At 42.3% G+C, this 144,179-nt stretch overlaps 3 protein-coding genes across 9 annotated transcripts; all 3 read right to left on the bottom strand.

Annotated features, from left to right (window-relative positions):
* Positions 1-10,554: 10,554 nt before the first annotated feature.
* On the bottom strand, positions 10,555-50,307 carry DSC3 (desmocollin 3). 2 transcript variants are annotated; one of them, XM_070421239.1, is made up of 17 exons: positions 50,096-50,307; positions 43,201-43,285; positions 40,837-41,036; positions 38,926-39,045; positions 36,882-37,037; positions 35,536-35,680; positions 34,233-34,399; positions 31,005-31,139; positions 30,435-30,620; positions 26,867-27,123; positions 26,617-26,759; positions 24,630-24,854; positions 21,897-22,121; positions 19,127-19,248; positions 15,891-16,139; positions 13,397-13,439; positions 13,232-13,318 (listed from the first exon to the last, which is right to left on the bottom strand). In XM_070421239.1, the coding sequence occupies exons 1-16, from the start codon at positions 50,159-50,161 to the stop codon at positions 13,413-13,415; spliced, it is 2,508 nt and encodes an 835-aa protein (XP_070277340.1). In that variant the 5' UTR covers positions 50,162-50,307; the 3' UTR covers positions 13,232-13,318; positions 13,397-13,412. The 2 variants fall into 2 exon arrangements, with proteins under 2 accessions (XP_070277339.1, XP_070277340.1); XM_070421238.1 differs by lacking the exon at positions 13,397-13,439 and having other exon boundaries at positions 10,555-13,318; positions 50,096-50,306.
* An 18,250-nt stretch (positions 50,308-68,557) lies between these two features.
* DSC2 (desmocollin 2) lies at positions 68,558-98,486 on the bottom strand. Of its 5 annotated transcripts, none has more exons than XM_070421234.1 (17): positions 98,105-98,484; positions 89,327-89,411; positions 88,244-88,443; positions 87,219-87,338; positions 84,343-84,498; positions 82,936-83,080; positions 81,545-81,711; positions 77,541-77,675; positions 77,119-77,304; positions 74,663-74,919; positions 74,399-74,541; positions 73,568-73,795; positions 71,867-72,103; positions 71,388-71,512; positions 69,500-69,748; positions 68,927-68,972; positions 68,753-68,842 (listed from the first exon to the last, which is right to left on the bottom strand). In XM_070421234.1, exons 1-16 carry the CDS (start codon positions 98,174-98,176, stop codon positions 68,937-68,939), a joined length of 2,541 nt encoding a protein of 846 aa, XP_070277335.1. In that variant the 5' UTR covers positions 98,177-98,484; the 3' UTR covers positions 68,753-68,842; positions 68,927-68,936. The 5 variants fall into 5 exon arrangements, with proteins under 5 accessions (XP_070277334.1, XP_070277333.1, XP_070277335.1 ...); XM_070421235.1 differs by having other exon boundaries at positions 87,219-87,329; XM_070421233.1 differs by lacking the exon at positions 68,927-68,972 and having other exon boundaries at positions 68,558-68,842; positions 87,219-87,329; positions 98,105-98,482.
* Positions 98,487-112,817: 14,331 nt separating this feature from the next.
* DSC1 (desmocollin 1) lies at positions 112,818-133,626 on the bottom strand. 2 transcript variants are annotated; one of them, XM_070421636.1, is made up of 17 exons: positions 133,564-133,626; positions 130,940-131,024; positions 129,463-129,665; positions 127,805-127,924; positions 126,827-126,982; positions 125,236-125,380; positions 123,948-124,114; positions 123,448-123,582; positions 121,857-122,042; positions 120,155-120,414; positions 119,862-120,004; positions 117,058-117,270; positions 116,360-116,605; positions 115,387-115,508; positions 114,234-114,464; positions 113,442-113,487; positions 113,280-113,362 (listed from the first exon to the last, which is right to left on the bottom strand). In XM_070421636.1, the coding sequence occupies exons 1-16, from the start codon at positions 133,624-133,626 to the stop codon at positions 113,452-113,454; spliced, it is 2,511 nt and encodes an 836-aa protein (XP_070277737.1). In that variant the 3' UTR covers positions 113,280-113,362; positions 113,442-113,451. The 2 variants fall into 2 exon arrangements, with proteins under 2 accessions (XP_070277736.1, XP_070277737.1); XM_070421635.1 differs by lacking the exon at positions 113,442-113,487 and having other exon boundaries at positions 112,818-113,362.
* Positions 133,627-144,179: the final 10,553 nt, after the last annotated feature.

Here is a 144,179-nt window from a genome sequence, read left to right as displayed (position 1 = left end):
GCAATAGCCCAAACCCGTTCTGCCTGGGAAGACTGTCTGCCAGTGAGACACTGAATGATACTTCATTCTTCCAGTTGTCCATCTAGCTGGTGGCTATGGAACACACTCATTCTCAGGGACAGTACAGCCTACATTCACCATAAGCAGAAAACAAACTTTCCTCAAACAACCCCTCCCGTGGTTCACAGTAGAGGCAATGCTTATGCATACCAAAGAAGAGGGATGGTTCCATTTTAGCTTTTCTTTTCTTTTTTAAAACCATAAACATAGTAAAGTATAATGGAATATTTATAGATATTCACAAAATATATGCCAAGAAAGTTTACCATGACACTGAGCACCCGCCGACTTGTGTGAGCATTGTCCTTTTGGCATGTCAAAAACCGTACAGGAGCTCATCTCTCGCTAATATCTACCCTTCTTTCATTCTTAAAATAATCCTTTAAAGGTGCTTGTTGGTTATTCTCTCAAAATGACCCCATTATTCTCAAAGGTCTTATTTGGACAGATTTTTACCATGAAGCACTTGTTAGTTAATTGAAAAGGTAATTGAAAGTCAAACCCAAATTTAAAGCGTCCTTATGAGGATATCTCATAATTACAACATTAATTGGGTTGATTAAATCCACACAACTTTGAAAATTACCTTCACAAAGACAATTCCTATGTACACATAGTATAGTTTCTAAAAATAAAAATAAAATATATTAGAAATCTCCAAAAACAGGGAAAAAAGGATTAGAAACATCAAGGTAATGTCACTAGATGTTTTAAATTGTATTTTGAAAACGAAACCAGTATTTCTTTAAAAAAACATATTGCCAAGTCCCATCAAAATAAAATAAAATGAAACTATAATGTCTTAAGTATTCTAAGCATTTCTAGTGTGTCCAAGGGGAGAACAGAGAGAAAGTATAAGATGGCTGAAAGAAATAATATCCCTCAATAAATCAATAAAATTTCTATCAACGGACATAGTATAAACATAAAGGACTAAGGCCGTGGTTTTCAACCTTTCTTCCTGAAATTAATAAGAGAGCAATAAAAAAAATAGACATGAACCCCGAGGCTCCATTTTCAGTGAAATCGGGAGACAGACCAAAGGTGACCTCGTGACTTGCTGTGTCCATGCCTTTGTGTCATCCCTCCCCTCCCTCTGAGGGCAGGTCGGGCCTGTCACTTGCTTCTAGACAACGGAACATGGCAAAGGGGAGAGGACTCATGCCCATGATCAGGCTACATTGTCTTAGACTCCAGCTTAGCAGGTGGGAGAGAGAGGGAAGTTGCCACCCTGAAGAAGCCCTCCTGGCAGAGACCTGGCGTGGCCTCTGGGAACGTGTTTGGCCTGTAGGACCTGAGGGCCACCTATCATGACAATCGTCATCAAGGATCAGGCCCCCAGTTCTACAGTTGCAAGGAAATGAATTTCCCAACAACCTGAAAGGCCTTGAAAGTGACTCCTCCCTCTCAAGTCTCCAGCTGACAGCCTGGTGAGGCCCTGAGCAGACAACCTAGCTAACCTGTGCTCACACTCCTGCCCCGTGGAATGGAGAGAACAGATCCGGGCCATTCTGAGCGCTAAGTTTGTGGTCATTTGTCACACAGCAATAGACAATGAATACACACATGCAACCCTCAGTCAACAAAATATACACAAGGGCCACTAAGAGTAGCTGAAATTGAGCAGAAAACGTCTAAGGAAGAAAGGAGCAGTTAGTTGAAATGGCCATTGAAAGGAAGCCCAGAAAGTGCCAATCAAAACACCATCCATGAGCCCAGCCAGAGTGGCTCAGTGGTTGAGCATCAACCTATGAACCAGGAGGTCACGGTTTGATTTCCGGTCAGGGCACATGCTTGGGTTGTGGGCTCGGTCCCCAGTGTGGGGCATGCAGGAGGCAGCCAATCGATTCTCTCTCATCATTGATGTTTCTGTCTTTCTCTCCCTCTCCCTTCCTCTCTGAAATCAAAGCAAAGCCCTAACAGGTTTGGCTTAGTGGATAGAGCGTCGGCCTGCAGACTGAAGGGTCCCAGGTTCAATTCCTGTCAAGGGCATGTACCTTGATTGCGGGCACATCCCCAGTAGGGGGTGTGCAGGAGGCAGCTGATCGATGTTTCTCATTCATCAATGTTCCTAACTCTCTATTCCTCTCACTTCCCCTCTGTAAAAATCAATAAAATATATATTAAAACAAAATACAAACAAAAAACCTTGTCCTTGAGTGTGAGAGCTCATTCTAACACACCAGAGCTTGAGATCCCGTTTTCAAAACCGATATGGGATCTGGGGCTAGCAGTACCATCGAGGGCCCAGGTTAGTTCATCCATGCAAGGAACGCAGGGTTATGGAAGCACAGCATGGATGCACCATCAGGACAAAAGGCGGGAGAGAAGAAGAGGGTCTTCAGCGGGGAAGGTAGCTCAGCCGCCTCTGCGTCCCCAGGAAGCTCCTCAGCAAGCGTTTCATCCATTTCATGCCAACGGGACCCCCTTCCCGCAGAGGAAAAGCTCCTGAGTTGCGTTCACGTAGACGCTCCTGTACAACTCCATCCCCAAAGCAGAGCGTCTCAGCCCGGTGCCAGCCCCTCAGGGCATGAATCATCCAATCAGCTTTTTGGTTTGTTGTGGTCCTTGGACCACGTGGGACAAGATGCTAAATAGTGATAAAGGTTAGGATTCTACATGCCGCTGGTTTAGGCCCCTCGAGGTACGTTTCCATAGGTATTAGCAGCAGCAGCAGGAAGAAAGCACTTATAAATAGCTATTCAGGCCACATGAATGCACTGAGCTTTCACAGTGTCGAAATAAAGGATTTGATTTAAACAGAGAAGGGAGGAGATACAGTAAGGGGATGTTAACTCTGAGTTCAGGTATAGCTGACATCAGAATAGATAAGATTTTAAGAATAAATGAAATGAATTAATTATCAATGTACATACCCTAGTCATGGTTAATGCCTTCCTGCAAAGATCTAAATAAACACATTATTTGAACACATAAATAAACTCAAAAGTAAAGTTAGCTCTGGAGTAAAACAATCTGACGTGTCCTCCGCTCTTTTTTCTTTAAATTGTATTTTTTAATTACAACGTACATTCAATATTACTTTGAATTAGTTTCCGGCGTACAGCATAGTGGCTAGATAATCAGATACTTTACAAAGTGTTCCCATCAATATTTTCAATATCCACCTGGCACCGTACATAGTTTTGCAATATCATTGACTATATTCCTATGCTGTATTTTATATCCCTGTGACTATTTTGTAACTACCAATTTGTACTTTTTAATCCTTCTCTCTTTTTCACCCATCCTTCCAACCCTCTTCCTTATGGCAACCATCAGTCCATTCTCTGTTTCTATAAATCTGTTTCTATTTTGTTTGTTCATTTATTTTGTTCTTTAGATTCCACATATCAGTGAAATCATATGGTATTTTTCTCTCTCTGACTAACTTATTCCACTTAGCACAATACCCTCTAAGTCCATCCAAAGTGAATATCAGCAAACGTGTTCGAGATGATTTTTATCTATAATAATAAGAGTGTAATATGCTAATTAGACCAGACGTCCTTCCGGGGGCTGAGGCAGAGGCAGCCACCATGGCAGCGGGAAGGGGTGGGGGGAGCCCCTTGCATGAATTTTGTGCATTGGGCCTCTAGTTTTATAATAGAAGTTAAATAAATTACCAAATTTAATCATGAAAAAGATGATTCTATATATTTATCTCATAGACCCTGGGGAGTAAGTATTTATGCCTTTCACCTTTCTTATCAGTGTGTAAAAGGATAGGGCTGTTGGTGCAGAGATGAATAGAAACCCTAGACTGTGGAATATAGAGGGCCCAAGTCAAGAGATAAAATTGCTAGGATATGCAGGCTCTGTTTTTCAATAGATTGATTCAGGGTGGAGACCAAGCATTCAGAGGCAGTGGTGCTGGCTGGAGGGCAAGCACAGATCTGAACCCTGCTCAGGCTCACAGCTGTGAAGACTTGTTAGCACACACGTGAGATTCCCATTGTTGGAAGAGGAACTAGATGCTGAGCACGGATATTGGCAGCTGGAAACACGTGCTGATTCATGCCTTTTATTGTATCTTTGTGATATTCCAAGATCCCTCACGTGGGGCTTCTGTGCTGACATGCAAAGGAGGGCCTCTACCAGTGGCAAAGCTGAGAGGCAAACTCAGCTCCAAATCAGGAATCCACTAAAATAAGACAAAAAGGAAGATGGAGGAGAGATGAGGAAAAGGAAGAAACTGAGGAGGAGAAGAACATTTAAAAAGAGAAAAAGTTGAAGAAAGAAGAGGGAAAAGAACTGAAAAAGAGAAGGAGGAGGAAGAAACTCCATATGCAATGACTCATTTCACCTGTGATATAGGTGCCGTTTTAACTCATGTCTCTCAGCTACTCAAAACCCTCCGCAGTAAGATCCTAACCATTCTGAGAGCCACAGAAACCGACTTGGTCTGGTTTCCCACTGTGACCCCTCCTCTCCCCTCCTCCCACCCACTCTCTTCCACTCAAGGTCAGCTGTTCCGGCTTTAGGGAACACACCAAGCAAAGTCTTAGCTCAGAGCATTTGTGCTACAGGTTTCTTTATCCTCTCCCCTCTCTTGCCCCCATGTCCACAGACTTGCTCACTTACTCCCATAGTTTCTATGCCCCCTTTCTGCTTTATTTCTGTTAGGTCCTATCAAATAATTGAATCGATACCCCTCCCCTGGGAACTGACCGTAGACCACTTCACAACGGACATTCCCTTTCACTGAGACCACATTCCACTTACTAAGACCATTCTCTTTCCCCTCCCGACTTTCCCAGGATCCCGACCTGCCCAGGGAGGTTCTCACCAGAAAGCCCACCTAGAGTCCTTTCAAACCTTGACTCCCTGTCCATGGCTGCTGGCGCCATTTGGGGACTCAGCCCATCTAGTATCCAGATGACCTAATAAATTTATAATCCTTCACCACACTGGCCTCGTACATTCCTCTTTCAGTGACCCTAACCTTTGGTGCCAAAACCCAGGAGGGTTACACGGGGAAGAGGAGCCACTGCCCTGGCTTCAGTCGCCCGAGTTTGCTGGTCTGAGAGCAGGAGGCAGCAGCAGTTCATCCTGAGCTTACCTCCAAATCGTACTCAGGTGCCTGGATTGCCGGCCTCGATTAGGCCTCCCTCCTTTATGGACCTCCCCAGCCAGCCAAGGAGGACGCCGGATCAGGAACATGTCCTCCTCCATTGCTGACCCTCCATCCCACACCGGCCAATCTTCTCCAGGTGAATTAAATGTCCCTCGTCTCGAGTCTTCTGCCCACTCTCACTCACTTCTCCAAAGTGCTCGTTTCTCCTGGTGATTTGTTTAGCGGTGGGAGGCCTGCCCTAAACAGTCACCTTTGGGTTTGTGGTCTGTCACTCACCCTTCCTCTCATGGGTCATGCTACACGCCCTCTGCACACTCATGGAGGGGATCAGGCCCAAGCACCTCCACAATATAAACTAGGAAAGTCTCAATGGCCTGAAAACGGCACATTCAATTATAACACGTTGCACGGTAACTGCCGTCACCGCAATGGAAAATGGTCAGAGATTCCCTATGTCCAGGCCTTTTCACCCTCTGGTTCGGACCCTCTCTCTGTCAGTCCTGCTCTACCCATCAGATCCTTCTCCTTCACACAAAACATCATCCCCTAACACTTCTGATTCTGAATCGACTTTTGATCCAGCAGACCACCAACTTCCGCCCCCTTACACGTCCCCTCCCGCACCTGCAGTAGATTCCCCAAACCCAGACCCTCCTAACCAGCAACCACCTTCTCCCCTGGCCCCTGAGAGCCAACATCTGAGAACAAGAGCTTCAATATAGACCTTCCCACCTAACACACGCTCTCGGGCCACCCAAAGACGGCCTTCCCCAACAGCCGCTCCTACGCCTGCACCCATTCTACCCCTGAGGGAGGGAGCAGGAGCCGAGGGTATTGTCCAGGTTCACCTCCCATTTTCCGTGTCCAGCCTCGCACAGATTGAGAGGCATCTTCGTTCTTTTCCCTCCGACCTGACCACCTTTACCAAGGAATTTGAGTACCTGACCCATACACTCTTTGACAGTTGGACACAATTCATGTATAGAAGAATAAGAAAAAAACCTAATTTTAATCTAACTAATAAAATTTACATTTTATTTCATTTTTGTGACCCAACTAAGTAAGGGGGGGAAGGGAGTAGCAAGAAAAAAACAAATTAAGTTATGAAAGCATGTTGACATACTTTCTATATTTGAACTTGTGATCATGGATATTATTTGTGTCCTAGATTAATACATATATTACAAAGAAATTCTTTTAAATGACATACAGGGTTGGCAAAAGCAGGTTTATAGTTGTGGGTACACGAAACACAGAGTTTAATCTTGTATTATTTATTAACTAGAGGCCCTAGTTAGGCCCTAGTAGGATCCCTAGCAGCTGCTGGCTGCCAGCCGGGTACTCCCTTCCTTCCCCTGCTGGCCCCGCCCCCTGCTTGAACTCCCAGACAACTCCCGGTTGAGGGGACAATTTGCATACTACACTTTTATCTTATAGGATTATTGTATTATTTATTGGTATTACAACTGTGAACTCCCTTTGCCCACCCCTGTATAGTCTTTCTGAATCAGAAAGGTGAGGTGAGTGAGGCTTCCTTTTGAAGAATCCAGTGAACTGAAAACTAAACTGATGGAGGTATTCATATTGAATTCTGAGACGCCATTCTCATTGTGGATCAGATATACCAGCTTTCTCAAGTTAGAATCACGGAATGAAAATGTGACTAAGCCAATTGGATTCTAATAAAATTATCATCACCTTTTTTTCTACTTTGTTTTCTCTCCTTCTAGGGCAAATATTCTAAAGCTATTTTCTTGTATTCCCCCAAATAACCTTATTATCATTATACCAGATCTGCTTTACTTTGTCTACGATGATTCACATTAAGAATAAAAATCCAGCCCTAGCCGGTTTGGTTCAGTGGATAGAGCGTTGGCTTGTGGACTGAAGGGTCCCAGGTTCGATTCTGGTCAAGGGCACGTACCTGGGTTATGGGCTCAATCCCTAGTAAGGGGGAGGGGGTGCAGGAGGCAGCCAATCAATGATTATCTCATCATTGATGTTTCTCTCTCTCTCTCCCTTTCCCTCCCTCTCTGAAATCAATAAAAATATATTTTTTAAAAAAAAGAATAAAACCCATACATGTCAATGTCTTAGGAATCTGTGAAATGGCGCGTCACCTGGGGACCTGTCACATCATGTCGTAGACACTCGCATTGTCCGTGAGCCAGCACATCGATGTCTCAGCCTGAGACTGTAGCCAGTGACGCAGTGTAACCCCACAAGCTGACTCGCTTCTAGGCAGGCAGTGAAACAGGAAGGAAAAACGAAATCTATCTTTCAACCGACAAATGCATGCACACTGATATCACACAGCCTGTGTTTACTACAATCTGAAAAGGAAACGATAAAATCAATAAAAAAAAATAAGTGGGAATTGAGTAACAAATACCCAGAAAAGCCCTGTTAATCTCTGAGTTTCCCCTGGTGTAAGTTGATCTCGCTGGCTGTGAAGACCCAAAGGGCATCTGTTCCTCCCACGGTGGCCGCGGTGTGCCCAGGAGACAAAGACCAGCTGGAGAGGGGAGGTTGCAGCCTCTTCGCCAGCGTTTATTTAGCGATTTCCAACGTGGCTTCAGAAGTTCCTCTGCCTTTGGAGTCAGGTAATAACAACATGCTCCCGGGGCTGCCCGCATGTCTGTGCAGGCCCGGGTTGCACTGCCAGCACAGGGAGGGGTGAGGGCCTGCGGGGTGTGTCCCCCACGCTCCTGAGAGGCCTGACCAGCAGCCAGGGACGCGGGGAGCCCGAGGCACAGGCAGAGCCCCAGCCTCGCCCACCTGGGAACGCCTGCAGCCTCCCTCCCCAAGACACCGGCAACCAGTTTGTCCTGGACGGAGGCGCGTTTCATTTTTCCCCGCACGGTGAGCACGCATCACAGGAGATCTCCCCCGACGACCGTGTGCATGGGCAGTGGTGCTGCCTTAGCACCGTGCGGTCCCGCAGATCTCTGGAATCTCTCATCTTGCGTGACTGAAACTCCCCATTTCTCCTCCCCCAGCCCCGACAACCCCATTCTACTTTCTGTTTCTACGTTTCAACTTCTTTTGAGTCCTCCTCTGAGTGTTTGTCCTTCGGTGGCTGGCTTGTTGCACTTAGCATACTATCCTCCAGGTTCACCCCTGCTGTGGCATGTGACATGGTCTCCTTCTTTTTCTGTGTGTGGCTGAATGGTGCAACCACTTCGAAAAATAGCATGGCGATTCCTCAGAAAGTTAGAAAGGGAACCGCTGTGTGATCCAGCAACCTCGCTCCTGAGTGTGTATCGTAAAGAGCTGAAACTGGGATCGTGGAGAGATGTCTGTGCTCCCGAATTAACTGCAGCGCTAGGCACTAAAGCCAGGAGGTGGACACACCTACATGCCCGCCGAGGGATGAGGGCAGGATCGGTGTGGTGTTTCTATGCAAGGGAAGCCGTTTCTCACCTGCCGATCAGTAACTCCAGCTCCTTGTCTGCATAGCAGCTAGGAATCCCAGTTTACCCCGTATGTTCCAGAAGCATAGCTCCTTGTACTTCTCTTTTACACAGTTTCTAGTTCAAGTCCGAATTGAGCTGAGGCGGCAGGAAATCAACCTGTTACTTGGGATTTGATCTTCACTTCCATGTTCTGGGTGGAGGGTAAGGCTCACTTCCTCCCACAGAGAGCCCGGGGCACGGGGCAGGGAGCATGTGATGCCAGTCACCGACTCACGCAGGTGGGCCCTGGGCAGCTGCTCATCTCACCAGCCACCTGGGTGTGAGGCTGGCGCCCTAGGTGTTCATTCTGTGGCGCTTACAGAGCGTCCGGGACACAGGGCTCGGGTGCTTACATGGGAGGGGGTTTCAGAGTAAGTCTAAACTGTCAGAAAGAGCAACATGTTACGGAATTTCTTATGTGTTAAGCACGTATTTGGATCATGTGGCTTTCCTTCTTCCCACAGTGAGCAGTCAGGGGCCCAGGGGTCTCGTAAAACTCATTAAGGCACAGATGGGGGGAAGTGCGCATTATACACGGACATGTATCATAGCTTCTCAGTGGATACGATGCTACCATTTTTGGTTCATTTGTTTTCCCGCAGCGGGTAGTGTTTTAGCACAGGCCCCTGTCAGCCGTGAATGTAGAGTCTAGACGGACATCTGGAGATGTTGGGGGTGTCACCAGGAAGTGCCCAGCACTGACGGACATGTGATGAGTGTTTTCAGCAGCGACTGCTCTGGGATGGCCCTGTAGTCAGCAGGCTGGCTGCTGGGCAGGGCAGACAGACGCAAAGATCGTCCGAAAGAGAGATGTGTTGGGTCGTTCAGAACTGAACAGAGCAGACAGAGCAAGTTTTCAACGTAAATTTCAACTCTTTAGGACATTTTCTGTATTTGTGAGCATAGATATTAGAATTATGCCCAGATGGGTACATTTCTGTCCTGAAAATGTTTTCCGGTTCATATACAAATTAAGCCATTTTGACTTTCCGAATTCTTGTACAGCAAAGTTAAATTCTTTCCAATTTTCTACTTTATTCGTTATTTTAATAGACTATTTTTTATTTATATTTTGTAATACAAAATTGTCATTTGATCAATTGGCTATTTATATGAAATTTTACCAATTATAGCATCAGATTGCCAGTGTTCTTTGAGACCATTTAAACTGGCCAATTTTTAGAGCTCCAAGTTTTGACAAAAAGATCTGATGCTTTTATGGCTAATGTATATTAGTACATTTGATTGTATTTATCATCTGTGGAGAGCAGCTATAGTTCAAGCCTCAGACTAATGAGAGGGCACGGTCCTCTCATGGCAAAGCCACGTGCAAGTCCCACGTGCAAAGCCCTCCCAGCACAATTATAGCCAAAGACTATGGTTGTGAGCTTGACCTCCTGGTCCGAACCTGTGGTCCCAGGTGGCTGAGTGATGTGGGCTGCGGGAGGTGCAGCAGGTAAACAAAGCTTCATCAGGTGCATGTAATTGAGTAGATTCTAAACTCATGAGAATGTTGTAACCATGCCCTTACTTTGCCTCGTGGAATCTGCTGTAAAATAAAGACTGGTTGTTGTTATTGTTTTAACTCCTAGTGTTTCCCCTGGACTACACGGCTCCTCCAAGTAAGAATCCTGTGTCAGCGTTTTATTTCTGGTGCACTCTGACCTTCTTCACTCAAACAAAATCAAGTGATAAATGGACAGATATATAGATGATGATAGAAATAGATTAGATAGGTAGACAGATAGATGATAATCATTTGCCCCAAAGAGTAATCTCACCCCAACAGTATACTATATATTAATAGCATTGACAATTTGATAATTCCCCATACTCTAAAATATTCTCCAGTAATACAATACAGGCATTACTGAGAATTTCTCTTTCCATGCCAGTCTTAAGCATAATTTTGTAGCATATTTACCATGAATAACTTAATCTCTGAAAACAGCAGACAAGAAATTAAATTAGTATTGCTTTATTACATCCTATATTTGTAAATATTACATCACACATCCAATTTTTGCTATTTTAACCTGCCAAATTTCTTTAAAAGTAAAATAACTATTTTAATAGCAAACATCACTGCATTTTATACAGTCAGTTAACTGCTTCTTTGTAAAAATAAGAAAAAACAATCTGTACATTTACATTAAAAATTTAAGAGCTGGAAAAATGAAAGCTTTAAAAAGATATTTTCTTTCATACTAAAACATCATAATTCCCACCTTACACATATAAGGAAAGACTACCACATGTAAATGATGCTGACATTAAAAATAAGCAAACTTTAAAAGGAAAATTACCCTTTCAGCAGTCTAAGTCTAAAAAAGAAAATCTAGATTTCAGGAGCAAATAAGACAACAAAAAATGTAGCATCAGATAAACAATTTCAGCCCGCATTTAACTGAAGACCTTCTAGCTTAGGGCTGAGGGCCAGTAGGAATAGAGCACTTCCCATGATGCCGTGTGTCCTGCACAGCCAGCTCAGGCCCACCCTGCGACTGCCTCAGGCTCACCGTGCCGCCAGCTCTCCTCCCCTGGACTCCACTCCAAGCCAGGGGAGGCAGACAAGGGGAGGTGACACTTCACCAGAAGCAAATGGCAGCTGCCACTGGGCTGAGAAAAGAAGGAAAAGGCAGGGCCTGGCCTTGGAAGACGACGAAGCACACAATGTTGCTTTTACTCCCGCTCACGTCCCTTTGTTGGCCTCTGTCCTTGCCCTGGAAGGCCTGGGTTTTCATGATGCTCTTTGTCCAAATACCCCCGTGGGCTTGTCCTCTCCCAAAGTCCCCATACACACACACACATACATGTACAGTTAGTTCAAACGACATTCCTATAGCACACTGCCACTCCGTGGGCTCGCTCGGCAAATCCTGCCCCCACGGTCAGATGAAGAATGTTGGGGGGATGGGAGGAAATTGGTCCCAATTCATAGCTGCAAAATTTTAAAATTAAGTTTAATTATTTCCTTCCAAAATTTCCTTCTGCTGGTGATAGTAATAAAAGGGTGGGCAAATAAAGGTTTATAGTTGTATGGGAAATGCACAGTTTATTCTTGTATTTATTACTATTTATTAATTATTGTGGTATTTATTTGCATTACAACTATAAACCTACTTTTGCCCCATATTTCTAGTTCAGTTTTTAAACTGTCATTTGAAATAAATATACATCAATGTGATTAGATTTAGCATGAATTATGTATTCACTATTTGAAGTTTGGAATGTCATTGCCTTGAAGTATGACATAAACAAAGCTTCCCATAAACAAAGCTGAAAAGCCTTACACTTAAGCAACATCTTAAAGGATATTAAACTGCACCAAGGGGTTAGGTTTCCCTATATTCTTTTGATTCTTGACAACATTTTGTAATATCTACCTGTCATAAAATGGAGTAATATGCTTTATTTGAAAATGGCAGTGAATGAAGGTGCATGTTTAGCTCTCATTGCTACTTCTAACTATGATAGGAGTCTTTTTTTTTTTTCAGATTACAAGGCATATCCACAATCCATGGAAGCATAACATGTTCTAATTTCAAATGACTACCATTGAGAGGATATAGGAGCCATATGTGCTAAAATTGCACATGAAAACATAAAAGTACAATACTCAAGAGAAGAAAAGCAATATTTTCTCAGTATAATTTTCATTACTGGCAAGTTTTCAATAGTAGTCCTGAATCTCAGAAAAAAAAAGTTAAGATTTGGAATTATGATCTCAATGAAAGATTTTTAGTATTTTAAATTCATTACAATACTGGCAATGGTGAATATAGTTTTGTTTCTGGAGGATGAGGAAACTTATTCCTCAGAATAATCCTTTATAAGCCATAAAGCACACTCCCAAAAGCATAAAATAACAAGTTTTTGGTTCACACTTTTCTAGGGTAGTTGAGAGTTATGGCTATGTATTTTTGAGACCTTTATTAGGGCAATCGAATAGATAAGACTGCTCTTCATTATCCTGTTGCTAACCAGAAGGAAACAGAATTCTAGAAATCGTAGGGGCTACTGACTAGGTACTACGGCCTTTTTAGAACTAAAAAAAAAAATCCAACAAAATTTGCCACAGTGTTTGAAATAATCCTATTCCACTTAAATCTAATTTGGAACAAGAACAGAATTTCAGCCCAGATAGCCGTTCTGTCATATTCAACCAAATACAACGTAGCTACTGTCGGACTAATATTTACCCAACATAGTTATTGGGATAACATCTGTTAAAAGAGCAGATCCTTTATAGACTCCGATTCCAATGCTACAGCATAAGATCTGCTAATTGTCTACTTGCTCAGCTCTAAAGAAAGTGAAAATCCTTTTTAACATGCACACTTGAGAGAAAGGATATGCAATAAATTGCTTGAAAAATACAAATTGGCAGTTAGCATAATTCAAATTTTAGAAAAATTCATATATATTCATATGTGACTATTTAGACGCTGAAATGGAATTTTACAGTACTCCTTTTGGAAACCTCCAGAATGTCTGGCAAAACCATGTAACGGTCACACTGACACCTTTATCTCTTTGTGCACGTTTCTGCCAATGCGGTAAATTTAGCTCCCAAATGATTTAAAAAGTCCAGGCCCTCGTCCTCCTGCTTCTCGCTGCAGCAGCCCACGGAACCCCCCGGGGAGCCCCTCCCTTCGTAGTGATAGGAGAGGACGTAATCTTGCGATGAGAGGTGGTCTTCGTTCTGATTGTACAGGTGCAGTTTCTGCGAAGCAAAAAGAAGCGATTGCATTATTGCTTTAAACACACGAACATATAAACATAAAATATATTTTTTATTTACCTTTTATGTTTAATTTTTAACCAGTGTGTCCTCTAATGGAGTCCTACATACAAAAAATGCACATGATTGGTCTATGTCACAGCCACACCATAAAGTCAGTATATTTCACATTTCTAATAACCCATATGCATAAAAAAAAACTGTATATAAATGTTATATTTAAGTACATTTAAATTACCATGAAATGTTCATCCCTACATTTCATATGTAGAGGCCGGGCTAGTCCACAGAGTGGTGACCATACACAGGTGGTTAGGAATTGGAGCTTGAATGTCTGAATTATTCAGTCCTGATTGGAGTCATGCCTTTGGCTTTACCAACGAGCGATGGGACTGTGAGCCAGGGACTAAATATTTTTGTCTCCCTCTTCTCAAGTCTAAAATAGACAGCGACTATCTCACGGGGTCAATTTTAAATGCTGAAGGAGGAGTGCATGAAAACAGATAGAGAGAGTGGGTAGACAGTGCTGGTGGGAGTGTTAGGCAGGGAAAGGATTGAGGGGAAAAAATAAAGAGAGAAAGAATGAGGGACACAGACAACAGTGTGGTGATTGCTGGGGGGAAGGGAGGTGTTGGAGGTGGGAGAGGGTATAGGAGAGATAAATGGTGATTTTTTAAAAAAAGCAAAAATATAAAAAATATTCTTATTCTGCTCAGCACATAGTATATAGACAATAGCTGTTAATTAAAATCGCTATGTATTATGTGCAGTTAGAAAGTAGGGTTAGAAGAGGTGAATGGGGGGAGGGGGCATATGTAATACTTTCAACATTAAAAGAAAAAAGAAAGTAGGTAAGAATTACCTCATTGGCTTCAGAATCAAGTTTACAAGATAGTCCAAACATGACAAAATAGAAATGCACAAAAAATGTCAATAAAATTTAAAATAGCGTAACTCACATTGCAAAAACCTGGCCTTTGGGATGGAGGGGCCAAGCTTTCAGCCACAACTACCCTCCCCGGCTGCCTCTGGCCTGTCTGCTGGCCTGTCACACTCCTGTGCCTGCTCCCTCCTTGCATGTGTGCATCCCTCTTGAACCCCAGCTCATTGTCTTGTCTTATGTGATCAAGCGTCTTCCTTCATGACCCAGTAGCCTCACATCCATGACCTGAGGTCACACTATGAATGCTTCTTAAGCTTTGCCTCTCCCCACCCTGATATCACATGAAACTGACCATCTATAAACAGGAATAGGATTAACGCTTGAATTTCATGAAAAACAACGTGCTACGGACATATGATAAGCTACAGCTGCATCACAGAATGTTGTCCATGTGCAGTCCGTCAAAGGATGAAGGGCTTCCAGCCCAGTGTTGATGTTTCAAGGGCACTGGTACTCTCTCATCAAAGATGTGAAAACTTAGTACCAGAAAGCAATTCAACCCAGTGGTTCTCTCCCTGGGCTGCACCTGTGAGTCACCTGAGGAGCTTTGCTGGGCTGGGACGGGGGGCGGGGGGAGCAAAAAAGCCAAACCAACTAAATCAGAATCTTTCAAGGACAAGTGTTTTTTAAAAGCTCCCCAGGAATTTGGAGGTGCCACCAGGATTGAAAATCCCTTACATAATCTCTCCTTTCTTTCTCACCCTTACTTTCCTTTAAATGAAACACGTTACACCTGCATGGTGCTTTGTACATTAAAAATCATTCAGACAGATCATATTATCCCACATTGATCCTAGAATTGTGTACAGATGCTTGGTTTCCACAGAGAAATGAAGCTTTGATTTGGGGAGTTTTGTGATTGTGAGAAATGAGATTTTTTTTCATATTCTTTCATATTAAAAGAGCTCATGAGGTAAGCACTCACCTAAAACTAAATTAAAACTTAAGGGAGGGATATTAAAAACCTGCAGTGTTCATGAGATTTTAAAATTAAGAGAATATGAGAGACGAAATAAAATCCCTTTTATATTAAACTAGTGGCCCGGTGCACAAAATTCGTGCAAGGGGGGCGGGGGAACCCTTCAGCCCAGCCTGCACCCTCTCCAATCTGGGACTCCTTGGGGGATGTCCAACTGCCAGTTTAGGCCTGAACCAGCAGTCGGACATCCCTCTCGCAATCTGGGACCGCTGGCTCCTAACCGCTCACCTGCCTGCCTGCCTGATCGCCTCTAACCACTCTGCCTGCCGGCCTACTCACCCCCAACTGCCCCCGCTCCCCACTGGCCTGCTCACCTGCAACTGCCCTCCCATCCTGGCCTGATTGCCCCTAACCGCCTCTGCCTCGGCCCCACCACCATGGCTTTGTCTGGAAGGACGTCCGGAAAGTCTCCCGGAAGGTCTCCCAGTCTAATTAGCAGATTACCCTTTTATTAGTATAGATAATGTAACATAATTGAAGAGCAGGGGAACATAACCAGAGAGTGAGAAGGAAAGAGGAAACCATGAAGAATATGGAAAAGCAGTTTCTTAAAAAATATATGTCAATTTCAATTTCCTATTGTTCTCCACATGGACATTTAATTGTAGCGTGAATCACTGAGGGAAACTCACTTCTCGCAGGCGGGGCTGAGTGAAACTGTGCCACTCCGAGTACGTGTATCTGGAGTTGTCCACGTCCGCGTGTCCTCCCCTGGAGTCCAGGGTGTGGTGATGGCCGCGGCAGGAGTCCAGGGTATGGTGTCCGCCTTTCACCATCTCAATGGTTTCCAGCCCCCCATTTTTCATTCCTGGTCCCATCGTGCCACAGAAGCCTTGGCTAGAGTTGTTGACTGTCTGGGTCATAAACCCATTGCCAGAACACTGGAATAAAATAAAATAAGATAAAATAAAATAAAATAAAATAAAACCATTCATCTCAGGAGAAAATGGGTTCCAAGGCAAGTCACAAGAAGGCGAGGGAGAAAGAACATTTAATCAACCTTTTATTCATTCATTCCTTCATTTACTCATTCACTCAACAGACATCAATGACTTTCCAATGATTTGTTCAGTCTAGAGATGCAAAGATAAACATGGTGTTCAGTGGCTCCGAGAAGTTCTTATTCCAGTAAGACAGAAGATAGATAATGACTTTAAGAATGATTATTCTGATAGATAGGTGAACACAGAATGCTACAGGAGCACAGAGAAAGAACATCAAAATGCAAACCCAGAGAGGTTCACTGGAGCAGACCTGGAAAACTGAGCTGGAGGACTCCCACTGGGAATGGGGAGCAAGAATGCCCCACCTGCAGGAGGGGCCGGGCCCCAGACTCCAGGACAAAGGATGTTTGGGAGTTCTCACCTTCAGCCTGCTGAGAATGTCTACCACAAAGAGTTCAGACAGAGAGAGGAAGCTGGAGGCTATGAAAGGCCAGAGGTGGAAACCTGCATGCTAGGCTGAAACATGTAGACCAGCGGTTCTCAACCTGTGGGTCGCGACCCCTTTGGGGGTTGAATGACCCTTTCACAGGGGTCACCTAAGACCATCAGAAAACACATATATAATTACATATTGTTTTTGTGATTAATCACTATGCTTTAATTATGTTCAATTTGTAACAATGAAATTGGGGATCACCACAACATGAGAAACTGTATTAAAGGGTCGTGGCATTAGGAAGGTTGAGAACCACTGATGTAGACTATCCCGAGAGTACAAGGACTCAAAGAAGGGCTTTCCTAACTGGGGAAAAACATATTGTTTTAATCATTCTAGGCAATAATGTGAAAGACAAAAAAGAAAGACGAGTTTAGTGTCATGGAGATCAGGGAGGCTAGCGAATTATTCTAGGTGGGAAATGATAAGGACCTAAGCCAGAGTAGAAGCAGTAGTGATGAAAAGAAGTTGATGAAAGAGGGTAGTGAAGGCCTTGGTGTGTCTGTGTAGGGGTTGGGAGGAAGGGAGTGAGGAGGGGGGATGGGAGATATCTGTAATACTATCAACAGTGAAAAATATATTTAAAATAAAAGATAAAAGAAGTTGAGAACGCCATGGAGAGCTTACTGGTGGTTAGATGGAGGAGGCGGCCAAGGGTCAGGAATAAGTCCTAAGTGCTCTGCGGTGCAACTAGATTGATGGTACAATTCACATGGAAATAGGGAAGATGGAAGTGCTTGTGAGTGAGATGGGTGTAAGCCATTCCATTTTGGACATGGTAAACTTGTGGGACGTCCAAGATGCGTACATGAATATGGGGATCTGGAGCTCAGGTGTGAAATCTGAACTGGAGATAGAATTTGGGGAGTCCCTACCCCATACAGGTGGTAGTTGAAGCCTGGGAATAAATGCCTTCACCCAGAGAAGACTGTAGACTAAAAGACAAGAGGGCTGAGAATAAAACCACAAGCAAAGCCCATTCCAAGGGGTGAATAAAGGCATTAGAGCTGTGACAATTGATCCGGAATAGCCAATAGAGGGACCCAAAGAGGCATGACTCAAGCCATGCAAAGGAGTATGGTAAGGAGGCCATTGATCAAAGTAGAAAAAAACAAAGTAGGATAAGAACTCGCTCAAATAAAGTTAGCACCATTGAATTCGAGTAAAAATGTGATCATTGGCGATCTTTACCAAAAGAACTTCCAAGAAGAGCTGAGGGAACAGGAAGTAATATCATAGGGAAATTGAGTATAAATCCTTCTTTCCAAAAGTTCAGTTTCACAAAAAAAAAAAAAAAAAAAAAAAAAAAATGAGAGGTGGAGGGGAACGAGAGAAGTTCAACACAGGTGAGAAGCTCAGTTACAGCGGTCACCTCAGTGGGTCAGTTCTAATCATAAACCAATATGGTCATGACAAGATCTCCAATAACGATCAGGCTGTTGTGTGCCATCTTCCTAGCCATTTAACTTTTTAAATGTAATATGCAGAGTCTCTGACTAAAATGGAAGCTTTTCAAGTTCAGATGACTTACTGAACCTGAACTCTACCTATAAAGTCATACATACTATCTCACTGCCTTAGGAAAAAGATGGAAAAAGAGAACTGAAAAGTAGCCATTTGGTGGCACTGCTAGTCTATGTTTTTTACTTAGGTTGCTGCTACAGTATGTTTCTATTACAAAAAAAAAAAAAATCCTGATTTTCAAATCTTGGTAGTATAATTTTGTCATTACAAATACATGCTCATCGACCATATCTCTAAGCTAATGAGAGGAGAATTGAAAATAAACTATCATGGAAGCTGAGCCCACAGTGCTGTTCTACATTCTCTCTGCTCTCTGTTCCTTTCACCGACCTCCAGGTGATTCCCCAGAGTTTACTCTCCCAGGGAATCACACTTCCTTCAATATGCCAGGGACTTCCAGATTTACTCCCCAGTCCCGATTTCTCACCCAACTCCCAACCCCATCTTCCAACACACACACACACACACACACACACACACACACACACACTGATATTTTCTTCATTTATCTTCAGAGTTTTTAGCAAGTGATTTTTCCTATTATAAATAGTCAAAGAAAAAAATAATCTCTGGAAATATACATTGCAGAGAGCAGTCAAATAGATTGTTATTATAATAAATGTACAACTTCAAAGAACAAGTTTTAAATGACAACACTAGAGAGTGGAAGAAAGATAACCAAAACAGTGCATCTGGTCTAAACAGTGAAGTGAATACCGCTGCATGAATATTCGAATACTGACATAATATACTTACGATGCAAAATCTTATGCCTGCAAAATCTTACCCAATTAGAAATATAACTAAACTTCTTGATGTCAAAATAACTTCAACTTCACGAGGACAAGTGAAGAAATGATGGGAGATGCTCAGAGATAAATATTCATTTAAGAAAATTACTTACCACCTTATCATCTCCAGGAGCCTCTGTGTTTGATATAATTAAATTTTGCTGCGCCAAATCTTCAGGAAACCCTTTCTTCTTTCTGGCACCAGCGACCCCACAGACTAAAGTCAGCAATACAGCTGAGTGTGGAAACAGAAGTGAATATGTAACATTTAACGTACATAGAATAAAATACCCATCTTTTGTTTATCTTCTCACCTAAGGTGCACAGGAGACAAATACAGCCACTAAATATGGTGTCCCCTGAATCACCTTGACCTTCTAAATCAACATACCATGACTTAGCTTAGGTTTTAAAATTTGGCATGATTGTATGTATATTTTGATGACAGTCCTCTTTAAGAGTCTGAATTCTACCCATCATATTAAAGTGTTTGGGATCATGAGTTAAATAGCACATTTTTAAAAAGCTCACTGATGTTCATTTGAGACAAAGACTCTAAAGAGATTTACTGATTCCCAAAAGGATGGTTGGCCTACAGGAAAGCAGGACAAAACATTTTACCCAGAATAGACTTATCTCCAAGTATCTGAACTAAACCAATGTATATTTTCCTATTCAGAATTTTCATTCTACATAATAAATGTGGGAGGTTGAAACGTGGGATAAAAAAACGAAAAATAATAACAATAATTCTTTACGATGTTGTACACACTGCTGTACCACAAACTGCCAAACCACAGCTCCAGTCCAGCCCACCACATGTTTCTGAATGGCCCATGAATACGGGTTGGAAAAAATCAAATAGTTTATTAGGTATAAAGATTATATAAAATTCAAATTTAGTTTCACAAATAAAGAACACAGCATGCTCATCATTTAAATATTTTCTATGGCTATTTTCTTATACAGATTTGATTGGTTATGACTGAAATCACATGGCCTGCAAAGTTTAAAATATACACTATCCAGCCCTAGAAAAAGTGTGCCAACCCCTGCCTACTCTCTGGCCTTTGTGACGGTTCTGCTTCCATTTCTTCCCCTCGTCCCCTCTCCCACTACTCTCTAGCCACGCTGGTCTCCCTGCCACCCCTGGACTTCCCCAGACATATTCTCACCTTAGCGCCTTGGAACTGACGCTCCCCTCCGGCTGAAAGCTCTTTCCCCAGCTTTTCCAAAAACCATCAACAAGAACCTGCAGCTAGGCCTGGCCTAACCAATTACTGAAATTGCAGTCACTACCCCCAATCTCTCACACCCCACACATTGTACAGCACTGTAGGGCCTCATTATTTTGCTCTTTTTCCCTCCATAGCATTTAATTTATGTATTAGTTTCTGTCTCAAGACAGACTATTTTTTTAATTGATTTCAGAGAGGAAGGGTGAAGGAGAAAGAAACATTAATAATGGAGAGAACCACAACCCGGGGAATGTGCCCTGACCAGGAATCAAACTATGACCTTCTGGTTCACAGTTCTACGCTCAACCACTGAGCCATACTGGCTGGGCAAGACAGGCTATTTTTGTTTGTTTTTCCTGTTTTGTTCTTGATGAATCCCATGTATGCAGACACAGTTTTTGGCATATCACTGGTGTTCAATACACATTTATCTTGTTGAGTTGGTGAGAAAATAATGAACACTTATTAGAAGTATACTGTGCACTGTTGTAGGCTCTTCACACACATTAATTAATCCTCAGTGCTACCCTATAAAGTAGGCTACTATAATTATCTCCTTTTACAGGCGAGGAACCTGAAGCGCAGTTAAGTAACCTGCCCCAGGTGACATGGCTGGCAAATGATAGAGCTGGGGTAGAAACCCAGACAGTCCGATTCCAGAGTCTTGCTCGTAATCACTGCCCCTCTCACAGAACAAAGGATCAGCTCATCTAAACTGCAGGACTGGGTGGAAATAAAACAAGAGGAAGAGATATGGTGTCATAGGGAACTAAATTGGCAAGATAATGTCAACGAAGAGATATTGCTGACATCTCCCCTAAATCTGTGGCTCAATGGTGAGAGGACATGAAATGAAAGTGGCTTTTAGTGAACTTTCACATAGCAGAAGATTTAGATTGCTTTATACTCCTGAAAGGCGCAGTACCAGGACCAAGAAATAAAATACATTGACAGACTGAGCACAATCTGAGGCATTTTCAGGAGTTCTTCCAAGCCCTGGCTGGTGTGGATCAGTGGGTAGAGCGTCAGCCACACACCAAGAAGTCTTGAGTTTGATTCCCGGTCAAGGGCAGGTACCTGAGTTGCAGGTTCGATCCCTGGCCCAGTGGGGCCTCATGCAGGAGGCAATAAATCGATGTGTCTCTCTCCCATTTGTTTTTCTGCTCCCTCCCTCCCTTTTACTCTCTCTAAAAATATGTGAAAAAAATCCTTAGGCAAAAATTAACATTAAAAAAAAAAGAAGTTCTGTCAGGCCAGTGTGGCTCAGTGTTTGAGCATCGACCTATGAATCAGGAGGTCACAGTTCAATTCCCGATCAGGGCACGTGCCTGAGTTGCGGGCTTGATCCCCAGTATAGGGCGTGCAGGAGGCAGCCAATCACTGATTCTCTCTCATCATTGATGTTTCTATCTCTCTCCCCCTCTCCCTTCCTCCCTGAAATCAATAAAAAAAAATATATTTTTTTTAAAAAAGAGTTCTATCCAAAATTGAAATCTTTCATCTCAAAAAGGACCCTAACATGAAAGGAATTTGACAAGGGGACTCACACCTGATGGATAGTTGGACACGATCACTTTTTAAGGACCTTCTCCTACACTCGGATTTTTACTATATATTTAAGTTTTAAGTAAATAAAAGGACTTACAAGACAGTAACGCTATACCCAGCAGGATCGCCAGGATCGCCCACTTGCCGAGTGACACCCCCACACTCCTTGCAGCGGCCAGGCACTGGCTCGGGTGAGTGCAATCGCACAGGTTCACCCGCAGGGTTTTCGTGGCCGACTGCCCTGCTCTGTCTTTCACAGTCACGGGAATATAGTATTCCTTAACCTCCGCATTCTTCCGATAGGAAAGACGGGCAGCTGTATCTGCAATAGAAGAATTAGAATTTCACGAACATGGCCTCCTCCCTTGGCATTTGTTTCACCGCACTTGTTTGTACGTACCTATCTGCCACTTAAATACAAATAAAGACGGATGCCTATCTCCAACTTTGCCAGGCACTAACCTTACCGCGGATGTGTTGCTCATTGTAACTTTTTAGAGAGAAGTTTAAGGAAAGAATTTGGCATCGGAGTGACCCAGTAGCATTTCAACAATATTTAATAGTTCCTTACTTATTCTCTTTTTTACAAACTAATAATGCTACATTGGCTTTTTAAAAATTATCTTTGCTGTTGAAAGTATTACAGTGGTCCCCTCTCTCCCCCATTGAGTCCCTCACCTTGTACCAGACCACCCCCCGCCGCCCAGCTTTCACCTCACTATTGTCAGTGTCCATGGGTTATGCATATGCATACAAGTTATTTGGTTAATCTCTTCCCACTCCCCCTCATCCACCCTTCCCTCTTGACTTTTAACATACACTTCAAGCGTTTTTCTGTAGTAGCAGTTCATGACACTCATAAAGAATTAACACATACAGTCACAAACAAGGGATGTTTTAACTTCACATCCTCTTATCCATGTACCTTCTCGTACCTACCTGTCCATTATAAGGAATTTTTCAAAACACAGTGGACCCTTTGTGGTTAATGCCTCGCCTCTGGAAATAATCTCAATACCAGAAACTAATCAATATCAGAAAAACAGCTCTCTCTATATCACAACAGTACATGTGTATCAACTGTGATATTACCCCCAACAGTCTCCATACCTTATTCTGATGACCTGATCACCACCTGACCAAAAGCTCTACACATTTCCAACTGCAATTACAACCTTCTGGAGCTTTTGCAATGCACTAAATGGACTGACAGAGCATAATACACACCTGGGAGTCGCCCGTGATTTCTGAGCTGTGCTTAAAGGCGCTGGTATAACTGGGAGGACAGCACCATGTTTGGCTGCACCTCATAACCAGCTTCCGGAGGAAGATGAGGCACCGCTCGGGTTCCTTCTGCCCTTCCGAAGCATCCTGTGCCGGAGGTAAGACCCCTCAACCCTCTGCCCCTCAAGGCCGCAACTGAGCCGTCGTCCTGTTCCCTCACCCACCAGTGCATCAGCCTCTGACTCTCCTTGCCACTCACTCTGCGCTCTTCAAATTGCCTCCTAAGTGTCACCAAGTCACCTTTTTACGACATAAATCTGGACACAGTGTTGCCTTTATACAACCCCAATGCATACGTGTCGTCACCTACTATATGAAGGCCATTCTCCTTGGCCTGGTCCAGGAGGCTCCTCACTTCCAGATTCCATCCTTCCTCCCGCCCATTCTCACAGCATTCCAACTAAAACTTTCTAAATGCCAACAACACTGATTTCCTTACTACCCCAGTACTTTCCTTCTCTCACGCATATATGTTAATGAATTAGTGGTCCAAGAAACATTTATTAAGCGGTTAGTGCAAGGGTGGGCAAACTTTTTGACTCAAGGGCCACAATGGGTTCTTAAACTGGACCGGAGGGCTGGAACAAAAGCATGGATGGAGTGTTTGTGTGAACTAATATAAATTCAAAGTAAACATCATTACATAAAACGGTACGGTCTTTTTTTTTTTTTTTTAGTTTTATTCATTTCAAACGGGCCGAATCGGGCCCGCGGGCTGTAGTTTGCCCACGGCTGGGTTAGTGTCTACTAAGCACTGGGCCAGGTACTGGAATTACAAAAATAGATTTTAATGCCTTGAGAAACTCGTGTATACATTGGAGGAGAAATGTAAACGATGACAGTACCACATGAAAAGCACTGTAACAAAGGTAGCGAAAGGCCACAGTGTCCCTGCTTCTACTCCCAGAAAGACTTCTTAGACGTGCGGAATCATGTCTTCCTTGCTAATCTCTATACACACCCCAGGGTCAGCAATAGTGTCTGGGCGATAGTAGGTGCTCTATGAAGGAACAGCATACAGAAAAGTCCAATTACACGAGAGAACATGACATAGCAACAAAGAGGCAGTGAGTCATGGCTGAAATACAGGCCACGCTCCTCAGAAACCAGTCACAGACCCTGTCCGAGGCTCCAGCACCAGACCTCTGTCCATATCCCACCCGTTCCCTTCCAAACTACCGCCGAGTGCATGGCCCTGACCCCAGACTCCTCACTTCCAGAGCTGGCTTCCAACCACATTCGTCCATCCCTCTTCCCCTCCCTGGAGTTGCTTAAAAACAGCAACAACACTTGCGTGATAAGCTGCCCGATATTTTAACACAGCATTTTTGTCTTCATTGTCAAAGTAAATTTTGCCACCTTGAAAATTACTATTTCTTTCATTTTGTGTGCAATATATAACATAGGCCCCCTACAATATTTGTACAAGGTTGTTGGGCTTTTAAAATCTGTTAATAAGAATCAATGGTACATGTTTCCTGTGAGTAACCAAGTACACCCATCCTCAGTTGTTTCAGGGCAGATAAGTGAGTTTTTGAGTGAGTACCATTAACTTTGGAGAGGGTCCATATTTTGTTGACTTCTGGAGACGGGTTTGCCAGGCTGAAGTAAAACGGAGCGCCGTGGATAGGCTCGTCGGCGTCAAAAGCTGAAATGTCAGCGTATCCCATCTTCGGTTTGCAAATTGTCACATAGTCTTGACGTATTTCTGGCGCATTATCATTCACATCTTCGATGCTCACGGCAAGTGTTCCAGTGCACGATTTGCCGTCTAGGAAGAAGGGCAAAAGGTTTAGTGTAATTTGTCAAGTCTTTTATAGTTTCTTAAGAATAGAATCAAATAGAATCTAAATAGGATATATGGTTTTTAAATCAACTCCTGGTTATTAAAATAAATGATAAATAAGAAATCTTAGCCCTGGCTGGCTTGGCTCAGTGGATAGAGCTTCGGCCTGCGGACTGAAGGTACCTGGGTTCAATTCCAGTCAAGGGCACATGCCTGGGTTGCGGGCTTGATCCCCAGTAGGGGGCATGCAGGAGGCAGCCGATCAATGATTCTCTCTCATCATTGATATTTTCATCTCTCTCTCCCTCTCCCTTCCTCTCTGAAGTCAATAAAAATATATATTTTAAAAAAAAGAAATCCTATATAATAAAAGGGTAATATGCTAAGTAGATAGGAGGTCCTTCCGGACAAAGCTGGGGCCAGAGGGAAGCCCGGGTCCCAGCTGTCCGCGGGTGGCTGGAGAGAAGCCAGCCCAGGTCCCGGGTGCCAGAGGGAGGCCAGTGCCAGCAGCCGGGGGAAGGAAGGCCCACTCTTGCATGAATTTCGTGCATCCGGTCTCTGGTATATGGATAAATGAAACCTGCGAATCATGAGCACTACTGTTGATAATATCAGATACAACTGCCAGTAAACTTTTACCAAAGTTATTACCAAACAATAAAAATAAATGTCTGAACTTCAACTCCATTTCCTTGGTTCCCTTCTGGTACAGGTGTAACTGAGTAGTGACATAACTACAGAAAAGTATTCCAATCCCAGAACACATTAAAACCACTGAGGCAGCATTGTTTAAATAGATGATGTCCAGGATCCCCAAACCAGGGACTGTGGTTCAGTTGGTCTGAGGTGGTGTCTATACCTTGATATTTTTTTTAAGTGTCACAAATTATTTGAAGATAAAACCAGGGCTGAGAAGTTCTGGGTTACTTTAAGAAACAGAATTCAAAGAAAGAATCATTTTGACCTAAAAGTCAGCTGAGCTATTGAACGTCTCAATTTAAAGTTACATATATACCATGGAATCCCTTGCAGCTGTTAAAAAAAAAAAAAAAAAAAAAGAAGGATCTCTTACCCTTTGAGACAGCATGGAGGGACCTGGAGAGTAGCATGCTAACTGAAATAGCCAGTCAGAGAAAGACAAGCATCACATGACCTCATGCATATGTGGAATCTAATGAACAAGGTAAACTGAGGAACAAGATAGATCCAGAGACAGGGAAGCTTGCCACAGACTGAGGATTCTCAGAGGGAAGGGGGTTGGGGAAGAGATTAGCCGAAGAGCTTATATGCACATATGCATAGTTCATGGACACAGACGATAGTGGGGGAGGCCTGGGGAAGGGATGGAAGTAGGGAGAAAGGGGTCAATGGGGAAAACAGCGGGACATCTGTAATACTTCCAACAATTAAGATAAATTTAAAAAACGCACAGTTAAAGTAACGTGAAGAGTTCTAGGAGAGCCCGGGGAGACCCCTTCATCAGCCCTAGACCTCAGTCGCACCTTTGTCCCCTAACATGGTCTTGTCAGCCTTTAAGGCCCGCCATGCGGGAGGCAGGATGGTACAAGACACGGCTCCTGTTCCAAGTGCCTTCACCTTGTTACGTGGCTAAGAGAAACAGGAACAGAGTCTTTAAAGGCATTTCCAAGAATTCAGCCTACTTATCACAGGAATAATTCTGCACGAGAAAAGTCGCATTATCCTCCAGTTCTTTCAGTAAATACCAGATGAAGGCGTTTTTGTCTACCTTGGTCTATTGCCAGGACTGTGACGTTGTAAAAGTCGTTCCTGGGGGTGGCGGCCTCCCTGTCCAGAATTTTGGAAGTTTGGATCGACCCCGAAATTTCATCAATGGCGATCCACCCGTTAGGATCGTGCAACTTTTTGTACCTGTTAATAAAAAACGTATTAAAATAGCAGTCTAAATGTATTAAAGTAAGTGACTGTCTCAATGGCTTCAACTGCATGTCAGTACGTGGGTATAGATGTCCTTGTACCTTATCCCGCTGCTACTCTTGGTTTCAGGGTCATAGGCCTTGTAGCCATTCATCCTGGACCCCACGGCTGAGTTCTCTTTAATCCGCACATACTGGGTGGCAGGCTTGCATTCGGGCCCTTCGTCCTGGTTCCTCACGTGGACCGTGACCACAGCTCTGTTGGCGGGTGTCCTGAGCGCCAGCTCTCTAGTAAAAGGGGCTTCGTTGCTCACCCCAATTTCCAGGACCACTTTCTGGTTTTCTTCATAATCCAGTGGCTTTAAAAAGAAACGCATGTACTCAGGCTGAGTGGACAACATACCTGGTATTTCAAGCAGCACGGGAACTTGTGTCAACACAAACAGTGCCGCACGTTCTCCAGGGTCCAGGTTAGTCAATATTGACTTTTACCCTTTGCTAAAGAGGGAGGAATTATTCACTAGGCCTTTAGCCAGAGGGGTCCCAAAGTTCCTGCAGGTGCTTACAGAGTTATGAGAAAGCAATTCTTTAAATACTTACATGCTTCATTCTCACTAAAAATATTATTCTGAACCTGGAGATAATGCAAAAAAAAAAAAAAATGGCAGTGTTGTATGGCCCTGCGTTAGTGCACTAACAGCCCAGCGTGCTGGCCATCTGACTCTAAAGCAGGGGTCCTCAAACTACGGCCCGCGGGCCACATGCAAATACAAATATTGTATTTGTTCCCATTTTGTTTTTTTACTTCAAAATAAGATATGTGCAGTGTGCATAGGAATTTTTTCATAGTTTTTTTTTTTAAACTATAGTCCGGCCCTCCAACGGTCTGAGGGACAGTGAACTGGCCCCCTGTTTAACAAGTTTGAGGACCCCTGCTCTAAAGAATAGAACCTTGTTTGACTTACTATTTACTATTGATTAGGGCCCATATACTTTACAGTTCTTATAAATTAGATGTCAACTTAAACAAAATTGAAAAGGTTCAATACTCGTATTTTCTTTCTGATAGCAAAGATATTCCCAATACATATTTTAAGACATGAATATCATTTCTATCAGGCATATAACTGAGCAATCCTCTTTCAGCTTTTCCTTTTCTCAAAACCCATCCTGGGTCTCCCTTCTTCTTAGGCATCTGCTGTCTTTTTGCTGGTTCCTTCATTAAAAGCTAAGTAGAACTTTTACCCACGCTCACTGTTTTTATGAAAATTATGTTTTGACCATTTGAGAATTAATTGTACTTTGGCATTGTCTGTAGTTTATACCAAGAAACTCTCACTGTGAGAACGAAGTTGAGTAAGAGAAACAAGACATGCTTAATGGTGCTATTATTATAATCATCTGGTTTTTCAGAGCAAGAAAGTTGAACTGATTTTCCCACGGCTCAGAGATTCTCGGCTGAGCGGGAGTGTGAAGCCAGGCGGTCTGGCTTGGGTTCATTTCCTTAATCGCCACACTATACTTGCTCGGCTACTCTATGCTGCTTAACTGGTTCGCTAGCCTCTCAAATTTTTTAAATCAATCCTCTGACTAGAATTGATTTTCAGATAACAAATCAAACAAAACCCATAACACACTATTCTACACAAAAAGTTGAAACAGTTTCTCTTTGATTCTCTTCAATTTATCAAAATAATCCTGGCTGACAGAGAGATACAAGAACCATATGATTTCACTCATATGTGGAAACTAATGAACAAAATAAACTAACAAAATAGAAACAGACTCATAGGTACGGAGAACAGACTGACAGCTGTCAGAGGGATGGGGGTTGCAGGGCTGGGTGAAGAGATTAAGAAAAAAACAAACCCATAGACATGGCCCACAGCATAGTGATCGCCAGAAGGGAAGGGAGGTGGAGGGATGTAGCTGAGAAAAGGGGGATGGAAGGAGACTCATACAATACAATATGTAGCTGATGTATCATAGAATTGTACCCATGAAACCTATATAATTTTATTAACCAATTAGAGGCCCGGTGCACGAATTTGTGCACGGGTGGGGTCCAGCCAGCCCGCCCAGATCAGGGCCGATTGGGCCAGACTGGCTGGGGGGAGGGCACGCAGGAGGTTGGCCAGCCGACCCTGCCCCCTGGTCAAACTCCCAGTTGATCGAACTCCCGCCCGAGGGGACAATTTGCCTACTAGCCTTTTATTATACAGGATGTCACCCTAATAAATTCAGTAAAAAAAAAAAAATCCTGGCTGACCATGGAGCAAAGTCAAAACTCATGAATAACATCTTTGTTTCAAACCTTTCCCCACCCCTAGGTATTAGACTGTGAAACTAACATCATGAGTCCATTAAGAAGTCAAGAAAATTTTGGAATCTTAAAATCCACGAAGTGCAGGTGAAGTGCTTTTGATTTTTATGTCTAGCCCAGAAACTGGAGAGTCAAGAGGGACCCTGAGCTACTATCTGTTGATTTGTTGCTAATGAACGCCATCTCACAAATTACATGTGTTGGGATGAGCGTGCAGACAGGCGAAGCACCTGCTGACAACGAGAAGGCGATGGAAATTGAGGCGACAGCTGCTGCCCGGGAGGAGGCGCAGTTGTTCCAGCCAGAGCCACCTGCTACCTAAAGCCAAAGCCTCCCCAACTTCTATGTCATTTTCCAAGGCTTCAGCCGGCTATTATCCTAGTGGCTTAAAACTCTGCGAGATCAGAAATCTGCTGGGATGAAATCAATGATTAATGAAAAAAAGCATGAGTTCTCTTCCACCATGTGGTGTCTTTTTGTTTCATCAATTGAAATCAATTGTTAAAAAAATAGCTTCATTCTGCATTGAGATACTAACAATGCCCTAGAAAGCAAGTGTTGTACTGAAGTGAGATGTCCTCTGCGTTGAGAGGGACACAGAACAATAGTTTCCTCACTCAACCCCACGCGCTGCTGCTGCTGCTGCTGCTGCCACAGAAGCAAACAAGCAAACACACACTGAGATGGGAAGCTCCCCAGGACTCAGCTAAATCATGCTCGACGGTTCCAGAAAAGTTATCTTTTCTTTAAAGACGAAAGTCACCTTTTTAGGAAAAATTATAGATAGATCGTGTTAATATTTGTAAATGTATTAATAATAGCCTATAGTTTATCAAATGCTTTCATTTTCATTATTATATTGAATAGCTAGTAAGGAGGGGGAGATCATGATTATTCACTTTTTACTGATAATGTTTCATGGGATGAATAGTTAAGGGGCATTGGGGATGTTTATCTTAGAGAAGGTAAGTCTCAAGTGGACATAATGACTTTTTCAATAGAATGGTGCCTGTTCTGTGTAGGGTTAGCAACAAAACGCAGGTCACAGACGTGGGATATAAGGAGAGTAACGTAGGCACAGCACAGTAAAGACTTCTGGGAATCAGAGCTCTCTACATATGGAATAAGCTGCCCATCGAGGTATGGAGATCCTTATACTTGAGCATGTTCAAGCATAAGTTAGGTGACTAATAACAGGCAAATAAATTATAGAAGAAAGGCGGGCATTCGATGGGAACAGTAGGACTAAAGGGACTACGTTCCCTCAACTGAAACTATTTAGTTGATTAAACCATTAATTTATAAAATTTAACTTGCCAAGTTGTCCATTATCTGTTATGACTGTACCTTTACAACACACAGAACGCCTTCGTTAGTTTCTTTGTCTGTGGTGATTTTGAAATGCCCGTTTTCATTGCCCTTCAAAATAGTAAAATTGGCTCTCCAATTGGCACTGTTCACTAAGTCCTTATCTTCTACAGGCAGTCGTAAGATTTCCACGTTGTATGTATTTTCCTCTACTGATGCTTCATACTGAAATGGAAAGGACTCATTAAAAATATTATATAAAGAAAACGTTTACAAAAAAAGTAAAATATATCTTCTACCCCAAAAGTATTTGTTCTTATAATTTTTCCCTAGATTATTTTAAAACTATGAATCTCAAATAGTATTGTTTCATGAAGACATCTTTTGAATGAAAAGAATTTCATCACAAATGAAGACTAATGTTACAGATCTTTAACAAGAGGTCAGTAATATAAATAATACTATGAACAAATAAGATAGATTTATGTATCTACTATTTAATTTTATTAAAAAATAAGCATATATATTTCAAGGCATGATAAATATTTATTAATTCAGATCAAATAACAAATGCCAACAGACAGGGATAGATTTTGGAAATACACTTACAGTACTTTGTTTGAAAACAGGTGAATTGTCATTCGAATCTGCTACTGTTATCAGACAGGTTGATGTGCCCACCAACCCAAAAAACTGGCCGTCCATATCTTGTACTTTCATTATCAATTTGTACTTGTCTACAACCTTAAAACAAAGCAAATATTTAATTAGTTTTTTACAACTTTATTTAGATTTATAAATTAAATTTTAATTGTATACTCTTCTGTTTGTGTGTATTCATGCTTTTATTTCCACATTTGCATGTACTCTAAGAACTTGGTAGACAGGGATAAAGCTGAAAGAGTAAGCAGAGGTTAAATTATAAAGAGTTATACTAAGAATTTAGACGTATGTTTTAAAATATATTGTGATTGATTTCAGAGAGGGAGAGGGAGAGATGAAACATCAATGATGAGAGAGAATCATTGACTGGCTGCCTCCTGCATGCCCCCTACTGGGGATAGATCCAGCAATCCAGGCATGTGTCCTGACTGGGAATCGAACCATGACCTCCTGGTTCATAGGTCAACACTCAACCACTGAGCCACACCAGCCAGGCTGGACTTATGCTTCATTTTATTTTTTCGAAACCCTCCTAACAGCGGTTCTCAACCTGTGGGTCGCGAACAATAAAAATACATCCTGCATATCAGATATTTACATTATGATTCATAACAGTAGCAAAATTACAGTTATAAAGTAGCAATGAAAATAATTTTATGGTTGGGGGTCACCACAACATGAGGAACTGTATTAAAGGGTCGCAGCATTAGGAAGGTTGAGAACCACTGCTCTAGTAGCTTCCCATCTTCCTCAAAGTAAAAAGCCCAGTGCCCTATAGACCCTCTAGGAGCCGACCGCAACCGTAGATGTATGCTTTACATGGCAGGTGGTAGAGAAAGGTTTTCTTGAAGTCACAGAGGTAGCACAATTTAAAAGCATTTTGAGTTTTTTGAAAGAATATTATTGAAGGAAGTTGAGCAAAGTTTCAAGTAAGCTGATCTGGAAGCCAAAGAAACCAGTTAAAGAACTCCTAAACTAGTCTAACACGAGTGGTCCTAATCTGAGGCAGTAGCAGTGAGGACAGAGGATAAAGGTGATAGGGAAGTTAGGTGGGAGTCAGAATTAGAGCAGATTCTGGATACAAGTGCAGAGGGAAAGAAGGATTGACAATGATGCACAGGTGTCCTACTTGGATAGATAGGCAGACATGGGTATCACCAACCCATACAGAAAATTCAGAAGAAGAGGCATTCTCTGAGGAAGTGAATACTAGCAAGTTCGCAAGGAGGGACAAAAACAATGAGTTTTCTTTGGCATATCCTGAATTTTACATGCCTCTGGGAGATCGAAGGAGAGAGGTCCAGAAGCCACTTTGGTATGGGGCCCATACTTAAGGGAGAGATCATAGCCAGAAGGTACCAATCTGGGAAGCACCAGTGTGTAGACGGTGGTTGAAATTATGGCAGGAATCGGATATCTAGAAGAGGTTGAATATGAGAAGATTTGAGGATATAAGGAGCAATAGCATTTCAACAGCTGAGGATATAAAGGAGAAAGAAGACTACGCAAAGGATACCAAACACAAAAGACCAAAGAAGCAGGAGAAAAACAAGAAATCGAAGGAATGAGCGTTTCAGTAATTGGCAACAGACAGAGACTTAAGGTAAGTTGGCCTTGGCAATTAGGACATCACGGTGACTTCCGGGAATGGAGTTTCACAGACGGTGTGTTGAAGATGAAATGGAGTCGTTAGTTTGTGACACAGCCGTCTCTGCTGCCTTTCTCTCCTCTCTAACTATTCTTCAGCCACTGATTATGTTAAGTTTTCTTCTTTTTCTATTTCCCTCTGTCTCATCTCCCTCCACGCTAATCAACATTCCCACCCAAATGCTCCACCCAGAGGCTCCGGGATTCCGCAGCCTGTTTCTCCTTCCTCTAAATGCACCCTGTCTTTACCTCTCTTGTTCATTTCTTTATTTCCCGTGTTATTCCCCACACAATCCTGTTAGATTATTCTTTTGATCAGGCAAGCAGACCTGGGTTTGACCCCCTCCTCCCACCCCCAAAGCTATATCTTATAAGCTTTGTATCCTTAAATTATCTTTTCTGAGTCTCATTTTTCAATCTGAAACATGAGGAAAAATCCTTGTTTTCACTTAATTACCACATCATCTCTACATATTACACAGACACAAAAATATGTTCATATTGTTCCCTTCAAACTTTCCCATTTATTATTACCATTATGTGCTTTATCACATAAAATCTCTAGCCCCACAAATGCATTAAAAAAAATTAATGAAACCTCTGTTCTACTTTTGATTCCTTTTTAAAAGTTCTCACTATCCCTCCCTTTTTCTTTAGCATCATATCACATCGATGTCTTCTTTCTAATATCTCTCCCAGTCATATCGATCCTTATATTTATGTTATTCTAGTTGCAGTAGGAAGCATGTAAGTGTTCCAATAAAGCTATTTTTACATACAAAATTGATTAATCAGCTCAGTCAATAATGATTTTGTTGGCCTAGTTAGATATAGGCTAACAAAATCAAGTCAATCAATCTTTCCAACTGTCACATTTCTCCTTACAGGTTGAATGTAACACCTGTCTAATCAAACAGGAAATTATAAAAATCAAATAAAATTATGCATAAAGAATTTGAATATAAAGTAATATATATATATATATATATATATATATATATATATCTCACAATATGCTATTACTGTTATCCAAATAGTGTTGCATATTTTTAATAAACCTTACCTCAACTAATCCTCTCTAGATAAAAAGCACATAACATTTTCAACAATCAAATTTAAAAAAGAAAAAAACATATCTATAACTGGATAGGGATCAGGGTATGGGCTATCCTCATGAGTTAAACAAAACAAATTGTCCTTTCCAAGAATTGAATCCGTTACTGAGCTAAAACCCACTAGACACACACAATTAAAAAAATACTGATAATAATAACTTTCATAAGAAATAGATTTTGTTCCCACACCTTCTAAATACCAGTTGACCTGTATTTCTATTCCTTATGGCTTCTCTTACTTCAAGAAATAGAAGTCATATATAACACAGGTAACACGGCCAGGAATTCTTACTATCTTATTCCGAAATAAAATAAAATTAGAACTCAATCCAAGGAAGAGCCAAGTACAGTGATGGGGAAGAAGAGGGGCCTCGCCCCTGGTAGAAAGGCATCCCGCAGAGTGAGGGGCTACCTCTCTGTCCAGATACTGCGCCACCATGGTGATGGCGCCCGTGGTGGGGTGCACAGCGAAGAGCCCGGGCGACCTGGGCGTCTGCTCCAAAATGCTGTACTTCAGGCGCGTGTGCATCGTGTCGGGCTCATCTCTGTCTGTGGCACAGACCACCCCCACGGTGGTACCTGATGTAAAAAAAAAAGAGTGTTTAGTTTCCAGCATTGTTAAGTATGTTTAGGGGTATCTGCACTTTTCGAGTTTTAACAATGATGGTGGAAATAATAAGGTCGTTGTTTTAAGAGAAGAAACAATAAAAATAAGAGCTTTAAAAAACTGTATCACCAGTGGCTATCATTCAACACCTCCCTAAATAAAACCTAATAACAATATCTCTATTGATTTTAGTTTTATTGTACATTCTGTCCTGCATGTCCTCGGCTTGGAGGTGAGAATATTGATAAACCCACATAATGATAAGATGAAATAAAGTATATAAACCAAGTACGGTACATAGCTTGAATAACTTGTCATCTGCCTTTAGAAGTAATTGGTATCATATTGTTAACACAAAAAACTCCTATAATATCCTCTAAGATACTCATTGTTTGTGTTTGATGGGATTAAATATATTCTGTGAATAGATACTGGTTCAATATCATCTTGGGATGATTGGCCTTAAATATAAAAAACTCAGCCGAAACTGGTTTGGCTCAGTGGATAGAGCGTCGGCCTGCGGACTGAAAGGTGCCAGGTTCGATTCCGGTCAAGGGCATGTACCTGGGTTGCGGACACATCCCCAGTGGGAGATGTGCAGGAGGCAGCTGATCGATGTTTCTCTCTCATCGATGTTTCTAACTCTCTATCCCTCTCCCTTCCTCTCTGTAAGAAATCAATAAAATATATTTTAAAAAAATATATATATATATAAAAAAAACTCGATATCTCAAAAAATGTACACAAACATATTTAACAAAATATATTTTACTCTTAAATGTACCTTAAAGTCTGAAGGGAAAAGACTATTCTAGGCCTAATATGGATAGATTTAACTAAATGAAAGACCTGAACTATTCTACAGCATAAAGGAGCTTTAATAAAATTGAAAAGAAACAATTGACTGAGAAAATATTTGCAAAGTGACAAGTTAATATCCTTAATATGGAAAGAACACTTTTAAGTAGATTAATAAATAATTAGGTAACATACAAACACCAGAGGAAAGAAAAGAACAAAGGAAACGAACATACATTTCACAAAAGAATAATACAAATGGCCAACGAAAACACTCACAAAAAAGTTCCCCCCAAAAATATCGCCTCACCGAGTCTACTACTTTCTGGAACTTCAAACTTATAAACTTGCTCCGTGAAAACGGGGTGGTTGTCATTCTCGTCCTCCACTCGGATGGGCAGCGGGAGAGGTAAGTCGACCGAGTACCCGTCTGCAGTTGTTGCATAGGCAATGAGCTGGGAAACAGGAGAAGCGAGGTCAGTGCCTGTTGATAGAAGATTCTAGCATTCTAGTGAGAGAGAACACTACACTCTGTCCACTGCCTACCTTACAAATATTCTCAAGAATAAACCACTTAATTTCTATTCGGTGCTTTTTTAATCATCGAAGTATCAATTGGAGAAACGCTTTAAATAAAGACCACCCAGCATTTGGTAGCAATGTCTACACTTCAAATAAAGTTTCAGAGTACAGTGAAGTCATGTAGATTAGACTGAGAAGTTAAAGGTGAATAAGAGGCTTGGGTTATAGTCTGTATTCACTCCATAATCAGAAAGCTGTGCTGGAGAAGACAAACTCAGGGGAATGGGGAAAATCCCTACTTCACCCACATAAAGCAGTGGTTTCCAGTCTTGACACTACCACGCCCTTGTACTGTTTTACCTCAGAGATCACATACTTTAAGAGTTTTTCTAACAAAATCCATTGACCAGTTTCTGTGTTGCTATGTAATTAAAGGCATTATAATGCCAAATAGAATGTATTTCGATTAGGATGTGATTACAACACTGAGTTGATCATTTCTTAACCAAAAACTAAGAAATGTCATGTGGTGGACATCAGTCACATTTGTTCACCCAGATCTCTTCCTTCTTCTAGGAAGAATATCACTTTATTTTATGGGGAATCATAGCCCCTGTACCGCATGGATGACCACAGCACTTACCCCACTGAAAACTGTCTGAGTTATTCCCCAGGGACTGTAAGCTCATCCATATCAGAATGCTGGCTTATTAACCTTGTTTGGGTTTAGTCTCTGACTTTTGCTTTCGTAGCTAGTACTCAGACATGATCAGCGAGCATACAAGTGGAAGGAAGACAAGAGAAGTGGTTAGAGCAGAAGAGGAAAGACCATGGCCATGCCCCGGAGAGAGGAAGCCGTACCCTGACCAGAGAGAGGGCTGTATCTCCTGAGCAAAATCAACTCCTGGGAACTTACTGGAATTTACATTCAAATACAATTAAAGCTGTTTGCTTCATTTTTGATCAACAACAGAAGTTGACATAAAAAGTAGAAAGTATTCCAAAATATTGCATAATCTATCTCTTTACTTTCATGCCCTCTAAGAAGAGAATGCAAGAAGACAGGAAAGAGTAGAGTATCAGAAGAAACATAGTTTAACCATTTAAAGTCACGTATATCAATAAAACTCCTACATCAAAAACATCATATTCTTCACGATCCACTGGCCGAGTACAATACAGATTTCCAGTCTCTTTTTCTACGAAAAACAAATTTAAAGGTTCTTGGTCAGCTCCACGTCCACTTATTGAATAGAAAACGGTATAGTTCTGCGCTGCATCCGACTGAACCTAAAAAGAAAAAGATAGATGTGAAAAGTTAAATTCTGTTAAAATGCTAAATGCAGCTTATGTATTTATATTGTTATTTTAAAGAGATGACTTTACTAAAACAATCACTTGTCACTTCACCAACACACAAAGCAGTAAAAGCATTTGGCAAAAGATTTTTTTTAAAATATATTTTATTGAATTTTACAGAGAGAAAGGGAGAAAGATAGAGAGCCAGAAACATCGATGAGAGAAACATCGATCAGCTGCCTCCTGCACATCTCCTACTGGGGATGTGCCCGCAACCAAGGTACATGCCCTTGACCGGAATCAAACCTGGGACCTTTCAGTCTGCAGGCCGACGCTCTATCCACTGAGCCAAACCGGTTTCGGCAAAGATTTTTTTTTTTAACTGCTCAAATTTAATGAAAACAATGTTCAACACAACATTGGATGCAGAGAACAGACTGACAGCTAAAAAGGTGTTTGGGGGGCTTGGTGAAAAGATGAAGGGATTAAGTAAGTAAATAAATAAATAAGTAAATAAATACCTCATAGACACAGACAACGGTATAGTGGATTACCAGAGAAAAAGGGGATGGGGAGAGGAGGGTAAAGAGGGGATAAATGGTAACAGAAGAAGACTTGACTTTGGGTAGTGAACACACAATACAATATGCAGATGATGCATTATATAACTGTACATTTGAAACCTATTTAATTTTATTAACCAACTAAAGGCCCGGTGCACGAAATTCATGCACGGGGGATGGTGTGGGGGGGTGCGGTTTCCCTCAGCCCAGCCTGCACCCTCTCCAATCTGGGACTGCTGGCTCCTAATTGCTCACCTGCCTGCCTGCCTGATCACCCCAACCACTCTGTCTGCCTGCCTGATTGCCCCTAACTGCCTCTGCTTGCTGGCCTCATGCCCCTAACTGCTCCCCCACTGACCTGATCGCCCCTAACTGCTCCCCTGCTGGCCTGATCACCCCTAACTGCCTCTGCCTGCCTGCCTGATCGCACCCCTAACTGCTCCCCTGCTGGCCTGATCACCCCTAACTGCCTCTGCCTGCCTGCCTGATCACGCCCCTAACTGCTTGCTCCCCTGCCGGCCTGCTCGCCCCTAACCGCCTCTGCCTTGGCCCCCGCCATCGTGGCTTTGTCCAGGAGGACTTCAGACGTCTGGAAGACATCCGGTTGATCCAGTCTAATTAGCATATTACCCTTTTATTAGTATAGATGTCACCCATTAAATTCAATAATTTTTTTAAAAAGAAAATAATCAAAAAATAATGGAACACAATGAAATATGCCAATGATGTATCATAGAATTGTATATTTGAAACCTATATAATTTTATTAAACAATGCTACTCCAATAAGTTTAGTTAAAAAAATAATATTCCCCCCCCCCCAAAATCTTTGTAAAACTGTATTAGAAGTGATGGCCAAAAACAAAGCTGCCCTAAAGAAAGACATTTCTCTGTCTCCCTTGCTTTTAAGCATGGCCACGTGAAAAGATCGCCTCTAACTGTTCGCCTGCCTGCCTGCCTAATCACCCCTAACCACTCTTCCTGCCTGCCTGGTTGCCCCTAACTGCTCGCCTGCCTGCTTGATCACCCCTAACTGCCTCTGCCTCGGCCTCCTCCACAGCAGCTTCATCTGGAAGAACGTCCGGAATGACGTCCGGAAGGTCGTTCGGCTGTCCAGTCTAATTAGCATATTATGCTTTTATTATTATAGGTCTTATTGATTTTTTCTCACTTTACTCACTTTTATTACACTTCATGGCTTTATTAATATCTTCAATCAAACCTGGTTTTTTTTAAAACATTTAAGAGTTATTAAATTTGAATAAAACAGGCTTTTGGAATTAAAACATGCCCAGTCAGAAGGAATGCAAAACCGACCTGTTGAAGAAACAGAGGGAAGGGGCCCAAGGAATTCTCTTGCATGGAGCAGGGGATGGGCGCCCACCGCCTCTTGGCTCGCCGGAGCACCGTTTCCTTAGCGTGTCTTTTCCTCAGGACCTGCATTTAGAGAAAGAAAATTAATAAACAAAAGCATCACAACCCACTTTGTGGTAAGATAACAAACAGCCCATACACCTGACACCTCCCTGGAGGGTCAATCTCAAGAATTTCCACACAGAAGCTAAAGGCCAGAGAAGAAGTTCTTTTCCTTAGGAGGGTCAGAGAGAGTGTATGCAGATGGTAAAGGTTTCATACACAAGAGAATCTCCTGGTGCAGACCTTCCTAACACTGACCACCGCTCCGGTTAGCAGACGCATCACTGTCTCCCTAGTTCTTTTTAAATATATTTTTATTGATTTTAGAGAGGAAGAGAGAGGGATAGAGAGATAGAAACATCAATGATGAGAGAGAATCATTGATCAGCTGCCTCCTGCACGCCCCACACTGGGGATCGAGCCCACAGCCCAGGTCTGTGCCCTTGGCCGGAATCAAACCTGGAACCCTTCAGTCCGCAGGCTGACACTCTATCCACTGAGCCAAACCGGCTAAGCCTCCCTTAGTTCCTGTGCAGCTCTTACTTGTTCTTTCTGCTAAAACCTCATACTCTCGGGCAAACCAGAGCAAAAGAAAAAGAATATACCTCATTGGCTGACCACGCCATCTGCCCTGCTGCAGCCTTATGTGACTATTTAAGTGTAAATTAGTTAGAAGTAAGTAGAATATAAAAGTCCATCCTTCGGTTACACGCCACATGCCCGCTGCTCGGCAGCCATTAGTGTTGGGCTGCCATGCAGAGGGTCCCATGGGATTTCCATCACTGCAAAGAGTTCCATGGGATGTTACAGTGACTTCCATCTCATTTCGTGTACAGCAAAGAGGACCTTTTATTTCCTGAGACTTAACTAATTAATTTTATTAAACACTTATTAAAGTGCAAAGCCGATACTTAAATTAACTTTATCACTAACACACTTCACATGGATGAGTCGTAATCCAGTCTAAACCTTTCATCCTTTCTGTGACCACTCCATTCCTCAGGCTGTGCCCTAGAACGGCAGTGAGGGATCGCCTGGGCGGGGGCCAATGCCAGGCCATGCATACTCTTCTCCTACTTCTCATGCTCCAGGCTTCCATCCCATCTAACGTCAGAACCACCGTGGGTGCTGGACGCCAGCCTCATAGTCACTGAGAACCACAGCGTTTAGCATTAATGTCACATACACTACTGGCTACGGATGGGTCAGGTACTACCAACACTATCAGCAAAAAGGGGGTCAATTCATGCCCTCAAACAGCCGCAGGTAAATTGTTTGCACTAATAAAAAACTGAATGTTGCCTGGCCGGCATTGCTCAGTGGTTGAGCATCAACCTAGGAACCAGGAGGTCACGGTTCAATTCTCAGTCAGGGCACATGCCCGGGTTGTGGGCTCGATCCCCAATTCGGGTATGCAGGAGGCAGTTGTTCAATGATTCTCTCTCATCACTGATGTTTCTATCTCTCTCTCCCTCTGCCTTCCTCTCTGAAATTAATAAAAATATTTTTAATAACTCAAAATGTTGCAATAGAGGGTAAGCCAAATTCCCACCGGCTCACAAAAGCAATTACTTGAGCTTTAGCAGTGGAAGAAGTCTTCACAGAGGAGGTGTCATTTAGATTCCACAAAGCAAAATCCCGGTTTCAGCAGTGCTAAGAAAGGGCAGAGGGGAAGGGAAAGCACACACGAGGTAAGGAAAAAGGAGAGGGAAAAAATCCTATGTATTCTTTGGTCCTCTTTGCGATTTAAAAACTACGTATATTTAAATGTAAAGAAAGACGTGCCTGAAAATATCAATGCACTTTCCATACCTTTTTCTGAGGCTCCAGGAGCACATTAATCTCCTTTTGTGTCTGTTTCTTCGTGTCGGAAAGCCAAATGGTGAATGACCTCCTCTCATCAGATAACACAACAGCACTGGCCGTGTAGACGGACCCGTCACGGAGAACTCTGAAGTCAGGGTCGCTGAACTGGATGAGGTCCGCAGACCTGAGGCACTCGCCCAAATTCACTGCGAGTAAAAATGTCCATGTTGTAAAGGAGAAATGCATGCAAACAGAAAAAAAGTGTGGCAAAATGACTTCTACAGTCATCTTCAAAACCAGGAGGCAGAAACAGACCAATCACCGTGCATGTAACAAATATCTTAAGCAGTCTCTTTACATGTGTATTTTTGAAAGGATAATTTTCTTTCAGCTAAAAAAAACAGTCCTGATTGGATATTTGTATGAAGGAGGGGGCTTTAAGACTTCCTGTGCTTCTCAAAGGCTAGGAAAGGGATCTTCCTACGAAAGAGGTGTGTGTACTGCAGGCATGACAAAGCTGAGCTACACGCCCCCACACACCTGAATCAATAAGCAGACGCTCACTTGACTATGAGTCTTTTACGACTGTCTTCAGCCTACACAGCCAGCCAGGCAGTGTATGAGTTAGGAAAACAGTCAAGTAAGGAAAACAGTCAACTTTACCTTCGAATTCTTCCCACGGGCACCTCTCTGTGACACTCCCCTCAGCCCCCCTCCATCACCCTCCCCCACCCCCAGAGCTCACAGTCCTCTCTGTGTTCATAGTTTTGCAAAACTCCCCACCAAAAGGCCACCCGGGGTCTTCCTTCTCTGGGAATGTTGCCCTCTAATAAAGAGTAAGCAAATATAAGTATCACTTTAAGTGTTTTGATACTTATATCAACATAGCAAATCCACTCCATTCTTCAACTGGCTGCCTTCACAGAACCACGCTGGTAAACGAGTGCTCACTGAAGTGGGAACCTCGCAGAGAATCCACGCTGCCCATGCATCCTGTTCTCTCTCATCCCAGTCAGGGGGGAGCGTTCAGTCAGAAAGAAGTGCCCATCTTCAGGAGCAATGACCTCTTTCTCTCTTCTTTGCATTTTTAGCACAGCGATAAGCTCCGGTCTCTTTCTGAAGAGGAACACCCCTGGCCACTCTCTACAGTAGCTCCTTTCTTTATCTCCATAGGAATAACAGTGACATCCTATATAATAAAAGCCTAATATGCTAAGTGTCTGGTCATCCATTCAACCAATTAAAGCATAATATGCTAACGATATGCTAAGGCCGCTCAACCGCTCGCTATGATGTGCACTTACCACCAGAGGGCAGACGCTCCGACCAGTAGGTTAGTTTGCTGCTGGGGTCCAGTCCATCAGGACTGAGTGAGATGGGCCAGACATGCCCTGAGGCCCTCCCACGGCCCCTCCCCAGCTGGCCAAACTCCTGCATTTGACCCTAAGGGGATGTCAGAGAGCTGGTTTTGGCTCAATCCCGGAGGCCAGGCCAAGGGACCCCACTGGTGCATGAATTCATGCACCGGGCCTCTAGTTTGTTTAATAAAAGTAAATGAGGCACTATAGCCAGAAACGGTGCACTTTGTTGAAAAACTATTTGGTATCTCTGGGAAGAGCTATATCTTTTTTTAAGACATCATGACATGCCTGACTGGCATGCCTCAGTGGTTGAGCATCGACCTATGAACCAGAAGGTCACAGTTTGATTCCTGGTCAGGGCACATGCCTGGGTTGCAGGCTCGATCCCCAGTATGGGCTGTGCAGGAGGCAGCTGATCAATGCTTCTCTCATCATTGATGTTTCTATCTCTCTCTCCCTCTCCTTTCCTTTCTGAAATCAATAAAATATATTTTTTAAAAAATCTATCATAACACTTTCCTCCAATATTCCCTGTACCATGGAGAAAGTCGGCCTGGGCCGAGCTTCCCTGATGCTGGGAACGTCTGAGGCTCCCTAACTCCTCAGGATGCAAAGGGCTAAGTTCTGTGTTGAATGGAGTGGCTCCCCTTGCCATGCTCCTGGAGGCAGCCCCAGCATTGATAACCCTGCCCTGATCGCTCAGCGCCTTACCTGTCCTTCTCCAGGGCTGCAGTCCTACAGCGATGCAGGGCTTTCTACATGTAAGTCTTCATGTAATTGTTAGACCCTCAAAGCCTGAATGACCACAGAAACAGGGCTTGGAACCTTAGCACTCACCTCAAATTCAGTGCAGGTATAAAGAGCAGAAACATATATTTAAATTATCTTGACTTGTCTCTAATTACAAATATGCAGGCTAATTCCACAATGCACAGATTGAGCAAGCTGCTCTTTCCAGGATAGGTAAAACTTGTTTCTGTTCTAAAAACACCATTTTGAAATTGCTCACCTCTGCCCAGCATTTTGTTTGCCTCTAGTGTAGAAGGTGTCTGAAATATCACCTTTTTGCAGGCTTCACAAGCAAAACTGAAGACCTAGAATTAAAAAAAAAAAAAAAAAAAAAAAAGATTGCATGAATAAGATACAGAATAAAGAACAAGGTTTTAGTTACGCAACGTAAATAAGTTCTAGAGATGTGTCTAGCACAGTGCTTATAGTTAACAATGCTGTACTGTACACTTAATGTTAAAATAATAATAATGAGGGTGGGAGGAAACTTGTGAGTGTAATGGATATGTTTATGGCACAGACGGTGGCGATGATGTCACAGATTTATACTTATCTAGCTCACCAGGTTGTACCATTAAACACGTCCAGCTTTGTGTATGTAAATCTTACCTCAATAAAGTATTTTTTTTAAAAACAATAAAACTACATGATCATCTCAACAGATGTAAAACAAGCACTTGACAAAATTCGACACCCATTTATAATGAACAAACTGGGAATAAAAGGGACCATGCTCAACAGGAGCGAGGGCATCTACGGAAGACCTACAGCTACCATCACACTCCATGGAGGGCTGCTTCCCTCTGCCCTGAGGGCAATCTGACGCCTGCTCTCCCCCCTCCATTCAGCACCGCCTGGAGCTCTGCCAGCCAGGGAATCACAGAAAAAAACAAACTAAAGGCATCCAGATTGGAAAAGAAGTAAACTCATCTCTATCTGCAGATGATATGACCTTGTACATAGGAAATCCTAAGAAGTCCACCCAAAAATAATATTAATAATAAATGAGTTGAGCAAGTTTGCAGAACATAGACCAAAATACACGAGTCAATGGCATTCCTGTACGCTAGCCATAAAAAATATCTGAAACCACAAGCAAGCAATGCCCTTCAAAACAGATATGTCATCTTCATACATCAGAAGACATAGTCCCAAATTACATCTATAGATGCAATACAATCTCCATCAAAATCCCAAATAGCTTTATTTTATTAATTAATTAATTTATTTATTGGAACAACTCAACATTAATTCTTGAGGAAATGCAAGGGACCCAAAGACCAAAATAAACATGGTATTAGTTATGGTGACCTCAATCCCTGTCATCTGGTTAGTTTTATTCAGCTTTCTACTCTTCCACAATTTTTTCATGATCAGCTGATCAAAATCCTTTTAGATTTTTTATCCAGAAAACTTGCTTACTTTTATTAGCTCTAGTAGTTTGTCAAGATAGTGTTGGATCTCCCATGAAGCTAATCCTACTGCAGGTAAAATAGCAATTAGATTTTTAACTTAATGTGTGCTTGTGAGTACTTTCAGTAGATTGCTGAATAAAGACAGTTATAGTGACCAACATGGGTTTGTTTCTAACTTTAAAGAGAATGTTTTTAGCATTTCACCATTAATTTTGAGTATTTCTTTTTTCCTTTCATTCACACATTCATTCATTTTAAGTAGGCTTCATTATATTAAGAAGGGTTATTCCCTTATATCCCTAGCTTGCTCAGAATTAGCTATCCACTTATTTTGAAATGAACATATGTTCTTCTCTCTCTGGATATATTACTATGTTAAAATCCAATAATAGATTTTCTAATGTGAAATCATCTTTGCACTCCTGTGATAAACCTTATAGGACATGATAATCTTTAAGACATTATTAGTTCCATTTCCTGATATTTATTTTAGTATTTTAAGTATATGTCCATAAATAAGATCAAGCTACTACTTTTCAACATCATACAATCCTCATAAAGTGAGGTAACTTTTTTCTGTTCTCCGAAATAACTTATATAAGGTACAAATTACCTGTTCCATGTAACTATGGAAGAATTCACCTATCACAGGTCTGGGCCTGATGGATGTGAATGAAGGCATGTGTTTGGCTCCTAATCCAATTCCTTTAATGGTTCTAAGTCTATTTAGATTTTGTATACCCCCCTGAGTCAATGTTGGCAATTGGAATTTTGTAAGAAATTGCCCAACTCTGTTTTCAAATTAATAGAATAATCTATTAATATTAGTATCTATTTTTTTAAACATTTCTCCTCTTGATAAGTATGCTTCCTTTTTATTCTTAATACTGTTGGATTTGTGCCTCCCTATATTTTATTTGCTCAATCATAGCAAGGTTTATATTTTCAAAGAACCTGTGGCTTTGTTCATTCTCTCTATTGCATGTTTATTTTTTAATGTTCTTTCTAAAACATAAATACAGAAGACTACATATAGCATAAATAGGTTTTTTTTTTAAATAATAAAATGAAAACTAGAATATCCACCTTCATTGTTATGAAATAACACATTACTGTTATCATCAAGGCCTCTTTCCAATTGCATTTCCTTTCCTCCCCAAGAAGATACAGGTGTATTTTGCCAATTTTGGGCTTTTAAATATATGCAGCCACATGCTTGTTGTGGACACTGGATTTCTTTGCTCAAACTATGTTTGTGAAATTTATGCATGCTGAGTATACAGCAGTAGTTCATTTTCATCGTTGTATAGTACCTCATTAGAAAGAATATGCAATTAATTCATTAATATCATTTTTAGAGGGGTGAAATTCATATATAGACTTCAGTTATTTCTTGCTTCTTGAAAGTAAAAGTGATTTGATACTATATGTGTGGGGACTGGATATGTTGTTGAAAATAAAGTAAAAAAATGTTAAGACATAATCAGATTAGCAATGGTGAAGTACTGACCTTTAAAGATATTTTTAAAATAACTTTTATATAAAAGAGTGCCCAATAAAAACTGCAACGTTCAAAAAGACTTTTTTAACAAACTGGTCAATTATGGGTTGGCTATTGGAGTTACAAAATCTCTCTTTTCATGAGAACCCTTCAGGACAACTTTAAATATCTGATTTATATAACCTAGAGTTGCAAAAAACTTTAAATCAAAATATAACAATTTAAATTTTTAAAAATTATAATATAAAGTATTATCTACTGTAGTCTGGGAAAATAAATTGCCTTGGTTCATATTACAGTACTGCCCAATTTTATTAATCGTATGATACAAAGCTTATCATACAAATCATTAAATACTGATAGAAAAACCTAATGCCAAAAGCAGAGTGAAGACTAAAGATGCTACTTGAGATCGCTTCACTTTTGCATGCTGTTCAGTTTTACAGTGAATGCACAAGGTGGGCTTCTAAAAGAACACCCTTTTTCATGAAGGAAAAAGAAGCTTAAGGAACTGAAATGTATGGGATGTCTTAAAAATAAAGACATTGTCTTGACTGAGCATAATAGTTAGGAATTTTAAATTCGTAATTTTTTCTGTGTACCCCACCTTCTGCAAAGTGGAAATATCGTCTTTCAAATTCTTAACATCTCAAAGGTAACCTGTAAGATTTACCTGAGTATCCTCAGGGCTGAGATGATTCCACTAAATTTCCTTCTAACAAACTCTGGGTAAGATGGGATTCCAGTTACATGAAAAGGATGATTAACCACAAGTCAGGTGCCATATATGGAATACCCAGTGCCAAGGGAATTACAACAGAGCCCAAAAATGCGCATGGGCTTAGAGGCATGAGTGATTCAGAAGGTGATTCAGGATCGGGCTGTAGCTCAGTGTGAACAGCAACAATCTCCTTTTGAAAAGGTAGCGGATAATGCGCCGATAGCGGATAATGCGCCGATAGCGGATAATGCGCCGATAGCGGATAATGCGCCGATCTAAATACATCGATCTAAATATATACTAAAACTTTGACTTCCTTATGATCGTGGCTTTAACATAAACTAGTTCTCATTTACTTCCTTTATTTGCCTTAAGCTTTTTTCACCAAGGCAAAAAATAACAGGAAGTATTATACCCATTTTTATTTTAAAAAAGATGACTATGTTCATTGTTATCAAGAACAACAAAAAAAGTCTTTCTGCTAAAGGAGCCACATTACACATTCTCTTTAATTAATGCTATAAAATCTGAAAAGGTAGAATGCCAATTTGTCAACATAGGTTTCGGGCAGAATTCATATAGTCCCAGGGGAAAGCATGGTATGCTATAAATTACAGGGGTCCTCAAACTTTGTAAACAGGGGGCCAGTTCACTGTCCCTCAGACCGTTGGAGGGCCGGACTATAGTTCTTAATAAAAACTATGAACAAATTCCTATGCACACTGCACATATCTTATTTTGAAGTAAAAAAACAAAACGGGAACAAATACAATATTTGTATTTGCATGTGGCCCGCGGGCCCTAATTTGAGGACCCCTGCTATAAAACAACAACACTTTTAATTCCTTTTGAATTAGAGCCATTTTAGCAAAAAGGTAGGTTAACTGCGTCCAATTACATACTATTTCTAATCTATAATAGATAGCAATGCAATTCCCAAGGCAGGTTTTGTATGGTGGACAATACTGGGCACATATTTAAAAGAATCTTAGTATTTGTAACGGGGTAGAGACATCTCAGCAACTGAGCTGGTGCGAATCAGTTTTCACCACCCCTAACAATTTCTGTTCCGCTAGGAATCTCCCCTGTCCTTTTTTCTTCTTTTCTTTGTGTGTGGAGGACAAGGGGGTCATGGGGAACCGTCGCAGGTTACGGAGGTGAAAGGGCGCAGACACGGGAGACAAGTGCACGTGGAAAGACTCCTCCACCCGGGACACCGCTGGTGGGAGGCTGAGATGGAGTCTCAGGGCTGTGCTGGGGATTCGCTTTGAAGAGCTACTTCAAACACCGGACTGTTTTGTGAGCTCCATTAAGGTCTCTGTAAAATGAAAACTGTGCTTCCCAAGGGTGATGCCAACATATCAGGCTGAAAAGTTGGTGGCGGGATGAGTCAAAGGGAAACAGAGACATGGTGTGGTCAGAGGGGGTCTTAATCTACCCATCTGGACAGAGATTGGAGGTGTTTCTAAACAGGGTTTCACACGAGAGTGTTCCGTATGCGCTCCACGGTTACCATTGCAAAATCTCCAGCGATCCCGTTCAATCTCACCTTTAGGAAATTATTCCCAAAGCCACCCTAACTGAGTGTTCTATCCGGGAGCTGATGCTATCTCTGGGTTTGCAGGCATCTTCTTGCCTGGCCGCACCCCGCTACCCCCCCACCCTGCACGGGGCAGCGCCCTGCACCGCGCCCTGCCCTCCAGCCTCCAGCGAGGAGCAGGGATCTTGGGAACAGAAACCTCCTGCGCTGCTTCGCCCCATTCTCCAGCCCCTGTCTCGGAGCAAACACAACACCCCGCATTCCTGCTCTGACACATAAAAGCTGGAAACGCCATCAAGTCTATCCCAAAGGAACGAACGCTGAGAGCCAGGGACCTCCCAGACTGTGTGATGGGACAGGGCGCAGGGCGAAGCGCTCCTCTGCATGATTCTTTGCCCACAAATGCACCTTCAGTGGTTCTCAACCTCCTGGCCCTTTAAATACAGTTCCTCATGTTGTGACCCAACCATAAAATTATTTTCGTTGCTACTTCATAACTGTAATGTTCTACTGTTAGGAATCGTCATGTAAATATCTGATCTGCAGGATGGTCTTAGGCGACCCCTGTGAAAGGGTCGTTCGACCGCCAAAGGGGTCGCGACCCACAGGTTGAGAACCGCTGCTATGGCATAGCTACTGACCCCAGATTCATAGCTCGGTCCTTCCGGGCGCGGGCAGAGCTGGGACCTTTTTCCCTGCTGGGAGGCAACAGGCCCTGCAGCCGAAGTCAAGCTGCTCCAGAGCCGGGCGGGCGCCCGCTGCGGGGCCCCATCCCACCCTCGGGGCCTGGGGCCTGGAAGCCTTCCCAGCAGGTCCTCCGTGCACCCCGGTCTCCCCCGGAGCTCCCCATGTTTGGCTAGATGTCTCCCCAATCCTCCCACTGTCCCACCTTCCTCTCCAGGCGGACCTCGTCCTGGGTGGCAGGGTTCCCGGGCCCAGGACACAGGAGGCCCCAGGCTGGGCGTGGGCAGTCCTCGCAGGGGCCAACGTGACACCCAGCCTCCCCCAGTCCCACCACCACCACCCAGACCCTCTCCCCTGGGCGCCATCCCAACTCCTCCGCCCACCACCGACCCGACCCCCCGCCTCGCGCCCGGCACCCTCCGCCCGCACCCCCCTGGGTGGCTCTCGAGGGGCAGGGGGCAGTCTGAGTGAATAACTTTGGGGAGACGAATCCTGCCCGCGGTTTAGCAGAGGAAACTCCACGCCCGGACCAAGAAGCGTCGCTCCAGCGCCCCGCACTAACGCCCACTCCGGGTGGCCCTGGGGTAGGGGCAGCCCTGGACCCGACCCATCTCAGCTCTGAAACACCTGATCAAATTCTCCCCACTCCCTCCACCCAGATGCCCCCCCAACCTCCTGGCCGGCCAGCCCCGGGCCCAGGGAGGAGTGCGAACCTCAGCCCCCGCCCAGCTGCAGGGCGTGCGCCGGGGCTCAGGGCACTCATCCATCCATCCACCCACCCACCCATCCATCCATCCCACCCATCCACCCATCCACCCATCCACCCATCCACCCATCCATCCATCCATCCATCCACCCACCCATCCATCCACCCACCCATCCATCCACCCATCCATCCATCCATCCATCCACCCACCCATCCATCCACCCATCCATCCACCCATCCACCCATCCATCCATCCCACCCATCCACCCACCCATCCATCCACCCATCCATCCATCCATCCATCCATCCATCTATCGGGTCCCAAACAAAAAGTTCAGTCCGTGTCCTCCTTCCAGAGCTGCATTTCTATCCTCCGCCTCCGGGCCCAGGTCTGGGCTCGCCCTCCCCGCCAAGGACGGAGCTAAACAGCGCCCAGCAGCTCACCATCCTTCGGGTGCTGCGCCCCCTACCCTCCTCGGCAGACACCGGCGCGGACCCACCCCCTTCCCCTCGGGGCTCCCTCGCCGCCCGCCCGGGCCCCCACTCACCGCGAGGGCCAGCAGCAGCCTGCAGGGCGCCCCGCGCAGGGAGCTCGGGGGGCCGGCGGCTGCCATCGGGCGGGCGGGAGGGCGCGGAGCGGGAGCGCGGGGTGCGGCGGCGGCGGGTGTGCGGTCGGCCGGCCTCTCGGCGGGTCTGCCTGGGAGCGAGTGCGCCGCGGAGACGGGACTGAGACGGAGACGCCGCGCCGCCCCGCTCGTTATTTCTCAAGTTTGATCCCCGCCGGGAGGTGCCCGAGCCTGCCCTGCCCTGCGCTTCCCGGCGGCCGCGCCAAGCTGGCTCCCCGGAAAGCGGTCCCACGAGCGGGTCCCGGCCCGCGCGCCCACGCCCTCCTGCCCCGCGGCGCCGCCGGCGCCCCGCCTCCCCTGCGCGGGCGGGTCCTCCCTGCCGACGCCGCACTCGTTCCCACTGCGGAGCCCAACCCGGCGGGTCCCTCCCCCCCGCCCCCCGCAGGGCGCTCCCGGGCGCGGGGAACGCGGCCCTCCCCGGACTCCTGGGGAAGTGCTGGGCTCGCCTGCCGGTTGGCACGGGACACACGCTGTTCTTCCCCAGTCGGACGCCCTGGTAGCGGGAGGAGCATGATCCCACGCGGCAGGAAGAAGCTGGCGTTTGCTATGCCGGGAATTAATCCCAAGTGATGGAAATTCTGCCCTCTGACCATTTCCAAGCACCCAGCACATGCGTGATTACATCCGGAGCTTCGTGCACGGCCCAGTCTGTGGCCCTAGGAACCTTCTAAGAAAGACGTGTTTTCCTCATACGTATGTGAATGAGTGATTTAGTAATTACACGGGGATTGTGCTAAGAAGCAATTTTTCAGTTTATGGTGAAAGGAAACTACCACATAAAACCCTTCACTCTAAAGGAGACGTATATATTTAATATCATTCGTCAACAAACAAAAAATGTGTTAAAACATAAAAAGCATTTCTTTGCATGAAAGTATTGCAACCTGAGAGAAGCCGATTAAGGTAACACCTCAAACCGTGCTCTGGAAAGAACAGGGGAAGGCGGGGTTTATAGGGCAGAAACCACAAAATGTAATTCTTTCATGCAAATGGCCGATGGCCGGCTTGGGTAGCAGGGGTTGGTTAGTTTCAGTGTGCAGAACCAGGGGAGTGAAAACTACAAGCAGGTCAGGTCCATGTGTGTTCCAGGGTTTTATGGCTCAGCCCTGAGCCAAGGTTAGCAACAGGTTTAGCAACTTAATTGAGAACTGAGGCACAGGATGTGCAGAGGCCCTGTTTTGTTAAGAGCCTCCGGACTCTCTTATTCCATTTTCCCCCACTATCGCATCCAACAAATGTGCCAGGGCCCCAAATCAAACAGGCGTAAGGGGCTGGTGGAAAGGAAATGTGCAAAACCCACTTCCTGCCCCCCACGGCTCCAAGTCTGAGAGGGAACCAAGACCGCCATCATGGACCCGTCGGGTAAACTTTTCAGTGGCGAGGTGACTCCCATCCCTAGTCCTTTATGTCTCCCTCGGTTGAATTTCGTGTCCCCGCAGCCCCCACCTGCAAGATTCAGAAGGAACTCCTCCTAGGATGTGTTGCTGCCCCTCAAAGTCCAAGTGCAAGTTCCGAGGTCAGAAACCTCGGGTGGTCCAGATTAACCCGGGCAGGTGCTACGCCTTCGCTCAGCCCAGCCTCGTCACCTCAGTAGGCTCATTGCTAAAGTGTTGGAATTCCCTGAAGCTCACAGGCCTCAGCTCTCAGGACTCAGACATGGTCAGCCTTTCCAGCCCATCTCTCAAATGCTCAAGGCCTCCATCAAGAGATTCCGTCTCCCCTCTGGAGGCATCTGCATAGAAGAACCCTTCCATTCTCATGAAAAGCCTTTAGAATTTCTCTCCGTGCCCACCATTGCACCTCCCATCCTCCAAACCCTCACCCAGAACCTCAGGGAATGCCTCTCAAAGTTTCCTCTGGCCCAGCCAGCCTTTAGGAGCACAAGTGGATTGTGGCTTCCCTCGAACATAGGTGATAGTTTCCAGGAACTAAATTGTGCCTCCTTAAATTCATATGTGGAAGCCCTAACCCCCAATATAACTGTATTTGGAGATAGGGCCTATAATGCAGTAATTAAGTTTAAGAAAGATCATAATGGTGGGGCCATGATCTGATGGGATTAGTGTCCTTATGAGATGAAACACCAGAGAACAGAAAGCCAACCTCCTCTTTCTCTTTCTTTATCTCCCTCTCTCTATCCCCCATCTCTCCTTCCTACCTTCCCACCCTCCCTCTCAGGTGTGGACACAAAGAGAAGGCAGAGAGGTCTCATCGAAAATCAAATCAGTCTGCACCTAGACTTTGGACCTTCAGCCTTCTGAACTCTGAGAAATAATGCTCAGGTAAGAACCAGCAGAGGAAAAGGGCAGGTAGGAGGGTGTTCCAGGCAAAGGCAACAGCAACAGCAAAGCTGTGGAGAGTCTGGTGAGGACTTTCCATGCCCTGGAAACAGGAGAGTGTCTTCAGAACCAGCTCCGGTGGCTAGGAATTAGGTTAGAAAGAAGCCGGAGACAAACCAGGCTGAGGAGTGAAATTTCATCCTGGAAGAGATGAGGAATCATCCACTCGAGCTATAAAAAGGGTTCTAACGGGAACCTGCCCTAAGGACCCTCAGGTTCTTTTGCCTGCCACCACCACGCAGTCAAACACAGGACACAGGTGCTGATAGAAGGAAAGTGATTTATTCAGGTGCCGACTGCCTGAGAAGATGACAGGCTCATGGCTTAACAACCATCTTAATATCTCAGGGTAGGCAAAGGGCTTTTTATAGGGGGATCATGGAAAGAGGAGAACTAAGGAATTCTGAGGACGGGATGTGCAATTTCATAGTCTAGCTCTCAGTGGTTTCAGTGCTCTTTTTCACGTGTGTCAGCATCTGGCATTTGTGTGTTTTTTTTCTCTCTCAGTGGGTTTTATTTCTGGGGACACGTTGCAGGCCTAGCCAGCCATTAGCACCTGCTACACTTCTGTGGTCGAGGCCAGTGAGAAGGGAAACTGGTACTGCTGCTGCCTGTAACATGCTCATTTATGAAACTATTAATATTTTAGACTAAAAGTTGTGTTAGTTTATTCTTATTTTTAATTCTTGGTTAGCTAATTAAATGTGAGGGTTTTTTATACCCTATACATTCCTACATACCTGTTACATAACTACAGTTAGAGAGTGATCACTTTGGGCGAGGTAATGAACGCAGTTTCATTAATGATCGTGTTTATGTGTGTTTATGCATTGACACTGCTTTTTTATTGAAGGAATAAAATACTTCGAAATGTTTCTCTTCATTCTAAGTAGTCCTCATTTTCAGTAATTTTAATGTTATCTTCCAGAGTGAGCCTGACCTGATTATTTTTGTCCTGCCAGTGACTAAAACTCTAAGATAGCTATCAGCTGCTCGTTTCATCTGTGCTGTGTAATTAAGATTGTTAAGCCCATTAACTCCATGTTAAACCTATTGACTATACCCTAAGCTTTCATTTTTTGCTGCTACAAAATAAAAGTTATCAAAATATACTTCAGAAATAATGTAATAAATAACATTTGGAATACTTTTATTTGTATTGCAAAATTCTAGTTGCAGTATAAATAATAACTGGATATAGTATTAGTAATTATCTTAAAGTTGCCTGTGTTATAGCATGTATTTGCCCATCATGAGAATATTAGTCTAAGTCCTAATAAAAAGCAAGGCATTTTTATAATCTAGAGAAGAATTTTTACAGGCAGTTAAGTTTCTCCTTCCTCCTTCTCTGGCTGGTTCCCCAGTTCTCACCTGGGGTTAATTGATGTTTCTAATATGACTTGCAGATAAATTTAAATTGCTTTTCTTTTTTTCATGTAAATTTTAAATGAGTGTTTGTAAATGTATTTAAAACATGAGCTTCAACCCGGCTGGTGGGCCGGTATGGCATGGCTCAGTGGTTGAGCATCGACCTATAAACCAGGAGGTCACAGTTCGATTCCTGGTCAGGGCACATGCCCAGGTTGTGGGCTCAATCCCTGGTGTGGGGCGTGCAGGAGGCAGCCGATCCATGATTCTCTCTCATTATTGATGTTTCTAGTCTCTTTCCCTCTCCTTTCCTCTCTGAAATCATTTAAAAAGTATTAAAAAACAAACAAACATGAGCTTCAATTTGAATATAATCAAAACTGGAATTAATTTTAAGTCATTATGAGCCATCATACAGCATAAAAGTTATTCTGAAATGCCTTTATTTTAATACCCTAACCCCCAAATGCAGTCATTTGAAATCACTACTAAAAAGATAGAAGAAAAACTTATTTTCCCTGTTATTTTCTTAGTTTGAGGCAAAAGAGCAGCAATAATAAAGGATTAAAAATGGGAACTGATTTTATGCGAAAGTACAAAACTTCAGGAATGCAGGTGAGTTGTACAGTTTTCAGCAGAAAGCAAACAGGATCCGTAAGAAGAGTTCTCCGTGCCTGGGAGGACGCTGGGCCAAGGGCCTCAGGAGGCGGGCTGACCCCTGGCCCACTGAGCCCAGCTGCCTGGCCCCCGGGGTGCACCAGGTGCCGGGCTCCCCACTCGCCCACTCCCCGCAGCGCTGACCTGCGCAGCAGTGTGGCCAGTGAGTCTCCTCAAACTCACCTAGAAATACAACCGGAGTCACCACATGATGTTTGCAGCGAAGGTGCTAGGAGTGAAAATGGAACTTTATGAAAAGACGCTTACAACCAAGTAAAAGATTGGTTTGAACAGTCCTTCTTGTTTCACAAAATGAGCTCTGCCAGGAGAAGGCAACTCAGAATCACGTTTGGAATATTATTTAGGACACAGAGGGCAATAAATAATAACTGAACTAATCACTTGGAACAACAGTAGGGGGCGCTGCACCAATGTGAGCCCGGATGCCAGGAGCCCTGGCAGGTTCTAGACGCCAGGTGCCTGGCAATCCACATGCTCTCTTAGGGAGGCCCTTCCCTTCTGCGTGGCGGCCGGATTCGCTCCCCCATCGCTGTCCCCTCCTTTGGGGGCCTCTGCTGCTGCTGCCGCCGCCGCTCTGGCCTCCTGTCCCAGGAGGGGCTGCTCTTCCTGTCCGCCTGTCCCAGGTGTGACGGGAGGCCCTCCGCCACCTTCCTGGAGCACCCCTGAGAGTAGCCATGACGTTTTGGCCATTTGAAAACTCTGCTGGAAACTTGGGGGTAACAGAAAGTGGAAGTCAAGAGTAACCTATACGAGTGCATTGCTGCCCAGAACACAGCCATCCCAGAATCCCTGCCCTTCTCCTCTCCTGTCTCCCCAGTGCAAGCCCCCCCCCCCCCCCCCCCCCCCACCGGCTACTTCCACCCACAGGGAAATGGCCCAGACCAGGAAGGGAACTTCAAGTCCAGCCCCAAATGATCCCTGGCCTCTCAGGCAAGAGAAGTTTCTCCTTCCTCCTTCTCTGGCTGGTTCCCCAGTTCTCTCACCTGGGATTAGTTTCTGCCCAGCGTGATTGACAGTGGGACCGTCCATCCCTTCAGGAAAAAACTCACTCCCATCCACAGAGGCGTGGCCTTTCACTGTCACCTGGGCAGCAAGCATACCAAATTCAGACACTGTGCACTCAAATTCAGAGTTATTCCGCTGAAGTCACACCTTGACAACCGTCTAACGCAGAAAGGCGCTCTCCCCGGCCGGCCCACTTACTGAATGATTTAACAACTGTTACAATGCTTTCCTCTTCCTTCCCCAGACCTTCAGATGCCCTCACACATGGGCTGCTTTCTGCCAACAGGCCTTTTAGGGAGGGAGGTGTGGTCTCCTGGTGACTTCTCCCAGGCCTGGAAGGCATGGTGATTTCCACACAAAAACAAAAGGTTATTGTGTGAGTGATAACTTCTTACAGTAACCGGACAAAAGCCGAGTCACAAAGGCCTGACACAGGGTGAATTTTCAGTCCTGCTCAGCTTAGAATCATCTCCAACCTTTCCCTCTGGTTCCCTTGGAGGGAGCCTCCTCCCACCGGGCGAGGCTGGTGTTTGTCCTGATGTTGTCATGTCCCCGGAGCTCTTTGTGCGCAGCTGTCTGTGCAAAGGGCATTGCTCAAGCGCCAAGGCTACAGGTGTGAGTGGGCTGCCTTCCAGATCCCAGGTGCCACTCACCCCCACCTCACTCTGATTCACCGCCGCATCAGCCTCCTTTCTTCCCAGGGTTTGGGGGGGCCGACCCTCCCTACCAGCTGGGGGAAGAGGCGGATCCCGCTGCTCCAGTGCCTCTCAACTAGCTCAGGAGGAGAGAGGCAGCCTTTCCCAGCAGTTCCTCCCAGGCACGGAATTATTTAGTTCAGCATTTATAAATGTATGTGTGTTAATTCTTGTATTGACTATTAGCTATATACCCATGAATTTTATTTATTCAAGATTCGCTCATCTTCAGACTGTGGAATCTCAGAGGGAAGGGGGGGCAGGGCGGGTGAGGGAGGTGATCAACCAAAGACCTTGTATGCATAGAATGATGGCCCATGGACACACAATAGGGTGGTGATGGCCTGGGGCAGGGGCAGGGAGTGGGCTGGAGGAGGTCAATGAGGGGGGGAAAAGGACATATGTAATAATTTCAGTCATAAAGATTTAAATAAATAAATAAACAAATAAATAAATAAATACGATTTCTCATCTTGATATGTCTTTTCTTTTCAGCCCGCCCTGTGTCCCATGCCCTCTACATCTAGATGTGGAGTAGTTTCCTCCTGTTAACGTAAAAAAAACATTGAAACCTGTAAAGAATTTTTGTGAGTTTATTTGAGCCAAACTGTCGACATATGCCGGGAAGCAGAACCTCAACAAATTGAGATAATGCTCCAGAGGATGGCGGGGTTACATTTGTATTTATACATTTGCAATCAAAGGAGGGGTGTAGGTGGGTTACATGAAACTCATTGGTGATAGATTAAGGAGGAGGGATAAAGCAAAGCAGGGGAAACCCCTGGGATTGGATAAAAAGTAAAATGATGGACACATACTTAGGTGGGTGCAGGATCAATTAACATGATAATGAAGGAATTTGTGGTCTCTGTCCTGGCGCCCAGCACATTAGGTTGTGCCCCAGGGGCTCCAGAAAAAGGGAAGTTACAAGTTAACCCAGACATTTCAAGGGTATGTTATCATAGATGCAAAAAGACAGATAGGCTCAGTTAAGGTAAAGGTTGACCTTGTCAGTGAAGATACTGGCCTAGGATGTAACTGCCCACCATCACTGCTTCAGTTAAAGTTTAATTTCCGACCATCCTTTGTGGTGACTTTAGGTCTCTGAGTTTGCAAGACCGGCATGCAGGCCTCCCCTGAGCTTGTCAGGTCAGCATGAGGCCCCTTTCGTCCACAGTCCGATCAGCTGTTGAGCAGGCTGATGCCTCAACAAGTGGTTCTTTTCTTGCTTTGCTTTCAAGCATCGCACTTGTGTGCCTCTCAGTGTCATAAGCTACACGCTTCCCTAACTGGTGATCTCGTCTTCACTTGCACGTCTCTGTAAGGTTACATCAGATACCTGTTCCGCTAAACCCCAACATAGGGAGCCTGCCTGAACATTAAAAAATGAGGTGCTGACAACACTCTTAGTAGGCAGGTTTGTACCAGAAAGGTTATTTCCTGCTCAAACCAACATGCAACCAGATAGTATCTGGAATGGCTTCTACATCGTCTAATGATGATCTGATCTCACCCTCTGGACTGTTTGTTCCAAAGGTCCAGCAGAGACTGGAGAACTGCCTCCTCCCACGCCTGTCACCCCAGAACGGGTAGACAAAAAGGATTGGGCATGGCAGGCACCATGGGTATGGCTATGGCATCTTTTCCCCTTTATGGTGACCGGCCTTTCGGTAGTCATCCCGGGACACTTGACACAGATGTCGCCCAATCTCAACTTTCCCTTTGTCATCGGTGCACCAGAAGTCAGGCTCTCTTTCTCCAGAGAGATGCTGGGAAGTGATGAGCATCAAAGTTAGACCAAAGGTGAGTCAAAGAACACTTTCTTTCTGCCACATGCCCTTCTTGTGACACACACATTCTTCCCTGGGAATCCAGGGCTCTGAGCCTTTCCCCACCAGCCTCTCCCAGGGACAGTTCTCCAACCTCATCTGTTCACAGGAGGAGGTATGTACGGTGGCAGCTGGCCAGGCATGTGCCAGGTTTTCTCCAAGTCTGACCAAGGACCTCAAACATGTTTTTCTCCTCAATTCCTTTTAGGGGGTTCTTTACTCATCTTGAAATATGATGACAGAGACACAAAATCCAGGAAATCATGTGACCCATTTTGGAGGAATTCAGGCCTTGGAAGTTTCCCTAAGATGCAGGTTCTTCATTTTTTAAGTGTCATTTTGAGTTAGAGGTAACATCTCCAATCCCCATTGTTTAGCCCTTATTATAGCACCTATAGAAGCCATCTAATATGTACGTTTACAAAAAAAGGCTTAAGGCTATTTTTGTGTATTTCGTTAGGTTCTTACCTGATGGGCATGAGGAAATAGACTGTAGTTCCTGGCCATTATGGCCTGTTTTTATCCCTTGATTTCAGTAAATTCCAGCGGAAGTATATATCAAGCAAGTATTTCTCCCACATACCCATTCAAATCTCAATGTTTCCTGTCCTCAGTGAGATATTCATGGCTAGCAAGCTTCCAATGGTTTTACTTTCCCATCTCAAGGACAAGAATATTTAACTCTTGGGCTTGGGGTTTTAAATTGTTTCCAGATCAACTGTCTATGTTCTTCAGATTTTCCTCTGTTGGCAATAGGCACAGTTCTCACAACTTACTCTGATGGCTATGGCCATTGGGAAAAAGAAGAACATTCCCTGTAATTTTGGGATTCCTTTCCCATTAGGATAGCAAGAGCTGTCTAGTAAGGCTTTTAGCATCGTGGCACAGTAAACATGAGACAAGGATAGGGGCTTCCATTGCTTTCAGACAAAACACTGCCATGCAATATCTTATTAATCAGGAGTGTATGCCTGTGTTGGGGGAAAACAGCCCGACTTCTCTTTCAGATACTAGTAGCTCTGTTCGCCTCTACCTAGTGTTTGTGTTTTAGTTTTTGAATCTTTCCCTTTAGCGCATGCTTTTCCTACTTGTTTGCCTTTCCATCCCACACTCCTAACTGAGACATGCAAATGTTCTTACGCCACATGTAACTGACAGTGGTGAAGGCATGATTCCTGAAGCTACACGTTTTCTTTCCTGCCTCTTTGAGGAAGACCAAACAGTCCTGACACCCACGCTACTTTACATTGAGATGGCAAGCCCCCTCCCTGCAGGCATGGCCATGACCCATGACCGAGCCTCAGCTTCTGTAATCCGCTTGCTTCTTCTGCTTCTGCTCCAGCAGGGTCCGCTGCATCAAGCTTCTGCTGTCTCAGGTCACAGCCCTCCTCCCCAAACTGCAACAGATACCCGGAAGCTTAACATGTAACATAGGAAGAACGTCTAGAATGTATGCCATATGTGGGAGACAAAGGGCCTGGGAGAATATAAAATACCAAACCCCGCTTTGTTCAGGGCTCAGCCTCTGGAGGGGACTCCACTGAGCCAGCACCCGTGCAAATAGAACAGTTCTTTTCTGAATCTCCGAGTGCGTATGGTTTGTCGCTCCCCCCAGCCTGATTTCTGCCATAACAACGGAGCCTGAGGAATGGGTATTTTGTAGAGGCCATGCGGGAAAGATTTCCTGAGCCGTGAACTCTGGTTGGAGACCTGAACGACAGAGGGGACAATGCTCTGGAGGAAAAGCCTTCCAGCCTGAGAACAGCAAGCGTGAAGCCCTGGGAGTCAGGACAAGCTGGGTGTGTTCAGAGAACAGAGAGAAGCCGGGGATGCTGGAGTGGAGTGAGCGGTGCTGGCACAGGAAGTGGTAAAAAGAAGCAACGATTTTTTAAAAATCTCATAGCCTTTGTTAAAGAGTTTAGTTTTCATTATAATCCCATCTGTTCATGAAGAGCCATTGAAGCACTTTGAAGAGGGAGGCAAGGTCTGATTTATGCATTTTATAAATAACTACACGAAAACAGATTGTACAGGGCAGTACTGGCAGTACAGGCCAAAGGTGATAATGGCTTACCCTGTCAATGTAGTGATGGAATTAGTGATAAAATTCAGATGTGTGATATAACTTGAAGTTAGGCCATCAGGAGGGGTTGATAGATTGAAGATGGACGTGAGAGAAAGAGAAGACCCAAGATGCCTACCCAGGACTTTGGACTGAGCGTCAGTGTGAACTGAAGTGAATGAATGAATAATTACATGAATATATTGGGAGGGAAACTGGTTTGGGTTAAGCTATCAAGGGTTTTTATTGGGCATGCAAAGTTTGAGGTGTCTATTATATTCCAAGTTAAGGTTTTTTATTTAAAACTTAGAGACTAAAAGAGAACATTTAGAAAATGAGTGAAGATAGATCCCTGAGGTACCGCAAGAGTCAGGAGGGAGAGAGGAACCGTTTCTCCTAGACGAGGAGTGGCCAGTGAGTGAGGAGGAACGCTCTATGAATGTGGTGTCCCATAAACCCGGGGAAGACAGTTTGTCAACAAGAAGGACGTATAAACTGTGGCACAGGCTTTTGAAAAATCAAGTAAGAGTAGGGCTAAAAACCTGACCCTAGAATCGAATATGAAGAAGTCATTGGTGATGATGAAAAAGTGAGTTTTTGGGGAGTAGTGGTGGAAAAGTCATAATTGCCGAAAGCCACAGAGAGACTAGGCAAGGTGATGAGGAAATAAAGGCAGGCAACTGTTTCTCAGATCACTCTTCCTTGCACCGGTCACACTTTGGTTTCCCTAACAGCAGAGCCTGAAACATGGACGTGCGAGAAGCTAGTCTATTGGGAGATAATCCTGGAGGCACTGGGGCTACTTCCAAATCTTGGCTATTTTCAATAACGCTGCGATGAACACAGGGTGAATATATTCTTGGTTTTTGTTTTCTTCAGATATATTATCAGAGGTGGAATTGCTTGGTCATAAGGCAGCTGCCGGGAGCCGGTCCATCCTCGCTGCTTGACACAGTCGCTGCAGGAAAGAAACATCTGCACAGCATATGTTTCAATGGACCTGGCATATATAGCATACTGTTCTTAATATGTTTGCTCCCTTTAAGCGCCATGTGTTTTAACCAAGGTCACCTCTCTGAGAAAGGTTGTTTCCCCAGGTGGGGATTTTTCCCTGAGGTTAGGGAGGGGATACAACCCCTTAATTAAGTGCCAGGTGGGTAGTTAAGCTACATAATCTTTACTCCCTGGAATGGAGATAAGAAACGCCCTAACCTTTGTAATAGAATTGACAGGATTAAAATCGGCTGGTATAAATATGGATGTAACAAGACAATAAACATCAGAACCTCATCAGTTCCTAACCAGAGCTCCGACCAGAACTTTGGCTGGAAATCCTGGCTATAGGTCCTGACTAGGCTGCTGATCAACTGAAGGCTGTCTTCGTGTCATTCCTTCTTCGCCGACTCTGTCCACACCTTTGGGGACCCCTGGACCCGCTGGGATTGGACCCCAGCAGGCAGCTCCATTTTTTTTTTTTTTGAGGAAACCCCATACTGTTTTCCACAGTGGCTGCGCCACTTGCATTCCCGCCACCAGTGCACAAGGGTTTCCTTCCCTCCGAATTCTCAGCCAAAGCTAGTTGTTTGTTGATGACAGCCATTCTGACAGGAGGGCGGTAACACCTCATCGTGGCTTTAATTGCATTTCTCTGATGATTAGTGACATTGAGCATCTTTTCATATGTCTACTGTCCGGCCATCCGCATGTTCTTTGCCCATTTTCTAATTGGATTGTTTGGTTTTCTGGTGTTGTTTTATAAGTTCTTTATACATTTTGAATATTAACTCCTTGTCAGATGTATCATTGGTGAATATGTTCTCCCATTCAGTGGATTGTCTTCTCATTTTGTTGATGGTTTCCTTTGTTGTGCAAAGGTTTTTAGTTTGATGTAGTCCCATTTGTTTTTTTCTCTTGTGGCCAATGCCCAAAGAGACATCAGAAAAATATTGCTACAAGAAATATGTAAGATTTTACTGCCTGCTTTCTTCTAAAATGTTTATGGTTTTGAGTCTTACATTTGTCTTTAATCCATTTTGAATTTATTCTTGTGTATGGTATAAGAAGGTGGTCTAATTTCAGTTTTTCTGCATAGCTGTTCAATTTTTCCAACATTATTTATTGACTAGATTTTTACCCTATTGTATATTCTTGCCTCCTTTATCAAATATTAATTGACCATAAATAAGTGACTTTTATATCTGGGCTCATTCTTTTCCATTGACTTATATGTCTGTTTTTATGCCAGTACTATGCTGTTTTGATTACTATGGCCTTGTAGTAGTTTGATAGCAGGTAGCATGATTCCTCCAATGTTGTTTTTCTTTCTCAAGATTGTTATGGCTATTTGGGGTCTTTTGTGGTTGGAATATTTGTTCTAGTTCTGTGAAATATGCCCTTGGTATCTTGATAGGAATTGCATTGAAACTATAGATTGCTTTGTGGAGTATGGACATTTTAATGATACTTACTTTCCATGAACATGGTATATGCTTCCACTTACTTGTATTTTCTTCCATTTCTTTCTTCCGTGTTTTATAATTTTCCAAGTACAGGTCTTTTATATCCTTGGTTAAATTTATTTCAAGGTATTTTTTTATACAATTGTAAATGGGATTGTTTTCTTAATTTTCCTTTCTGATAGTTCATTATTGTTGCATAAAAATGTAGCCAATTTCTGGATATTTATTATGTATCCTGCTATTTTACTGAATTCATTTATCAGTTCAGTAGGTTTTTTTGGAGGAATCTTTAGGGTTACCTATATAAAGTATCATGTCATCTGCTAGGTTTTTCTATAAAAAGAACCAGAGAAAATGAGGCAATAGTCAAAGAACATCTTGAAGTCAACAAGTTTTATTCACACGAGAGAAGCAAACTGCATAGCGGTTAAGAACATAAATTGTGGCATCAGCCTACATAGTTCAAATACTGATTCTATTACACCCTAGTACTGCCACCCTCAGCTCAACATGCTGTGCCTCAGTTTCCTCATCCATAAAATGGGAATGATAGTTTCTAATTTGAGTAAGGATAAAAAGAATTAACATATGTACAGTTTTTATCACAGGATATGGCACATGATAACTACTATGTCCATCTTAACTATTATTTCTATAAAGCATTGCTATTTATTTATTATTGGGAATGATCTAGGCAAGAGTGTATAATTAATGATGTCAGAGACAGAAGTTTAATTTCATGGACAAAGATCTTGAGGAAGAAAAAGGTCATGGGACCCAGTGTATTAATGGAGAGGCTGCCTTGAGTAGGAGCAGAGAAAGCTCACCCGTTATAAAGGATGGAGGCCAAAGTATATGGTATAGTCGTTGGTAGTCTGTTGCAGTGGGTGTTGGAAAGATAAAAGTTCTCTTCAGCTTGAGTTTGTCACTGAAATCAGATGCAAAGTTATCTGCTTAGTGAAGAAGGTGGATTAGAGATCCGAGCAGAGAGCAGATGTAAAATTTAAAAATGACTATATTGGTGTTTTGAATTACTGACTCAAATTTCCAATAATATTTTTAAAGATTTTTTATTGATTTTAGAGAGAGAGAGGGAGAGGGATAGAGAAACATCAATTTTAAGAGAGAAATAGCAATCGGCTGGCTCCTACATGGCCCCTACCATGGATCAAGCCCGAACCTGGACATGTGCCCTGACAGGGAATGTAACTGGCAACCCCTTGGTGCCTGGGATGATGCCAGCCAACTGAGCCATATTGGCCAGAACAAGACACATTTTTTAATGTTGTGAACTGGTACACATTTATGCATTTAATCTGGAACAGAAGTTTCACGAACAATACTTACTATCCCTATGTGTAATATACCCTCACTGTTTGTCTTCATTAATAATGTAGATTGTCACCCCTCAAATTAATTGGCTGTCTCAACCAATGGCTGTGTCTCACTGATGGAAAAACCCTTAACTTAGGTAACAGGGCAGTTACCTAAGAATGGAAGCCAAAATATATTGTGCCTCAGGACTGAGAGGCAGTGTGGTTAAATGTTTTCCTCTTGAACCATGTTTCAGAGCCAAGTAACAGTCATGAAACAGGTGTATCCACGGGCAGGGTTTTGCCGAGGGATTACTAAGGAGAAGGAAAAGAATGTTGAGGACAATGGTGAAATAGATTCAAGCAATAAATAAATTTAAACTGAGAAATTGTGTTTAAAATTCTCAGAAAGTTGGGCAGTTTGGGGCAACAAATAGACTGTGCTATGCAAAGAGAGAGAAAGAACTGAGGATGCTGCTTCAAGCGGAAGTAATTAGGAAGACACTCTATAGAAAACACAGGGAAATCTGGTGTGGTAGATGTTTGTCTTTCTGCACAGTAAGTTTAAAGTCCTGGCAGGATCACAGGTCTCACAGGACTGAGGTCTAAGTGGGTATCAGGTAACTCCTCGGAGCTTCATTTACTCAAGGTTGGAAATGCGATGGCTCTAGCCACATGGGGGGGAAAGTGTTTTATTCTCAGGATGTCACCTGCCTAAAGGTTGACCAGGGCAACATCTGGTGCCAAGAGTTCAATGCAGAGCCCAGGAAAAGGCTGGAGATGGAGACGGAAGGGAACCCTGTTGTCAAAGTCAGATCAAAAACAAGAAGAAAAAGAAAAAAAATAAAGCGGTTACAGGGAGATCCAAACACAGGCTGCACTGAACTACCAGCAAATCCCTATCGCTTTTTTCCTGTTTAAACAGCACCATCCATTTCTCAGGGAAAGCCTCTAATGCAGTGGTTCTCAACCTTCTGGCCCTTTAAATACAGTTCCTCATGTTGTGACCCAACTATAAAATCATTTCCGTTGCTACTTCCTAACTGTAATGTTACTACTGTTATGAATCGTCATGTAAATATCTGATCTGCAGGATGGTCTTAGGCGACCCCTGTGAAAGGGTCATTCGATCGCCAAAGGGGTCGCGACCCACAGGTTGAGAACCGCTGCTCTAAGGATTTGAATGCTATTTGCCTCCTGCGGCAATCTATGGTTGATTAGTAATTTTATCTGCTTTTCCTTTAAGTCTCAAGATTTACCACAACCGCAGGATGGTGCGTTGTGGATAAGACAGAGCTCCCTGAAAACTGTCAAGCCATGGAGCTCCCAAGGCCATGACAGGTCAAGCTTCTGGGGAAGACACAGCATCAGGGCCAGGTGTCAGCTGTGAAGCAAAGAGGAGACTGGAGGGATGGCTACTCCCAGCCCCGGCGCCCTCTTCTCACCAAGCTAGCAGCAGCTCAGGCACAGGAGCTGGAACTCTGTGCCGACTCTTCAAACCCTGAGAACCAGAGTACCCAGCGGCCTCCTCCAACTCCCTTAAACAGGTCACACAGGGAGGGAACTAGCTCCAAGGTGGAGGGGCTTCTGAAATCATCAGCTGGGAAGGGGGGCGGGGGTTTGCATCAGGCACTCTGTCCGGAGACTCTGCACTCACAGGGGGGCAGCCAGAGACTGATGCTCCCAGGCAGGTCAGTGCTGCCTCCTCCGAGGCACCCTCTCTCTGGCAGGGCAGCTGGGAGAGCAGCGAGGCCGGGCTGGCAGGGCTGGACAGGGGGAGCCTCAGCACACACACTCACAGGGCTTTGGCATCAGTGCCCATTAAGAAGGGTAGGTGCTTCCCTCCATCTTATTGGTTTCATAGCATTTGAGGCTAAACAATCCTTTGCAGACGCTTCGGCAATCTTTGCAATATATGTTCTGAACTATTGAACATACGACACTCAGTTACCAAGCGAGCGTTATGAAGAGAGACATACTCAACTGACAAACATTCTAAAGTGAAAAACAAAACAAAACCATGACAAAAAACCTTCCCATTATCTTATTTTCCTAGTTGATTTTTTTTGTTAACCCCTAGGGTGCCGGGGAGCACGATCGCGCTCCTCCTGTCTTTCGCCAAAAGTGCCAGGAGCGCTATCAAAGCTTCGAAATGGCGTCCAGTTCTAAGTCTGCTTTTATTAGTGATGATGATATTGCTAAGTATGTCAATGTAGTAAAGGTTTCCTTAAGTTTTTGAATATGTAACTTCATTTACTTGCGATTCATAGTTTTTTTCCTAAACTGCTGTAAAATCAGCAAAAATGCCTTGGCAATTTTAGCAGAGTTCCTAGGATATTGGTTGGCACTCAAAGGGTTAATATGAAATAGGTTGTACATGTGACTTAGTTAAAATCATTTCGTATTATTAGGAGTGTCTTTTAGGTGTATGACTTTCATGCTTAAAACCCATTTTTTATTCAAATGTCTTACACTCTAAGAAAGAAGTTCTATTATTATTCCCCATGTTATGATGAAAAAAAAAAAAGAGAAATTATGCAACTTAACAATATCCCATAGCATCACAGTCTTCAGAATAGAAAATAATAACAATGGATGATTATCTCTGCAAATCAAACTAAAATTCTAAAAAATATAGAACAGGATTCTAAAGAGATTCATTTCTCTAAATAAGAAAACAAAATCCCATAAATTAATTCTCATATCACTCACATGATTAACAACCTCATACTAATTTTTAAAAACTACTTGATTTCCTTTATCATAACCAATACTATACAATTAATATGTAATTTATTTAAAAATAACTTTGAGAAATAGTATATTTGACTGGGCAGTAATGAAACCATGGAAAAGATAACTGATTATTGAAAAAATATCAAATGGTAATCCTTAAAAATAATTATTACAAGCCAATCTTGTGAATTCAAGATAGGCATATGACTAACAGCCACAAATGTTAGCAATGCACGTAAAATGCCCATATAGTTAGCACATATAGAAGATTTATTGGCTAAAATCAGCTGTGAAACCTGGCCTGCAATTTGGTTTACTATTAAATTTAACTTTGTCTCATTATTTCAAAATTTAAATAGTTTTCTCTACATTATTAAGAACTGTAATCTTAAAATAGTAAAAAATAACTTCACAAACACATAGCTATGGCAAGCCATAGTGTCCAAAAAGCTATACAATATCTGTTCCTACAGAACTTTCCCAATCCCTGTATTTCAAAACTTATTTGAAAAAACCATCACTATTTTGCATTTATAACTGGTATCCTTGCACTAAAGATATGAACTGTAAATATCTTATTATATACAAAATGGCCACATCCCAATTTTAATTACACAATTCCTTTTGTTAACATAGAAAGTTGTATCTAATAAAAAAAATCACACAGTTCTATAATTTCAAAGGCAACATTAAAGGTTCTTTGTTGAAGAGATAATGAAGTAATCGCCAAGATGTTTGAAACAATAAAGTCAATTTACATTGATTTCAAGGAAAACTAAGAATGCATGCCTTCACATAAAACAGAATAACTCACTTTACAAGAGAATAAAAAAGAGCTAGCTTTTAAAAATATATTAAATTCTCCAACCCAAGTCAGAATTTAAAAAAAAAAAAAAAAGAGGAGAGGAAGAGAGAGAGAAATGGAAAGGAGAGGAGGAGAGGGAGAGAAAGAGGAAGAAGGGGAGGAGGAAGGAGGAGAGAAACGAGGAAACGAGGAGGGGGTGAGAGAGAGAGAGGCCAAAACTTTGTAAGAATAAAAATACATTCTTTTCTTAAAATATATTTTATTGATATTTTACAGAGAAGAAGGGAGAGGGATAGAGAGTTAGAAACATCGATCAGCTGCCTCCTGCACACCTCCTACTGGGGATGTGCCCACAACCCAGGTACGTGCCCTTGACCGGAATCGAACCTGGGACCTTTCAGTCTGCAGGCCGATGCTCTATCCACTGAGCCAAACCGGGTAGGGCTAAAAATACATTCTTAAAGCACTTTTTAAACCTAACTTTTGCTGACAAGATGGGAAACAGAGGCAACATAGACTCAGTGCAAGATTTCCTACAGAATACAACCTAGAAACTCAACTCGACCAAAATGGAACAGTTATAACAGTCAACGCCTGGTTGGGAATCTCCCTTTGCATTTTGAAGAAAGGTCTTGTTGTAAGAATAAAAAACATCAATAATGCAGTAAACAGTATATATATACACTTTAGAGTGGTTAGGAGTACAACAGTCTTCAAGCACCACACAAACAATTAAGTAGGTAACAGGAGATGACGTTAAAGCAAGGTCTCCACAACGTTTCTATTAGGCAGTACTTTAAGTAGCCTACGATACAGACTTACATTAATCATTTTTATTGCACTGTAAAGTGGCTGTTGTCATTATACCAAAATGTAAACAATAACGCAGACTTCCTTAGTCTTTCTATTTCTGTGGGTCTCTTGGGGTGGAAGACAAGTAACTGAAAACTATGTGAAGCGCTGAGAAACGTGTGCACCCACTCACAGCATTTCTCCCTCACTGTGCGTTTCCCGACAGACATTCCATCAGAACAAAAGGGTAGCCCCAACTCAAGCATAGTGTCTTCTATTGAAAACAAGAACAAAAAACCCAACCCTGGTCTTTAATTTAATAAAAATAAAAAATAAAAAGAAAGAAAAGGCGATAAAGCCACTGGCTTTGGTAGACTTATCGGGATGCACTCATCTCTTCACGCATGCTTCTGCCAGTGTCCTAAACTTGGGCTCCAAATGATCCAAAAAGTCCAGGCGATCATCTTCCTGCCGTTCGCTGCAGCAGCCCACAGAGCCGGCCGCGGAGCCCTGGCCCTCGTAGCTGTAGGTGAGGACGTAGTCCTGGGCGTGTTCGTGACCGTCATCCTGATTGCACAGCTGCACTTTCTGCCAAGGGGGGAACACAATGCCTTTTATTATTAGCATCTTCAACACCAAGACTGACCAACATAAAAAATGGCTTTGATTTACCTTCGATTGTTTAATTTTTAATCAGAGTGTGTCCTCTAATGGATTCCTACGTATAAGAAATGCACATGATTGGTCTGTATCATAAATCACACTGTACATTCATGACAGAGCATGTTTCTAAAAGCCACCCACGGGGCACGAGGATACAAGTGCTCATTTCAAGTGATCATCACCTTCCCTTTAAAAATAATGGCCGAAGGGAAATGCATCCCATAAGCTGATCCCAAACGGATGCTTGCGCAGATCTTTGCAGAGAGGCCTGGTGGCCGTGCTGGCTGGGATCGTCTGATACCACACTTTTGATGTCCAAGCCACGATTTCCCCAGGGGAAATATACACACAACACCACGAGGAAAACAATTTAAATATCTCACATTATTTCGGGAAGAACTAAAAGCCAAACAACATGTGAGGCAAAGATCCTCTTGGCAGAACTAAATCAAAATGAAGGAAAACAGCTTTCCACTTAGGAGACTAATCATTAAAAAATGGACTGAATTAGGCCATTCGATTGCAATCATTCAGACAGCTGGGGAGAAACCAACAGGCGTGCAGGCCGCTCAGGGAACGCACCTCGCCGAGGCGGGGCTGGGTGAAGCTGCGCCACTCGGAGTAGGTGTATCTGCCGGGGTCCACCTCCACGGGTCCTGCCCCGCAGGGCTCCCGCACGTGCTGCCCGCCGCCCCGGCACGAGTCCAAGGTCTGGTGTCCTTTCACCAATTCGATGGTCTGCTGCCCGTGGATCACCCCGGATCCCACGGTGCCACAGGCCCCGGCCCCCGCGCTGCCCACCGTGTGGGTGGTGAAGCCGTTGGTGGAATACTGCAACAGAACAGCTGGCGTCAGGGACCCACAGAGGAGAACAAGAAGGAGAAGAAGAAGAAGAACACAGCATGCAGATAATCTCTGTGAGCTCTCTGAGGGCAGGAGCCGAGCCTGCCTTGGCAACCCTGAGGCTCTAGCTATGGTAACCCAGGCTCACGTAGTGTCCCAGGCAAGCCGCAGACGCAGGTGTGGAGTGGCCTGGACCTGAGACAAATCAGAACGCTGACTGTGTACCCTGTCCTTAGAGACTTCCCACAAGACTGCCCAGCTCCTCCTGTCAAAACCCTCCAGCGCCTCCCACCTCGCCACCAGGGTTCCAGGACTATTGTCTCACATGGGCTTACCCTGCTTAGTCTAAAGCCACTCCCTCCACCTGACTAGGGGAAACAGAGGTGAGGACCAGTATTTTTATTCAGTGTCAAAGCTGGTTCCCCTCAACTAAAACAATAGAAATAAAGTGGCCATAAAAGAGTAGCTGTGGCCTGGGCACGTGTGGGAGGATGTCATTGGATGTGTCTCTCTTACATGGATGTTTCTCTCTCTCTCTCTCTCTCTCTCTCTCTCTCTCTCTCTCTTCCCTTCCCTTCCACTCTCTCTAAAAATCAATGGAAAGTATCCTCGTGTGAGGATTAACAACAAGAATTTTAGCTGCAATAATGAATCTTGGCAATCTAAATAAATAAAAATATATCAGCAGGGACAAGAAGGCTCCCAGAGCTTGCCGCTGATGTGCTGTGTTGTGTTGTCAGAGACAACCTAAGTTTCATTTCCCCCCACCTTCCTAGATGCCAACATCCTTTTGTTTTCTAAAGCTCTCCAGCTCTCATCATCGATTATGCCTTTTGCAGGGAATGTACTTGTTCCTTGTGGACATATGAGGCGAGACATCAAAGCCAGGACCATGGAGTCGCTCGCTGGCCTTGCTGTTTCATATATGAGACCTGAGACTCCTTTCCAACCTACATTGGAGCCAGAAAGACTCCACTGAAGTCCTTCTCGCGCTGATCAAAGCTTATAGGCAGTTTAGTGCTGTTGCCAAAAAATAAAATTAAAATAATTATGCTAATGATCTGTGAATAATTAATTGAAAACTTTTTACGACACAAACAGCAGTTTCAATATATATATGTATATATAAAGGTGAAATCATGAAACATTTGAAATAGAAAATAATGCTGACAGGTTCAAGGATTTTTACTATTAAGTAACACTGTATGGCTACATTGAAATGCCATCTATTGCTGTGGGCATCAATGACATTTTATATGTTCCATGGGACCGATGACATTTATATATAGCAAGTTACCCGATTTCAAAAGAAATTTGTTCAGAAAAAGATGATGATAGCTGGTTAGGCCAATTTACCCTTTGCATTTATTTAGAAAAGACAGTCCTGGCTGGTGTGGCTCAGTGGGTTGGGAACCGCCGTCCGGTGCACTGAAAGGTTGCCAGTTGGATACCCGGTCAGGGCACACGCCAGGGTTGCAGGCCCGATCCCCAGTGCGGGGCGGGCAGGAGGCAGACGATCAATGCGCTCTCACATGGATGTTTCTCTCTCTCTCTCCCTCTCCCTTTCTCTCTCTCTAAAAATCAATTAAAATATTTAAATTAAAAAAAAAAAAGACAAACTACTTACCACTTTGTCATCGCCGGGAGCCTCAGTGTTGGACACAATGAGGTTCTGCTGGGTTACGTCATCAGGAAAGGCTTTGGGGGTTTTGGCCGCCCCAGTTGTCCTACAGACTAAGGTGAAGAGGATGCCTAGGGGAGGAGAGAGAGTCCCTGAGTTTAACATCAAACAGCGGGAGGAGTGGACTTCTGACGACCACCACAAAGGCAGCTTTCCAGAAAACGCATTCCCGATAGCTTGTATCAGAGTACAGAACAGACACCCTCAGCAGACATGGCCCAGAGGCACGCCGCATGCTGAGTTCCTGTGTTAAATTTTGTTTACGCTGAGATAACAGAATGCACTTTCATATGTACATTAAATATGTGTGTTAAATAGGCATCCAGCTATATCCAAGTGAACAGCTATAGGTAACAGTGCTGCTCTCAGAATGTGTCTGGAAAGTTATTTTAAAGGCTCTTATTTGAGTGCAAGAAGGGACTCACAAAACAGCAAGGCTATGCCCAACAGGATGGCGAGGATGGCCCACTTTCCAAGCCGGAACTCGCCGGTGCCGGTCCTGGGAACCCCGCGGAACGTGCAGTCGTTTTCGGTAATGCAGTCACACATGATGACATTTAAGGGAGTGGTGTGTGACAGGCCATGTCTATCTGTAACTCTGACACGGACTGTATATGGGCCAAACGGAAGGTCATTTTGATTGGAAAGGCGTGCTGCTGTATCTGGAAAAATAATAATAATAATAAAACCAAGCGTCATAGAATGTCATCGATTTCTCCAGAGCATAATTAACTATGACAGGATAGTCCTCAAATTTCCCTACAAATGAATATTCCTGATGGGCACAGCTGTTACGAGATGGTAAATGTGAATGGACCAAATGGTTCTCATCTACAGCCGTTGCAAACATATTGCATATAAATGTTTCTCTCCGTTGCCCCTTTAAAAAGATCTTCTGGTTTTTGTAATAATATTTATCTGTCATGAATAAAGTCTTTCTCTCCTAATTAGTAAACTTGTTCAGAGATTGGTTTTTATCACAGCTTTGACAAATCCTTATGATCCTATATAATAAAAGGCTAATATGCAAATCGACAAAAGGGCAGAACGATTGGTTGCTATGACATGCACTGACCACCAGGGGGCAGACGCTCAATGCAGGAGCTGCCTCCTGGTGGTCAGTGCACTCCCACAGGGGGAGTGCTGCTCAGCCAGAAGCCCCGAGTCCGGCTCATGGCTGGAGAGCGCAGCGACAGTGGCAGGAGCCTGTCCCAACTCCGCGGCAGTTGGACATCCCCTGAGTGCTCCCAGACTGTGAGAGGGTGCAGGCCGGGCTGAGGGACCCCCCAGTGCACAAATTTAGTGCACCGGGCCTTTAGTTTAATATAAGCATTCAGGGTATAATTCCTTTTATACACGATTGTAGACACAGGGCCTTGACTTGCCACTATGGCTTCTATACAACCTTACTTTTCTTCCTCTATTCTGTTTTCCCTTTCCCTTTATTCATGCCCTTTCTTCTTTTAATTTGCCATCATGAGAAGCTGAAGAGTAGTCATTGAAAGCACGGGACTGACAATCTTTCCAGGGCATTTTAAACACAAACCCCGTTCAGCTGTATTGGTCTGGAGTCGTGAAAGGGGGAGCAGAGGGAGACAGAGCATCCTGGCGGTGGAGCAGGGCAGTCAGGAGATAGAGAAGCTGCTGACGAGATAAGAGCTGACAGAGGGGGTGATGCCACGGGGTATGGAGAAGGTCCCTTTAACTTTCACCATCTTGTCAGCAGAGAGATGACTGTGCTTAAAGTCAGAAGTACAGACCAGGAGCCACGTTCGGGGAGAATCCCAAGTAGAAAACAATAGTGATGGCACAGACCCACCCTACGGGTGTGTGGATGTGGAGCAAGAATGAAAATGAGAATTCACGTTAACACCAACGGGGAAACCTGCCTGTTTCATTGGTGGTTCCCACTTCTATCTCAACAACAGAGAAGTACGTCAGGGTGGCCGGAGGATGAACGGGATTAACGGGCGTCAAATATATTAGGATGGGGGAGGGGATCAGACTTGATGGCACACCAGAAACATGTCATGTTACCCCAAGAAATTTAATTTCAAACATTAAAAAGGAAAGCAGATTTTAGACACCCTCATGTTGACAAGGACCAGATGTTTCGACATCCATACCATTGATCTTGGTCAGCGCCCACACTCTCTGTGCGTCTGCATCAGAGTCCTCCTCCAAACTGAAGTGGAAGGGCGGGCCATTCACAGGGTCATCCGGGTCAAAAGCCACGATCGCCGTGGAGGACATGGTGGGTTTGCAGATGATCGCCGTCTTTTTGGGTATCACTGGGCCGTTATCATTCACATCTTCAAGGATGATGCCCAGTGTCCCAGTACATGTTCTTCCAGCTAGGAAATCAGACATAAAAATGCAATATTTAATGTTTTGAGTTTTCACTAGGAAATTATGCATTAACATTTTTTTAAAAATATTTATTGGGCACCTTTCAAATGGGTTGCACAGACAATCACTGCTATTGAGATTTGTCATTCATCATTTACTAAACAGCTACAGTAGACACAGAAACTTCTATGGACATGAGTTTTGACTAATCTTTAAAAGGAGGACGGAAGAGAATACGAACAAGGACTTTTGAAAAATATTTTCTTATTTTACTGTGGGGCAATAAGTATGTTCTCTCTATAATGAATTTTCCTGCCAAAATATTTTAAGAGATATGACTACATAACTTGAAGCTAATTTTACTTGTCATTTTCTCAATATCTAATGGATACTTAACTTTTAAAAGTCATTAAAGTTCCAAGCATTTCTGTGACTGTTACTTTATCCTGACATCTAAAACTGAGGGTGATATTCGAAAGCAGACAGGAGTTAATAAGTTACAGCAAACGTCTCGATGACTCGAAATGTCACCTGCGGAGAAATACACCTGAGAATGTACACCGCTGGCTTGGAAATGTCCGCGGCTGGTTTAAAAGCAGAGTCCTTACCTTTGTCTGTTGCAAGGATGGTAACGTTATAGACACCATTCCTGATGGACTCGGCCTCTCTATCCAAGTTTCTAAAAGTTGTAATTGATCCCGTGTTTTCATCAACCGTGATCCACCCTTTTGGATCATTTATTTTCTTATACCTGCCAAGAAGGAATTAAAATAACAGAATGTACCATGAGCCCAATTACAATCCTGGTGTCAAAATACAAAATCATAAATGTAAAACCAGGGTGAATTTGGAGCTCATGGAATTCTAAACACCTGATGTCGCTGCTGCTCTGTGTGTCTGGGTTGTACGCTTTGTATCCGGGGCTCTTCGTATTCACGGGCGCGTTCTCTTTAATCCGCACGGTCTGCACCGGAGGGCTACACTCGGGGCCCTCGTCCTGGTTTTTCACGTTAACAGTGACGGTGGCCGTGCTCATGGCTGATTTTGAAGTCGTTTCTCTATAATACGGGGCTTCGTTAACCACGCCGATCTGCAGGGTCAGCTGCTGTCTTTCTTCATAATTGAGCGGCTGCAAAAGCAAGCGTGTTGAAAATCAGGCGAGACACTGAATGCTGGGCCATGCCAACCGGTGAGCATCACGCCTTACATTTGGAAACGTGGCAGCGCCCTGCTGGGAATCGTCAGGAGAACATTAAACACACACTCAGAAATGAGGAGGTGGTGGGAGGAGGGCTCCTTTGCCTGACTCAGTGTTGGGGGAAACCAGCAAGACAAAACCAAATGAACAAAAACCCTGCTCCCCAGCTGCAGACCTAACACCAGGGACATCATAGCTCCTGACACCAATTTCAGGATGTAGTCAATAGAAGTGCTTCAAGGTTAGCACTTGAGACATTCCTGTAAGAGGTCCAGACCCTAACCAACAGCTCTTTACTACTCCTTTAATTTCGGGACAGCTCCTGGAGGGAATAAAATGCTCTGAACCTGGTTTGAGGTAGAAAACATGGGTCAAATTTTATAAAACACTAGAGGCCCAGTGCATGAATTCGTGCATGAGTGGGGTCCCTTGGACTGGCCGGTGATCAGGGATTGGGCTGTCTCGCCCAGTCCTGATGGGGGCCAATGGAGGCCAGCCGGCCAGGGAGGGAGGGGCCAAGGAGGTTGGCTGGCCGGCTGGGGAGGGCCCCAGGGTGTGTCTGGCCTGTCTCGCCCAGTCCCGATGGGCCTGACCCCAGCAGCATGCTAACCCACCAGTTGGAGCATCTGCCCCCTGGTGGTCAGTACGCATCACAGCGACCGGTGGAATGGTCGGACATTAGCATATTAGCTTTTATTATATAGGATTTTTAAAAAGAGAAAAAACATGAAAACAGAAGGAAAGCTTTTTAGACATTACACTTTGCTTTTTTATCTTTTCTCATCCTAATTATTTTCCAAAAAACTGGCAGGACGAAGTTGAATGGAGGGTTCTTATTTTGCCTGATGTGTAGTTGTAATGAGAATGGGTGAGACCATTTCCCACAGGACAGAAATGTGTCAGGCCTTAGACTTCACAGAAATACATTCCCTTCTTAGATACCAAGGATTAGGGCAGGGGTTGTTGGGTGAAGAAAGAGACAAGATTTATAGGACATTTCGTTGCTGTTTTGAAACCAAGAAAACCCACTCACTGACTGCGGATAATTGTCATCACTGTGAGAAAAATGCATTCATCATTTTTGATCCATGCTCCCTGTGACTATGTACAAAAGGGAAACCCCACAGACCAGCACTGAATCGTGTTCTAGTTAACGAGGGAGCAGGTATCAGCCTATGACTCTGTCTTAAGCCAAAGAGGCTCAGATCACTGTATGCGCTCACTCTAGCCCTGGAATGAGCAGTGAGTTCTACGGAGTTGCTGTAGAATAGCATTCAAAAGAAGGTGTACAAGTATTTACATGTTTGAACGGCCAGGAAACTAAGGATGAGGTGTACGCGGGAAGCTCTACAAGCAGCCTTCCTGTGGGTGTGACCAGGAGAGGCTGGTCACCTGGGAAAGTCAGTAAGTGGAGGCTCCTGCCCCAGCCACAGAGCGATGGGCTGGGAATGCCTGGCCCTGTCTCCTGGCATCACAGCTGTACGAGGTTTTCAATTGTTAAGAGACAATGGTTATACCGTGGATACCATTATAATATTATTTGAATACATTTATACCTATTTTTAAATTATGACTTTCCATAAGGTTCCTCACGCTAGTCATTTTTAATTAATTTATGAAAATAGGGTTGCTTCTGAAATTTAAAGTGCCACTTATGGGCTATTGAATCAATTGGCCAAAAGGTACACATTTCCAGTTATAAAGTAAATATGTTGTGGGAATGTCATGTACAGCATGGTGGTTAGAGTTAATAATCCTGTACTGCATATTTGAAAGTAGCTAAGAGCGTGGATCTTGAAAGTCCTCATCACAAGAAAAATATCTTGTAAGTATATGTGGTGGCAGATACTAACTTGACTGTATTGTGGTTATCATTTTGCCATACATACAAGTATCATGTTGTATACCTGAAACTGAAATAATGTTATGTCAATTATACCTCCATTTAAAGAAAAAGGCTCCCAAAATGATATATCCATCCCATTATGTATGAAGAACATAGCATTTACATTTTCCTATATACCTATATTATTCCTACATTTACCAAAATTCCTTTCTTTTCATTAATTCTACTATACTAATCTATAATATCATAAGCTACAAACAACTAATTTACTAACTTATTCTTACCTTAACCACACACAGCACCCCTTCATTGGTTTTGGGATCTGTTACAATTTTAAAATGTCCATTTTCATTGCCCTTTAAAATGGTATAATTAGCTCTCCAATTAGCGGTATTAATTAAATCCTTATCCTCAACGCTGACACGTAAGATTTCCACATCCACTGTATTTTCTTCCACCGATGCCACATACTAAAATAATAAAAACAAAACAAATGAATTAGTAACTCACAAAAACAGAACACCACGTGATGGGAGCCTGCTCCTTCTCATTTCCGAAGTTCTATGTTTCCATGATCTTAAACTCCAACTCCACGCTGCCGCCAGGGGGTCCCTCATTTGGAATCACGGGACACGGATGGAGATGGGCATCGTTAGCAATGAACACGGGGTGGCACATCTTTCTCCTACGAAGACCATGTACTCACAGAAGAGCGCGTGAAGGTCGGCAAGTGGTCATTCACGTCTTCAATGCAAATGATGCAGGTCGCGGTCGTCTGCAAGCCAAAATGTTGGCCATTCATGTCCTGCACTTTTATTTTCAGCTGGTATTTATCAAGTACCTGGAAAGAAAGAATTCAATTGCCGAGTGAAAGCAGCATTATCAATGAAGTCTTATTTTCCACTTTACAATTTTCCTCGCATTAAAAATTTAAGAGGGACACTGTTCAAGTTCATAGCTTTCAAATGCTGGCAGAAGAATAATCTCCTTCCACTAATAATTTTCAATTAATTTATGAAAACAGAGTAGTTTCTCAAGTTTCAAGTGCTACTCGTAGATGGTGGAATCAATTGGTTTTAAATTTACTCAATGGAAAGAAAAGACATAGTCCTAGTACATTTAACATTGCCTAGTAATCAATCAATCAAAATCTTTATCTCCCGCCCAAAGCACATTCTTGTATCTATGTTCAAAAACAGATAACAGTGACTCATGCCAGATGATGTGAATATCATTCTGTAAAAAAGAGATATTTTAAACATTTACATTTAAAAATTTACATTGATAAAAAGATCATTAAATTAGCGTGAAAACAAGGGTCGGGGCTATGCCATTTTTTGTCTCCAAGGAAAATAGAATCTGGCTCTTAGGAATCTCCATTCATCAGAGATTGCAGAAAGCTTACCACTGGTTGAAAATGTGTTTCTCCTGGTGATGGTTTTATTTATCGTAAGTAATTGAGGTATAGATTATAAACACTGAGAATAATGCCTCTGGACTGAACATGAGGAAACCTGGGTTCTATTCCCAACCCCAAAAGAACAACTGTAATCGCAGGCAGTTGAAAAATTCTCCTTACCTAGGTTTCCTCTTTTATAAAACAACTAGGGGACCGGTGCACAAAATTCATGCATGGGTAGGGTCCCTAGGCCTGGCAGGCGATCAGGGCCTTCCGGCTGCCAGCCGGGGCCTGCCTTTGTTCCGTGCCACCCCCTGGTGGTCAGCACATGTCATAGCAAGTGGTCGAAATCACAGTCTCCAGGTCAAACTCCAGAGGGGACAATTTGCATATTAGGCATATATATATATATATATATATATATATATATATATGTGAAATAATACATAATTCCTACATAATTTCCTCTTTTCACAAGACAAAAATAACATGTGAAAAACCATCCTAACCTTCTATTTAGAATATTCACCTTCTTCCCTTAATTCCATCACCTCTTAAACTTCCTTGTCTTCATTTCCTTAAAAACTAAAATTTCTCTCAATCTCTATGCTTTTCATACATAATTTTTTCTGATTTACTTTTCTCTCATAACCAATCACATACGTTGACTTGAAAAGTAACAGCCTTATTGTATTAAAAATTTTAAAAACCTCATTCTAGTATACTTTCAGGAGGAAATATACATTTTATTTGCAGTGAACTAAGACTTATTGGAAATAACCAATTGGTTGATAAGAGAAGAAATGTAGTTTTGTGGGCCTAAATATTAACTTATGATGTCCTCCAGAGCCATTTGATAAAACCACCCAAGACTCCCTAGTCTTCAGCTGATTTTGTCAGAAGAATCTATTCAAGGGATTGATTTATACTCTGCTTTTCCTGAGCACATAAATTCCATGAAGAACCTGCATATTATGCAGAGCTGTAACACTAATTCATTCATTTATTCAGGAGATGATATTGTATTCTTCACTGGCACATACTCACAATAAAAATAAATGAATTTATAAATAATAAGATAAATAAGTGCCAATTTCACTTGGGAATTTCTTTGTGGATGTGGTGAAAAAAATGATTAATTTATTAAATTTTGGTCCACAGTGCATGTGAAGAAATGGGCGGTATGAATGGGCGGTATGAATAACACAGTCGGCTGTTCCTCTCTAAGCAAAAGTACTCGTGTGATTGATTTATGAGCTGAACTACCTGTTGTTGTTGTGCTTATAAGATACCATCTTTATATGAAAGACATCGATGGTTATTCAGATTAGTACATTTTGTCAAACATAAAGTTTGACACTTTAAGGGGAAAAAACTATTTGTTACCAATAATAAATTGGAGCGTTTAAACCAAACTGAGAATTCTAGGAAATTTTTATCCATCACTGTGATATTAATGCAAGTGAGGAGGTGATTTCTCAACACTGTTTAATGACATGTGTCAGTATTTGGGACATCTGCATGATTTAGTGAGCCAATATGAAGAATGCGTGGTGTTACAAAATCATACATGGTTAAACTACCCACACACAGTACAGCCAGACCAAAGGGCTGTAAGGTAACAATGTATGAAGTTCATTGATAAGGCTTCCGAGGGCACTTTGCAAAAAAAACAATATGACCACTTGTCAAGTGTTGGTGTAGTATCAAAGATGAATATCCACAGTGATCTGAAATTACCATTAAAATACTCTGCTCCTTTCTAACTTCGTATCATGTTGGATGTTCTTTGTTTACTTTAGCTAATACTGCATATTATAACAGACTGAATGCAGGCGACATGGGAACCCATCTGTCTTATGTAAAGCCAAATATACAGAGATTTGGAAAACTGCATAATAATGTCACTATTCTCACTAAATTATTTATTATTTTGGAAAATAATTACTTTTTAATAAAAATGTTATTTATGTTAACATGTAACACATCTACTATTATTTTAACTGGGTAATTGAATATATATTTTACATTTTTATCAGTTTTAAATGCTAATGGTGAAATACTGATCAATATAACCCACATAAACAAAATATCTTTGGAATCTTCAAAAATACCTAAGAATGTAAAGGGATTTTGAGGTCAGAAAATTTGAAGACCACTGCTCTATTCTATGAGGGACAGAGAGAAGAGGAGGGAATGAATTTGATATGAAGTTTTAGAAATCAAAGAATTACCTGAAAAACATATACTAGTAATACTATATTTTAAGATTAAGGATTATAAATGTAGTGAGTTGGCCAGATAAAGTGTCTAAGAATTCAGCTGACTATGTGCTTGGTGGAGGAGATAGTTGAATAACCAAGTGAATAAGTTACTAAACTATGACAGTTGACAATTACAGTGGAAATGGACAGAATATAAAAGAAAAATAATTTTGGAGGTAATATCAACATGCTTTGGAAAGTGATTTAATCAAGGGGAAAAGAGATTTCAAATACAATTTAGAGAATATGAATTCAAGGTCATAATAGAAAAATTATTAATAGGACAAGAATGTATTGATGGCATTCTGACTAGAAGATATGGGAAGGAGAGCATGTTCAGAAGGAAAGAGGCAGTGAATTGTAGATGTGCTGCATTGTTGGTACCTGCAAAACATGCCAATAAAGATTTCCGGGAGACAATTGAAAATGGCCAGCCAGATAGTAGAGAGATATGGACTTTCTTTTAAGCTATGCAAGTAGAAGAATGCAAATGAGCTTGCTGAGGAGGACACAATGCAGACAGAAAAGGGAACAATTTTGTATTTCCAAATTTCTACACATTTCCAAAAGTTCCACTTTTCATATGTGATATTTGTTTTTAATACTACAAATATTTATATGAGGAAATTTGATTTTATAAAACACAATTAGAGAACACATTAGAGCAGCGTTTCTCAACCTGTGGGTCGCGACCCCTTTGGCGGTCGAACGACCCTTTCACAGGGGTCACCTAAGACCATCCTGCAGATCAGATATTTACGTTACGATTCATAACAGTAGCAACATTACAGTTATGAAGTAGCAACGAAAATAATCTTATGGTTGGGTCACAACATGAGGAACCGTATTTAAAGAGCCAGAAGGTTGAGAACCACTGCATTAGAGATTCAAAATCAGTGCACTGCAAAGTTAATGATCCCCATTAACATACTTAAAATGCTAATTTTTGGAAAACTGGATTCATAACATACTTTTCAAAAACACATGGACCACAGGTGCTGTTAACCAACAACATGGCAAACGATTTTTCGCGACTGTCGGTGTTACCTCTCTGTCTAGCTGGGACGTTGTGGTGGTGATCACACCTGTGGTCGGATTCATGAAGAACAGGGTGGGGGACGCAGGCAGCTGCTGCAGGATGGAGTACTTGAGCTGCGTGTGCAGCGTGCCCGGCTCATCCTTGTCAGTCGCACACACCTGTCCCACGGTGGAGCCTACATAGTGAAAAATCCCCTTTAACTTCCAAAACCTTTACATTTTCAACTTTCCCTTTAAATATATATTTTTTATTGATTTCAGGGAGGAAGGGAGAGAGAAATAGAAACATCAATGATGAGAGAGAACCACTGATCGGCTGCCTGCTGCACGCCCCCCACACTGGGGATGGAGCCTGCAACCCAGGCATGTGTCCTGACTGGGAATCAAACTGTGACCTCCTGGTTCATAGGTCGATGCTCAACCACTGAGCCACACCAGCTGGGCTCAACTTTCCCTTTATATCATTCCTTTCCACCTACTTCAAAAATGCTTTGGAACACTTACTTACATATCAGAGTAATAATCGTTTCTACTATAATATAATAATAGTTTGCGGATTTCCAGATGAAGCATCCCCTCCTTTTCAGGATCCCAGCGGCCTAACCTTTTGGGATTCAGTGACCATATCCATATTTACTGCGTTCGGTGTATAACTTTATAAATGTTGATAATATTCCTTCATGGCCTTTGTATTTCTAGACTAAAGAGTTCTAATTATTCATTCACCTTTTTCTATTTGTAAGCTTGTACTTAAATTGATCATACGGGTCCATTTTCTCTGAAAATTCTTGGTTTGGTTGGATTTTTCTAGAGGAAGACTCAAAGACTGCATTCTTCCAGCTAAAATGGTCCATTCCCACAAGATGAGAAAACATGTCTATTATTATCAATGACCTTTTATGATTATGCCCAGAATAGCGTCAATCATTTAGTCACTACAGAACATCAGTAGATCTCTTCAAGGCTAGGATTTCAGTTGCTCAAAGGCTTATTTTTTTTTAGTACATTCTCTTAAAAGGACTTCTTTTATCTCACACATTCTTCTTCAAGCTAAACTGTCCCCTATCCTTTCTGATTCCACATCTTCCCTGGTAATGTTAGTTACACAGGACGGCAAAGTAACGTTTATTGAGTCATTAACCTTCATGACAAACCTGCATATTCATACTCCCTGTTACAGACAAGGAAACTGAGACTTGTCAACATTTTAGCAATTGCCCAGGGTCACGGCACACAGCGAGCTAGTGAGAGGCAGAGAGAAATCGCACCCAGAGCAGCCTGATGAGAAGTCCCTCTTCCCTACCGGTAGGACATGCTGCCTCCCAACGGCAGAGGAAAACTGAACTTTGGAATTGACAACACCAAGTTGGCAAACACTGTTCAAGTGGGTGGGCACTCACCAACTCTGGAGTGTTCCGCAATTGTAAATGTGTAAGTTGAATTTGTAAAAATTGGGTAATTATCATTTTCATCCTCAATCCTGATGAGCAGGGGAAGTGGGAATTCTGGGTGATAGCCATCTGGAGTTGCTGCGAAGGCCACTATCTGTGAAGAGAGTAAAAGAAGAAAAACAAAAGTAATCCATCAAAATAAGGTTCACGCTAGTGTCGGCTTTAAGTTGTACACCGTTCCTCGCTGCAGTGTGAGGTTTACCACCTGTTACTGTATTTGGACGTGGACATACCCTTAATGCCACAGAAGGTGGTTGATTTCATGATGTAGTCCAGCACTTTATGTTTAAATTTGTCTAATGTAATAACAGATAATTCTGGTTTCCTCCCTACTGCTGTACAAGAGTGTAATGGTTTTTTTTTATTATTTTCCCCAAACAGCCTTAACGATGATTATGTTTTCTTTTGTTTGAAAGTTTTAGGGGCATTAATGTTAAATACAATTTTCTGGATTTTTTTTAACTTTGGATCTTTAGGACTCCAAATTTCCCATGTGCCATTAACTCAGATATTGTCTTATTTTCTACTAATTTCGGTTTTAGGCATATTGATGGTTATACTTAGAAAACTGTCTTCATATAAACTTTTTGATTTAAACAAGGGGGAGTGCAAAATAGAACAAATGAGTGGCTGTAAGTTGTGTGGAGAATACAATCTATTTCTTTTGATTTCGTAACATGAATTTTAATCCCAGTTCTTCTCAGAACAACTATCATAGAAAGAACAGAAAACACAGGTGTTTAGAAGGCCATGCTGTAGCAATTCTATCCCTAAATATTTTACTTCAAAGTATAAATGCCTGTGCAGTTAATTTGGTCTACTGGTGAATAATGAATCAACAATAGATGTAAGCTAATTAAAATTGATTTAAGCTAATGACCAGGTCCTGCTGAAAACTCAATACATTAGGTTAAATTCTTACATTATTACCTCTCATTCCTCCAAGGGAAGTTACCCAGATGATGAAACAACTGAATAATCTGTCCGTGGTCCTTACCTGCTCACCACAAGTTAATTTTCTCCCATGCAAAGGTACGGGGCCTAACTCTAAACCTCACTTACCTCCCATCTCTCTCTCTACCATAAAGAGGCTCACAGAGCTTTTTTTGTCAACTAAATCACTGTTTTTGCAGTGGCACTCCTCTTTCTTTTGGAAAAACAAACAACAAAAACAGTAAAACTACGACACGAAGAACTTTCTAAGAGAACCAATGAAATTACTTTTGCCTCAAGCCAAGTCTGCGCTATCAGAAGCCTTGATGATAAACTCAGAAAACAGAAAAGGGGAAATGAACAGGGAAACACAATAGCCAAGTTTAATCATTACTGAAACAATCTGTACACGTTAGACTTTACCTCAAAAGAGGGATACTGCTCACGATCTACGGCACCAGTACAGAACAGGTTTCCGGTGTTCCTCTCGACATAAAATAAATTCAGAGGTTCTTGGTCGACTCCAGGCCCGCTTATGGAATAGTATACAGTGTAGTTTTGTGCTGCATCAGATTCGATCTAGAAGGTAGATATTATCTACGTGAGTCAAAATTTTATTTCAGCAAAACTTTCATCTACATCAGTGATGGCGAACCTTTTGAGCTCAGCGTGTCAGCATTTTGAAAAACCCTAACTTAACTCTGGTGCCGTGTCACATATAGAAATTTTTTGATATTTGCAACCATAGTAAAACAAAGATTTATATATATATATTTTAAATATATTTTATTGAATTTTTACAGAGAAGAAGGGAGAGGGATAGAGAGTTAGAAACATCGATGAGAGAGATCGATCAGCTGCCTCCTGCACAGCCCCCAGTAGGGATGTGCCCGCAACCCAGGTACATGCCCTTGACCGGAATCGAACCTAGGACCCTTGAGTCCGCAGGCTGACGCTCTATCCACTGAGCCAAACCGGTTCGGCAATTTATATTTTTGATATTTATTTTATATACTTAAATGCCATTTAACAAAGAAAAATCAACCAAAAAAATGAGTTCGCGTGTCACCTCTGACACGCGTGTCACAGGTTCACCATCACTGATCTATATCCTATATAATAAAGAGGGAATATGCTAATTGACCATCACACCCTCACAAATGGCGGTGCCCACAGCCACAAGATGGCAGCGCCCAGTCCCTTCAGCCCCGCTGGGGGCCTCGGGTCCTCCTGCACCCCCCACTGACTGAGGCTCAGGCAAGCAGGGCTGGCCGAGGTGCAGGCAAGCCTCGGATGGAGGCTGTCCAGCTGCCCAGGGCTGGCCAGAGGCTCAGGTAACCAGGGCTGGCCGAGGCGTGTGCTGCCGGCAGTGGCAGCAGCAGAGGTGTGATAGGGCGTCGCCTTCCCCTGATCGCTGGGTTACCTCCCGCCCCTGAGGGCTCCTGGATTGTGATATGGGGCAGGCCCGGCTGAGGGACCCCCCTCCAGTGTATGAATTTTCATGCACTGGGCCTCTAGTATTTATATAATCACTATATCATTACTAACTGCCCTCTATTTATCATTATGTATGTATGAATGAAAAGCAAAAGAGAATAAGGACATCTGATAATTGAGAAATTTCAAGAGCAAAGCATGAAGAGAATAATGTAGTAGCATCTTTTCTAGAATAACTAAGGAAAACGTGGATCGAACATCTACGACTTTGCCTGTCTTAGAAAACAAAGTATTCTGAGCATGAAAAATTATCCTGCTGTTTTCCCTTGTTGTTAATCCTCACCTGGGGATATTTTTTCCATTTATTTTTAGAGACAGTGGTGGGGGGGGGGGGTGAGAAAGAGAGAGAGAGAGAAAGCGAGACACACACAGAGAGAAACACTGATGTGAAAAAGACAGGTCAATTGGTTGCCTTCTGCACGCACCCAGACCAGGGCTAGGGCTTGAGCCTGCAACTAAGGTATGTGCTCTTGACCAGGAATCGAACCCACGACCCTTTGGTCCACAGGCTGATGCTCTCACCACTGAGGGGTTGGCAAAAGTAGGTTTACAATTGTAATACAACTAAATAAAACAATAATTATAAATAATAATACAAGAATAAACACTGTTTCACATGCTCACAACTGTAAACCTACATTTGCCCACCCCATATGATATATTTGAGATGAAGTGTTCTGCCTGGATGGCAAAAACTTGGAAAATGCTCTCCTGAATTAGAGCTTGTTATCTGTCAGCACCCGCTTTATTACAGGAGCTGAGTTTATGTGTGTCGGGCGGGGGATCATGAGACTAAAAATGGCATCATATCTTGGCAAGGGTAATAGTCTGGTGCTTGATTCAAAAGCAAGTTTTCCCCACGCTGTGCTCAACCTCTTGGTAAGATCTTGACTATACACTGGGAGGCTGAGCACAACTGCCTTCCAGCCATTTCTGTCTCAGCGTTATTCGCTGGTGTCTCAGCCGCATGAAGTCTGTGGGTGGGATGTAAAGGAGGATTCTCTCTCACCGTTTCAAGACTGAGGAAAAGACACCCAAGTCATGGACCGAACGGTGGTGGCCAAGGGTAGTGGGAGAAGGCAAAGAGAGCTGCGCAGGTTTCCACTAAATGTTTGAGAGAGAGAGAGAGAGAGAGAGAATGTGGATCCAGCTGATGGAAGCAGTGGACCTGAGAGAGAGAGAGAGAGAGAGAGAGAGAGAGAGATGTGGATCCAGTTGATGGAAGCAGTGGACCTGAGACAGAGAGAGAGAGAGAGAGAATGTGGATCCAGTTGATGGAAGCAGTGGACCTGAGAGAGAGAGAGAGAGAGAGAGAGAGAGATGTGGATCCAGATGATGGAAGCAGTGGACCTGAGAGAGAGAGAGAGAGAGAGAGAGAGATGTGGATCCAGTTGATGGAAGCAGTGGACCTAGGGATAAGCAATAGGAAGGTGTGTGTCTCTTTCCTTCACAGCATTTGGCCTTTTCTCAACAAGCAATGTTCATCCTTCTTTTATGGGAGATGTTGGGAGTTTCCTAGACCATACCCAGGCTGTGATCCCCTTGTTGATAGGAAAATTCATTAAGAAACCATGTGTTTGAAAGTCTTAAATGGGCTTTACAGTTTTATTAATGGTCGTTGCATGACTAAAACTGCAAAAAGTACATGTAGGTATAAAGACATATATTTATACCCATATATTTAAACATATGCTATACATACCCATTCATTCATACACCACTATGCTTTAAAAACTCACTGTTTAAATAAAAAAAATGGCAGAAACCATAGCCCTTCCCAGTGGAAAGAAAGTACACTGTACCTGCTGAAGGAAAAGTGGAAAAGGACCCAAGGAGTTCTCCATCATTGAGCAGGGAATGGGAGCCCATCTTCTCTTGGCACGTCTGAGAACTTTTTCTTTGGGATGACTTTGCTTTAGTGCCTCAATTTAGAAAAAAAAAAACAAAAAATAAAGTCAGCGATCATTTTATCCTCAAGCATTAGAACGTCGATGCATCTTTCTGCTCTCATGGGGATTAGCTGGGAGGTGTATGAACGGGTTGTGCTTGAAAATAAAGCTAAACATCAACACTGCAAAATGATAATGAAGAAACAACACAGCGATCCTCTTGCGAAAATAACTTGATGGGCATATGGAACGGAGAGAGAAGGAATTGTAAGCCGAGAAGCAAAACTGAAAAAAAGTTCACTCTCGTCACACTGCCGTGCAAAAACATGGAAGGAGAGATACGCAAAGAAAATGAGTAGACCATGCGTCCTTCTGAGTTGAGTGTAAGCATCTTCCACTCACCGACAACTGGGAGGAGTCGGGGAACCCAGAGAGAGATCTGTCAGAACGAGGAGAGAAACGTGGTGAACCCTCCAACTGCTGCAGTGAGTAACGGCCAATGGCTGAACAGAAGGCACTGTGGCCTTGGGTGCCACAACGTCGTAAGCATAGGTCAGGTCCAAACCACAACCTAAGACAGCCACCTACTTTCTAACACTAAAAATCATGCTGTCTAAGGGACCGCGAGGCCCCCAGATACAGTTTCAAAACCTGTTTTTAAAAATCGATTCTACAGTAAAGATAAAAAGTGCTCCTCCGTGTCCAATCTCAAGCTCCTATGCTGCAGCTCAGCTCAAGTTCTTTGATGTCCCAAATTACAACCTCTCATTAACCCATGCTGCACAATCCTTGTCCATTTGAATACTGATACATTGCATCATGGGTTCTATCCTTCTTCAAGCTAAACTATCCCGTAGCTTTTCTGACTGTACTTTTTCCTGGTAATGTTAGTTACCCTGAAGGAAATCCTTCATCTACTTCATTCTGTAGTTTGGTACCTTTGTTTGATGCTCTAAAAGGACATGCATTTTCTTTTCCTCGTGGTTCTCAGAGTTGGAAAGTGAGATGGTAAAATGCCTCTTCTCGGAGGAAAAAAGAACAGCGTTTATTGTATAGACTGAGCCATCTTCTAAAACTTGGAAATCAGCATCACTTGAATGAATTAGATTTGCGGACTTCAAGCACTCCCTCAGGTTCACTGCAAAAGAGTGTGCACAGCAACCATTTGTAAGGTAAAACATACCAATATATGGTTTTAGCAGTAATGTATGCCTGGGCGGGGGGGGGGGGGGGGGGGCAAAAACTTAAAATTAGCTACACTGACACTTGTAAATTTTTTGTTTTTTTTAAAAAATATAAAACTCTGGTTAATTAAGTTGTGCTAAACACAGATTAGCACATGCATCACTTCTAACACATATACTATCCCCTTTTAAAGAGAGACATTTGTCTTGATATAAAAGCATTTAAACCCCATTGTTTGAATATTTAAACTAATACCCAAAAGTTTTTATTACAGGAAATTAGTATATTTGAAGTAAGTAGAATCTAGACAATTAAAATTGGCAGTTATTGAATTAAGATATTATTGAACTCTTTATGTCTATTATTAAATAGTCATCATATTCTGTGTTCTCATTGGTCTGATTTTTTTTCTTATACAGTTGAGTTGTGTAAAAAATTAATTACTGCAAAAACAGTATGTGAAAATCAATGTCAATAAGATGCCAAAATGTTTTAGGACAAAAATCCAAAAACAATACCATTAAATTTAGGAAATAGTTTCAATATGATTTCTCAATTTCACAGAAACATGTTAAAACATATACCATATCCTTCAATGAATGCAAATATTAATAATTTTTATTACTTAAAGTAAACATTTTTATCTATTTCATATAATCATGTTTTTAAATAAAAAAAAATATTCCTTTCATTGGAATGATACCATAAGCATTATAAATGATAATGTGCTATATTAGTTCTAACTCTTAGTTCCAATACAGTTATTCCTCTGAAAGTTACACTCATTTTACAAGATTGTACAAATTAGGATTTTACCTATTTTGGCAGTTTCTTACCTCTACCAACAAATTTCTCAGCATCCAGTTTGGAGGGAACATGCAGTGTCACTGTTTTGCAGGCATCACAGGCACATGTTAAAATCTAAAAATCAATTCAACATTATGAATTAAAAATACTTCTAATGTATACATATATATGTATGTGTGTGTTTATATAAATTATAAATTTGTACAATTATAAATAAGTTTATATAATTAACAAAATAAGATAATAATGACATGGGAGTAAAAAATCAGAAAAACTGTATCAGGGGTAAGAAGAAAACAATAGACTGAGAGTCCTGGCTCGCTCCTTCACAGAGGATGTAAACTCAGAGAATCCCTCCCCTCTTGGGCTTTGTCTCCTATTCTATAAAATAAAGTTAGTAATAATTTCCCAAACTCAGTAGGTATATTGAGGAACCAAAGACAACCTATGCCAGAAAGCACCAAAACTATTAGGAAGGCATCACAGGTGTGTAAATAGGAAAGAGAAAGAAAAACAAAAACAAATTTAATGAGCCAGCAAAACGTTTCAATTAATTGCCAATTGCCTAAATGAGCGATGGTACCAAATCAGAAGCAGCCTAAACAAGACCCTGGTGCTTAAAGAGCAGCACTGACTCACTGCCCTGGGGTGATGCGGACCGTTTCCATGTAAAACGCCCCACAGGAGCGAGCATGTAACTTGGAAATACAAACTTATTTTGAAGGCCCATCTTCTCATAAATGAGAGTTAAGGTCATTTTAGAAAATTTTTTACTTAAATTTTTTTTTATGAGTTAGTGATTTATGGTGAACCAGCCAATTCCAATACAATATATATCTGAACACACTGCAATTTAATGCCATTTTCTCTGAAATTTTACAATGGATGCTTCTGAAAAATGCACAATTTTTCTTCTATAGTTTGACCAAATGCAAGATAAGTAAAAGTAACATTTACATCATTACTTACAAAGTCTATACAATTAAAGCCAGCAAAATTTGAATAAAAAATTTTACTTCTGCCCAGCAGGCGTGGCTCAGTGGTTGAGCAATGACCTATGAACCAGGAGGTTACAGCTCAATTTCCGGTCAGGGCACATGCCTGGGTGGAGGGCTCCATCCCCAGTAAGGGGCATGCAGGAGGCAGCCAATTAATGACTCTCTCTTATCCTCGATGTTCTATCTCTCACTCCCTCTCCTTTCCTCTCTGAAATCAATAAAAATATATTTAAAAAAAAATTAATTTTACTTCCAACACACATTGAAGAATCTTTATCTAATTTTAGTTACATGTGAAGAATCAGGTAACACAGAATTATATTTCACTTGGAAATCGGGGACAGACACAATGAAGAGAGTGTGGGAAGTGGAAATTAAAATTAAAATTAAAATATGGAGGAACTGTCCAGGCTGCACAGTCCAGAGAGAACAGGAGTGGAGTCAGATGATCAGATGACTGAGGATCCCAGCTCAAGGTGATTGTGAGCAAGCATGCGCTTACTCATTCTGCCAGCGCTCAGGGGTTGCTTACGAGCTGCTAGGCAGTGTTCAAAGGCTACAGCAGTGAACAAAGCAAAGTCCTTAACCTCATGGAGATAACATCATAACAAGACTCAAAAAGTTAATACACAAATGCTCAAAGGTCACATGACGCCAAGAGATACACGTTACGAGAAAAACAAGACACGGAGAGTGACAGAGGGAAGACCAGAAGCTTGAATGAAATGAGGAAGCGAACCGACCAGTTCACCAATGGAAGAGTCTTCCGGGGGACAAACCAGAGCGAATGTCCTGGAAGGGAACGTGTGTTTTTTGGGAACAAAACGGAGGCCCTCGTAGCGGAGCACAGTGAGGGAAGAGTGACAGGAGGTGATATTAGAGAGGCAGTCAGGGGCACATCACACAGGGTCTACAAGGCCCCACGAAGGAGTGCAGACTTTACTCCGAGTGCAGAGAGGAGCAGCATCAGGTCCAGGAGCTGCAGAGGCATATCTGGCAAACATTTACATAAACTCACTCTTCATTTGCATAGACTCATTCCGGTGACTATGTGACAATAGGCTATAGAGAAGCAAAGATGGAAGCAAGGAGACCAGTTTGGAAGCTATAGTACAGCGGTTCTCAACCTGTGGGTTGTGACCCCTTTGGGGGTTGAACGACCCTTTCACAGGGGTCGCCTATGACCATCGGAAAACGCAAATATAATTACATATTGTTTTTGTGATTAATCACTATGCTTTAATTATGTTCAATTTGTAACAATGAAAATACAGCCTGCATATCAGATATTTACATGACGATTCATAACAGTAGCAACATTACAGTTATGAAGTAGCAATGAAAATAATATTCTGGTTGGGGGTCACCACAACATGAGGAACTGTATTAAAGGGTCGAGGCCTTAGGGAGGTTGAGAACCACTGCTATAGTAGGAATCTAAGGGAGGGAGGATGGTGACCTGTACTGCATAAAAACCGGGGAGAAGGAAAGAATGAATGAAGACAATACTTTGGATACGTGTCCCATACATCCATTGATTCATGCATTCAACAAATATTCATGAATGTCTCCTATGTGTCATACACAGAGAAGTAAACATGATCCTCACAAAACACTCGGCTCAAGGGTAAAGCATATTTGCAATTTCAGCAAAGGAGGGTAAGTGCTGTAACAGGGGAGCACAGGGTGCCATGGGATATGGGAGAGCGGGAAACTAGCCCCTGTAAGAGCCAGATGATGTCACCTGAAGAGCGGCCGCACTGCTATCCGTGTCAAGAAGGAGCAGAGCTTATATGTTCCAAGCGGAGGAATGGCGTATGTAGAGGCTCGGAGACGACACAGACCTGAACATGAAAATCTGGAAGAGCTGATGCATATAGCACGAGAGGAACAGAAGTTTAAAATGTATTCAGACAAGTAGGTGTGGGCAGATTCTGAATAGCATTAACAAGGCACATGGATCTTATTTCCTACGGAGAATCAGACAAAGACTGGTTTTAAGCAGGTAAATTACAGGAGAACCTTTCCACTTGAATAAGTAAGTCTGACCTGTGTGAAGAATGGGTCCGGAAAACAATTTTCATTTCCAATAAAGGCAGCCAGGGCATTCAGACAAACCCCCATGCCAAAAATGAAAATGATGGGTACGTTGTTTTGTAGCATCCGAAAGCATCTAGCAAGGAACCGCTAGGCAAAGATAGGGTAAAGGAGGGACACAGAATAGTAACTAGAAACGACTTCTGATCTGAAAAGATTTGACTATTTTTTTGAAGTCCCTGGAAAAGAGTGAAATCAAAACATGGGTCCACCTTCGATCTAAGACAAGTGTCACCCACGTTAACCTGGGACCAAACCTAAAGCCTTCATCGTAGGGGTGAGCTGGAGGTAAACTGGCCCTCGCATGGGTCTGGGATACACATTCCTGTCACTTGCTTGGTCTAGGAACTCATGCCAGGAATTCACACAAAGGCCTGGCATGTGATCAACACTATGATGAAAGACAGTTGACCAAATTCAATAACCACTCTTTGATTTTTTTTTAAAAGGCCCCAAATAGGAAGCAATAAAATAAAATCCCAAGGAGTAAACTTCTTCAATATGATTTTTATATTATACTAGAGGCCCAGTAAATGAAATTCCTGCACGGTGGGGTCCCTAGGTCTGGCTGGTGATCAGGGCCTATTGGGACCATCTCGCCCAGTGCTGATCAGGGTCAGGCTGGCCGGGGCCTGCTGGACGGGGCCTGCTGAATAGGGGGAGGAACTGCGAGAAGTTTGCTGGCTGGGGGGGGGGGGGGGGGGGGGGGGTAGGGAGCCATGGGAGGTTGGCTATGGGAGCGCACTGACCACCAGGGGGTAGCTTCTGCATTGAGCGTCTGCCCCTTGGTGGTCAGTGTGTGTCATAGGGACTGGTCGACCGGTTGTTTGGTCGTAAAGTAGCTTAGGCTTTTATAATATAGATTATAATCACAACATCAATGGGAAAGCACGATGGCAGCCATACTAAACTCAGAAACAAGACAGACTTTCAAAGGCCATTGTTTACAGTTAATGTTACATCTATATATATATAAAACCCTAATATGCAAATAGACTGAACAGTGGAAGAACTGGACAACCAAACAACCAGTCACTATGCATGCGCTGACCACCAGGGGGTGCGTGCAGAACATGGCAGGCGTTGGCAGCAGGCAGCAGAGCGTGGAACATGGTGGGCATCAGCTGCAGCAGGATGGTGGAGCAGGTGAGCAGGGGAGCTAGACGGAGGAGGGGTGCCAGTCGCTGTCATCAGGGCGAGCATTTGGTGGTTACTGAAAATTTTTTGTTCCCGTGCACCATAGTCCTGCTGGGCGCTCACACTTGCTGCTGGCACCGGCCCTGCTCGCACCCACTGTTGGCACCCGGTGCCAGTCCCAATCGCTCAGCACCATCAGTGGGTGTGAGTGGCAACTGCCGGCCCCAATCACCCCTGAGGGCTTCTCCACCTCCCTCTGCTCCTGAGGGTCGATCAGGGCAGCAGCCACCACTCACACCCACTGATGGAGCTGGCCCCGCTTGCACCCACTGCTGGCGCCAGCCCCAATCGCTTAGCGCTGTCAGTGGGTGTGAGCTGAGCCAGCGCCCTCAGCACATGGGAGCGGCAGTGGCGGGAGCAGGGTTGCTGGCAGATAGGGGCCTGGGGACCACAGCAGGAGGGGCTGGGTGGGGGCGCAGAGGATGGGCTAAGACCTGCCCCTCACGGCCCACAGTTCCTTCCAAGGTGCATGAATTCATGCACTGAGCCCCTAGTTAAAGTATATCAGGCAAGAGGAAGATAGGAGATGGCATATGAATTGGAAAGGAAGAAGTAAAAAAAGTCTCTATTTGCATTTGATACGACTATTTACTTTTACTATTTGCTGCAAAACCCCAGCAAACCAACCAATAAATTGCTATAAACAATAAAAGAACTTCAGTAAAGGAGCAGCAATAACAATTAAAATATAGAAGTCATCAGTATTCATACACATAAATAAAACCAGTTAAGTAATATCATGGAAGAGAATAAATCATTTTCAACAGCAATAAAATAGAATCCTAGGGAGTAAATTTAACAAGAAACATGTAAAACCTACTTGAGAAAAATCTGAAAATATCTCTCAAGGGCACAGAAGTGGACTTGCAACAAAGACATATCTTTATTTTGAAAAGGAAAATAAACAACATAAATGTATCAATTTTAACTGTTATAAATTTTATAGTCCTAATAAAAATCCCAACAGTATTTTTACTGGAACTAGACAAGATGACTTAAAAGGTCATAAGAAAATATCAATAATTAGGAATAGACAAGAAAATTATGAAAAAGAAAAGCAATGAAAGGATACATATTAAAAGATCCTATAGTCTCAAAAATAAAAATAATGCGATATTCGTATATGAAGAACTGAAAGATATTAGATGCATTCAGTTTGGAAAGGGAGGAGTCAAACAGTTTCAGTTTGCATGTGATGTACCTGTTACAGCCCATAGAGGTAGTAATTTTTGTCCCATTCATCAGCTGTCTATGAGACTTTCAATTTCTTCACCTTCTTGCCTACACAGCAAGCTGTCAAACTTTTGGATGTTTACCAAATAAGAAATGACTCAACATAGAATATGAAAATATGGAAGTCATCAGTATTCATACACATAAATAAATTCATCTTTTCTTATGAATGAGGTTGAAATATTTTTATAGGCCGTTTTTGTTACTTTATGGGAATTTTTCATGTCCATGTTCATGTCCATGATCTTGATTCAGAAGAGCACTTTATATATTAGATTAACCTTTAAAAATGTGATCTGAACAATTTTTTTCCTCTTTGTCAGTTGCCTTTGACTTTGGCATAGTTTATTGCCATGGACAAGTGTTTGCGTCTGTGTGTTTTAATATTATTGATTTTCTCAATTTTAATAAATGGCTTTTGAAATCTGAGCCATAAATTTCTACTCCAAATTTAAGTAGAAATTCATCATGTTTCTTCCTCTCTGTAAAAAAAAAATCAATAAAATATATTTTAAAATGTAAAAAAAAAAAAAAAATTAGAACAGCTAGCAAGACTGTAGGGGCAGCAAGTGCAAGTTTACCATCTCCACACTATTTGCCTGAAGGTCAGCTGTTTGGAATTTTATTGGTGTTCTGCAGGAGTTATGGATTCAACTTTATCTTTTGCCAAATGACTGCCTAGATTAAGTACTGTGGCCTCACGCCACATACACACAGTGTGGTATACTATGTGTATATCTATCTACTCAACGGTGTGCTATGCCATCTATCATAAAATAGCTTTCTAGCAAGTCATTTACAACCTCTATGGAGGGGGAGGGAGCTGGTGACACCTTCGTGAAGTACAGTCATTTATACTGTTACCTAGCGATTCCATTTCCGGTAATCCATTCCCATATGTTTGATACACTTCCCATATACGAAATAACGTATATAAAGGTCTGTGCGTGGTGGCATTATTTGCAATAGCAACGAGTAGTAGCAGAGGTGATGGAGAGCAGTAAAGGCACCCAGGAGATATTTCTGAATGTGGATTTAAAGGGACTGAAAGATGGATCGAAGGAGGGGAACAGTGGGGGAAGAAAAACAAACAGCTTCCAGACTTCCTTGAGGAACAAGGTGTATGGAGTGTCACTGAAGTACAGGACACTAGGAGAACGGCAACATTGTCTGGGAAGATAAATGTCGTGCCACACATCATCCTAGGGTAGAGGGATATAAAGGCCTCTTGTTCAATGGAGATATCCAAACTAGCAAAATAAAAGTAGTATACGTAGGCACCTGTATGACATTTTAGGAACAAGACCTAGAAGGGGAGTCCGATTCTGAAGAAGAGATGAGTGAATTTCAAGAATAAAGGCACGATCTCCCCGTGGAGGGGCATAAGATAAGGAGTGATTTGGCCTTAGCAGTAACGACGCCTGATGATTTCAGAGAGAGACGCTTCATGGGTGTCCAGGCAGAAGCTGGAGGGGAAGTGGGGGGAAGTGGAATGGGGAAGGATTCCTTGGTGTATGCGGACCATCAAATGTCAAGGGCGTCCTCCAAAGTCATGCTTATTTAGTATCTTCTACTCAAACAGTCTCTACACACCTACCCCGCTGGAGGCCAGGACCACAGCAGCCCCTGAGGCCCAGGGCCTAGGATCCACTTAGGGCCTCACACCAGGCCTTCCCTCCCACCCAGGGCAGCAGAATGAGGGGGCACCCAGAGCCCCTGCTCTCTCCCCAGCCACCTCTGCTCTATCCTGCTGTGAAGCTAAGCAGGACCACGATGTATTTATTCCCTTATCACCACTTTCTTCTAAAAGGATCTGCGATGAATGCAGGCAATGCTACTAATTGCTTCACTAACCACCTTTTCCTTAAAAAACAGAAAAAAAAACAAACAAACAAGGGCCCAGGAATTTAGTGAAGGGTTTGGAGTCCATGGGGTTCTAAGGACCTTCCAATAGTAACAACTACAATTTCATTACCTAACAATTTAAGGAATTCGCTTTACTAGAAAAGTAAGAGCGGTAGCGAAGGGGACACTGTCCCACTATTTCAGCCCCTGTTCCAGCACCCCCCCCCACCCCCCAGAGGAGTCTTCCCAGGTCCGTCTGTCTGGCCAGTCCCAGTCCATGGGTTTAACTGCAGACCCAACGCGAGTCTCCACGTCAAAGGAGCCAGCGACCCGAGCCCGTTTGCCCCTTTTGAAATGTGCCACAGGAGGTGGCAACAGCTGACCTTCGGGCAGCCCCAGACGGTAAACTTGCACTTGTTGCCTCTACTGTCTTGCTAGCTGTTCTAATTTTTTTTTAATTAAAATATATCTTATTGATTTTTTTTTTACAGAGAGGAAGGGAGAGGGACAGAGAGTCAGAAACACCAATGAGAGAGAAATATCAATCAGCTGCCTCCTGCACACCCCCACCGGGGATGTGCCCACAAGCAAAGTACATGCCCTTGGCCGGAATCCAACCTGGGACCCTTGAGTCCGCAGGCCGACGCTGTATCCATTGAGCCAAACCGGTCAGGGCCAGGTGTTCTGAGTTTTGATAGCTCCAGTTACCGCTTCTCCTTCCAGAAGCCCCGGAGGCCGGGCTGGGTCACCTCCCGCCCCACACCCTCCGGGCCGCTCCCCGCACGGGATCTGCGCCTTCCGGTGCCCCAGGCCGGCCAGCCCCGGGAGCGGTCCCACCCGACGGGCCACCCCTTCCGCTCCCAGCCCGGGGAGGGTCGCGGATGTGCAGGTGGGTGGAGGGCGGAGCGCAGGAGAACCAGACGCTTCCCTCCGTGGAGCAGGGATCTGGGTGGTTATTTCCTCAAAATCAAGGCGAAGGTGAGCGCCCAGGGTGACCAAAAGGAAAATGGAAACCACCGGGCTCACCGAGGGCTCGCGCATCTGCCATCTGCGGAGGGTCGGAGCCGGGGCCAGGCCGACCACACACGCACGCACACGTGTGTGCTCACAAACACACGTACACACACACACACACACACACACTCACTCCCACAAACGCCCGCGGGCCCTGCGTTTCTCGGGTCCACCCGGAGGCCCCCCAGGTGGCCTGAACCCACGGGGAGGCGCGGGCTCCCCAGGCGCCCGGAGGCCATGCTTTCCGCTGGGCGCTGATCGTATCTGCGGAGACGCCTCCGCTACCCGGGGATCGCGGCGCTGGCGAGCCACCAGCTCTATTTGCTCGCCGGTCCCGGGCTCGCCAATGGCGCTGCCCACCGCCGCGCCCCCCAGCACCCCGCGCCCCCGTCTGATCCGAGCGGGGCCGGGGCGGGCACTCACCGCGAGGGTCAGCAGCAGGCGGCTCAGGCTCAGGGCTCCGCTCCGGGCGCGCGGGGCTGGGGCGGCCGCCATGGGCGCTCGCTGGGCGGACACGGCCGGGGTCCCGGGCAGCAGCCGGTGGGGCGCAGGCGGGCCGGGGGCGCAGATGGGGGCGCAGAGGGGTCGGGCGCGCGGCGGCGGAGCGAGCGGGCGCAGGAGCTGCGTCTCTCCCGGAGCCTCTGAAGCGCCGGCCTCGGAGGGCAGGGGCTTTTCCTGCGCCCGGGGTGGGGTGGGTGGGGCTCCGGACGCGTCCAAGACTTCCGACTGGCCCCGCCGCCTTTTCCTGAGCCCGCGTTTCTGGGAGATGCGCCGGTGGGCACTCCCTCGGCCGCCACCCTCCCCAGCGCACGCGTTTCCCACGGCGCCGTCACCTATATGCCCATCGCCCCCGCCGGGTGCCGCCTGGGGATTAGCCGGGAGCCCTGCCCAGGGGAGCCCTGCCGGTGCACCCAGTGCCAGCGCGGCCTCCAGGCGGGCGGGGCGCGGGGCCAAGCTCAGTGCGGCCCAGGCTCGGCCTCCGACCCGACCTGGCCCTGCCCCTGCCCCTGCCCCGGGTCAGCTCCAGACAGCACAGACCGCCTCCAGCCAGAGGATTGGCCAGGGAAGACTAGTTTGCAGACTCTTTGCTTAAGTAAATGTCCAGCTGGCCTCTCTGCCTCCCACAGGCTTTTCATTTGTAACTGAGTCATTTCAGAGGTGTGTGTGTGTGTGTGTGTGTGGCCAATATGACAATGAGACAAGAAAAGTGATCGTAAGTTAAAGACAACTCTATATTATATACAGGGGTGGGCACAAGTCTGTTTACAAATGTGAGTACGTGAAGCACACAGCTCATATTTGTATCAATCATTAATAGATAATGATTGTAATATTTTCCACAGGAACGACTGTAAACCTGCTTTCTCCACCCCGTCTGTTTACCCAGGCTCCAAGAAAATGAGGCCAAGGCTGGGTTACTACGGAAAACGCATGGCTTGAGGTCCTAGAGGTTGGCTACATGTGGGCCTGGTTTCCTCCAAAATCGTCCCTTATCACAATGAAAGCTTAACTAACCATTGGCCTTATCATTTATCGCCTAAATTGGACTCCCGGGCACCTGGTGGAAATGTATCCTTCCTTTCCTACCACCGAAACCAGAGTTTGTGGTGAGAAAAAAAAGAAAGAAAAAGAGAATGGGATCAACTGTGCGTTTTGACTTGAAGTGCACTTAAACCAGGTGACTTACTGCAGCACTTCCCTGGGAAGCTTAACGCACAAAAGCAGGGGCTTTCAGCTCTTCAGAAAGCAATGACAGGGCAGCCTGACTCATCTTTCTGTGCTGCTTTGCAATTACCATCCTAAACCAGGAAACTGACCTGGCCCTGCCCCGGGAGAAACTTGTCTATTTCATTTCGTTTGTCCTCTCAAGGATGTTTGGAAAAACCTGTTTGAAACGCCAAGCATAACACTCACACCACTTCAGTCCTTAAAACCACGTACCATCCTAATAACACAAAACCAAGATGCGCGCCCTCCTGAGCACACTGCAACTCGTAAGGAATGTCACACAGTACGGGCCCTGCATCTGCGTGTGTCCCCCTGCTCTATCTTATTAGTGCATAACCACATAATGAGCGTTTGGTTGATTTCATATCCGTAACATTTATCACTGAATCTTTGCTAATAGCATAAGCCTGGGTCATCAGCACGAGACTAGAGTTGACATCCTCTTTCTATAGTTTTTAACCCTCATGTTTTTCCAGCAATGATTTCATCGAAACACATCATCCTATGGATGACATCATGATCTCTAAACTGAAGCTTTCCCAAAAATAGAGACGCAAACTGGTTTTTTTTCCGGTTCTAGAAATTTACTCAGGCTAGTGTCACAGCCTTTGACAACAGGACGGTTCCAAACACTTGCCTCCCCTTGACTTCTGGTGCCTGTAAGGGTGGCTCATGTTTTCCCCATTCCAAAAAAGGGTGGGGGAGCCGTTAGAAAAGAATTCATCTTAGATATTTACTTTCATCTTTCACACCAGGTAAATGACTGAGGCTAGTACAATGGTGATTTTTGTTGTTGCTTCATTATGAAACTTTTCAATGAAATATACACTATTTACTCTATAAATACGTGGCCCAATTTCTGTACGGTGTTTCCATTTGGCTGTATGGCCATTGGATTTCTCCACAACCCAATTTTGAAAAAATAGGTACAAATTTGAAGAAACAATGACACGTGGGTGGGGGACTTTTCTAGAAGAACGCCTGCTGGCTGGGAAGGTGATCCTGCTGACTTGCAGTGGCTTCCCATTGGGCTCTCGTACACGGTGCATCAGACCCAAAGTCAGGAGCAACATCCTGTATGTCTTGAGCTACTCAGACACCGCTCAGGCCTCAGCATTGCCATTTGTTGAGTAAGATGACGAAGTGATACCGGATGCCGCCTGTGGTCCCTTCCGCGCCTAAAATTAAGCTACTGAGACTTCTTGTGATTGATTTTTTTGGTCAAATGGACAGGGGTGTTCATTTCTGAAAGAAAGCCAGAACCAGAGTTGCCCTTAAAGAGATGAGCAAATGGCCACCAGAGGCCCGTGGGCCACATCTCCGCAGCCTAGCTTCACAATTTCCTATTTTCGGAAACTAGAAACTAAACTTATTCATGGCAATAAAAACTCCTACTTCCTCGCTGATGTGTACATAGCTCTCCCTGCGCTCGGTGATTCCTCCAGTCCCCCGCTACTGGACCTGGGGGGTGGGGGTGGGGTGGGGGGAGGAGGATCCTCACAGACACTGGATCTTTAGGGCAAATCTATCTCAGCGTGGTGGTATATGACAACGAACGGAGCCCAGAAGCAAGTGAAACACAGGCCTCAGGGAGGAAAACACGATGAAAGGACATTGTCTGGTTCCGTTTAGGTAATAGAGAGGAGACAGGGAAATGTCTGATGGCCGCAATAAAGTGAGCACGGAGCATTGACTTCTCAGCGATGTTGCGAGATTACATGATGTCATGCACGGAAGACATGCAGAATAAAGCCTGGCATACGCTCAGTGCTCCCCAAGTCCCGACCCCATCTCTCTACAACCCACTCACGTTCCCCACCCACCTCATCCCTATGACAGCTCCCTCGTCTTGTTCCTCCAGTACCTCTCTTCGGGTCCTGGCCCAGGGCTGACCTCCAGTGTCAATTCACTGATCACTCCCAAACCCTTCACTCCCCTCCCCCTCAACCCCAGACAACCCCAGACCTTGTCTATTGAAAATACATGAACTGTAAACTAAGATGAGATGCCACAATTTGAGCTAAAACGTACACCAATATTTTTAAAAGAATCATTTTATAATGGGAGGGGGGAAAAGCCTTGATTGAATAATAAAATATTTATTTTTAATGCTGTCTATATTTCTTTGAAGTTCTTTTTTCAAAGTTGGCCTTGATAAAACATAGTATACTAATCAAAATCTATTTCCATTACTTTTCAAAGTATATTTTTGAACTATATAAAAACTATATATATATATATTTTTTACTTAAGCCCTCATTAGAAACACGCCAATGAATGGATATTAGACAGTTGTGCAGAACATGCCCAGAGATGGTTCACGGGGTCACGTCTGCCTTAATAGATGCTGTTGCTATCCCCTGGGAGTGCTATGAATGAATATATCCTTCAAACTACAAATTTCTTATGTTTGCTTTACTAATTAATTAATTTGACATGTATTTAATGAGCACCTACTGTGTCTAGGGCCTTGCTTTTGACATTGGGTGAACAAGACAAGAAGGGCCCTTGCTCAAGGGCAGCGCCTGAGGAATCATTAAAAGATTGGGTAGGACAAGTACTCACCACCTGAGATTCCCATCTCCTGCCTCCTCTCTGAAAGAACAGAGAAGATTCACCTCAAGGTCAGTGCAAAGTGAAGTTTAAGGGCATTCTGTAAAGGATGAAAACTACCGGTGCAAAAATCATGTGTTAAGATCTGCTCATAGATTATGACATGTCGCTTTCTTAACTGGGCCTCGGGGCAAGACACTCACTTTTTTTGTGAGACAGCCTGGTCTAGGATATATTGCTTCCTGGCTTCTTCTTCTTTTTAAAAAAATATATTTTATTGATTTTTTACAGAGAGGAAGGGAGAGGGATAGAGAGTTAGAAACATCGATGAGAGAGACATCGATCAGCTGCCTCCTGCACACCCCCTATGTAACCAATGTACATGCCCTTGACGGGAACCGAACCCGGGACCCCTCAGTCCGCAGGTCGCAGGTCGATGCTCTATTCACTGAGCCAAACCGGTTAGGTGTTCCCGGTTTCTTTGAAAGCACCCGTCCCCTGCTTCCTCCTCCCCTTGCTGGCTTCTCACGTTGCCACACTTAAACCTGTATTTTCTCAGGCCTTCACGCTACCGAGGCTCCTCCTCCCCTAGGTGCTCTCTACATGCTCTTTGACCCGCCTGGAATTGTCTTCCATCCGACAAATACCAACTTTCATTTTCTCCCTAGCGGGTCAGATCCTCTCTAATCAGGTCAAATCTTCCTCTTTAAATTGTCGCCTTTTCTTTAGAGTTCTGGTCACAATTATAAGACTCAATTGGTGTGAGTAGTTACTTGATCAATGCTTGTTTCTCAGCAAGGACTGGACATGTTCAGAATGCAGCGGCCTGTCCTTTTGGGTCCACTCCTGTGTCCCCACACTATCCATCCTGAATCCTGACACACAGTAGGCACCTCATCAGTATTTGTTGAATGAGTGAGCAAATGAATACAGGAATGAACAACTTCTGAGAATGTGGGGGGCAAGTAATTGTTTGCTTTTCTTTTTCTGTTGTTAAGGTTATTTTTAATGACTAATAAAATGATGTCTTAGGTCAACTATGGCCGGGTGCAAGTTCCTCACCTGCTCCCCAGCATGATGGGCACGTGCTGGTGTGTGTTCAAATGGGTTCACCAAGAATTTCCAGGGCAGCTTTTGCACAAAAATGGACACATAAGCTCGTGGATTTTCACTTAGAACCCAGAGAGAGGCCACTGAATACACGGGAACTTACTGCCTGATGAGACTGGTGGTGGCACACACCCCTGGGAAAAGAAGAGACCAGTTAGTGGTGGCAGTGGGACAACCGACTCATCATTAGAGAAGACGTAAAACTGGTCCCCTACTGAACGCCACGGACACCGTGCTTTCCACATGGGTTAACCTTTCAGGTGAAGAAAAAGACAAAGTCAATGGAAGACAAGATAGAAGAACATCCATGTGACTAGAGGTAGACTGAGGTTTCTGAAATAAAACCCAAAAAGCATTTACCATAAAAGGAATAAAAAGATCCATTTAGTTACATTAAAGTCCAGGCTTTCTATCCAACAAAGAAACCATGAGTAAAGCTAAGAGATGATAGATTGGAAGAATAGTTTAGTTATGACTAAACTGGGATGGGAATAATATCTGTAATATACAGGAACTCCTACACATCAGTAAGAACATGACAGGAACCTCAAAAAAAATAAAAATAAAAAAGGCTAGAGTGTGACCAGGCATTCTACATAGAGGAATTTCAAAGCCTACAAAGTATATTTTAAGAAATCAGAGAAGTGCATACTAAAATCATAAAATATCCCTTTATACCAGTTTGACTGACAAAAAGTAGAAAGCTTTATCTCTCTCATCAAAGTCTTTCCCTGATTAAACCTAACTCTCCACCTTCCCAGCTGCCACACATTTAGAATTGAATGCGGTAGAGATAAACTTGTACCCAAGATCAGAAGTTTCACTTGAAAGCCATGATCAACATCTTAAGTAGATCTTAATGCTGCCCTGCAGTCATACTGTTTGCCAAATCCACTCACTTCCCCATTCTCCTTGGCAATGTCTTCATACCTCCTTCTCTCTGCTCAAACCTCCTGTGCATCCTCCTCTATACTCACTTGCCATTAATACTTAGCTCTCTATTTCACAGAGAAGACAGAAATTACCAAGAACTGCTACAAGCTTCCCCACATCTACCCACCTGCACGCATCTGTACCGCATACATGGCTTTTGCTTCGATACTGTGGAAGAACTGCCTCTGTCTGTGGCTAAGGGCATTCATTCCCATCCCTCCCACCTACTCCAGGACATTGCTCTCACACTCTGCTCCTTTCCTACGTCATCATTTGATCCATCTCTATCTCCCCCAATCGTATATAAATAAACACAACTAAACTTAAAGAGAAAACATCAGAAATCGCTCCTTCTCTCTGTCCTATTTCTCTCTCCAGCTATGACACCCCATTTCTCTGTTCTCCTTTACAAAAAAAAGATATTCTGGGGAAAGCTCTTCTAGATGTACTGTCTTCAGTCTCTTTCCTCTTTAGCTCCAGAGCCCTTTTTAGTCAGGTTCTCTCTCCTACCACTTCACTGAAAGCAGGTTTAGAAAGTTTGCAGACATGTTCATATTGCTGAAGCTGATGGCCATTTCTCACCATCTTGCCTTAACTGCAGAGAGCTGGTGCACCCGTCCTTGAAACACATTCTTCATTGGTTTCTGGTTTTCCTTCTCTGCCTCATTGATTGATCCCTACTCCTGTTCATTGCCTCTTGCTAGTGTACTGGCCCAGGATTCAGTTGAGTTTCAATTCTGGTTCCACCTACTCGTTCCCTTGATCTCATCCGGGCTTCAGTCTGCCGATGACCGGCAATTCTAAAGCTCTACCCCAGACCTCTCCCTTGACCTCCAGGCTCCGACCGTCCATCTTACTTGTCCAGCGGGCATGGCAACGTTAGTCTTTCCAGTTCTGAGCTCCTGGTCTTCTCCATTAACAATGCCCACCCCCCAGCCTTTTCCCTTTCAGGCAACTCCATCCTTCCAGTCATTTAGGCCAAAATATCTGCGGACTTCCTTGGCTCTTCTTGAAATCCAATCTGTCAGTGAATCCTATAAGCTTCGCCTTTAAAATATACTTGGAATCCACTCCCTTTGCACCATCTTCATCCAGTCCAACCCACGGTCATCTCTCACTGAGTTATTAAAAACAAACAAACAAACAAACTCCTCATTGCTCTTTCAACTGTCAACTCTGCCCATTTCAGTCAATTTTCAACCCAGAAGCCAGATTGTCCCTGGTAATAAATAAGCTGGAGCATGACATTTCTCTACCCAAACTCCTAAATTATCCCCAAAATATAAGACTTTACAATATGCCCTGCAGGTGCCTCTCATCTCATTTAGACCAAACCCAGAGTATTTCCAGGGGTCCCAGAGCCTTACTCACCTGCATCTTGCTGACCCCAGTTTTATCACCCTCTGTCCCACACTGGGCCACAGTGCATCAGCCCTTTGCTCTTCCTTGAACTTGCTGAGCTCGCTCCTCAGGCCCCTGCTCCCACAGGGAACCCTCTCTCCTCAGCCTGCGGGCTCCTCACCTCCTGCAGGTCTGACTCCTGTGGCTCCTTCTCAGGGAGGCCCTTCCCCAGCGCCCTGATTAAAATGTCAAACACCTGACTTCCTCTCCAAGGACCTGCACTAAGAGCCTGGGGGGGTTGGCTCTTCCCGGCCAGGCCTTGGCTTCCTGCACCACGAGGCTGCAGGAGGCCTTCCTGCTGATCAGCGGGGTCTGCCTTTCTTTGTTACTCCGCCCGGCAAAGGTGTAGGGTTCAAGAAATGTCTTGGAGGGACACTCCCAGGCTCCGAGGTTGCTGGAAGGTCCACCGCTGTCTCTCTTTCCAAGAGGAGGCCTCCGCCGAGTGGCCCTTCTGGATTCCCGGCCTGTGCCCCGTGTCTTCACATGCTCCCTGGGAACAGGGGGGTTCTCCCACAGAAGATCAGCGCACCTTCCCCGATGCCCTCCTCTCTGCGGCATCAGCCTCTCTGCTTCTGGTGGATTCTGCAACGTCCTGGGAGCTCGAAACAGATTTTGTGTTTTATCCAGGTCTTCTCGTTGGTGTTGGTGAGCGCATTGGCAAAGCGCTCCATCCTACCATCTCTCTCTCAAATTTCATTTTTCTTTCTTAGTTTGTCTCTCTGTATTACAACGTAATTCTCATGAGGTTTTACATTGGTCTCTACTTTTAGTGCCTACAGCCATGCCTGTCGCAGCGTGGAGCCTCAGTAAATGTTTGCTGAGTATAAGCAAAGGCTAATTATTAACAAGTTAGAGGGTTGCTTTGAGATTGCCATATGTAAAACTTTGGCTGGAAGCAAAACAGAAATTTACTCCAGGGCCTCTGAGCAGCAGCCCGGTAATAGAGGCTGCTACCCTCAGGACAACTGAACGTGAAGCATGAGGGTTCTATGTGATTTCCAGTTGCAGGAAGCCTGTGAAAGTCATTAATAAACAGTGGTCAATGAACGCGAGGCTCAAGCTGAAAATAAGTCCTGTAATTTATTTAACTAGGGTGAATTTTTTTCATTTAATCCGTTTTGGAGAAGCAAACTCATATATACAGGAAAGAAAGAGAGAAAGGGGGAGAGAGGAAGCTATAGATATAGATAGATATCCTAATGAAAATTAAAATGTGGTTACCAGGGCTAGGGTGGTGCAGGCAGATGGAGAAATGCTAGTCAAAGGGTACAAGCCTTCAGTTATAAGGTGAATAAGCTCTAGGGATCTCATGTGCAGCATGGTGATTATAGTTAACTAGAGGCCCAGTGCACGAAATTCGTGCACTGGTAGGGCCCCTAGCGGTTGCCAGCTGCCAGTGGAACCTCGCTCCCTTCCTCCAGCTGGCCCCACCCCCTGGTCAAGAGGACAATTTGCATACTACACTTTTATTATAAAGGATAATATGTTGCCCTGGCCAGGTGGCTCAGGTGGTTGGAGTGTTGTCCCTTAAGCCAGGAGGTTGCCCCTTTGATTCCTGGTCAGGGCACAGACCTAGGTTATGGGTTAGATCCCTGGTCCAGGCACATATGGTAGGCAACTGATATTTCTCTTACCTCTCTCTCTCTCTCCCTCTCTCTCTTCCCCCTCTTCCTTTCTCTCTAAATATCAATGAAAACATGCCCTCAGGTGAGGATTAAAACTGCTACTACAACTACCACTATTACTACTACTACTAATAATAATATACTGTATTGTGTACAGCCTCTAATGTGGAAGAGCAGAATTCCCACTCAGCCCATTAGCATGTGAATCACCACTCGTCACACAGAAGAAAGCATTAAACTTCCATTTGCCATGGGCTGCAACCTCTACAATTTCCTGTGTCTGTCAAGCTTACCTTTACTCCATTTGAGGTCTATTTGAGTTGGCATAAGAGCAGTTTTAGATCGTGATGGAAATTCATTGGATTAATAAGATAATAAATTGTATTTATTTTATTTCTCTAGATATTAATTAACTGAAGAAATTAGAAGATGCCTCAGGCTATTAGAATGCAACCAAAATATGGAATCTCTCAGACTTAAGGGAACACAGTTTATTCACACAATTCTTAGGAGCAGAGGATCAAGTGGTGAAACTAGTACAGTAAATTTTAAAACTGTGTCTTTAGGGAGGATGATTTCATTTAAATTTTTAATGTAATGCTTTGATTGTTAAATGCCATGTATATATACTAAAACAAACCAAAAGCAAGGTGTAAGGAAGACTACAATGGTGAATAAAACATCATTCTACATTGGAAAACATCACAGTTTGGCTGACAAAACCAGAAAATAAAATTCTTTTAACAGTTGAAGGGATTAAAGTAAATGAGATTCAATGACTTGTTACAGATCATACTTTAGGATGGTTAACATAAGAATCCAGGTTTCCTTACTTCCTACAAAGCCAGGCGCCTAACTTTGGAGAGAATACAAGAGAGTATTTTCAAGTGACACAGAAAAGGCATACCTTTTTAATTTCCATGAAATAATCAATATTTCATTTTGCCTCGACACTGTTTAGAGAGCATTCAGATATCTTCAAGACTTATCATTTTTAAAATCTTAGCCAAAAGAAAAGGAGTTCCCAAGGCAGGTTAAGGGCATTGAATCATGATTTATATAAATCAATTATTTCTCTCCCTGTATCAGATTAAGTTCAGTACATTGAACAGAAAACCTAAAATTTCATTGCTTTAGCACACAAAGGCCCAGAGCAGGTTGGGGTCATTAGGGATCCAGGCTCCTTCTAACTTTATGCTCATGATTCTCAACAATTGGCTCCTGGCTCCTAATCTAAGTATCCCAGGTGGCTGCTCGAGTACCAGGCATCACATCCTTGTTGTGGATATCAAGAAATACAATTGGGGGAAGCAAACAAAAAAAAAGACCCCCCAAAATCTGTCGGCTGAATTAGCTTTTTTAAGACACTTTCTCAGAAACTTTATACACAGCATTGCACTTGCTTCTCACTGACCAGAATTTAGGACACGTTGCACTTAGCTAAAGGGGTGCGGAAATAATGGAAAATAATTCTGCATGAGTAAAATCATAGCTCTGCCTCTAAGAAAGAACTAGGTTAGGGGATAGTTGGTAGATAACCCGTGGTCTCTGCCACCGTCCCACAACATACTGAGGAACACGTGTTTGTCAGTGACAAGTGTCCTCATGTTTAACTTCAATATTAAAACATCAATATCAAATGAATATTTAATATTAATAATCAATACTTTTCATAGTAATTATTTATGTGTATGTATATTATATTGCATTATGTATTTAATATCAATTAATAGTAAATTAAAACATTAAATCAAAGCAACTCAAACTTTTTCTTAATTTTCTTCCCAGTCTGAAACAAAAAGAAACAATCATGATAGACTATGATTACTTACTATGACAAATTTGGTTCTGACAGGTTCTTAGCCACACCTATAATACTCAATGTCAGCTACACCCAGAAAAATAAAAAGCTAAAAACACACATGGTGACAAACTGGCTCATTATGAAAAGAACACATCACAACACCTATTCGCCAAAATGGCCTCAGGATGCTGTGTGTTGCTTACACTATCAGGGCTTTTATTCAGACAGATTGGTTTGTAAACATAATTTGGTAAATTTTTGGGATAGGCCTGACCAAAAACAATGTCAACATGTGATTTTTTTTTCTTAATTATGGATTAGCAGAATAAATTTACTAAGTGACAATGAACATGCCTTTTACTTAAATTTGGTTGCCTTCTGTGTCATTGTATACCCTCCAATGTATGGCATGCTTAGGTACAAAGTTCAGAGTCAATATCCAGCTACATAAGAAAACAGAGTGGGGGTTCTGCTTTTTGGGTGGTGAGAGGCAAGATGGTCTTGAATTTGGGTCACAAGGGACAAATTTCCTTACGACACAATTTAATATGAATGGCCGTAGACTTGCGGCCTGAGGCCACCTGTTTCTAACTCTAATTGGCTAATTGTGTTGTTTACCTGTTAGTCTTTGCAGGTTCCTCTCAGGGCATCCTCTCTGTTCCATGTGCAGTCTTGTCCAAATGCAGATTCTGATTCCCTAGGTCTGAGGTGAGGCCTGGACTCCCTTTCCTCACAAGCTCTCAGGTGCTGTGGACCACACTGAGTGGCCAAGAGCCGGTGGTACAGAGGTGAACGTGATAGGACCTCACGAACAGTTTCCTGTTTCGTGGATCTGGGGGTGGAACCCAAGAATTAGCATGTCTAACAAGTTCCCAGGTGATGCTGTGGCTACTGGTCCAGGAATCACACTTCAAGAACTTCAGTGTGGATCTCAAATAGATAGAACAGCAAGCGATCCCTCTTATAGAAGACCTACTATGGACAAAATACCTTTGTGAATTTGGGTTTTAAGTTTTATGTAAATGAACTATGTAAATGTCATCCACCCTTAATTCCAAAATTTTCTACATATTTCATAGCAGAGGCAAAGCCACAGCAAGGAAATGCTTTCATTCCACTTGGCGTTAGAGAGTTCCTTTTCTTTTTTCTTGAACTATAGCTGGCAGAAAACAATTCTGCATGAATTCTTAGTGTGAAATCAAGGTAAAACCTTGAGTGTCTTAAAGGAAACCTTGAAGTTCTCTTTGAAATTAATAATGCAGTGTTATTGTATTTAAAGGTCCCTAAACATGGGCAAATAAAAACAGACTGCAAATAGGTAACTGTTGCACAATAACGACTAGATTTTAACAAGTTTAAAATCCTGTATATTCTCAGGCCAAATACAGAGGAAAGCCATACTTCTTCATTTTTTCCCTGTAAAGTTATGAAATAAACAACATTCAACTCTACAGATTGGTTTTGTTTAGGATATTTTATTCCTATCAGTCAAAAAACTTACTGTAAGAAGTAGAGATTTTTAAATAATTTGATCTATATTTACAAATTGTATATTATAAATCTACTTTACACATTTGTTTTTATAATGTTTCTTATATGCTGTACTTAGTCTATGTATTTGAAAATGTTATTATCTTATTGTTGGTAAGAATTTGAGGTCAAGGTGTTTTTTTAATGCAACACTATGCTTTCAAAGCGTTTTTTAAAAAATTATGTTTGCTCAATTTTATTGGGCCCTACATAATATAGAAGAGTCTATCCATTCTTAGTAATGCTTTCTTCTGCTGTAGTTTTATTTTCTTTCTCCTACATAATTAGAAAGACAAATGTAATGTCTGGCCAAATGCAAAGTTCCTTTAGATTTATTAGAAAAGCAGATAAAAGAGACCAGAGACATGAAGTGATATACGTTGTTTGCTTGATTGCCTAACCTAAAGATGATTTTTAACTAGTACAGGACTTTTACAACGAACACACCATAAAAAGGGAGTTAGCTTTTCCTTTCTATGAGAATAAAAATCCTCAACTCTAAAATATCTATTGTGTACATTTTCCAAATAACATAGCACATTCCATTTTTAAAAAATAGATGTATGCCTAGATATCAAGTGTTATAAAATATTTTAATAAACTCAGGAGGAATTAAAAACTCAGTAAAGTTAAGTCAGTATTTAACGAAGCTCATTTATAATGATTATATTAATCTTTATCTATTTTGATGTTTCCATGGACTTTTTTACATGAATCAAGAAAAAGAAAATTTAATTTTACCTAACTATAGATTTAGTTACAGAAAAATAATTGATAATGATTCAATTACTGACAATTAATTTATATGAAATGATCCATAAAATACAATACTTTATTAATAAACTAAATTTGTAAACAGTCCAGTGGAGTTTCAAAATGTTCATCAATCATATAATTAACATTTCATTTTGAGTGTAAACAGAAAATGACTATGAATTGCCTACATAAATCAAAAAACAGTCACAGTTTCTCTGTGAGATAAATTTCATTGATATTTGAAAACACTTTAAGTAGCCAAAACTTCTTAGTACAAATTCATTTCCCACACTTTCTAATAATCCTGGCAAAACTTTCAGTGTCTATTCTTGCTGACCAAGCAATCTTTCTTTGGCCTTTAACTGTACTGTATGTTCAGATATAAGTTTTGTCTCCCATATTGAAGCAAAGTTAAGAAATAAGAAGACATAAACAAACACATGTAAGTTAATGTTTGGTTAGCAAATTTTAACCATTCAGAAAACATTTTGCACCTACATTAAAGAGTATTACTTATCATGGTATTTGATATATTTCCAAAATGTTAATATTACATTTTAGAATTTCAAAACTGGTATCATTGTCAGAGTAACATGTATGTCAGACTACAGAAATTGTATTTCCCTCCAAAATTATTTTCCTCACAATGACTAGAAAAACATAGAATGTGGACAGCTTATAAAATAAAATCTTACTTATTAAAACTACTTTTTTTATTCTGCTCTAATACCCAATTTCATGCCAAGAAACACCTTTAATTAGAAACTGCTGAGAGTAAGGAGACTAATCACAAAAAAATTTAAAAAGTAACCACTTATTTTTTTAATAGTTAACTTGTTCATAGTTTTATGAAAAAAGTTTTTATTGACTAATAAGTTTCTGTGTGAGTATGCTGTTATTGTTTATAAATATGCTGTATAGTTTGGCATAGAAAACTCTTAAAATATTACTTAAATATATGATTTCTTTCTAAATTAAAAATATATAGTATCCTATTAAAATATTAGGCATTTAAAATAATTTATTAACTTACATGTTCATTCATGTATCATTCAACAAGTGTTTGGTAGGTGTTGCTCTAACAGGTTTCAGTGTTTAGCATACACACACCAGACTCGCTTTATTTCTGATTTTCCACTTTCTTATGGTCATTGCCCATGTGGGCTGAGTATTGCGTTCCAGTGTGTGTGAGTGGCCACTCCGTCTACAGCCTGTTCAGGGTCTAAGCACTGCGGGTCCGAGCTGCAAGCCTAATGCCTGCAGGGCTTGTCCCACAAGTGCCTGCAGAGGGTGGGCCTGTGGCAGAGGAGGGAGTGCGTGTTCTTGCCAAGGTATTTATGTTTTTAAAAAGTAACTATACATCCTGACGAGCAAGCAAAACAGATTTGTGGGTCTAAGTCAACCCCTGGGTATCAAGGTTGCAGGTCTTTCATGGAAATCCTCTGGTGTGATCCCTATCAACTCTCTGTGGTTCGAATTGCTGTAAACTTGTCCTGCTCCAAGTCCTTCCTTAATCCCAGAAGCTGTGGGAACCTGCGAGGCATTCACAGGGGCAGAGATCCAAGGACCAGCTCCCAGGGCCCTGAAAGTACACCGCGCCAGTGAAGACTGACCGAAGGACACCCACAAACCCTCCACCACCAGCCACTGGGGCAAGCAGCAATGCTCTGGCACCAAAGACAAAATCTCTAAAAGCATAAGTCTCCCCGAGGTTTGGAAGAAAGTGTTTGTCAACTAAAACAAAAATTCATTTTTATTAGACTCCGCAATACCCAGCTCTCTCTCTTCCACAGGATACAAGTAACAAAAGATGCTGAAAGGGGTGATATGTACAGGCTCGCAGAAGAAAATGGACCCATGAGACTTATTTCTAGAGAACACGAAGCTATATCAGACTCGGGAACGGAGGGAGCTTGACATGTGTAGTGACTTATCCATACCACTCGGAGTTTGCCTCCAGTACATTAGCAGACGCGGGGTCACGTTTATGTTCAGTGAACGCCTCCATCTGCAGCCGCAGGTGGCACTCTCTGAACAGGCCCCTCACTTCCTTATACACGTCTTGGCCAGCGTCCTAAATTTGGGTTCCAGATGATCGAGAAACTCCAGCCCTTCCTCCTCCTGCCGGTCACTGCAGCAGCCCACCGAGCCGGCCATCGACCCCTTGCCCTCGTAGTTGTAGGAACGGACGTAGTCCTCGGAATGTTTGTGCTCCTCGTCTTGTCCACACAGATACACTTTCTGTAGCAAAAAGAGCACATTTTATTATTTTTTAAAAACACCTAAACATTTTAGCATAAAAAGAATGTCTTTGATTTACCTTTGACTGTTTAATTTTTAATCAGTGTGTGTCCTCTAATGGATTCCTACATATAAAAAATGCACATGATTGGTCTGTATTATAGTCATTCTTAAAATATAGCAAATATATCAATGCTGCCAGTGAAAACGTTTAGGAAGAACTAAAGCTGCACATATATCACACAATCGACTGACTAGCTCCCATCTGAACTTCAGATTTGTGTCATTGAAATGGGCCTCTGTAACTTCGCGTATTTGGGGAAACCAATGTCGGCTACGATTCTTATTGTTGATATGCTATTAAATAGCTATAATAATGTATCCTATTAAACTGGCTAATATTAACCTATGTTGATTAACCTGGACATAAAACAAGAAACTGAAAACCCCAGATAAAACTTTAAGAGTTTATCTGTATGGTGTTGACAGCCAGGATTTTATAACCATGCGAAGGAGTCAACACACTAAGACATGTTTATCATTTATGATGTGGGCATTACTCTCTAACAAGTGTTTCACTCGGGTGACTTTCCTTATAACTTTTAGGGAAGAAGCTATCAGTCTTTGTATACTTCTTAAACGTGTCTACATCTGCCACTCCTAGATAAAGTTTTGCAAACCTCATTTTAAAAAGCAAACTTCACAAAATCATTTTTTCCTTTGGGATTGGACTTGACATCCATGTCTCTAATAATTCAACATCTAAAAGATGAGGAATTCAGGGTGTATGAAGAGTAACACTTTGGGGACATCCTGATTGGCAAACAGTGTTAACTTCCATGTAATATGAACCAAAGACACGGGCACTCACTTCGCCAAGCCGGGGCTGGGTAAAGCTGTGCCAGTCGGTGTACGTGTATCTGCCAGCCTCCATCACGCCCTGCCCTGCCCCCTTGACAGAGTCCAAGGTCTGGTGTCCGCCTCCGCCTTTGACCATCTCGAAGCTCTGCTGTGTTTTGACTCCCTGGCCCCCGAGGGTGCCCACAGACATGCTTGTGTCGCAGACGTTGGAGGTCTGTGTGGGGAGCCTAATGTTTGCCTCCTAAAAACAGAGTGAGAGTTAGAGCATGAGTGACTCGAATGGAAGCTAACAGCTTGCTTTCATGTCTTTCCCGCCACAGGCAAACCACTTCCTTACTGTGCGTCCCAGTTTCCCAAACACCAAGCCAAGACAGTCACGGTCCCCCTAGCGTAGGGGTTAGGGTTGAGTGGTGGCCCCCCAAAATGTTTATGTTGAAGCCCTAACTCTTAATGCCTCAGAATAGAATTCTAGCTGAAGGTAGGGCTACTCAGATGTTATTAAAGCAGTGGTTCTCCACTTTCTGGCCCTTTAAATACAGTTCCTCATGTTGTGACCCAACCATAAAATTATTTTCGTTGCTACTTCATACCTGTAATGTTGCTACTGTTATGAATCGTAATGTAAATCTCTGATATGCAGGATGGTCTTAGGCGACCCCTGTGAAAGGGTCGTTCGACCGCCAAAGGGATCGTGACCCACAGGTTGAGAACCGCTGAGTTAAAGGAAGATGAGGCCATCCTCCATGAGGGCCGGGCCCTCCTCCAAAAGGTGAAACTGGGACATGGACACGCCCACAAGGAGAATGGCGTTGGGAGGTGGGAGTGATGCTGTAGGAGCCCGAGACAGCGATTCCCAGCTCCTTCAGAGGGAGCATGTCCCTGCCAGCACCCTGGTCTCTAATTGCTACTCAGAACTGTGAGACCATAAATTCCTAATGTGTAAGTCACTCCGTTGTGGTATTGGTTATGGCAGCCCCAGGGAATGAAGGCAGTAGAACTATGGCGTTTAAATGACTTAATACATGCAGGGCACGTGGAGCTCTGCTTAGCATAGTAAGTGCTCAATGAACAATAGTTGTCTTATTATTGCTATTATTATGTAATCAACTGTCATCATTGCATCACCATACAAGTAAAAAAACCCAAACTGAAATATGATTTACCATTACTTCTTCTCCAGGTCCTTCAGTATTTGATACAATTAAGTTTTGCTGGGCTACATCATCTGGAATACATTTCTTTACTGTTCTCTTACTAACAACACAGAAACATGTAAACAGAGCACCTAAAAAATAAAAATATTTAGGTAAATAATACTATTTTTCAGGCTGACATAAATTAAATCATTTGAATCATACAATTGTTCAAAATTCTTTTTCCAGAACTTAAAAAAAAACTACCAGGGTTTTTATTTCATAAACTGAGATACCCTTGGGTCATAAAGTTAAAACAGAATATTAACAAATGCAGGTAGGTTGTGTGTAGTTAAATAGATTGTTAATAAAAAAGGAAAGGAGGGAGGCGGGAGGTGGAAGAGAGGGCGGGAAGTGTGGGCAGGGATTTCCATTGCGTTTGCATCTCTAAAAAACAGTTGGCAGAATGCAAAATCTGAGCATCTTTGCATGTGTTACTCTTCCTCAGTGGCTCACCGTACGGCCATTTCCACTCATTCCACTCATTGGCGTCTTCTGCAAATGTATGCTATATCGCTTCACCAGTGACACTGATAATTTGCTACTCTTTTCACGAATTCTTTCTGTGCACTCACTACGACATAAACTTGGTTGGCTAAAAGACCAATATTTTGTATGAGAGGGAATCTTAACATTAATTGTATCCAACCTCTCATTTTACTTCTGGAAAAAAGAGCTCAAAGAAGAGGAAATGGTTTACCCAGTGTCTCCCAGATAGTATCAGAGGAACTAGGGCTATCCCTCTGGAAAGTATTCTCATCTGCTTTTATTGACACATTTTTTTTCTTCCATGACTCAGGACCCTACATTATCGACTACATGCAAGATTATACAAAGGGTACATTTAGCAAAGACTATGCATGTCATCGATATAAAGAATTGCATGTGTTTTTTAAATAGTAGAAAAAAATTCAGCTAACACATTCTAGGTGAGTGCACTCACATAACAACAGTGCGGAACCCAACACCATGGCCAGAATCGCCCATTTCCCGAGGACGACATTCGGGAGCTTGGCATCTCTGTCCCGTACTTGACTGCTCATCCTACAGTCGGACGGCGTCGTACAGTCACAGACTCGGACCGACAACACGTGCTTGGCAGCAAGACCGTGTCTGTCTTTTATGGTGATGGGCACACTATAGTAGTTATAATCCAGATGTTGTTTTGCACGAAGAATGGCAGTTTTACCTGCGGGGGGAAAAGAAGACAGAGAATGTCTATTAATATGACCGCAATATTCTTCTGACTGGGAATTCTCAGGGTGGGGACTAGGGGGCACAGAATTTAGCTTAGGAGAAAAATTCTAGTGATCCCTTTTTCTTTCTTAAAAATGATTTGAATTCTTAAAAAAAAGGAAAACGGATATTGTTTATGCTTATATTAGACTAATCTATACTTAACATGTTATTCAACTATTTTATTAAGATAAATGTATGTTTTCTTAAAATATATCAAAAACAAGAGCCTAAACTTCATATATTACTTATTGCTTCAAAGAAAGCAAGGTATTATTCTTTGGGGGATCAATAAAAAAATTTCCTAAAATGAATATGTATTTATTATCATGATGTTAGGTAAAAGTTAAGACCATCCGCCATCTTAAGTTTCTGTTGATGACAAGATTTAGCATCATTACACACCATCCTTTGATCCTAAGGTCCAACGTTTGCTGGCAGAATTATCCAGAAGGAACTGAAAAGGCGGGCCATTCTCAGGCCCATCCGCATCCATCGGGGAGAGAACAGCGAAGTCCTGAGCGTGCTGGCAAATGGTCACGTCCTTGTCCACCTGTGGTGGGTGGTCGTTGTTATCTTCCAGAAGAACCACTAGCGTTCCAGTGCAAGATCTGCCACCTAAGGAGATGCAAAACAAGGCATATCTCCACTTAAAAACGGTTTCCCACCATCTCTGTGACACACACGTGGCTGCTTTCTACTAACTGTCTCAACTTGGGGAATGGCAGCCATGTCCCCCTCTCAGTTCTCACTGGCTTGTCACTGACTCACACACTGCGAGCATCGTTCATCCTCAGAGCTCAGTCACGTTCCCCGGGACGGCCTGGTGAAACGCCTAGTGTGTCTTGGCTAACGTATAACTTACTACGAACGCACTAAACCGAATGCACTTAAAATGTTTATACTTCTTCTTGAGCACACCCGGTTACCCAGGAGGCTGGGACATAGATTTCTACATTTTAGATTTGGCATGTGATTTTTTGTGTTAGCACTATAGACAAAATTAATATCTTATATCTCTGTTCTCCATGTTTTCCAACTCTCCAGAGAGTTTTCATTCACCAAGCTTCTGTATTTGTGTGAAATCTCCTACCTTTATCTTTTAATCTGGGCAGCTCTTAACTGATTTACACTTCTTATGATATTCATACTTTCTTTTATACCATGGAACCTGCTATGAGAATATAATCATCTTTTAATTGATATCATGTGAATTTTTTTAAATCTTCACCCAAGGACATGCTTAAAGAGAGGAAGGGGAGGGCAGAGGGAGGGAGAGAGAGAAACATTGATGTGAGGAGAAGAGAAAGAAACATCCACCAGGTGCCTTCTGTATGTGGCCCCCCCACCCAGGGATCGAACCCGGAACCTAGCTATGTGCCCTGACCGGGAATCACAGAGTCAACCATGCTGTGCACAGGACAACACTCAACATACTGAACCACTCCAGCCAGGCAATATCATGTGAGAGTTTGACCTTGACTTATGAATTCTAGTTTCCATCATAACTTGTCTAGACAATCAACGTTTGTGGAATGAATTAGTAGATATACATTCTTGTTTGACAGCATAATTGTGGCTTTGAACCAGTCAGATTTCACTTTTACTTATACAGGAGCAGCAGTTCACCCAAGATTATGGAATAATGGCAACATTAATTCTGTCTCTCAATTAATGGTTTCCCCATTCTTTGGTAGTTTTTTGTTTGTTTATCTGTTTTGTTTTCCTATGTTGAAAGAACTACATTAAAAATAGGTGAGCCAGTCTCAGCCTATGACTGACCAATGTTATGGCTAGACCGGCCACCATGGTTCTCATTAGGATTGCAAAATACCCTCAGGAAACTCTGAAAAAGAAACAAGTTTTTTTACTTGTTTTTAAAAAACAAGAAATTACATGGCTCACAGGGTGCAGTGGGGTGGGGTGGGGTGGGGTGGGGTGGGGTTAGGTGGAGGGAAGGGAAGCCTGAGATCAGGGTGAGGGGGATCCTAGGGGCTCACAGCTCATTCTTTTTTTTTTTTTTAAATCTATTTTATTGATTTTTTACAGAGAGGAAGGGAGAGGGATAGAGAGTTAGAAACATCGATGAGAGAGAAACATCGATCAGCTGCCGCCTGCACACTCCCCACTGGGGATGTGCGCACAACCAAGGTACATGCCCTTGACCGGAATCAAACCTGGGACCCTTGAGTCCGCAGGCCAGCGCTCTATCCACCGAGCCAAACTGGTTAGGGCACAGGCTCATTCTTTATTGGTGAATTTAAAACATAAGCGTAGGAATGTAAAGAGCGAGGAGTGGGGAGAGCAGCCTGGCTGCAACATATTTATTCAAGACAGACAGCCATCTTTGAAGCAAACCTCGAGTCCGGCACTGCATTACGAAAAGAAAAGCCAATGGCCAGTAAAGACACTAACCACACAACACTGTTCCGTGTTCAAAATGGCTTCCATCTGCAGGACATGCTCACAGGTTTTGAGAGGCTCCTTTATGACATTTGAAGAACATTTCTTCACAAGTCAGGCTCTAGAACTAACCTTGGCAAAGGATTGCAAACTCCAGCAAAAGACTTGTTCAAGCGTCATTGCTTGATCATTTCTTTAGAAAATAGGACAAAAGTTTTATTCCTCATTAAAAAAACAAACCTGCCCTGAACCCAACTGTTTTAGGTGGTTTTGAACCTTTTCAGCCTGATCAAGACATAGTAATCTAGCCTGGACGTGGTGGCTCAGTGATTGAGGGTTGACCTATGAACCAGGAGGTCATGGTTCGATTCCCGGTCAGGGCACAGGGCCAGGTTGTGGGCTCCATCCCTGATCGTGCAGGAGGCAGCCGATCAATGATTTTCTCTCATCATTGATGTTTCTATCTCTCCCTCTCCCTTCCTCTCTGAAATCAATAAAAACGTATATATTTTTAAAAAGACATAGTAATCCCAATCTATATTCCTGAAAAAAAGTGGAAATCCTTGAGGAAGCCCATGTCCAAGGCAGAGGTCAGTAATATGGAACTTGAACTTTGGACTCCCACCTCTACCTTTCCGTTACCGACGCACTGGGGCCTAAATTGGCTGGTCTCCAAAAAACAATGCAATCATAATGCAAACATTTTTTGCAATAAATTTTGATCTGGAAATAAGCAAGTTTCCCCCCAAGATTTTCTTTAAATCATATCCTATGTTTATATTTTATTTCTAGAAAATTGCACCTACCTGCATCGGTTGCAACCACGGAAACATTGTATTGGTCGTTTTTTACAAATTTTGATTCTCTATCTAGCACTTTTACAGTTTTCAGGTCACCAGTGTTTTCGTTAATTTCAAACCAGTTATCTTCATCTCCTAACTTCTTATACCTAATTTTAAGAAATCAAATGTAAATGCTCAAACCAAAAACGGACATCATCTCAAAAACTGTCATTTTGAAAAATACATAGAACTTTCCTAAATTTGAAATCAATTGACATCACAGTTAAAAATAAGGAGCTTTTTGAAAAACGTGTCACCTTAAGCCTTCGCCGCTGCGTGTCTCTGGATCCACGGCTTTGTACCCAAGGAGTTCTTGGCCGGCTGGGAGGCCATCTTTACTCTGAATGACTTTGACGGGTGGTTGGCATTCAGGGCCCTCATCGCTGTCTTTAACTTTAACAGTGACAGTTGTCGTGCACATAGAAGGAGGTTGTGAGTTTGGTACTTTGGAGAACTGTGCTTCATTAACTACACCAATCTGCAAAGTAACTTGGCGAATGGCTTCATAGTTCAATGGCTGTTAAATAAGCATACTTTAATTAGTCAATATATAACACTATAGATAGAAGACTTACAATCATGATTCCAACTTTTCACACAAAAAGGAATATCATTTTATGTACACAATGTTACCAAAAGAAGGTGCTAATGTAGTTGAAGACTAATAATTAGCTTCATATCATGACAAACACTGTCAAATGCAAAATTTCTGTTTTTAAAATTTTACTAATTTTTCTTCACACTTTTTTGGGGGAAGGTCCTGCCTTCGTTTTTCTTTTCATTTTTTTCATTTTAAGTTTAAATATTAATAGGAATACAGAATAAGTGTTTGACTAAATTCAAATAGATTACCATTTATTTCATTACTTATCAGATGGCATAACAGTGATAACCAAAACAGCAAAAGTCCCTCCAAGCTAAGTATATAAAATAGATAGACTGCTAGCATATGAGATTTGGCTATAATGGTGCAGTTATCTGAGTATATGAGTTAAAAGACATAATTATATTATTTAGCAGCAACTTTCAAAGCACATTATATTTGGTTTGCTTAGTTCCTAAACAAAATGTTTGGTCCTGAACTGAACCATTAGAAAGAATCCAAAACAGTAGTTAAATAATTAGAGACTGAAATCTATCAAGAAAACAATAGATAGAAATCTGGAAGTTCTCCTCCACCCCCCAACAAAGACAAGGAGTAGGCGATACAATCATTAAAGGACCTTTTCTAAAAATCTTATGAGGGAATCACAATTTGTACATAAAGCTTCTAACACAATAGAGTCTCTAAGAAATTAATGAGGGAAGTATGTAACAGGTTAGTGAGGGCTATAGGCAGAAGTACTTAGAATAGAACCAGGTTTGGTTAAAGTAATTATTGTAGATGCCAGTAATTATAATTAAATCTTTAAAATCCTAAAGCACTGGCTATCTCAAATATAGGGGATTAATGGGAATAGCTGCCTTATATTCAGTAAATTGTCTTATGAAACGCACTACAGAGAGCCAAAAAAATAATATGAGCATGAAGGGAACTGAAAAGTCAAGAGGTTTGATTTCAAAGAGTAATTCTCCCATTTTCTCTGTCTATTGTCCTATAAAATGAGGGTTTTGGACAAATAGGTGTCTAAGAATGCTTCTAAAGCTCATATCTGATTACTAAGGCAATATCTCTCTGCCTTGGCTTGCTCATCTGTGGAACAGTGAGTTTTGTGCCTGCCATACCTTTCCTCTAAGAGAGAAAATGAGGGTGAAATAATAATAGTAATAATGACAATAATTGTTTAAACCAATGTAATCATTTCAGCATTGCATTATCATTCTCTAGTCATGTACACACAGAAACATATTCACATACATAAATATAAATGCCTATACATCAGTTAAGTTAGAATTTTATATATCTATTGATAGATACTGATTAAAGTATTGCTAGATTATTATTTTTTGTTTGTTTACCTTGACAACACACAAGACTCCTTCATTTGTATTTGGGTCTGTGCTGATTTTGAAGTTTCCGTTTTCATTTCCCTGTAGGATTGTGTACACAGCCTTTGAGTGAGCAGTATTTGGCAGATCCAGGTCATGAACCTTCATTCGTAAAATCTCAACGTCAATTCTGTTTTCTTCTACTTCTGCAAAATACTAAACAAATTGCCTGTTGTTATTATAAATGTATTGCTTTAATAATATGATTTTCTCTTCTAAAACTTAAAGGAAAGGAAAGCAAAGCAATATGGAAATGTGCAATCACATATTGGGAAGAATTTACAAATTTAATGCATAGTTTACTTCTTTCCTCACTATTTTTTCAAATCTTATTTACCCTGGAAAGACTAACTTATACCTTAACTTTCCTACTTCTCTGAGGCAATTTTCCTACTCATATTTGTCTCTATTCTGAACCTATAACATTTACAGTGTATCACCCCCTTTCAGATATAGCAAGCACTTAATAAATGCTTTATAGTTACATATTTAGCCTTAGATATTTATAGATAATTATAACCTACATTGATTTCTTATTTTTACTGGGTGATCTGTTTATTATGCCAATTATTTAAAAATTTGCTTTTGATTGACTGGCAAACACTTTTAGGAAATAGTTTTTCTTTTTTCTTTTTCTTTTTTAGAAATTAAATCAGAGTTTCTTCCCACCTCCAAAAAATAAGTAAGGTTATGGAAGCATCTGAGACTAAAAGAATAAAATAGTAGTAAATCAGAATCTTCTAGAGATGTAGGATGAACTCAGAGAAGGATGTCAGCCTCAGAGCCTGAGGAGCAAAACAGATCTTGAGTCTAACTCCAGTGTTCCTCTCACTTGGTTTATATGAATGAGATCAGAAGCAAGTCATGTAACTGGCCTTCCATTCTCTCATAAGAAATGTGGAATAAGTCCTATCCTTACAAGTTATAGCAATTAATGTAAGAAAATTGTATGGCTGGTTCATCACTGCGGGTATTCCCTTCTTTGATTTGTACTCTGATATTCATTAATGAAAAAATGAAGATCACTTTCTAAAAAGACAAGAAAGAAGAAGTATTTCCTGGAATGTTCCTCCTATCTGTGCTTCCTGTTTTGTGTAGTCCTGAGGGGAAAGTTCGCTCCATACGTGATGTGTGAGGAGCCTGCCCAGAGACTACTGACTCCCCAGCAGAGCAAAGGGTGTGCAGTGAGTCTTTCTTTATCCCTTAAGATGTTGAAGGATTAGTGACACCAGAGAGAGGGCCCCTTCTCCTTCATCCTATGAGAGGCCTTTAAATCCAAAGGAATCTGATGCCATAGTGTGGCATCCAAGAAAACACTAAATACATGAATGGCTTCAGGGGCCAAGCAGCTTTCATGTGGCCAAGGAAATAGTCATTTCCCTCCATCCAGAAAAACTGGCACTTCAGTGATTTTTAAAGAAATCCTATTATGTTTGCCTATTTATTTTTAAGTGGTAGTTATTAAAACCAAAATGTGTACTCTCACAGAGCTACCACATTCTAGATTTGTTTTTTGAAGAGGTGAAAGAACTTAGATAAGTGAATACAGAGATATACTCACAGAATTTTCTGTAAAATATGGTGAATTATCATTTTCATCTTCGAGTGAAATAGTGATTGTTCCTGTATTAAACAAACCAAAATGTTGGCCTCCCATGTCTCGTACCTCCATTATTAACTGGTATGTATCACATTTCTGAAAAAAGGGAAAAGGAACATTGATGAACATCCCCTCCCCCTAAAAAAATGAGCATAACTAAAAATAGAGCGAGAGATTAGTCAGTCAGAACAACGAGAAGCTGATAACCTTTCAAAACTTAAAGGCCATTTTTTTCTATTTCAGCATCCAATCAAGCCAATAACCTCAGGTGAGACCCCATCTCACACCCTGTCCCTCCCCAAACCCTCTGTACAGACAAAGGAAGCGAGTGGAGGAGCCCTAACCACAGCCTGTGGGGAAGCAAGCTTGGAAAGGCGGCCCCGGAGCCCATGAAACTCTCCTGGGGGTTCATTATTGGTTTGAATATAGGCTAGTGACTGGGAAAGTAATCAATTCATTACTTCTCTGTCCAGTAACAGTGAAGTTGTGGTGATGACGCCGGTGTCTGGGTGGATGGAGAAGTGCTTGGGATGGTCCGGGATTTGCTGTAAGATTTTATATTTCAGACGAGTGTGTAGGGTGTCAGGCTCGTCGAGGTCGATGGCAGTCACTTTCCCCACAGAAGTTCCTGTTTGAAGAAGTCCGATATTGTCAATAATTTAAAATAGCAGCATGTTCTCCCCCAAACCACAAGTATATCTTTTATCGGTAAGTGGAAGAGTATGAATGCTCTCCAAAACTCTGAGCTTCCCTGACTTTGAACGTTCAGCTAAGTGATTACAATGAATAACATGATTTGTGGGCTATATCTAGGAGAACATTCACCCCACCCTTGGTAACAGTGGTTCTCCGACCCACGCCCCCGGTTCACAGGCCACTTTTGGATGGGACCGTCTCTGTATTTCTTGTTTTCATTATAGTTCAACCTGGTGATGTTAATTAGAGGAATAGTACAGCTTTGCATATGATAAAGATGTTATGCTTTTATATTTTAATAAATGTGCTTAATTATTAATATATACAAGTAATTATTAATAAATGTTAGACACAAGCATTTTGCCTTGGGCTGAGCTTTATGGCCCAGAAACCAGTGAACTGAGTATGGCTTTAACAAACCACTTATTTTAGGAGAATAATGTTAAATATACACATGTAATGGCAACAGACTAGAGGAGCTAAGAACAACATTTCTTGCAGGTTTTTTAAAAAAGTAGGCAGTCTTATCAGGCCCCTGGGTATACCAAGATCACAATTTTGGCAGCCCAGAGCATCAAACAAGTTTACGTTATTCTTTTCATTTTGTCTGAAAAATATGCCAAGTAAAGCAATGTATATTGTTATAAGTCAGATTCGCCGTTCCATGCCATAATATATTTCTAGGTCCTTAAAAATGTAGTGAGACTTTATAAATATTCAAATGATTCTGCTTTATAAATACATCTGTGACAGATATGTACAAGGTCAAATTAGAAAATATAGACAGCATTTGCCACACATTCATATTCATTGTGGATTAATCTAACAAAGTTAGTGACTTTATGCATTAGCTGCCTCCTCTATGTGCATAGCAAAATGAGCACCAACAGGTTTGCATTGGAAGAGGATAAGATCTCATAAGACTACAAAGTTTTATGTGGAATATCCTTGAAAGGCAAGTGTTGAAACATGTTTAGCATAAACTGCTGAAAACAGTAATGAGTCACTCAATTGAAGCAAAAAATCGAGTGTTTTCCTAAGCTGTGAGCTTACCAGTTCTGCAGTTTTCCGGCACAGTGAAGACAGTCACTTTGTTTTCAAAATACGGGGCATTATCGTTATCATCTTCAACCTTGAACAGTAAGGGGAGTGGGTACTCTGGCGCGTACCCATCGGCGGTGGTGGCATAGGCGTACAGCTGGAAGGCACACAGACACCAACAGCTTACTCTTACATCACACATATGCACAGACTTAACCCTGGCCGCTGGGGAAAGACAACATGTCTAGAAGGTGTATGTAACTAAGAACCTAGGCCACAGAGAGACAGCACACCAGCACGGTCTGGGCCGGCCGTATGGCTTCAATCCTCCCTCAACACTCATTCTTCTCCCAGTGCCATGCAAGCCAGCTGAGTGAGGCGGCCCGTTCCCTGAGCTGACTGCATGCTGTTCTTCTCATTAGAATGCATGTAGACTTCCCCCAGTTACGCTAATGACAAGTATTTTTTTTAAGTTTATAAAAAAAACAATTCTATTTACTTGCAGTTGATATATCAACTATCTCTGGGTGACTCAATTATTTTTTTTCTCTATTTACTTGAATTTTCTCATTTTTCTACCAAAAACATGCATTTCTTACGTAATAAAAATGCCAATAAATACATACACAACTCAAAAGGATGTATCTTGGCAGAAAACGCCAGCATTTAATGTCCTTTCCCTTTAAACATCATCAAATTATTTCTGTACTTTTATGTGGTTTGTGCATGGTTAAGTGGTCAATGAATGGTTCTTGAGTTCAACAGGTTTTCTTCACTGATAGAACCAACTAAACCTGCCCCAAATGAAATCTATGTTAACTCAGTTCTTCTCCATGCAACTAGCTCTCCCTGAGTTCCCTACTGTGACCATCTTCTAAAATGAACCAGAATTAAAATTGCAGGTACATAACTCCTCCCTTTCTTTCATTAGCCTTTTTAGTCAGTTGCCAAGTTCTAGCATTTATGGCATTTCTATGTCCCTATCCTCTATCTTCTCTGTGACTGAGCCCCATCTCAGAACGATTAAATCAGAATTTCTGGGGATAGACTAGAGAAGCATAATTTTTTTTTTAAGTTCTCATGTCATTTATAAAGTACAGGCAGGGTTGAGAATAATTCAACTATGTTATTGTAGGGAACTTTGAACTCAATAAAATTAACTGCTGTTGTCCTCGGATTCCCTAGATCGAAACCTGTCCTTTAAAATTCTGTCATATTTTCTATAGTTCTCCCCCCACTTTTCTGCCATTTTCTATCCAGTATGTCCCATGATTTTTAAATTCTTATTCATATTCTGAATGTACAAAGCCACAAACTCTATAGGGAAGAATACATATCTACTGTCTTTCTTCATCAATGGCATCAATAGAAATTTGAAGTTTATATTACACATTATCTATATAAACTATGAAATCAAATTATTGATTCTTCTAATACATAAACAATGCTGAAAATATTAAAGCAGTCATAAACAACATCATTCTTAAGGACACATATGTAATAACTTAATCAATAAAAAGTTAAAACAAAACTAAACAAAATAATTATGAAAAAATATATATAAATAACAACCTCAAAAGAAAAAGTAACCTAATGATCTTACCGGGAACTCCTGATATTGCTCACGATCTATGCTTCGTGTACAAAAGATATCCCCAGTGTCTTTATTTATGAAGAACAAATTGAAGGGCTCTTTGTCCACTCCTGGGCCACTTATCGAGTAAAAGATGGTGTAGTTCTGTGCGGCATCAGATTGGACCTACAGCAACGAGTGACAATTTAGGATAAAAAATATCTTCAACCTAAAATCTTGCCATGGTTGATTTTTTTTATCACCTGCTTTCTTTGCTACTAACCTATTCTTTCTTTCCTCCATTTATCTACTCAGTATGCCCCATGTTTTTTAAATTCTTATTCATATTCTGAATGTACAAAGCCACAAACTCTATCACTAACTTTATCCCAAATTCTTTTGTGTTATCTGCATACTTAAAGAAAATTCATGGAGTTAAATATACTTTTATAATTCTTATCCACTTGTCCCTATTCCTATATAAATGACAGTAATAGTTTTGGTAATTTTGAAAAACTTTGTGATCAAATAAAGGAAAAATACTATAAGTTTCCTCCCACAATTAATTCTTCAATAGTTTCAAAGATGGCCTATGTTTACACACCACCTATGTGGCGGTGACGCTACCTTTGTGGTAAACAGAAATATTGGACTCTTTTTTGGTAAGCTTACATGAGAAATGGAAAGTTAAATTATGCAAAATGGGTAAGCATGCCCTCTGCATGTGAGTGCTAGGATAGTAGGGTAGTTAGGAAAATCTGGGTATAGACCTAAGAGCCCCAGAAACTCAAAATACGCAACATTCTAAGTGCTAACTATGGTTTCTGGAGGAAAGCAACAAATTACACTGACTCACTTCCACAGGCCCTTATTCTGTAAATAGATGATCCTTATTAGTACCCATAAGTTCAAGCCCTGCTTCAGAATACTGCGCAATTCAAACAGGAAATGTGAAAGCCAACAAACAAAAACCCTCCAACGTGTCAAATCAAACAATATGCAAGGTACCTGCTGGACGTGCTGTGGGAATGGGCCTAACGAGTTCTCCATCAGGGAGCACGGAATCGGGGCCCAGCGCCTCTTGCTGCGCTTGAGGGCTGCATTTTTGGTGTGTCTCTTTCTCAGAACCTGCGTTTGGTGAGAGAGAGAGAAATGTAGCGCCGCTTGTCATTCTGGGAACTGTGATTCTAACATTTATATCAGCAGGAAAATAGTAAGGGTGGTCATAACACTATCATGGATAACCAACTCCCAAACTATTTCTGTTTTTTATTATTTTGCTAGAGGCCTGTTGCACGAAAAGATTCGTGCAATAGGCCTTCCCTTCCCCTGGCTGCCGGCACCGGTTTTCCTCTGGCACCGGGGACCCAGGCCTTCGCTCCGGCCGGAGCCGCCTTCAAGCCTTTGCTGCTCTGGCCAGAGCTGCCTTCAAGCCTTCACTGCTCTGGCTGGAGCCGCCTTCAGCCTTCGCTCTGCTGCTTCGTGCCTACATATGCAAATTAATCGCCATCTTTGTTGGCAGTTAATTTGCATATCTCGCTGATTAGCTAATGGGAGGCGTAGTGAAGGTACGGTCAATTACCGTGCTTGTCTATTATTAGATAGGATTGATAAGACACACACACACACACACACACACACACACACAAGTAAGAACCAGTTTCACCAAATTCCTGATTTAACCAGTTAAGTAACCAGAACTTTGTAAGGCATTGGTAAAAGAGGTCATATTGAGAAGTATAGACTCCCTAAAAATAGCTAATTTATTAACAATATTTAAGAATTGATTTTATTCCACTAGAAATCCAATGTTTTTAAAAATTCTAGCTGCATTTTATATCATTTGTATACCTATATAAAGATACAGGTCAGCATTCATTCAAGTATGTTTTATTTTACATGATATGGAGATTCCTTACAATTTTGACAATAAAACAATGTTTTAAAAACTTTGAGCATGTTCTAAATTTGATGAAGAGGCGTTCTTGTGATCAAAAGGAATTTAGATGGAAAAGTCTCATATCGAATCACTTATTAATAACTGATTTTATAAGACCAAATTCATGTGCAGAGTTGGCTTAAAGTGAGATTTGTGTGAATTCCAGTAACCTTCTCCTTTCTTTCGTCTTGATCGCCACCAACCACTGTAAGAAAGTGAGTCTAGAGTCAGAACATTCAAACCAACCCTGTGGACTGGCCATGACTCCATTTCTTGAAGAGAAGGAGCCCAGGGGGTTTTCAGTTAAGTTGGAAGTAATCTTGAGACAATCTCTTCTCCTCTTTAAAGAGACTCACCCTCACAGTCAGTAGGGAGAGAGCCACTCAGGGTGGAGCGCCACACCTGCAGCCTGAATCAATTTCTCTGTTTCAGACCCACCCCTGTCTCGCTCTACAGGTTGGTTGTTCTTCCTGCCACACCTCAGGGCACTGTCTGGACCTTTGATATTCTGACTTTGCTCCCTGGCTACAGAGATGTTCGTTTTTTATACCATTTTGCAAATAGCTCTACCACTCCTTAAACTAGTCTAGTATTTGCACATGTTAATTGTCAGTGGAACAGATAAATAGGTGAGCATTCAACACAATGATTTTAACAGGCAAGGAAGTCTAGGAAATGAAAGACTCACATAAGTGGATCAATATGGTCAAACGTTTGCCTAATATACCTTCTTTCCTCTTGCTTCCAGCACAATTTCCATCTCTCTCTGCTCCTGCTGCTGACTGTCTGACAGGAAAATGGAAAAACTCTTCCTCGGAGGAGACAAGACGAGGTCGTGTGTTGTGTAAACTGAGCCATCTTCCAGAACTCTGAAGTCGGGATCACTTGACCGGATTAGGCTGGCCGACTGGAGACACTCCTTCACACTCACTGCAGGGGAGAAATATCACAGTCATTTGTAAGATGAAACAGCAATAGAACGAGTTCTACAGGAATAACAACTGCATGTCAGTGCATGAGAAGCAGAAAGTTACACCTGAAACTTGTTGAGTGCCGGCTGTTCTGAGGCTGAGAGGCCATGAACATTAAATAATTAAATTAATGAAGCCACAGTTTCCACTGCTTTCATCGTAAGTTAATTTATGAATAGACAGAAAACATTTTATTAGTGTCACCGGATTTACTGTTTCCACTTTACATTTTATTCACGGATCTGTGCATACATATAAAATTTGTTGATTTATATTGTATTAGTAAACTATGACATCAGTATATTTTGAACATGTTTGTAGTAATCTTTGATAGTTAAATCTTGCTCACACAAAAGTACACAGAACTGGTCTGTACTTATATAATACTTCTCAGTAATATTGCAAATAATCATTTCATAATGTCTTTTGAAGACTTAATAAATGCAATACTTTGTATGTATTGTGCTTGTTATCAAAATATTTCTTTTACAGATTTATATTTAATACATTTAGCATATTTGTTGTGTGTCTTTAGAGTACAGGCTATATATCATTGAAATGTTCTAAAAAAATAAAGAATTAATTTAAAGCCCTGGTCCAAGCAATCTCTTTCTTGCAAAGAGCACCACCTGTGTATTCAAAGTGTATTTTTCTAAGTGTAACCTTAAGCCAATGAAAAACCTGATGGGAGGAATGTTATCTTTGGACTCAGAACAACCAACCTACGCTTCCGATATGGCTGTAATGGGAAGACCAGCTACAATTTTGTTTGACTTTCACAAGATATTCTGTGACATAGATCACATAAATTCTTGCAGGGTATTGGTTCATCGTAATCAACCTCAAGCACAACTTTGCTTCGGCGGCATTTCGGTTTGAGACCTCTCTTTCACACATTATCAGTGAAAGAATCTTGGCTTTGGAATTTGGGCAGCAGGTTAGTCAACATGAACTAAAATACGCTTCTGGTTTTGGTGTCTTGCTTTGTTTGAACTAAAGGGAGATAATTTAGCCCTCTGATGTTCACTAATTTTTCTGGCATGAAAAGTATACAACCAACTTGGCACCTTAGTTGTTTCTAACCACTTTCAAAAAACAACTAGACCATCTTTCATTTTATGTCAAATTTTAATGCCAAGTATCTACTGTATGGCTTTTATCCCAAACTTGACAAGAGCAGCCTGAAGCTAAATGTACAGTCAAAACTGTGGAATTCGTAATGCTGTTTCTCACCTTTGCCTACAAGTGTTTCAGCCTGAAGATGAGAAGGAACTTGAAGAGAAATTTTCTGACAAGCATCGCAAAACAATATTAAAACCTCAAAAGAAAGAAAAATCAGGAATTACATTTCATTATAAATTTTCACATTACAGTTTTGTCTTATTGATAAAAATATTGTCAATTTCAGCAACAAAGAAATGTTCTAATCCTTCATTTTTTTCATCTTTAATTTAAAAGGAAATAGCAAAGGAAGTGGCTTGAGGGACACCACAGTCATTTAGTATTGATGAAATAATTAAAGTGAGTAGTAGTTCTTGGCACCTAAATCACATTAAAAATTTTAAGAAAATGTGCTACCAACCATTGATTTTATATAGAAGTTATCATCTTTAAGGTCATTCATAAGTGTCATTCTGATTTTTTAGCATAAAGCAAGTACTTAACCCTGGAATATAATAATGACATTGTTATCCACAAACCATCATTTTCACAGACCCCCCCATAATTTGAAGTTATAGTTGATTAAGTCTAGAAAATATCTGAAAATTATTTAATCTCTTAAAGAACAATACCCAAAATATTCACTGATATAAAATCATTCCTTGGATTGGCTTGGCACAAACATCAAAGTCTAAATTATATATATGTGTGTGTGTGTGTGTGTGTGTGTGTGTACATATATATATATATATATATACATATGGCATAGCCTTCAACGGGGTAAATATTTCTAATTAAATTTAAGACACAACTATTGTCTTAAAAAGCTATCAGTTCAAGGAAAGTAGGTTTATTTGCACCAGCATCAGATCAGTACAGAAATGTGAGTAATATGTTGTCTACAATGTTAGGGCAGCTACAATGTCACAAGGTAATAGGAATTTTTCAGTTCCATTAGGATCTTATGGGACCACTGTTATATATGTGCAATTAAAAAAATATTTGTCTTCAGTTTTAATTTAAATAACCACTTTTCAGAACATGAGATGTTTTAATTTATTTGACTTTTTAATATTTTTATTCCTAATGCCAAGGAATGGACTAAATTATATCTAAAGACCTTTCTGAGCATAAAGAATTCTATTACTAATCATCTAAATATATAATGTGGAAAGAGCATTTTGTGATTAGAAATATGTACCCATATACACATAGATACATACACATACATACATATGCATACACACACATATATTTACACATTATTTTCACAGGATAGACCCATATTCCCCTTCCTACACCCATCTTCTCTCCTTCCTGCCCAGGACCCCTGATTGTTGGTTCTGCCTTTGCCAGCAGAGCTAGTGGAAGTCTCCAGAACTCCCATTCCAAGTCCTCAGGCTAAGTTAGCAGCTTAGCGATTTAGAGGGAGGTGGGGTGAGACACCCTTTTGGTCATCACGAGGATAAGGGATAGATGGGCAAGGGATGAACCAAAGGATGCTGGACAGAACAGAGACTAAAGCAAAAGAAATCTGGGTGAACCCTTGGACCTAACTAGTGCCAACTCAAGTAGGTCTCTGAGTTTCATTACCCCCCAGGCAGTTACAGCATGAGCACAAAACCATCAATCCCACATGATGTATTATTAATATGGAGAAAATATTTATCTCCATTCAATAAAATATTTACATTCTGAGAATATAATTTGAAGTTCAAATATTTTGCCGAAATGAAAAGCGTTTCGAGAAAATTCAGTGTTCAGAAATGCCAGGTATGTGGGACAACTCACCTCTACCCGCTCCCACCAAAATCAAAATTGGCACCTGAGTACACCGTTATAACGTTATTAAAAACCTAAGTGGGCCCTGGCCAGTGTGGCTCAGTTGTTTGAGCATCGTCCCATGTGCCAAAAGGTTGCCGGTTTAATTCGTGGTCAGGGCACATGCCTAGGTTGCAGGCTTGATATCCCCAGTAGGAGGCGTGCAGGAAGCAGCAGGTTGATATTTCTCTCTCATTGTTTCTCTCTCATCGATGTTTCTCTCTCTCCCTCCCTACCTCTCTCTCTCTAAAATCAATAAAAACATTAAAACACACACACACACACACACACACACACACACACACACAAAGGGGAGGTCAAGTTAATGTTATTTTTTCAATGACTATTACATTATTCTTATTTTTCTCAAGTAAAACCCTTTGCTTTAAGAGCTCCACCCTTCTCTTAGCTCTTCCCGAGTTAAGAAAGTCTTGAATAATTCCCATCTTTACCCAGAATCCTTTTCATCTTCTCCCTGCTTAACAGAACCAACCAAGCACGTTAAATAACTGCAGCTTATTTAATGACGAGTAGCAAAAGCAAACCTCAGAACCTTCTGGGCCAAATGCCTAAGGAATGAATTCATCCCACTGCTCCTTAGGGAAACACCACAGCAAGACTGAACAGGGGATTCCCTTCAGACACGAACAGTCTGGCCTGGGCACTTGGAGAGTCAGCGAAACACCTGCCTTCCCGGGTCCCAAGTCTCCCCACTCTTCCTTGGGTTTTTCTCAGATCTGCTTTGTTTTGTTTTCCCCCAGTTTATCTCTGCCTCCCACCCAGTCCCCTTCTCTTTCAGGCCCAGCAGGAGGAGGGAGGAGGGAACTAGCGCACAGTAACCTGCCTGAATCCCTTAATCCCTGGCTGTTACTCACCAGGAGAGAGAAAAGGAGCTGCCTGCAGAAGAGGCCCCCCGGGGCAGCGGAGGCCGCAGCCATCAGAGCGGTCCAGCGGCAGGGACGTGGCTGGGTGGCAGGGCAACTGGGGATGCACGAGGCGCCGAGCAGATTCCCAGAGGCTGGCACTGAGCAGGGTACTCTGCTGCTACCCTGGCCCGGAGCAGCTCGATTTGGAGGAGAGTCAAGAGTCCTGCTGAGTGACAAGAGGAGGAGCAGCCGGAGAACTGCTTCCCTCCTCTGCCTGGGTCAGCCTTTCTCCATCCAATTCAATTCCCTCGGAATGTGAGAGGTTTGCCTACCAGTGGGGCGGGTGGGGTGCAACACAGCCCCAAACCCAGTCACTAGCTCCTCCTCACTGCAGCTTTCAAAACTTCCCCCGCCACTTGACACATCAGCAGAAGCAGGAGGGAACTCCCTGGCCCTCCTCCCCTTCCCCCCAGGTGGATGCTCTGAAGTCCTCCCCAGTCATTACCCACTCCCACGGCCTCCCCTCCCCCTCGGCCTTATTAACCTATCTTGCCCCTGGGTGCAGTTGTGCACAACTCCACGCAAGGAAGTGACACCTACTCAGCTGCTATTGGCAAATCAGGGGACACGGGCACATGTAATCGCATCATCAGAAGCTATCTCCCCATCTGAGCATCTGGGTGGAGGCCGGCTCACTCAGCGCTGCAGCTCTGAGAGCGGGCACTCCTCCGGAGCTCACACATGCATCCTGTCTACTCCCTGTGCTGTCTGCCCTCAGGGGCTTGGTCCTCTGGATGCCCCAAGGAATTCAGCAGAATGTAGATAGTCCTCAGAAAAACAAGAGAGTAAAGAAATAGCTGAGATATGATTTTTTGTTGCATACTTTTTACTATGCATGAAGCAATATTTTTTCCTGAGTATCTTTATTCAAAAGCAACAACTGTCTGAGACCCATTAAAATCACTCCATTCATCCTAATTACTTGTACGTTACATGCAGGATATCCTAGCCTAAAAGTATGAAATGTCATCAAGTTTATTCTTTTAAACACTCATGACCCTTGCAATGAAGACTTTAGCACCAGTTCTCCTGCCACAACTTAGTGAGTTCAATATCAATTGCACACGACTCCCGTGATGGCATCTGGGGGAGGAGGGGAAATATTTTCAAGTGGCAACTGCCTAATTCGGGGAAGAGAGAGGGAAGTAAAAGTAATCATGATGGGCATTTCAGTTATTCGTCCCCCGCGCCAGTAGTCCAGTGAGGACTCCTTTTAAAGTATGACACCGTGAGAAAGTAAGCAAGCACCCTCGGCCCATGAACCCACAGACCATGGGAAGTACACATCTGAACCGGGTCTCACTGCCACCGAGGTGCAGGCGCTTTGAAAAGGAGCAGAAAGTACTGATCGGGTTCATGAGAAATCTGTCAGGTTGGACAATAAGCCAGTGTGAGACTAATACAAGGTATTCAGGAACACTTAAAATCTATCCTATTCCTGACAGCCCCTCGTTCCAGAATACGCCCATCTGGGCTCTCGCGTGAGAGTCATCCTACAGGGAAGTAAAATGGCTGGTAAACTACTGACTTTGTAAGTTTTTACACCGGAAATGACTCTTCCTGCTCCCGCTACTCACATTTCCTTCCATCTCATGCTTAACTGAGGAGTGAAGGGCCAGCCCGATCCCCAGGCGCAGAGGAAAGAAGGAGGGAACGTTTTCTTTTGCTGATGTGACACGAAGGTCAATCTATCTTGTATGAGAGGTGAACATAATAACATTACTGCTTCTTTGCAGTTACGGGCCAGAGAGATTTGGGAAATAAAAACTCTGGAACAAGAACTAAAAGATATCTTTGTAGTATTTTATTGCCAAAGACATAGCCACCAATAAGTATATTTTATGCCTTCATTGAAATTTGATTTCTCAATAAGAAAACAAAACACTTTAACTGACTATTTTTATATCTAACATTTTTGGGGAAAGGATGGAAATATAGAAATAGGAATAATTACCTAAGTGGGTACGTGCAGACCCAAGTGTAACTCTGTGTGTGCATGTTTAAGCATTTAATTATCTAAGTGTATATCTAAATGTATATGTCTGTAGCTTAAAGATTCAAGGTCTCCAGTCCTGGAAAGTGGAAATACATTTTCCTCCTAATGAAGTCATTGTTACATCTTTCTATATTATGGAAATGGCAAAGAATGCATTACAAAAATTAGACTGGTGATACTGAAAAGTTAGCATGCATTGCCTTTTGGAGAGATGTGTGGATTGATAAGTTCAAGTGAGTCCAGTATAGTCTCCATGGTTCTGCAAAATTGATTATTTTGATCCTACTTCTTTTAGGCTGCATTACATGTCTTCTCCCATTATCCACCTCAAAAGTAATTTAAAAAAAAAACTTGTACTTACTATAAAGATGAAAAAGAAAAGGTAAAGATGAAAAGGAAAGAAAGAAAAGAATCTTGATAACAACAACAAACTTGTTCAAAAGCTGATTCCAAGTCATCGGTTTGGTCACATCAAAAATATTTCTCCCAGATTTTCTACTCATACACAAAGATTTCCTTATCTAAGTACTTTATAAGAAAACTTCTGTAATAAAATTGATTACCTTAAAATCAAGTTAAATAAAAACAAGATTGATCTCTTCCAATTTCCTGCCATCAGATTCTCAGAGAGAGAGAGCCCTATGTTATTTTTGTGTGTCTGCTTGCTGTATTTGTTTGTTCTAATCCATGTCGAACAACATAACTGAATAACTGATCATGTAGGGCAGTGGCTAAGAGCTTAGATTCTGCAGCTAGACTCCCTGTGCTCAACAACCAGCTCATTACTTACTGGCAATACACAAGTACAGCAGATTCTTGACCCCTCATGCCTCGGTCTCTTCATCTATAAAGTGGGAGTAATAATGGCTGTTAATACCTAGCTTATTATGAGGGTAAATGTGATTCTACATAGAAAGCACTTTGGACAGTGTCTGGCTCATAACAAGCTAATTTTTATAGCATGTAATTGCCTAGGTGCGCAATAAAAAGTTAAAGAGACTGGACTTAAAATGAAACACATAAAATTATTGCAAACCCAAGGTCTCTTAGGTAATAGCTATCCAAAGATATGCAAGCAGATTTATTCATTGAACAAATATTTAAGGTCCTGCTAGGCAATGAGTACCATATACAGAATAAAGAAGACAGAAATCATATCGTTGTTTTTTTTTAAAGGCACACATTGTAAAGAAGAACACAAATATAGTTCTCCTTCCAGTTCAATGTGTGGGGTAAAAGAGGCACTGTAGCAGATATTAAGTATCTCAGCAATTTAGAGAGAAATTTAAGAATAAACTTGATGACATTTCATACTTTTAGGCTAGGATATCCTTAATTTCTTAATGTAACGGATATAGTGCAGAGCCTCCTGTAGAAGATAATTTATTTTAAATACGTAAATGTTGCATGATCTGTTTCCCACCGCAGATTTATGGTTGTACAGGGAAAGATTTAAATCTAAAAACCCATAGGACCTTTACAGTTCTTTAGTTTTTATCTTAAGGCGTGTCAAGAAAATACACTGTCCTATGAAGTTCCAAGTATGTGTCTTATGGAAATACAGCGACAAAGTTTATGTTTATGCACAACCAACTTGCAGAAAGTGCTGGGTATAAATAAATTCCAGGCCTCAGAATAGCTGCTTACTGATAGAATTATTACCTCTGACCAGCGAACCAATTTGTTCTATAAGATGCTGGACTGTAGGAATGCTGTGCACAGTAAGGAAGCCACAACAAGGCTCTTTGTGTTAAAGAGACACTACGGGGGTAAACAGGATGTGTGATCTTAATATGGGAGAGTAGAAGTGTTTGAGCAAAGAAATAAGAAGTCTTGGCAACAGAGGGCCTCTTGGTCCTGTGAGTTCAACCTTCTGCAGTGGAAAACCCCTTTTATTCCACTGGACTCATCGACTCTTATCTGGGTAAAAGGTTATTAAAAATTAGAAGTAACACGTAGGTACTAATAATTACTGGCAATGATTTCTTAAGGCTGTTTGCATAGAATACTGATTAATTTTACATTAAATGACCACTTCCTATTAGCTCTGATCAACCCTGCTGGCAGGCCTATGAAAAAGAAATGTCAGTGTACATCTCCGTATAATTTAGAGCTGTCTCTATTCAGCACACACACCTAACTCAAACTGGCTTAAGAGAAACAAAATAAAATTGTTAAGGGTAAGGGATTTCTTTAGATCGTGTAATTGAGAAGTCCAGGGATATTCTAAGTTCAGGCATAGCTCGAGCCAAGTGATCAAACGATGTCACCAAGGCATTGTCTTTCTCCATTTCCTAGTTTTGTCTTTCTTTGTGTTGGCTTTGTTATTGTTCCGTTTTCTCAGTGAGGAGGCAAAGATGCCACCAAAAGCTCTAAGATCATATCCTGTTGGCTTAGTATCCCCTAGTTGAAGAAGCAGAGTTTGTTTCCAATAGTTTGAGCAAAACACAATCTTACTGGCCATCTCTTGCCATTAGTAGCCTAAAGTCAAGGGGTGAGCCAGATACATGGGCAAAAAGTGGTGGAAGGAGCTGTTGCCCAAAGACAGCTGTGGTCTATTAACAGAAAAAGGAGGAATAGTGGCTAGACAGGCAAATCAAAATATGTCCACCAAACTAACCTTTTGAAAATTTTCATTTAAAACAATACCAGTTAACTATCCATCAATCATTTCTTAACACCTTCTATACTCTAAGCATTACTGGTGACCGAAAGCTGAAGAAGGCAAGATTCCTGGCCTCATGGAGCTTACAATCTACTATATGTTTGAATATGAGTGAAAGTATCTCATATGATGTGGTCAAGATGAAAATCCTGGTGCAGTGAACATAATGAGTGCCTTATTCACTTCCTGGTATTTCCTCCAATTATTATTTTCTTTGGTGGCCTTCAAAGTTAAACGTATGAAGTATTGTTGTTGTTATTATGATAGATGAAATCCTACTGTCACTTATTTACCTTACATGTTAAAAATCATATTATTAAATGTTAATTTTAAATATAAGTATCTATATTCAGTACCTAAACTTTGTTAAGATTAAAAAAAATAGGAGGGAAACTTTGCTCATGACCTAAGGGTAATTTTCCAGTCTAGTTTATGCATGTAGAAATTTTCACATTGTTACACTGTGCTGCATATGCAAATTTGTAGCATGTATTTCCCTCTTAATAATAGAAAACAAACATTTGTCCTGTCATGACAATTCCTGTCATGACAAGTGACTTTATTTAATTCCTTCAAATAAATGAATTACAATTGATTTAACCACTCCCTAATATTGGGTATTTACGTTGTTCCCAATTATTCATTATTATAAAGACCACCTTGATAGATAAATCTTTTCTGGATATAGGATCGCCTAGAAGTTCTAGGAGAAATGGCATGTAAATGGCATGTAAAACCAACGTGCATCACAAAAGCTGAGTGCCAACGTCCATTCTTACTGACAGGGAATGTAATAATAAACACCGTAGCCAAGACCGAATAGTATTTCATTAAAATCCTGCTATTTTGATAAGACATTATCTTATTAGTCTGAATTATTTGCCTGGTCATAATGTTGAGCCCTTTTCACAGCTGCCAAGCCACTGAATTTTTTTCAATGATGTGTATGCTCTTCCAATATATTAGCATATATTTGAAACTATATGGGAATTGGCACATTTGAACTAAACCTAACAAGTTAATAATTAAAACTCTTCAATGGAGCTTTTTTGAGATAAGGAGGTTGTTACATTTTTAGACTTTTATATCTTTGTGATTGAACCTGATGACATTGTGACAATAGTGGGGTGAAGACCTGAAGAGGGGGCAGGAGTGGAGAGGAGGGAGTCAACGGGGAAAAAAGGAGACATCTGTAATACTTTCAAAAATAAAGATACATTTTTAAAAATGTATTTTTGCCTTATAAATCCATTGGAATGTTAATCTTCCCTGAGAAACAATTGGTATTTTCTGAAGTAACAACCACGAAATTCACCCAGAGCTTTACCAATTGGTTTGTTGGTTAAATAGGAATATGTGTTATCATTTCTATATAGCAAATGTGATACATACTCAAAGAAACCATTTCTAACGTGTCTGCTATTGAACTAAATATAGAACCCACTCCCTAAGGTTCCTGTAGCTTGTTTCCGACATAACAAAAATAAATGTTTGCCCTTGGGTTCTGTACAGTGTTTCATGAAATGCCCTATGAATTTGTTCTTACCTCAGGTGAATTAAAAACAGCCTCTCATTTCAATGGTCTTGCTGCCACTTTTCAGGCCTAAGGGTGAAGATGCGAACTGGACTGCTGGTCTTGACAATGGCTGCTATGATCGTGACTATGCCTTATGCACTGGAAGATGAGAAAGATAATAATGGGAAGCAGAACTGCTCTGCATGATCAAACAACACACTCCCACCTGTGTAGACAGAGAAGCGCTTGGTAAACCGGGTGTCTTATGGTAGAAGTTTCCCCATGTGAACCTGAACTAGAATGTTCCTGAGAATGTTTGCCTGCACTCTGAGATGTGTGTGGGTGTCCACATTGCGTTTCTCCTAAGACAGATCAGAGGTCTCTGGTCCAGAGGTCTAGCTTTGACTGTTAGGCTGACTCTTGATATTTTACCACAATTCTGAAAAGGAAACACATTATTGCATGTTTTGCTGAGGTCCTGAATCTGAATTCTGTGGAGTGCATTGTTTCACCACTATGCCCTGCGGTCTGTTCTGGTGGGGCAGGAGGATGGATACTGAGCTTCATGAAGAGGAAGGACATGGGGATTCACACCATGAACAACTGAAGACCGGATATGGGCCAGGCTAGGAAGTAGCATCGATGAGTAACTTCTGTGACTTTTTTCGTTTTCTTCTTCTGCTTCGACTTGAGAGGAATATTTATACGTTGAATTGTTTTAATTTTTCCCAAAGGTGTGAGATTTCATATATGTTATATATTTATAATTTTAAATATATAAGTTTTAATTTATATATTACATATTACATATGGGGAAAGAGAGAAAGGAAAAAAACAACAACCCAAGGCTAGGAAGAGAATCATAGGAGGAACAGGCCACAGACAAAAAGCAGGCTGCAATTCCCATTGGCTTATGGGTAGTCTGCAAACACCTTGTTTATCCAATATGAATACAAGCTTGAGGGTATCGTTTAGTTGTACTGTTTTTAAAATGAAATATGAAGTATTCTATAATTATAGTCTTTGTTAACTAAAATACTTGCAAACATCTCCATGTAGCAGAACAAAACCACAATATTTGTGATTTTTAAGTTCTATAACACAAAATTCGACAATAGTAATAGCAAAAAGTTACTAGAAAATACCCAAGTTTATAAATGTTAAAATACTATGCTTGACAACAATATTAAAGATGAGTAAGTGATAAAAAGACGAGAGGAAAGAAAAAGAGAGAAGACATGAGCAAAGATAGAAGAGGATAGAAGAATGATGGATTCAGCTACTTTTATTGAATGCTTATTATGTCCCATGACATGACCAGTATCTATTCAAACAAGTGAAAAGTTATCTGACTACAATAAGCTCACTCTGATGAGAGCACAAAGGAGTGGTAATTAACCAACTCAGAGCAGAAGAGGCAGGGAGATCTTTCCAGAAACATGACATTTGGAATGAGTCTTGAGGAAGGTAGAGGAGTTTATCAGTAAAGGAACAGAGGAAGGTTTCTGATGTTGATAGCAGAATAAATAAAGGCACAAAGAAGAGAGTAAAAGAGTTACAGTCCGATCAGAGCAGCTCTGCGTGGCTGCGACCAAAGGAAGCACAATGGAGCATGTTTATTTTATAAAGAAAACTAGAGACTCGGTGCACAAAAATTCGTGCACTCAGGGGGGTAGGGGGGGAGGTCCCTCAGCCCGGCCTGCACCCTCTCACAATCCGGGAGCCCTCGGGTAGGGTCCCTAGGCCTGGCCTGAGATCAGGGCCTATTGGGGCCTTTCTTCCCTGGCTGCAGGCAGCTGGCCCCACCCCCACCGCTGCCACTGCTTGCCATCTGTGCAGTGCTGCCCCCCTCCCCTGCCACTGGTGGCCTCCCTCTGCAGGCGATGGGTGTGGGGTGCGATGGCTTGGTTGGCCTGGGCCTCCCTCTGCGGGGTGATCACTGGCTGGCTGCACACCTGCTACACAGTCACCGCTGGAGGCCTGGGCCTCCCTCTTTTTAAAAAAAAATATATTTTATTGATTTTTTACAGAGAGGAAGAGAGAGGGATAGAGAGTTAGAAACATCAATGAGAGAGAAACATAGATCAGCTGCCTCCTGCACACCCCCTACCCACAACCAAGGTACATGCCCTTGACCGGAATCGAACCTGGAACCCTTCAGTTCACAGGCCGACACTCTACCCACTGAGCCAAACCGGTTAGGGCCTCCCTCTTTTTTTGCTGGAGGCGGGGCTAGCCCCGTGAGGGGCCCTCTCCCGACCTGATCACCCCTAATTACTGGTCTTCCTACCTGATCACCCCTAACCGCTTGCTGGGGGGCGGGGCCAGCCCAGCGAGGGGCCGTGGTCTCTGGTGGTTCGGTCGTTATGCTTATGGTGGCTGGCCTTTTATTATGTAGGATTACCATAAATCCCCTTGGAATAACACCATTGTGCTGTGCACCTGACATACATACTGACTGAACTGGAAAAGTCTGAATGAACATAAAATTGCTTTCACCAAAGAGGACTGGATATTTTGTTCAATTGATTTGAAGGTCCCTTGAACAATGGCGCTCCTAAGGTTATTCATTATTCAGGCTTTCCTTTTTTTCTTCAAATTTTAAAATGTAGAATGAGTATCTTCTTAAAAGTATTAAAATGTTATAGCATTACAGTTTACAGCACGTGCTCAGGTACGTTATCACATTTAATGCTCCATTTCCAAATGAGAAAACTCTGGGAGAACAATTATATGTGCAAGATTCCTCCATTAATCTCAGTTAGAGCCAGATTTAGGTCTTTCTAGAAGTCCGTAGATCTGATTTGAATAGTAAATTAGTAAAAATACAATAAATAAATCGAAGCTATAAAATAGTTTTTCACAATTATAATTTCTAGAACTAGATGTTAGGTGCTTGTGATTGTGACATATTACTCAGACTTCTAAATTCTGCAAACCGCACAGTGAATTTCAGGTAAAAGAAACGGCAAGCCTGCCCGGTGTCGCTCAGGGGTTGAGTGTCGACCTAAGAATCAGAAGGTCATAGTTCGATTCCTGGTCAGGGCCCTTGCCTGTGTTTTGGGCTCAATCCCCAGTGTGGGGTCCATACAGGAGGCAGCCAATCAATGTTTCTCTCTCAGCATTGATGTTTCTATCTCTCTCTCCTGCTCCCTTCCTCTCTGAAATCAACAAAAAATATATTTTAAAAAAAGAAAGGGCAAATATTGGGGAAATCTCATGTTATCTGTTGTATTATTCAAAAAGTAGACAAATCATATAATGGAAAGAAATACTTTCTTATACATCTGTATTTCTATCTTTATTAGTAAAGTATATAAGAACTTTTAACTTTCAAATATGATGTATAAAATAGTTACAGGATGGAGACAGGGAAGATAGTAACCCATAAACATTTTTCAACTAAACTACTTTAAAAATACACTTTACGTTTGTGTTAACTGTGGTTTTCTTTATGTAATTGAATTAAGAGTTATTAACATTGAACAAAAGAAACTACACCCTTTAAACACACTCCCTTTATGAAATTGCCTCAATTAGCCACTTGGCTCAAACGATCATTGCATTATAGGGCTTTTGCAATCAAGTAGCTATAGACAATTCTCCTGCGATGGGATAATTGAGGGAAAGTGAGTGTAGAAATGCTGAGTTTAGGAACTTCCAGTTTCCATTCTCTGAGTCTGGGTTCAATTGAAAAAAGCCCAGTATTTTGCCAGGGCCTCTGATAGTGACAGTCACACATGTTCAAAATCAGAATTGTTTTTAATTTTTATTTTTTTCTGGCGAGTTGGTCGTTAAACAACCAACAAGTATCACATATCAATGTTTTGTTTTTAGACCTGGACAGTCTTATTCTATTTTCAGTTGTGAGTAAACAACAACAAAAAAAGAACAAGAAAATATATCAGTCCATTTTACTTCCTAGTAGAAAATTAAAATAAAGTAAACAGTGAGACTAAGTAAAAAAAAAAAAAAATCTAGTTACAGAGGGTTTGAAGATCTAAGTGAAAAATATCCACGGGCAAAAAAGAAGTATAATGAAGAAGGGAAATAAAGAAAGAAAACCTAATTTGTTATTTTATCAAATGTCTGATTTTGTTATTGATGATAATACCGTTTATTTGCTAAATGTGGAAATACTACTGTCTCTGGAGCTACAACTTCATACTTCCTGAATGTAAGTTACAGAAAGATCTTTCCAGATGACGGGTATATTTCTAGAACCCTATGTCCACTTGAGAAGTACAAACGTGCAGAACAGATACTGTACTTGGAACACTGCACATAATATTTAAATTATGAAAATATAGGAGTTTTTCATCCCCACCCCACCCACCTGGGCAGGGTGGTTGTAATCTGATCCCCGGTTGGAAGTTACTGGCTAAGAA

This window comes from Myotis yumanensis, unplaced genomic scaffold (genome assembly GCF_028538775.1).
Source record: "Myotis yumanensis isolate MYYU_CA2020_CCGP unplaced genomic scaffold, mMyoYum1.0.hap1 SCAF_7, whole genome shotgun sequence".
Taxonomy (NCBI): Eukaryota; Metazoa; Chordata; class Mammalia; order Chiroptera; family Vespertilionidae; genus Myotis; species Myotis yumanensis.
This window is presented reverse-complemented; position numbering and strand designations above follow the sequence as displayed.

Bases quoted from the DNA above. Each gene is read 5' to 3' on its own strand.
- DSC3 (XM_070421238.1), bottom strand. From the start codon at position 50,161: ATGGCAGCCGCCGGCCCCCCGAGCTCCCTGCGCGGGGCGCCCTGCAGG. The intron at 41,037-43,200 runs GTGAGCAATTTC...TTTTACTCGCAG, and splicing joins AAACAAAATGCTGGGCAGAG to TGAATTTGGGCGAGTGCCTC. The intron at 26,760-26,866 runs GTACAAGGACAT...TTTTATTAACAG, and splicing joins AAGAGTAGCAGCGGGATAAG to GTACAAAAAGTTGCACGATC.
- DSC2 (XM_070421232.1), bottom strand. From the start codon at position 98,176: ATGGCGGCCGCCCCAGCCCCGCGCGCCCGGAGCGGAGCCCTGAGCCTG. The intron at 81,712-82,935 runs GTGAGTGCCCAC...TTCACTATGTAG, and splicing joins TGCGGAACACTCCAGAGTTG to GCTCCACCGTGGGACAGGTG. The intron at 74,920-77,118 runs GTAAGAATAAGT...TTGCTTTTGCAG, and splicing joins GGGTGCTGTGTGTGGTTAAG to CCGCTCAATTATGAAGAAAG.
- DSC1 (XM_070421635.1), bottom strand. From the start codon at position 133,626: ATGGCTGCGGCCTCCGCTGCCCCGGGGGGCCTCTTCTGCAGGCAGCTC. The intron at 131,025-133,563 runs GTGAGTAACAGC...CTTTCTTTTGAG, and splicing joins AGCTCCTTTTCTCTCTCCTG to GTTTTAATATTGTTTTGCGA. The intron at 125,381-126,826 runs GTAAGATCATTA...TGTGCCTTCCAG, and splicing joins AGCAATATCAGGAGTTCCCG to CTGTACGCCTATGCCACCAC.